This window comes from Lampris incognitus, chromosome 2 (assembly GCF_029633865.1).
Source record: "Lampris incognitus isolate fLamInc1 chromosome 2, fLamInc1.hap2, whole genome shotgun sequence".
Lineage (NCBI taxonomy): Eukaryota > Metazoa > Chordata > Actinopteri > Lampriformes > Lampridae > Lampris > Lampris incognitus.
Window position 1 is genome coordinate 48,644,330 of NC_079212.1, and position 140,539 is coordinate 48,784,868.

Here is a 140,539-nt window from a genome sequence, read left to right on the forward strand (position 1 = left end):
AAAGCAGTTATTACTGTAATTTTAAAAAATGGTAAAGATCCAGTAGATTGTTAAAGCTACAGGCCCATCTCATTGCTTGGCTATGATGAAAAGGTGCTATCGAAACTGCTAGCCAACAGACTCAACAAAGTCATCACTACCCTGATCAGGTGGGCTTTATCCCCAAACGTAACTATGCTGACAACATCAGACGCCTGATAGAGATTATGTGGGCCACTCGTGATGCGAACTCCCCCTCAGCGGCCATATCTCTGGATGCAGAAAAGGCGTTCGACAGGGTTGAGTGGCTTTACCTATTCCTCACCCTGGAGTCATTTGGTTTTAGCAATACATTCATCACCTGGATACAACTCCTGTACACACATCCCAAAGCTGCTGTGCAAACTAATGGCCTGATCTCACCCTGGTTTGAGCTAGGTCAGGGAACCAGGCAGGGCGACGGCATCTCTCCGGGCCTATTTGCACTTGCTCTGGAACCACTGGCGGTGGCCATTCGATTAGAACCAGCATTCCCAGGGATACAAATTGGTCAATCAATACACAAACTGATGCTTTACGCGGATGACATCCTAGTTCTAGTCTCAGACCCTGAGCGTTCCCTTCCTGCACTGCCTTACAATTATAGACAGATTCTCTCATTTATTAGGTTACAAAGTTAATTGGCAAAAATCAGAAGCCCTCCCCTTAACCTCGTACTGCCCCAAGACCTTGTTCCAGGGAGGTAAATTGTCCTGGCCCAGCAATGGCATTAAATACCTGGGTGTGACTTTACCCCTTAAATTAGATGATCTGGTGAAGGTCAACATCGAACCTCTACTGAGTCAATTTAGTGCAGACACTGAAAGGTGGACTCCTCTTTACTTGTCACTATGGGGGAAAGCTAATGTTTTGAAAATGACCTGTACACCGAAGTTCAACTACATTCTCCAAGCACTCCCAGCGGGAATCCCACTTGAATATTTCAAACAATTTGACAAGCTATGTAACAGATTCCTCTGGGATGGTAAACGCCCCCGACTTAATTTGTAAAAACTACAAAGGCCAGTGGACCAGGGTGGGCTGGGTATCCCAAACTTAGTGTTATACTACCAAGCATTTGGTCTCAGGCATCTTGCCCACTGGACTTTACCTCCCGAGTGTGCCCCCCCTGGCTTGGCATCGAAAGTACACTTTGTGATGCTCTCCCTCCCCTCCATCTTATAACCGCTGCACTGCCTACAGAAGCTATGACCCATCCGATAGTTGTCAACACTCAATGAATTTGGAAACAAATCTCAATTAGACTCAAATTCCATCCCCACCTGAACTTAGCAGCCAGTATCTGGTTGAATCCCAAGTTGAAGATTGACAAAAAAACATTTATTTGGACACAATGGGCGGGCAAAGGAATATTGGTTATAGGAGATTTATATGATGAAGGTGGTACGATGAAATCATTCACGGCGCTTGTGCAACAGTATGGCCTCCCCCAACATCAGTTCTGGAGATATCTTCAACTAAGACACCTCTTGTCTCAAACTTTTGGGTCTATCTCCACAACCCCGCCTAGTTCAGATGTACTGTCGGATATAGTTAAGGTGTTTGGCACAGGCCATGAAGCTTCAAAATATTACCTGTTGTTGACTAAACACTCTGATGGTTTGGGATCCAATTTAAAGTTAATTTGGGAGATCGATCTTAATCTTACCTTTACCAGTCAGGAGTGGGAAAACATCTTAAGGAATTATAAGAAAACATCACGGGAACTCAGGACAAGATTAGTACAGTTCAAAATAATTAACAGGGTATACTGGACCCCCTCAAGGTTATACAGGGCGAAACTAAGAGACAGCCCTGACTGCTGGAGGTGTGGGGAGGGCCCGGGTACGCTTATCCACATGCTGTGGTCTTGCCGTGTTGCACAAGAATTCTGGACAGCTATATATGAGAATATCAAACTCATACTAACAACAGACATCCCATTTTCTCCAAGCCTCTTTGTTCTGGGAGACCCTACTCCTTTAAAAGCCCCTTCCACAAGCACGGGCAGAGTGGGTCCAGACAGCCCTGATGTTGGGTAGAAAGCTCATGGTAACAGAGTGGAGGTCGGCCACCCTACCTCACACCAATGTATGGTTCTCCCATCTGGGAACTGTGGCAGCACATGAGCGACTCTCCTCTAGACTCATCAACTAGGTGGAGAAATACGAGGCCAAGTGGATGCACTATATTTCCTTCATTAGAGGCCCCATGTAATCTGTGACAACTAATCTATATCTTAAGATCTATTTATAGACTACTCTCTATCTGCCAACTATGTTTTTATTTGGGTTTTTTTTTAATTTTCTCTCTGCTGTTCCTATTGTCTTGTATACTGTTAAGACTCATCTTATGATCACCCTTAACCCAAATGTGTCTGTCTCTTGATATTGTCTAGTAGGCCCTGTTAAATTGTTCCTTCCATCTCTGTAATCCATGTGTGATGTCATGGCCTGTATTTGTATTAAAGGAAAATAAAAACTACTGATCATAAAAAAAAAACTTCACCCACACTGGCTCTTTCTGGATCACATTGCCCACCCCTGCTCTAGCCAGATGAAGGGAGGTGTAGAGCTGCCATGGGACTGGGGACTGTCAAAATGTGAAGCCGGCAGGCCCAATCCTGGTCCAAAAGGGGCCTATACGTTGTGCAGGCAGCTAGCATGCCAGCGATTGCCATCGATGACCCTGAATATTGCTGGGCTGTTGGCTGACCTGCACAGGATCTGACCATAATGACTGTTAAAATGACTGTTACTTAGTGTCGCGGTGAGGTCGTTGGATTCTGACCCAGTTGTAAGTGGCAATGGCAGGAGGCCTGGCTCGTCTTGTTCGGTTGAACCGGTTCTTCATCTGGCTCTGACGTGTTGACTGTGGCTTGAACTGGGTGAGCTGGAGCATGGACCAGGGCAGGGCAGGACGGAGCCTATTCAGAGGTAGTTGAAGCTCCCATCCCAGCATGAGGGAGGCTGGGGAGAATCCAGTGGTGGCATGTGGGGTGTCACGCTAGTGTAGCAGTGTCTGGAGGAGGCTGGTGTTGAATGTGCACTCTTGGGCAAGGTGCGCCCTGATTCCGTTCTTTAAGGATTGATTCAGCTGCTCCACCCCCCCCCACCCCACCCCATTGGCAGCTGGGTTATAGAAAACTGTGTGAATATGGCAGATCCCCTTCTCTTCCAGGTAGGAGGACGGTTCATGTGAGACCACCTGGGGCCCAGAATCATTTGTGGTTTTCTTGGACAAACCTCATCATTTTTCGTCCCGTTGCAATTTTCTTTTGAGGTGATTGGGGCGTATCATGGCTGAGTCTTTGTGGTCAGGCAAGTTGGGTCTGACCTTGAAGGGCAGAGGCATTTTGTAATGGCCAAGTTTATTTTTATGTATGCCCTCATCTAGCTTGTTGAGAAATGTGATATCATCTTGTGACACTGTTTTGTTGTCTTTACTCCCATCCTTGAAGTCAGATTCTAGGATGCAAATAGCATCGGCTGGAGTTACTGGAGGCAGATCTTTAATGGTGATTCTGTGACGTAGATGACTTGTGCTCAGCGAAGCATGGCTTTGTGATGAATGCCCCACAATACTCCATCCTAAGTCCGTCCATACAGCATAAGGTTCCTCATCTCCTACTAGAATGATTTGCCTTGGTGCCATTGCTCTGGAGCAGTTGTAGCCTATGAGACGACCCACTTCACAGTCCTTCAGTGGTTGGATTTTGTCTGCTATTTCTGTGAGATGACTCCATTGTTTAGCCGCCTCACAAGTAGGGATGTGAGCGCAGTTTACAGGTTTGCAGTCCTTCATGTAAGCAATCAGATCAACCTAAACAGCAGAACTGTATCCCCTTACACGAAGGCCGGAAAAAGTCTCACTTGTGAGAACTTGGCCCTTCCACTCATGGTAGTCAACTTTAGCATCGCTGGATACTTATCAGCCTTAAGACTGTCACTCACTTCTTGGTCAATGAATGTAGTATCGCTTAGAGTGTCGAGTAGAGCATAGACAAGTTTCTCAGCAGTCGGATTGTTTTTAGATGACACCCACACTGGCATCACCATCAATGTGTAGGATCATGATGTTGCAGTGGTACCTTGATTTATCCGTTTCTGATGAAGACCCTTCCCTTTTGTAGTTATCATCATGGAGGACAGTAGGATGCTTCCCTCTGCAGGTGTCAGAGAAGTGATGATGATGACAGTCTTTCGCACTGTGGCCAAGGTTTAGGCATCCATAGCAGAGTTTATTCTCCTTTACATTGTTCTGCCACTCAACCAACAACATCTCTATGAACTTGGAACATGCATGAAGCTGGTGTATATTATCCTGACAAAGAATATATGGAGACTTAGACTTTTTCTGATCTGTCCTTTGGTTCTTGTCTGCAACTGTTTTGAGTGGTGAGAACACTGGCCTTGTTTCTCTTCATGTCTTGAAGATTTCTCTTCTCAGAGCTAGAGTCTGACGAACGAAGGGCGTGAAAAGACGTAATTGGATTGCAGGTAATCTCAGCTTCAATTGACATGAATACAGCAAAGTCCCTGAAACTTGGGAATTCTTGCTTCTCGCTTGTGTGACTTGTCGGTTCCAGCGTAAAGGTGGAGTAGCAGTATTTCAAACCTGCGAAGAACGCGATATATGGAAGGTGCGTGTTGGGGAGCTGCAAACAGGGTGAAGGCGAATCCGTAGACAATTTTGTGACCAGACTGAGAGAAAAGGCAGAAACGTGTGAGTATGGACAGCTAAGGGATGAGATGATTCCTGACAAAATTGTACTGGGTGTTGCGAATGAGAGCACAAGGCGCAGTGGAACAGACTGACATTAGAATGAGAGCAATCGAAATAGCGAGTCCACACACCCACGTGGGTCACACCGCCGCCAAGCAGCAATCCAGGCACAACCAGTTGAGGCGCAGTAATTCACCCAGATCTGTAGACGCAGAATATGCGTGTAAATGCTGTGGCAACTCACACTCAAGGGGCAGCGAACACTGCGCAGCATTTGGGAAACGATGCAAATCGTGTGGAACGCACAATCACTTTGCGAAAGTGTGTCAAAAAAGTAAAAGAAGACCTACTGATGGAAAGGTGCACTGCATCGAAAATGTGGCAGATAATTCAGTGCAAAAACAGTGATGGGGATATATATATGTATGAGTCAATCGGTGCAGCACAAGCTGAAGGGAAGAAACGGTTTGTAACATTAAGATTTCCCAACAAGCCACAACAATGTCAGTTGGACTCTGGGGCCACTCCTAATGTAATGAGCGTCAAGGATAATAAAAGGCTGGCACCCAATGCACCGCTCCGCCCAAGCAACACCAGACTAAAGCTGTACTCGAGGGAGACATTGGACTCCATAGGCATCTTTGAGATTAAATGGCCACAAATACAAGAGCTCTCATTTGAGATAGCAAAGACAAGCCAAGATCCACTTCTATCAGGCTCTACCTGTGAACGCCTGGGTCTCATGCACTTCACAATCCCGGACGTTCCACTTAACATGCACAGCCCGGAGCCCTAACCAACGTGGTCAACAGATACAGTAATGTGTTCAACTCACCTGTGGAATCCGAAGTCCATTTTGACCTGGATCCCAGTATTTCTGCAGTTCAGTGTGCTGCTTGCAACGTTCCCATCGCAATGAAGGCAGCTATTAAAGCCCAGCTGGACCAGTATGAGGCTGAAGGTCACATTGCACCCGTCAAGAGAACTGACCGACTGGATCAGCAACGTGGTAATCGTGAAAAAACCAGAAAAGCTGAGATTGTGCATTGATCCTAAGTTCCTGAACAAGGCCCTAAAGCGCTCTCACTAGTACATTGTGCCTACACTGGAGGACATCCTGTACAAACTACCACACTTCACCTTGGTGGATGCTAGAGATGAGAGCAGTCTCATGACCACTTTTTGGACCCCCTGGGGAAGGAAACGCTGGCTCAAGCTACCATTTGGAGTATCGGTGGCACCTGAGGTGTATCAGCGAAAATAAGAGGTCCTGGTTGGACTGAAAGGCATCGAGCCTATTGCGGAAGACATCTTGGCTGTGGGCTGCGGGGACACAGACAAAGAAGCTGAGACTGACCATGGCATCCAGCTCCTGGCGCTGATGGAGCGCTGCCGTGAGGTCAAGCTGCGGCTAGGCTTAAAGAAGCTGCAGTTCAAGGTAGCCAAAGTCCAGTTTCACCGTCACATTCTCTCATCCACTGGACTGAACCTGACTCAGAGAAGTTGAGGGCCATCATCGACATGCCCAATCCAGTTGACGCAAAGGGTGTGCAACGTCTCATCGGCTTTGCCAACTATTTGGCCAAATTCATGCCACACCTGTCGAGTATGTGCGAGCCGTTGCGACGCTTACTGGGCAAAGAAACCCCCTGGCACTGGCTGCCCAAACATGAACTCAAGTCTCTGGCTACAACCATGCCTGTCCTGCGCTACTATGATGTGACTAAGCCAATCACAGTCCAGAGCGATGCCAGCCAGAGTGGGCTCAGCTGCTGCCTCATGCAAGAAGGCCAACCCATCGCGTTTGCTTTGAGAGCTCTTACCCCCACAGAAAAAAACAGCACAAATCGAAAGAGTGCCTCAGCATGGTCTTCGCCTGTCATGGGTTTCACCACTACTTATACGGCTGCGAACTGATCAGAGCAGAGACAGACCGTAAGCCTCTGATTTCTGTCTTCAGCAAACCTCTCCTCAACGCACGCTTCAGAGCATGCTCATGATCTTACAGGACCTCAGCGACACGTTCAGCAGAGCAACAGCAGGATGCACCAGCAGAGGAATGGCCTACCAGCGGCACGCCATCTGCTCCTTAACAGCAAGAGCAAGAGGACGCACACAGCACGTGAACCAGGCAGACTACTTAAATGTAAGTGACCAGCGCTTTAGAACAGACCAGGCTTCACATCAACCGGGATGAATGTCTGAAAGTGTGGTAGCACCACCAATTACCATCCTGGATCTCCAGTCCTGTCAGTCAGCGGTTAATGTGTTTTTATTTGACAACGCTGTAGTTGGAATGATGTAGGGCCTGCTGGAAACACATGAAAAATGATACTACATGTATATAGAAAAAACACAACTTAAGGCTACTCATAAACAAAACTTTTAGTCAGAAAGTGCTATCTGAATCCTAACCGACTCGTAAAAAATACCCAGAAAACCAATTTCAGTTATTATAGTAACGGTGAGTCAACCTTTATTCAAAAAATAAAACGATAAAGCCATTATGTTTGGTATTTGGACATTGGCAATTATTTATCAAAACTGAGCAGCTGCCAGTTGATGGAGTCAGTCTAAAGGAAATGTGCACAAAGGCAGGCTCGAGTCATCGTCGAACAGCAACATGCAAGCAGTACAGGACCAAGACTTACATGAGAAGGCTTTGTCATGTCATAAGGCACAGTCAAATGTAGTAGCACACTATATACTGCATATAGCACTGTATACTTTATATAGCACACTATATACTGCATGTAGCACACCATATATTGTATATAGCACACTATATATATAGCACACTATATACAGTATATGGCACTATATACTGTATATAGCACACTACATACTGCATATAGCACACTACATACTGCATATAGCACTATATACAGTATATAGCACTATATACTGCATATAGCACTGTATACTTTATATAGCACACTATATACTGCAGTTCACTGTGTGCACTTCTGTTAAAGCTTCACTTCAAACTGGCGCAGTTCTTCATTTCACTGTAGAGATATCTTTTAACATGAACAATTTATCATTTTAATCTGTTACAGTGAGGATCACCGATTTTGTATGCCTTTAAATTCATCGAGGAGGGGGGCGTCTGGGTGGCGTGGCAGTCTATTCTGTTGCCTACCAACACGGGGATCGCCGGTTTGAATCCCCGTGTTGCCTCCGGCTTGGTCGGGCGTCCCCACTGACACAATTGGCCATGTCTGCGGGTGGGAAGCTGGATGTGGGTGTGTGTCCTGGTCACTGCACTAGCACCTCCTCTGGTCAGTCAGGGCGCCTGTTCGGGGGGGGGGGGGAACTGGGGGGGAACAGCGGGATCCAGCCCCCTGGCGAAACTCCTCACTGTCAGGTGAAAAGAAGCGGTTGGCGACTCCACATGTATCAGAGGAGGCAAGTGGTAGTCTGCAGCCCTCCCTGGATTGGCAGAGGGGGTGGAGCAGCGACCGGGACGGCTCGGAAGTGGGGTAAATGGTCGCATACATCCATCCATCCATCCATCCATTATCTGAACCGCTTATCCTGCTCTCAGGTTCGCAGAGATGCTGGAACCTATCCCAGCAGTCATTGAGCGGCAGGCGGGGAGACACCCTGGACAGGCCGCCAGGCCATCACACAGGGCCAACACACACACACACACACACACACACACACACACACACACACACACACACACACTCATTCATACCTAGGGGCAATTTAGTATGGCCGAGTCACCCGACCTACATGTCTTTGGACTGTGGGAGGAAACCAGAGCACCCGGAGGAAACCCACGCAGACACGCGGAGAACATGCAAACTCCACACAGAAGACAACCCAGGACGACCCCCAAGGTTGGACTACCCCGGGGCTCGAACCCAGGACCTTCTTGCTGTGAGGCGACCGCGCTAAACACTGTGCCACCATGCTGCCCTGGCTGGATACAACTGGAGAGAAAAAGGGGAGGAAAAATCCCCCCCCCAAAAAAAAATAATCGAGGAATGGGACCCAGAACTCCTGCAGGATACTACGATCAAGATGACAACTGTGTAAAGATGCTGGGCACACAACTTTGATAACGTTGTTTGGGATGCAGTGTCAGTCAGCAGCAGGTTAAACGGTTATCAGTACTTGGTCTTGATGCATGCTCAGTAAGAAACGTATCCGTCCAGGTCTTCCAGGTGAACCGGTTCAACCTTCTTTGGTTATCAGCACTGGTGTCACATTCACAGCTGCATTATAAGCCCTTGTGTGAGTAAAAATGGATAAAAAACAATATAAGTAACCTGCATGAAATCATCACGTGATGGCCAGCACCATTTTATGTCGGTTTGTTATCCAAAAGGTGTGAAAGAAAGCTTCTTCTTTCTCCTTCCCTCCCTCCCTCTCTCTGTCTGTACTGCAGTGGAAAAGGAAACATACAAACGATAACCTTGCCTAGTTATTATGACTGTGGGCAACCCTGATAAAACATCTGAGACCCAGGTCTGTTATCTGAAAACAAAATAGAAAAAAATAAAAATAAAACGAAACTAAAAAGTTGAAATCACTTTATTTTTGCAAACAAACTCGTGAACTTGTTTCCTTATATGAAAATAGTTTTAAGCATTTGACGTAGCTAAAGACACATTTCGCCTAACTTGACAGACGTTTCACATATCCCTAGGAAATGACCCCCATAATCTGGAAGAAAATATAAATCAAGCACACCTTTTTTCCTTCCTTTTTCTTTTCTTTTCAGTTTTGAAATGCCCAATGTGAGCTGTTACCAGAGCAAAGACTTTATAACTAAAACTGCAGAGCACAACTGACGGTCATGTTTCTCTGGGACTCTGCAGATGAGACTACTGGCAGGTGTTGTAGATCTGGATCTGTTTGTTGATGTCATTGAGGATGGCCTTCATCCTGTCCTCCAGGCCATCCAGCTGACGGGCCTTCCCTTCCAGCCTCCTCTGGTTCTCCTCGTAGTCCTTCTCCAGCTCTGTGGGAATCAGGAATGGCAGGAATGGTTACAACACTAGGTTTCCACGAGAGGCTAATAAACATGAGCCAATAGCCATACACAATGTGTGTTTCCACCATAATTCATGCTGAAGTGTAAACCAAAACTTGCAGATTCTAGAATGGGGTAACCCTTCGCCATTGCACTTTCATTCTTTCATGTTTATTGATCTATTTAGCAGTGGCTCGCAAAACAATTTTCCCAAGTATGTTTGCAAAATATGTGTAAAAAAAAAAAGTGTCCCGCAGTGCGGGAGTATGGGGTACTGGGGCAGTTGCTATAAGCCATCCGGTCCCTGCATAACCAAAGTCAGAGCTGCGTCCGCATTCTCGGCACAAAGTCAAACACGTTTTTGGTGGGTGTCAGACTCCGCCAAGGTTGTCCCCTTGTCTCCGATTCTGTTTGTGATATTCATGGACAGGATCTCAAGGCGCAGCCAAGGTGAGGAGTGTGTCTGTTTTGGGAACCTTAGAATTGCATCTCTACTCTTCACAGATGATGTGGTTTTGTTGGCTTCATCAGAGCACGACCTCCAGCACGCACTGGGGCGGTTTGCAGCTAAGTGTGAAATGGCTGAGATGAGAGTCAGCACCTCCAAGTCTGAGGCCATGGTTCTCTACCGGAAAATGGTGGACTGCTCCCTCCAGGTTGGGGATGAGTTGTTGCCTCAAGTGAAGGAGTTCAAGTATCTCAGGGTCTTGTTCAGGAGTGAGGGTAGGATGGCGCGGGAGACTGACAGGCAGATTGGTGCAGCATCAGCAGTAATGCGGACGTTGTACTGGACCGTTGTGGTGAAGAGGGAGCTGAGCTGGAAGGCAAAGCTCTCAATTTACCAGTCAATCTTCGTTCCAACCCTCACCTATGGTCATGAGCTTTGGGTAGTAACCGAAAGGGTGAGATCGTGGATACAAGCGGCTGAAATGAGTTTCCTCCGTAGGGTGTCTGGGCTCAGCCTTAGAGATAGGGTGAGGAGCTCGGACATCTGGAGGGAGCTCGGAGTAGAGCCGCTGCTCCTTCGCGTTGAAAGGAGCCAGTTGAGATGATTCAGGCATCTTATTAGGATGCCTCCAGTACGCCTTCCTTTGGAGGTTTTCCAGGCACGTCCAACCTGGAGGAGACCCCGGGGTAGACCCAGAACTTGCTGGAGGGACTACATGTCCAATCTGGCCTGGGAACACCTTGGGATCCCCGAGGAGCAGCTGGAGGGTGTTGCTGGGGAGAAGGATGTCTGGAGTGCCCTACTTAGCTTGCTGCCACCGCGACTCGACCCTGGAGAAGCGGCTGATGATGAGATGAGATGATGTTTGCAAAATAGATCCAAATCCCTTGTAAAGTTACGGTCAGACGTGACAACGGTTCTCTAAAACAAGGAGGCTCTGCCTTTCCGGTTCCAAACAAATGCACATACCATAAATCTCTTTTAAATCTCTTTCTATTACAAAACAAACACACACACCTGCTAATCTCTTCAGCTTGTTCTGGGCATCTCTAAGTAGCTCCTTAGCCTCATCTCTGAGGCTCTCAGCCCTCTTCTTGGCATCCTGCACTGCTTTGGCCTTAGAGTCCACCCGCTGCTGCACCTCATTATACTTATCAGTCAGCTGGCCATCCAGGATCTGAATGTCAGTACAGCAGAGGGGGGATGGTTCATAACAGCAATGAGGCAACATGCATGTATGCACAAGCACAGGTTTGAATGTGGATCTGCCTTAATAAGTAATTTCAAAAGAATAACTGAAATATAAATAACTAGCATTAAAATTTACCAATTTTTTTAGCATCACTCTCTAAAGCCCATTTAGAGGGCCAAAATATTTGCCCCACTGGGTTGCTCTGGAGGATGATCCTCAAATAGTATACATACATGTACAACACACACACACACACACACACACACACACACACACACACCTGCTTAGCCTCATTGGCTTTGTCTCGCGCCATGGTTGCCGTTTCCTCTGCTCGGGCAGCTGCCATGCTGTTGTTGGCACGTTTGGTCTTCAGGGCATCGATGTGCCGTCCGAGAGTGCCCAGGCGGTCCATGGCGTCATTCAGGTCCTTCTCACTGTTCGATGTCTCCGACTCAATCTGGGGATGGCACACAAAACAAGCAGATTGACTCTTTTGGGTTGCAAAATTATAGGATGACAGTCCTGCCACTTTTTGATTTTCACACATAAGCAGCAATATGTATTCATCTGTCATGAAACTTCACCAGAGGATCATGGATGACGGAATGGCATCACTGCCCCGCAGCAGCAATTCCCTTGTTCAGAGAAGGCAACTTCCTGCATGCAACTGAATATGGTTTGTACTGAAAAACAGGCCTCTGATAAGTCAAGGAAACAATTAAGGCAAAAAGGACTGTTGACGAGGCCTTCGTTGGGGGCAGGGGCCACCATTCATACCTGTCAACCACACCATGATGTGGCTGACAGGTATGACAGGTACACTACTACCCTGTTACTTGCTCGTAGCACTTATTATATTCACTCATTTATGATAAAAAAAAAATCTCTTTCTCGCACTTTTACTGTAGCACTGGTTTTGCTCTTAGATGCTTGTTTAGATGCACTTATGACCTCTGATGACTAGTAGTTCTCCTGATTTCCTATGTTAAATGATGCACTTATTGTAAGTTGCTTTGGATAAAAGCATCGGCTAAATGACTGTAATGTAATGTAATGTAATGATGGAAATAGAGATGGGTGATGGAAAACCTGTGTGATCTATAACACCCCCAAAAACCCTTAAACAGCCAAAAGAAAAAAGAATGACAATGGTGTTTTGTGGGGTGGGGGAATTAATATAATAGTATATGTGTATTATAAATAGTATGATATAAATATATATCTTATATAAATATAAAAAATAATATAATGTATAATATATATATAAATAGTATAAATACAAATATAATATATATTAAATATAATATAAATAAATATACATACATTAATATTATATAATATAATAGTATGACATAAGTGCTTTGGGTGTCTAGAAAAGTGCTATATAAATGTAATGATGATAATAATAATAATTATTATAGTAAACAGTAAATTAAGCTGTTAAATATATATATAAATGTAATATTTAAAAAATGTAACAATAATAATGATAATAATATTATTATTATGATAGTAAACACAGGGAGTAAATTCAGCTGTTAAATAAGAGATTGTAGTACTTGATATTTCCATTTTATTCATAAGAACAGTTTTCTGTTATTCTTACAAATAAGTGTTGCGCAGTTAAGTCCCTAACCTTGCTCAGTATAACAACTTGAAACCAGAATACAGGAACACCACACTGTTAACCAGAATCATAGATCAGTCTTACTTACATTAGTCTTAGATTAGTTTTACTTAGATTAGTCTTGCTTAGATTAAGTCTTACTTAGATAAGTCTTACTTACATTAGTTTTAGATTAGTCTTGCTTAGATTAAGTCTTACTTAGATTAGTCTTACTTACATTAGTTTTACTTAAATTAGTCTTACTTGGATTACTCTTGCTTACATTAGTCTTACTTAGTGCAACAATACATAAATGTTAAACAAGAAGAAATCATCAGTAACAGACTCAAGCAATAATCTGTGTGTGCGCGCATGTGTGCACGTGTGTATTGGGAGACAAGTGGGAGACCGATGCCCAACACTACACTCTTTATATCACATGTACAGATCTTGTAGAATGCACGGTGGTCTCCTAGTTTAGACTGTTCCATACAGTTAAGTTGAATGCTGCACTGCAGAGAACATTTCGTGGCTTATTGTGGTTGTGTTGCTGGTGGCGTATTGTGGTGGTGTTGCTGGTGGCTTATTGTGGTGGTGTTGCTGGTGGCTTATTGTGGTGGTGCTGCTGGTGGATTATTGTGGTGGTGTTGCTGGTGGCTTATTGTGGTGGTGTTGCTGGTGGCTAATTGTGGTGGTGCTGCTGGTGGATTATTGTGGAGGTGTTGCAGGTGGCTTATCGTCCCTTTGTGCTGGCTGCGTTCATCTGGAGGCTAGCAGCTATAATCATGCGCGTGGTCTGAATCAACAGAAAAAAAGGAAAAGTCAACATTTTATCTATTTCCTGTCAGGACCCAAGCCGGAGAAATGTGCTCTGCCCCACGGGTCCCTGAATTAAAATGACACGTGCTTTTTTTCTTCCTTTTCTGAACCCGAGTCTAATGGATAAACCTAGAGACTTGACGGGCAGGCCCATTCCAGACTCCAATACAGATGAACACGTGGCAAAAACAATCTAGCTAGCTGCGACAAAACTTCATACATCCTGAATATTAATACTTTGCACTCGAAGTACTTTTATGGAGATGTTTTTCACTGTTTTGTGCCTGTAACTGAATCCTGCATCATCTTGTGTGACCAGCCATATAAACAGGGATCTTCCCGGGTAGAGAAGCTCATCATTTTACATCGTCCATTGTTCCTGTTGCTCTGAGCCCTTCTTTTGTCACTTACTTTAGCTTAAATTTAAATTTAAGCTCATTCTTCTCCGGCCTGTATACACGGTGAATTTTAGCTTACTTTTAACCTATTTTTACCTGTTTCAGCTTAGTCTTAATTTCTCTGGCTGGACTATAAATACTGTAATTTTATATTTTTATATTTTTTTAACTTTCAACTTAATCTGTTAAATCAAGTCAATTTTATTTGTATAGCCCAGTATCACAAATTTGCCTCAAGGGCTTTACAGCAACACAACATCCTGTCCTTAGACCCTCGCATCGGATAAGGAACAAATCCCCCCAAAAAAAACCCTTGTCATAGTCTTTAGCTTTTTTTGAAGTTGAACTGGTGCCTACACATTTCATTCCCAGCAACCCCTGCCACACTGTATTGGTGTGCATTTGATAAATAAAACAACTTGAACTTGAAACTTTTTGTATTAGTAGTGTAATGAACACAGATGACTAGACTCTCTAGCCCTTGGCTAATGGGTCGGACCTTTTAGTTCACTGGTTAGCGCAGTCGCCCATGGTGCGGGTGGCTTGGGTCACGTCCTGGCTGTGGCAGTTCCCGGCTGCCCCCTTAATTCATTACACTGGTGTCAGAAGTGGGATGGTGAGACCATGAGGCCATCAGAAGTGCCTGTGCCCAGAGGCGTGAGGGAGCTGATATGCTGAAGAGCGGGGACGCGCTTCCTGAAGGAGGGGGGGTAGTGTAATCACCACAGATTACTAGACTCGCTAGCCCTTGGCTAATGGGTCAGACCCTTTAGTTGACTGGTTAGTGCAGTCGCCTGTGGTGCGGTTGACCTGGGTTTGCGTGCCAGCTGTGGCGGTTCCCGGCTGCCCCCTGAATATTTATTCCAGTATTTATTCCTTATAGTTAGGGTCCAAAATTAACACTCACCACCCGCCGAATGCGAGTAGATTTTGATTGGCGAGTAAATCTCAGAAGCCTACCCGCCACATGGCGAGTAACAAAAAAAGTGAAATCCAACCACCACGTAATCCCCCCCCCATCTCTCCTGCACTCTCGCTCTCTCCCTCTCCCTCCTTAACAACAGCAATAACATAGCAACAACAATATCAGAAATTAACCAATCAAACTGCATTAGAGTGTTGCTAGGCGCTACTGGCAGGTAACATTACACACACACTCGAGAGGAACAATGACAGCAGCATCCGTCAAGCTCGGTACTAGCCTACTCTATTCTTTTAACTAACGTTAGCGAGCAACACCAGTTACGTGGCGACATTTAGAAGGCGCAAAACCACCAACCATGAGCCGCTCTGGTGGCCGAGCAGAACAAACCGCCGTTCTTGCAGTCCGCTCGTCATGTGGCTGGGAGGTTCGTATCCCAGGCTCGCCGTAACCGCTCATGGCCAGAGCGTCCATGGGGTCAGGCATTCATTAGGCCACCCTTACCCGAGGGATAGTGGGTGTAGATCGGTGTAGTGTTCGGGGACTCGTCGTTCTCCAGCGACCCCTCTGGCCCACCCGAGCGCCTGCAGCCAAGCAACTGAAAGCATTCTCCCTACGCCTCCTTCGCGGCCTGAAGGTGATGCAACCCATGCGAGGCTTCAGCGTGTAAAATAGCGAGAGCAGCCAACACGAGTTTGAAGGAAGCTGGTGTTACGCCTATCTCCTTCCTGTGGAAACGTGAGCCAGGGAAGTTATTCGACAAGAGTTCCGGCCATGTGCCAATGGGTTAATCGGGTGGGATAAGGGGAAAAACTAGAAATAAATTTATTTAAAAAAAAAGGCAACCATGCCCCAAAGAGGAAGAAGAAGCCACCGTCACCACCAAACTGGAAAAAAAAGAAAGTTTAGTGAAAAGTGGAGGCATGATGATAAAGGAGCTGCGAGAGGCTGGCTGGAGTATAATGCACAGACCGTGATAATGAGGTGCTCCGTCTGTCGCCAGTATGCCAAAAACCGTAGCAATTCATGTGTCATCGGTAACAAGATCATGAAGGTAGAAAACATCAAGGAACGTGAGACCTCCAGATGTCCCATCACCTGTATGAAGCCTCTCGGGCTCAGTCGGCGCCTGTCCTCGCAACATCCTCCGTAAAGGCGCTAATAGCCATGTCCGAGCAGACCAGCATGAAAATGCAGAACATGTTTAGGACTGTGCATGCCATTGGCAAGAAGGCGAGACCACTCTCAGACTTCGAATGGATGTGCGAGTAAGTGAATTTAGTTGTCATCTCAAAATATCCTTATACAGGGTCCGCGGTGGTGTAGCGGTCTAAGCATTGGCTTTGTGTCAATGCAGTTGCCCACTGGGGACCGGGGTTCGCGCCCCGGTCTCGTCAGATCCGACTATGGCCAGATTCGACGAAGCAGCATTAATTGGCAATGCTGTCTTCGGGGGGGGGGGGGGGTCGGTTTGTGTTCGTCACATGAATGCATCTCTGGCTGTGTTGGAAAAAGCAGTGGTTCGGCCTGGAGTCGCCTTGTCACGAAAGTGGCAAGGCGTCTTCTTCGAGACTGCCGGCTGGAGAGATGCAGTTGGCAAACGCATACAGTACGAGGGTGGGTGTTTGAATTAGAATAGGGAGCGATTGGCCACTAAATTGGGAGAAAAAGGGAAAAATCAGAAATAAAATTATAAAAAAATATCCTTATACAGCATAAACAAAGTGCTGGCTGTAGCTAACGTTATCCAGCTAGCACTAGTGTGACACCTAGCCTGCACTAATGTTAGCTGTGTGCTAGCCTCAGGTTAAAACTGATTGGCGGTCCAACCTCAACTCAGACACACTCTCAGATCTACTGATGATGCAGCTGTCATCTCCCGAGATCAGGGAGTATGACCCAACCAGTGCTGTTGATCTGTGGCACCAAGACTCTGTCAGGAGCAGGAGGCCAGACTTCATCGACCATGCAAAGAGAGTGGCTGCTGTAGAGTGAGAAGTAGTCTGGGACTAGGGATGGGCATGTGGAGGACTCGAGTAGTTATAATAATACTGCAAATAAAACATAAAATCATAATTGTAACATCTTTTAACCATTGACTAATTTTAGATAAAAATATTTTTGCTTCAGATCTGCTCTTGTCACATATTTAAAAGCTTTTATTCAACACAATACCTTATTCTCTCATTGACAGAGGTGTAAAAACCAGGTCCAGAAAGTAAAAGTCCAAACCATGTATTTGCTCCACTCATGCACTATACCAGCAGATTCTGGTTAACACCACTCCTCAACTAGGTAGGGAAAACTAGCTAATGAAATCAGCTGGTTTAGTAACATGGTTGGAGCAAATACACGGTTTGGACATTTATTTTCTGGACCTGGTTTTTACAACTCTGCTCATTGATATGTACTGAAAACGTATGTATGGCACAAAAAAGGCTACTAATTATTTTGGCCAGTAAAAAATATGCTGTCCAGTAGATTTTTTATCTACCAGTCCCCTTGGCCGGTAAGCCAAAAAGTTAATTTCGGACCCTGCTTATAGTCATGTAGAAGAACAAGGACTATCATTCAACCTTGCGCTACTGGGGCAAAATAGTTTTCTCGTTACGCTGTTGAGATGGCCACAATAACGGAAGTAGTTTGAATATTCAGCACACATCGACTTACAAGGACTAATGCCAAAACCCTTTCAATTCCATAGAGGCAGGAAAGATAGATGACATTGTCCTCGGGCTCTGTACCTGTGCGAGCCGTGTCTCGGTGTCCCCAATGTCGGCCTTGGCTCTGGCGATGGCCTTCTCGGCTGAGACTTGGGCTGTCTTGGCATCTGCCAGGGCCTGTGTCACCGTTTCTGCCGTGGTCCTAACTCCCTCCGCCCGGTGCCTAAGAACACACATATGAGGCTGTGTTACAGATGGTTACCCCTGGGGAGAGATGAGGGAGGATGAGGGTGGACAATATCCCCCTTGCACAATTAACTGGTACCATCCACCCATCCATTCAATTATCCAAACCGCTTATCCTGCTCTCAGTGTCGTGGGGATGCTGGAGCCTATCCCAGCAGTCATTGGGCAGCAGGCGGAGAGACATCCTGGACAGGCCGCCAGTCCATCATCGGGCCTGGTACCTCTAGTTGGTTATTTTTTTTCTATTTATTTTTATTTTAATTATTAATATTAAGTAATTACTTATTATTTGCTGATTAATTACACATTAATCAAATGTTAATTAATTGTTCATTAAATAATTAATTGTTAATTGTGGCGGCCTGTCCCGGGTGTCTCCCTGCCTGCTGCCCAATAACAAATAATGGATAATGTTTATGGATAATGGATTATTCATTGTTAATTATTAATTATTCATATTCAATTATTTTAATTTTCTATTTATTTCAATTACCTCTAATTGGTACCTCTTTCTCAAAATAATTTTGATGAAACTATGTATTAAAAAGACCTCTTTTTAAAATTACCCACAAATTACAGATGTGGCTATTGGAGTCAGGCTGTTCATACAGTGGGGAAAATAATTATTTGACCCCTTGCTGATTTTGTAAGTTTGCCCACTTACAACGAGTGCAACAGTCTATAATTTTAAGCGTAGGTTCATTTTAACAGTGAGAGACAGAATATGACCAAAAAAAGTGGAATAAGACGTTGTATGAATTTTATGAATTTATTTGCATATTTTTGGTCCAAAATAAATATTTGAACCCCTGGACAAACACAATGTTAATATTTAGTAGAAAAGCCATTATTGGCCAGCACAGATGTCAAATGGTTTTTAGTTTGTGACAAGGTTTGTGCACATTTCGGCAGGGATGTTGGCCCGCTCCTCCCTGCAGACAAGCTCCAAATCGTTCAGGTTTCGAGGCTGTCGCATGGCAACCCGAATTTTAAGCTCCCTCCAAAGATTTTCGATTGGATTCAGGTCTGGAGACTGGCTAGGCCATTCCAGAAGCTTGATGTGCTTCTTCTTCAGCCACTCTTTGGTTGCTTTGGCGGTGTGCTTTGGGTCGTTGTCGTGTTGGAACACCCATCCACGACCCATCTTCAGCGCTCTCACTGAGGGAAGGAGGTGCTGGTCCAGAATTCCACGGTACATGGCCCCGTCCATCCTCCCCTCAATGCGATGGAGTTGTCCTGTCCCCTTGGCTCAAAAGCACCCCCAAAGCATGATGTTGCCACCCCCATGCTTGACGGTGGGGATGGTGTTCTTTGGGTTGTACTCCGTGTTCTTCACCCTCCAACCACGGCGAGTTGAGTTGAGCCCGAAAAGTTCTATTTTGGTCTCATCCGACCACATCACCTTCTTCCAGGCCTCTTCTGAGTCGTCCAGGTGTTCATTGGCGAACTTCAGACGGGCCTGTACATGTGCCTTCTTGAGCAGTGGGACCTTGCGTGCACTGCAGGATTTTAATCCATGACGGCGTAGTGTGTTACTAACCGTTTGCTTTGTAACTGTGGTCCCAGATGCCTTCAGGTTATTAACCAGTTCCCCCCTTGTGGTTCTGGGATGATTCCTCACCGTTCGCATGATCAGGGACACCCCAAGAGGCGAGATCTTGCGTGGAGCCCCAGACCGAGGGAGGTTGGCGGTGGTGTGGTGTTCCTTCCATTTCCTGATAACTGCACCGACAGTTGTTACTTTCTCTCGAAGATGCTTTCCAATTCTCTTGTAGGCCATCCCAGCCTTGTGCAGGTCTACAATCTTGTCCCTGGTGTCCTTAGACAGCTCTTTGGTCTTGCCCATGATGGAGATGTTGAAATCTGATTGATTGGGTGTGGACAGGTATCTTTTGTACAGGTAACGAGGTGATGCAGGTGTATTTTATGTGGGTAATTAGTTGGGATTGGGGGTGCATCGTAAAGAAAAACTAACTGGTTTGTGGGAGCCAGAATACTTGCTGTTTGGTAGGGGATCAAATACTTATTTTTCTAAATCAGGTGGTAATTAATTTTTATAAATTCATATGATGTGATTTTCTGGAATTTTCTTTGGGATTCCGTCTCCCACTGTTAAAATGTATATATGATTAAAATTATAGACTGTTGCATTCTTTGTAAGTGGGCAAACCTACAAAATCAGCAAGGGGTCAAATAATTATTTTCCCCACTGTATCTGTGACACAGCTGCATCTTTTTAATCCTTCCTTAAAAAAGGAGGTGTGGGGCAGACGAGAGGGTCCAGAAGACTGATCAGAGCAACATATCACATATACCTGAGACACACTGAGATGGTGTTCGTTTGGGAAATAAGCAGCTCAAGTCCATCGCTTTTCAAGAACTAATAAAAATGAAACAGGCAGATCGCGAGAGAAAGCGCAAACCCACACAAACACAAGCACACGACGGAAGATGGCGGGAGGAGGGAGGGTATTCACTGTTATTTATTTTCTTCTGTTTCTTCACGTCGATTAATTCCTGTTGTAGATGGTTTTTTGCAGTAACATTAATGCAAGATTCCACCCATCCATCCATCCATTATCCAAACCACCTATCCTGCTCTCAGGGTCGCGGGGATGCTGGAGCCTATCCCAGCAGTCATTGGGCGGCAGGCGGGGAGACACCCTGGACAGGACACCAGTCCATCACAGGGCCCACACACACACACTCACACCTGGGGACAATTTAGTACAGCTGATTCACCTGACCTACATGTCTTTGGACTGTGGGAGGAAACCGGAGCATCTGGAGGAACCCACACAGACACGGGGAGAACATGCTAACTCCACACAGAGGACGACCCGGGACGATCCCCCAAGGTTGGAGTACCCCGAGGCTCAAACCCAGGACCTTCTTGCTGTGAGGCAACCGCACTAACCACTGTGCCACCGTACCACGTAAGATTCGACTCATGAGGCAGACTGAACAGAAGTGAGGGACAACAGTAAGACGATGAGTGAGAAGGACATGTACCTGGCTCTCTTGGCGTCCAGCAGCAGCTGTTCTGCTTTCTGGACATCGCTCTGCGTCTGTTTCAAGATGGCGTCCACGTTGGAGAGGCTGCGAACTCTGTCTTTGATTTCTTCGGCCAGGTGTCTGATCTGCTGGGGCGAAGCAGGGATGGAGAGCTCCAGCACCCGGTTGGCCACCGCCTCGATACTGTCTGGATCTGCCCCCTCTTCTGAAACCAGACAGGAGGCCGTTACATTTAAAGTAAGGTACAGAGGCGGTAAGTCTGTCTATGACACTTCAACACGACATTTACAGCATTTATTTCCAAAACTAAAGGTCTAGCTAATCCTGACTCCCTGCTCCTAGCCCACACACCCCAAAATCACAGCATCTAACTGAAAAAGTGCATTTAACAGGCGTCTGGGTGGCGTGGCCGTCTATTCCATTGCCTACCAACACAGGGATCGGTGGTTCGAATCTCCATGTCACCTCCGGCTTGGTTGGGCATCCCCACAGACACAATTGGCCATGTCTGCGGGTGGGAAGCCGGACATGGGTATGTGTCCTGGTCACTGCACTAGCGCCTCTTCTAGTTCCCCCTCCCCCCCGAACAGGCGCCCCGACCTGTTCGGGGGGGAGGGGGAACTGGGGGGAATAGCGTGATCCTCCCATCTGCTACGTCCCCCTGGTGAAACTCCTCACTGTCAGGTGAAAAGAAATGGCTGGCGACTCCACATGTATCGGAGGAGGCATGTGGTAGTCTGTAGCCCTCCCCGGATCAGCAGAGGGGGTGGAGCAGCAACAGGGACGGCTCAGAAGAGTGGGGTAATTGGCCGGATACAATTGGGGAGAAAAAGGGTGGGGGAGAGAAGTGTATTTAACTTCCTACTGTGGTGCTGCAGAGTTTTCAAAGGACATGGGGCCTCATGTATCAGTCGTTACTATGGGCAAATTTGTTCTTACACACCCACAGATTTTTTTTTAGCCCTCAAGATTGTCTGACAGTCAGCAGCAAAGCATGATGGTTATTTGTAATTCCTTCCTCCTAACATCTATTTTCTACCTCTTGCAACGAGCAGTCACCCAGGCCTGCCTTTAAAGACATTAGTGTTAGCCAATCGGTATCTAAAGTCAGGGGTTACCCAGGTTCTACACTGGTCTGTGAGACAAACTTCAGGGCTAAAAAATCCCATGGGTGTGTCAGAACAAATTCACCCATAGTAACGACTGATTTTGAATCAACAGTACATCACCAGCACTGACGCCATGTTTTTATTTTTTTTTCCTAGAAGGCTTTTTCCAGCACTTTGCTTTAGTTATAGCTGGGGTAGGCAACAATTATGATTGAGCCCCCCCCCCACCACCCTGCTTCCTCCTTCCCTCCCTCCAAACCAGCTCATGCATGAATTTTGCCCATTGTAACTGGCAAGATGTGTATTGCTGTTGATAAACCTGTACATGTAAACTTTTTTTTCAGCAAGTCTCTTAGTTACACATACTATGTTGTTGTTGTGAAGCACTGATTTATCTATAGGTGGTGTGTGTTTATAAAACTGCTATTTCCAAAGTGCCAGCTGCAACTTGTGTGATGACCTCAGTCAGAGATCTGTATTAATACCTTAAAGACAGTAAGATGTAGCGAAGTTGTTCATCTATGCATATAAAAATGTTCAGCAAATCTTTAGTTTCAACCATGTTTATTTTTTTTTTGTGGAGGGTGTCTCCCACTTGCCTCCCAATGACTGCTGGGATAGGCTCCAGCATCTCCGCGACCCTGACAGCAGGATAAGTGGTTCAGATGATGGATGGATGGACCCCCCCGCTTCTCCCATATTGCACTTGGCCAATTACCCCACTCTTCCGAGCCACCCTGGTCGCTGCTCCACCCCCTCTGCAGACTACCACATGCCTCTTCCGATACACGTGGAGTCGCCAACTGCTTCTTTTCACCTGACAGTGAGGAGTTTCACCAGGGGGACGTAGTGCGTGGGAGGATCACGCTATTCCCTCTCAGTCCCCCCCCCGATCAGGCGTCCCGATCGACCCGAGGAGGTGCTAGTGCAACGACCAGGTCACATACCCACATCCGGCTTCCCACCCGCAGACACGGCCAATTGTCTCTGTAGGGACACCCGATCAAGCCGGAGGTAACACAGGGATTCAAACCCGGATCTTCATGTTGGTAGGCAATGGAATAGACCGCTACGCTACCAGGATGCCTCAACCACACTGATGTCTTTAAGCACTTTTGCACCTAAAGGTGTACTATTTATCAAAATGAACACTGTACAGTCTACCCACCACTACGAGATCTATAATGACCACAAGAGGACGCACACTGGCACAAAAGCTGTGCACACAAATGATTGACAGGCAGGAGGACCGCCTCGTCTCACCCATTTGGGTGAGGCTTACTGGAAGATGTGAGATTCTGAGATCCTGGAAACAGACGCAGGATTAAACACAGGAGCTTGTTTTTCTGCTAGACCACATGAATAACTGATACGAGAGCGATATGAAATGTCTGAAAGGAAGTTCACCAGTGAGTGGATCTACAAGAGACTCACGTGTGAGGAAGTCCCTGATCTGGTTGATGAGGTCCCTCAGCTCATTGTTGGAGCGCTCCACCTTGTTCTTGGTGGCTGTGGCTTTGTCCAGCGCTGCCTTGGCTTTATCCTTAGCCTCCTCAGCCTTGGTCTTAGCCTCCGCTACCTGAAAGGAGGTCAAAAAGAGACGGAGGGGATGACTGACAGAACTTACTGGAAAACGTGATCATCTCTACTCTGTTCTAGTGTACGGCGGTACCTTCGTGAAGAGACCCTCCACTTCTCCCAAGGCTTTGTTCAGCTCCTTCTCTGCATGTTTGGCTTTCTCTAAGGCATGGTCAGCCACCGCTACGGCGCCATTACAGTTCAACCCCCCGCAGTGGCGATTCCCTTCATCATCACGGCAACCAGCTCCTCCACAACGGCCCTCCCCGCAGGGTGCGTCACCAGGGGCCCCACACACCTATTCGGACAGGAGGCAGATTTGTGTTTTATATATATATATATATATATGACCATCCAATTCCACTGTCAGTTTTTTCCGGAATCGCTTTTCTGATTAAACTTGAATAAACAGTTTCATCCTGTGGTCCTCTGTAATGTCACTGAACAGCAACGCTTCAGCAGATCTTCATTCATCCAGCCATTATCCAAACAGCTTATCCTCACTCAGGGTCTCGGGGATGCTGGAGCCTATCCCAGCAGTCATTGGGTGGCAGGCGGGGAGACACCCTGGACAGGCCGCCAGGCCATCACAGCGCCAACACATACACACACACACACATTCATACCTAGGGACAATTCAGTACAGCCGATTCACCTGACCTACATGTCTTTGGACTGTGGGAGGAAACCGGAGCACCTGGAGGAAACCCACGCAGACACGGGGAGAACATGCAAACTCCACACAGAGGACGACCCGGGATGACCCCCCTCAAGGTTGGACTACCTCAGGGCTCAAACCCAGGACCTTCTTGCTGTGAGGCGACCACGCTAACCACTGCGCCACCGTGCCGCCATTCAGCAGATCTTACATATATGATATCAAACCTTCTCGTTGATCTTCCTCATGTCCAGGTCCTGTACTCTGCTGTTGAGGTCACCAAGAGCGCGCTTGTTGGCGGCGTTCTTGCGGTTGAAGTCATCCTTCTTGGCAGAGATGAGACGCTCGGTGCGACGGCGCATGTCAGCCGACTGGCTGACCGTGCTGGGCCTGGTCGTTGTCGATTCATTGGCCCGCCGCTCCGCATCACGGGACTTGTTATAGGAGCTACGTATGCTGTCATACGCACCTGAAGTTTGGATAGCAGGAAATGTAAGAGCAAATATTAATGTGTAGTACTTTCTGGATGAATAGAAGTAATGTCATCGTACATTAGGCCCGTTCTATCAAACGGTTAGGAAGAGTGAGAAGAAAGGGGTTGAGAAATGGCTAAGAACATGAGACAAGGGGACACGTAATGCAGAAAAGGTGGAGAGGTTTAGAATAGAATAAAAAGGAGGGTTAGAGTGTATTCCTCCAATGGTTCCTACCCAGGAAGTTGGAGTTCTTGAGGATGTCAAGGTGTCTGTGTAGGTGCTCTGAGGTGAGGTTGAGTTCTTTGGCCTCTCTTTCCAGCTCACTCAGCTCCTTGCTGGCCTCAGAGTTAGTGTCCTGGACAATGGTCAGGTCTCCCTCCAGACGGTTAAGGGTATCGGTGGTCTCTCCAATGCGAGCCCTGCGAGGAAAGGTAAGTAGCATTCACTGTGGTGACTGAGATGGGAATGAATCACTAACTGGGAGACAGACAGAACCAGAAGCAATCCAGCTGTGCAGTGATAAATTAATCACCCTCCATGAATCAGTGGCTCTGCTTTATACTATAGACTAATAGAATATACTGCATTCTGAGCTCATGGTTGTGGCCCTCAAGGCATTGCTGCGGAAGGTCGGAGATCTTCCCCTCGACGTGGATGGTTGCTCCATCTGCCCACCCCCAGAAGTCCGCAACCTTGGTGTCATTCTGAACTCCACCCTCTCATTTCAGTCACACATCAGATCCGTTACCAAATCTGCTTTCTTTCACCTCAAACCATCTCCAGACTCCGGCCATTACTCTCAGACTCAGTGGCAGAGACCCTCATCCATGCCTTCATCACCTCCCGTCTGGATTATTTTAATGGAGTCCTGTCTGGGGTACCTAGCAAAGCCCTAGATAGACTATATTTGTGACATTAGGTCTATCAGACACTATGGTAATCTGGTAATTACAGCAAATTACATATTTTTTAGTTGAATTTATACAGTTATTCAATAATAGTTTAATTAAAGTTGATCTAATTTTGTCAGGACTTCCTGTGCAAGCAGTATACAATGCACAATGTGCCATAATATGCTGGCAGCCATACCAACATGTACCCGTGGGCTTGGCTAGTACTTGGATGGGAGACCTCCTGGGAAAAGCCGAGTTGCAGCCGGAAGTGGTGTTGGTGGGCCAGTAGGGGGCAGTCTTCCCTCTATTCCTAATAAAAATAGATCAAATCCCAATGCCCCAGTGCCGTGACGGGGACACTGTGCTGTAGGAGATGCTGTCCTTCGGATGAGACGTTTAACCGAGGCCCTGACTCACTGTGGTCATTAAAGATCCCATGGTACTCATCACAAAGAGTAGGGGGTTCCCCGGTGTCCTGGCAAAATTTCCTAACCTGAGTGTCTCCATCTGGCCACTTAATCATCCCCCCATTTAACTGGCTCAATGACTCCTCCCTCCCCACCTCAAGATGATGTGTGGGAGCGTTCTGGCACAAAATGGCTGCCGTGCATCCCACAGGTGGTGTTACACTGGTGGTGGATGAAGTGAGTTATCCCCTTCAATGTGAAGCGCTTTGGGTGTCTAGAAAAGCGCTATATAAATGTGATGATGATTATAATAATGATAATAATTATTATTTTTATGATAATTAAATATCTCTGTCTCTTCCCAGATTAAGAAAAAGACAGAGGAGCAGTCTGCTATTGTCTGATTCTCATTAAGCTTAACATCAGACCAGTGGCGGCTATATTCTGCTTTATGCTTGTTTTAATCCATATGTCTGTGTCAAGTTACATGCGTATACATTGAAAACGGTAAATGGTGATGGAGATGCAAGGCAAATACAATGATTCTACCTAAGGTCTTCGATAAGCTCCATCAAGGTGGTGACGGCTGCGGCAGTGGCGTTGCGGGCGTCAACAATTCCCCGGGCCTGCGCCAGTTTCTCTTCTAGGACCCGGAAGGCCTTTTCATAAGCCCCAGTTAGCCCCGTGGTCTGGATCTCATGGCCGCGCTCAGCAAGAGCCTTGGTACGCACCGCCAGGTCCTAGGGAGGGGAAAGATAATATTTGTCATCAATATATGCAGAAAAATTTGTTAATATAAAAAAAATATATCTGAGTACTTCATTATGTACTCCATTTTGCTTGACTGCGGTCGAAGGATGATGATGACTCCATTATTCCCTTACATTTCGATAGTGAGACATCATATAGATAGATAGATAGATAGATAGATAGATAGATAGATAGATAGATAGATAGATAGATAGATAGCCAGACAGATTCATGATGGTCCTATTTGAGGTATATCCTTCAGGTATGCTGAGGTCAGTACTAAAACTGTGCCATAATGCACATAAATGTAGTAAATTTCATTGATTTTACGTGGGACTCTTGAAGATTTCAGCTGTGTTATATTACTTGACTAGCTTGGTCTGCTGCATCCTGTGGGCCCAGGGACCACGCCTTGATCGGAGTTGTGCCCGAAGAGGCAACACCAAGAACGGTCTGACAGGATGCGGAAGTGGGGCAGGCTAAGTTAACTTCTAGACCATGCAGACTGGCAGTTCCGACAGTCATTCTGGCTGGCGTTCGTTCTCTGGACAGTGGAATTTTTGGACTGTGTTTCACTGAGTGGACTTTATTGTTAACTGTTTGTGTTTTTTCTTGTCTTCTTTGCTTTGTTCTCTCTGTTTTTCTATGTTTCTGGTGGTGTCGTTTTTGGGAAATTTGGGATGTGTGTTTTTGTCTTTTGTGTCGCACTGCTGTGGGAAACGGAATTTCGTTTCTTTTATGTACGCAAGTATATGAAAGAAATGACAATAAAATGTTCCTCATTCCTAACTATTTTTGATGCTCCTCTCTGGTTGGTGCACCACACAGACAGGAAGTCCCGCCTTTTCCTTCCGGTGGGTGAATTACTGTTTGCTAGCTAAATAAATGCCTGTTACTATCTTTTGTTAATAGCAATGGCCAACCACCAGGGATGGAAGTTGAAGCCAATGCCAAAGTATCTTAAATTGCAGTTCCAACCGGGCCACTAGGTGGGTGACTCCAAAAATCATCTCGTCCAGTGTAAGTCAGTGAGAGAATTCCCAACTTCTACCTTCAAATACAAAGTCGATAGATTTTTTTTTTTTAAGTTGGGGTTTCAATCACTAATTTTCAGTCTGGCACATAGTGTGAAGGTGATTATTTTAAAATTATGTTACAATTTCGTTTAGTGGACCCTTTTACCCAAAGCGACGTACATCTGAGAGCTAATACAACAAAAGCAAGGATCTAGTCAGGAGGTGACGACGCAAGTACGTGCCAAAAAACTAGGTTCAAGTCCAACAGGACATAGGTGTCAACAGGCAGTGCACAAAGGCAATACATAGGGTGCACAGAAGGGATTTTTTTTTTATTAACACCATCAGGTGTGGAGGCAATGGAGAAAGAGCTGGGTCTTTAGCTTCGTCTTAAAGATGGAGAGGGACTCGGTGGATCGAATGGAGTTTTGTAACTTGTTCCACCACCAGGCAACTACAGAAGAGAAGAGTCTGGCTAGTGACTTCCGTTGTGGCGGAAGAGCCAGGAGCCTTTCATGGCGGAGCGTAGTGAGCGGGACTGAGTGTAGACCTGAATAAGGGAGTCCAGGTGAGCCGTTTTAGTTGCTGTTTTGTAAGCGAGCATCAAAGTTTTGAATATGATGCGGGCAGCAAATGCAAACCAGTGGAGGGATATGAACAGCGGAGTGACTAGGGATGGGTATCGTTAGGATTTTATCGATACTACTACTCTTATCGGTACTGCTTATCGGTTCGGTACTTTATCGATACTCTTATCGGTTCTTTTTGATTATTATGCAAGAAAAAAAGACACTTAATCAAGAACAGAATCGACATTGCTTTATTATTCTATTATATAACTTTATATAAATATAAACAAATATTATTTATTCAGCAGCAACAGCAGCAGCAATGTTTTAAATGCGTCTGAATTATAGACTTTATAATCAACATTCAACAACAACAAATAAGATAAAAAATAAAAGTAGATAAAGGTAAAGAAAAAAAATATATTAAAAATACATTTTTACAGCAAAAGGCTAACGGAAGTTCAAACAAACAAGAACCTAGAACATTATCCTAACAGTTCTTCTGCAGAAAAATCAACATATCTGCCTTCTCCGGCAGGAGTCGTGATCTCCCCTGACTTATAGTGTCCCCGGCAATTAGCCTAGCTAACTCCGTATCTATGGCTTATAGATTTGTAGCTAAACAATTAGCTAAGCAATTATATTTTATTTATTGGCCTATTCGTAATAATTCGTTATTAGCCTAGCTAACTCCGTATCTATGGCTCATACGGCTTACCTGCAGTGGACGTGGATGGAATACTACGAGCAAAGCAGTCGAAAACTCCGTATTTCTGCAGATTAATACCATGTTTCGACAAAAGATGTTTCGACAGATTGCTTGTATTGCCACCCTTACTGGCAAATGATTTGTTGCACTTGTAGCAACGAGCGTTGTTGTCATCGACTTTTGAAAAATATACCCAAACTTTTGAACGTTTAGTTCTCTCCGCCATGATGAGCACTTGAGCAGAGCTGTCTGTGCGTGTGTGAGCGAGTGTGTGGAGCACAGCACAGCCCCGCCCCTCGCGCAGTAAGAGAGACAGAGAGATGGAGAAAACGGCGAACAAGATTATGTTCGCGACGTTTAAATTCCTCGAAAAACACAATTGCCACAATATAAATCTCACTCCATGATTTCTCGAGTACCTACCGACTACCGATAGCAGAACCGAAAACGTCGGATCTTAAAAATGCTCCGGTTTTTACTAATTTAGAACCGGTTCCCGTTTAGAACCGGGTTTCGGGGGGCATCCCTAGGAGTGACATGTGCTATTTTGGGCTGGTTGAAGACCAGTCGCGCCTCCGCATTCTGGATCATTTGCAGAGGTCTGAAAGTGCATGCAGGGAGACCTGCCAGTAAGGATTTGCAGTAGTCAATGCGCAATATTACAAGAGCCTGGACCAGGAGTTGTGCTACATGCTCAGACAGGTAGGGTCGAATTTTCCTGATGTTGTACAGGGCAAATTGGCACGACCGAGCAATCGAGGCCATGTGAACCTTAAAGGTTAATTGGTCATCAGTCATGACATCCAGGTTTCAGGCAGACTTTGTGGGCATGAGTAGGGTTGATCCAAGCTGGATCAACCCTACTCATGGATCTGGATCTGCTGTTGTAATTAAAATTAAGTTCTATTAAGAAGATATTAAGGATTTAAAAGTGGCATGTTGAGGCATGTCTGCCTTGATTTAGAGGTCTGTCAGCCTGTCTGCCACTGGGGTTTCACCCAGCTCCATGCATGGTCCACCCCATCGCCCAAATTTGGATTATCTGGCTCCAAAAACAAGACAATATGCCAGCGAGCATAAAGCCAAACTTTAGGTTTCAGCATGCCCCTTCAGAAAAGATCTATTTTTATACTGTCTATAGATAATATATTATCTTTGCTGGATCAAGAAGAGCTTGTCTCTGGTTGGTCCAAGACAGAGGAAGTTCCACCTATCCTGTTTGATGTACCAACGACAGTTGACTGAAGTAAAACACGTCATTTTTCTTTTAAGTTTTTTTGTGGGAAGTGTTATGACACCGTCATTATTGTTTGACCATATCTGCTGATGGATAGTAATGAAACGCACATTCGTTTATATGAAAATGTTTGCGATTGTCACTTTAAGGTGTTACACAATACAGTAATGAAATATTTATGTTCCTAACCCATCAATCTGTACCTGGACAATACGATCCCAGTCACCAAAGCACTGATGACAGGGCTGGCAGTGGGGGAACTGGCCAGAAAAGCCTCTGGCACACTGGTCACAACGGACCCCTGACACGCCCTGCCGGCAAACACAGTGGCCAGTCACTCGGTTGCACTGGGATGTCTCAATGCCGCGCCAGTCACAGTCGCAGGCTAAACAGAGAGCAAAGAACAGTGTTAGCATGGCCTGCAGTAGATATGAGCAATGGACAGAGAATTTATTTTCACTTCATATTATATTTTACATCCTCACTCCCTGTTCCCACTTTTCTAGAAGAAGAGAGAAGAGAGATTTTATCCTTCTTGCAGTTACACACTAGAACACACACACACATGTAGGGAGTGGTGGTTGAAGATATGTTCCTTCTGCATTTCCCCATCCTTGCTGCCCTTCCTCCAGGGGCCGCCGGGAGCAGCAGGCAGCCCTTTCCTTCAGCACCCGGGGGCAATTCCAGGCGGACATCCATGTTGTGGTCAAGGACAGAACAGGAGAGTGTTCTGCTTGTTTTTATTTGGACTTTTTAAGATTTTGGAGGAAATGCCGGTGAGCACAGGGAGAACATGCCGAATTCGACACAGAATGGCACTTCTTTTTCTACAATGACTATGTCACTTAACCCATGTACATCTTCTGTCTAGACTCCTACCTCAGTTCATATGAGCCGCTATCTAAATATATCCATTCCCAGTATGCTGCAAACGCCTAACCTCAAGACTCATTCTTTCTTACTGAAACCGGGAAAATGCCAACTAGATTCTGGTTTAACAAGCATTTCCGACAAATTCTTTACATCTGCGGCATATCTCCAGAACACTATTCTATCCATTCCTTCTGCATCGGCGCGGCTTCCACAGCAGCCAGCCTGGGGATCTCAGACAAAACAATTCAAGTTCTTGGTCGCTGGTCATCTCAGGCATATCATTCTTACTTTCGCAAATAACCTTTTTTTTATTCATTATTTATTTCTAGTTTTTTCCCCTTATCCCACCCGGTTAACCCAATGGCATAAGGCCGGAACTCTTGTCGAATAACTCCCCTGGCTCACGTTTCCACAGGAAGGAGATAGGCGTAACACCAGCTTCCTTCAAACTCGTGTCGGCTGCTCTCGCTATTTTACATGCTGAAGCCTCGCATGGATTGCATCACCTTCAAGCCGCGAAGGAGGCGTAGGGAGAATGCTTTCAGTTGCTTGGCTGCAGGCGCCTTGGTGGGCCAGAGGGGTCGCTGGAGAACGACGAGTCCCCGAACACTACACCGATCTACACCCACTATCCCTCGGGTAAGGGTGGCCTAATGAATGCCTTACTCCGTGGACGCTCTGGCCGTGACCGGTTACGGCGAGTCTGGGATACGACCTCCCAGCCACATGACGAGTGGATTGCAAGAACGGTGGTTTATTCCGCTCGGCCACCAGAGTGGCACATTCGCAATAATCTCAACGACCTCTGTAAAGCCCATGCTCACCTCAGCTCCATCTGATCTGACTTTTTGGGGGTCCATAGTTGGCTTGGGAAAGCCATCGCCTGAGACGGAACCCCCACCCTGAGTCTGCATCTTATGTCTGCTACTATATGTCAAGATGTCCCAGACCAGCCTAATTAGATGACCTCCACATCCATCCTCGCCCTCACTTCCATAAATCATCCCCATCATCCCCATCCTCAATCAACCTATAAACACTCACTGGTGTGGTGTGGTCCTTGCTAGTGAAATGAAGTTAACTAAGGCTCGGTAGCAGGGCCACACCTCAGCCACTCCTCTAATCACCTGGTAAGCCTTCTTAATACCTGGTCAACCCATCCAACACTGGTCGTCTCTATTCTTTCAACCTCCACCCTCCCACTCCCTCCCTCTCTTGTATTTACCCTCCTACCCCGTCCCCCGCTTATCCCTTTTCACATCCATTCATCCTCTCATCCCTCACCCTACCAATCCTTCTTCATATCCTTCATCTCCTCTTCCCTCCTTTTCTTCATCTCCTCTTTTCAGGCACCATCTGGGGTACGTAGTCGGCTCGGGAAAACTATCACCTGAGAGGGAATCCCTACCGAGTCTGCATCTCCCCAGCCACCATATGTCAAGATGTCCCAGACTAGCCTAATTAGATGACCTCCATATCCATCCTCACCCTCACTTCCATCCCCATCATCCAATACTTCCTCTCCTCAATCAACCTGTAAACTCTCGTTGTTGTGCCGTGGTCCTTGCTAGTGAAATGAAGTTAACTTGTTAACTAATGTTCGGGAGCAGGGCCACGCCTCAACCACTCCTCTAATCACCTGGCAAGCCTTCTTATACTTGGTCATCCCATCCAGCAATGTTTGTCTCCGTTCTCTCGACCCCCACCCTCCCACTTCCTCTCTCTCTCTCCCATTCACCCTCCTACCTCATCCCTCCCCCAACCCATCCCTCTTCACATCCATTCATCCCATCATCTCTCACCCTACCCATTTTTCATCACATCCTTCATCCTCTCTTCCCTCCTCTCTTCTCTCATTTCAGGCACCACCTGGGGTCCATAGACAACTCGGGAAAACCCTCGTCTGAGGCAGAACCCCCCCAGCCTGAGTCTTCATCTCCCCAGCCACTGTATGTCAAGATGTCTCAGACCAGCCCAATTATTATAGTTATTGGAGTTTCAATTTAGGATTGTACTGTATGACTGCCAGCACTGAAACCTGAGATCTACCATGATTACTCATCTCTGTGTGTTTTTTGGGGGTCCACATTGTCTTTTATTGCATTAGCATCTCAAATTAGTTCTGCTTTTTACTACTACTTACTACTCAGTCCTGGACTCTCCTGAAATGTACCAAGTTCTGAGATCATGTGTAAGGACAGGTATGCTTTTGTAGTTGTTTTGCTCATGCTGTTGCTGAAACCTCTGGAATTAGTTCCATCTGTGTAACTGCACTTTGTTGTTTGTTCCCTTTAAAGATTTAATGTTGCTGACCTCTGCATTGTGTCCTGGGATCTCCCCAGTAGTTCTCCTGGCAGTCTGTACACGTGTTTCCTCCAAAGCCATCGCGACACTGACATTGGCCGGTGAACTGCAGAGGGAGGAGGGTAATGAGTAGCAGTATGAGACATTATCAGTATCCACACACACACACACACACAAGACCTACCTCATTACAGGAGGAGGTGACTGAGTTGTTGGGGTCACAGCCGCAGGGTTGACAGCCCCGCCCGCTAGCCAGGTTCCAGTGGCTGGGGGCACAGTGGTCACACGTCAGGCCGCTGACATTTGGCAGACACTGACACTGGCCAGTGGCGCGCTGGCACACACACTCATCACGTTCCATGCATTGGCTCTGGTCAGTGCCCAGGTAGTTACACGTACACTCTGAGAAAAGATGATGAAAGTCAAGGAGGTGCATTATGGGGTTGTTTTCCATGGTCAAAACACCCTCAAAGGTGTTGCATATTGCAAAGGCATGGTGAATTCAATCTCGGAGCCAAGTCTTTTTGATGGGGAGAAGCTGAATTCTTTTGAATTTACAGCATTTTGGCCTAAATGTTTTTCTTTGCTATAAATTTTTCCTCTGCTGACAGGCAGTCGATGGGAGAAGCTGAATTCTTTTGAATTTACAGCATTTTGGCCTCGATGTTTTTCTTTGCTATAAATTTTTCCTCTGCTGACAGGCAGTCCAAACCACTACTCACTTCTACAGTTGCGCCTGGTCGCATCTCCGTAATAGCCACTCTTGCAGATACCACAGCTGGGCCCCTCTGTGTTATAGAGACATTTCCTGCACACTCCAATACGCCTGTCGCAAGCGTCCATGTCTGACATGTCAATGTTGTTACTGCACTGGCAGGGCTGGCAGCGGCCGCCCGGCTGGGTGGGGTTGCCATAGTAACCCGGGGCACATTCATCACATCTGGCTCCTATGTGGCGAAGGAAGCAAAGACACAAAACAGAAGAAGAGTTTAGGGTGAAGAGGGAATGATGGAGAGATGTGATGTGTATCAGAGAAGTCTGCACTGTGGTATATCTACAGTTCATTTGGTTGGCATGGTTTGACCACAAAATTGGAGGTAAGTACTCCAGAGTGTCTGGTAACCTTATTTTTTATCATTTATTTGGGAAAAGCAGGAAGCTTGTAGCATGGCAGCAGTGAGCCTAAAGCTAACATTTGCTTTGGCATATGATTTAAGTCCCATATTAAATATCACAAGTTGCTAGGAGTTCAGGTTCATACATCTGAGTTAGACAAAATATATTGAAACCAGCCACTGGGGATGCAAAGCCGGTGTATTCTTAGTGCTGGTTCTAAGCCGAGAGTAATGGGGAGTGTTGCGTCAGGAAGGACATCCATCGTAAAACCTTTGCCGAATAAAATATGTGGATCAAAAATTAGATTTCCATACCGGATCGGGCGAGGCCCGGGTTACCAATGACCGACACCGATACTGCTGGCCAGCAGGGTGCTGATGGAAACTATGCTACTGTTGGGAGAGGGAGAAGGAGAAGGAGAGGGGGAAGGCACATCCAGAGGCAGCGGGAGAAGAGGAAGGGTAGGAGTGTGGAGGTGAGAGTCAGAACTTTGAATGTTGACACTATGACTGATAAAGGGAGAGAACTGGCTGAAATGATGGAGAGAAGGAAGGTAGATAGGTAGATAGACTGTGTGTGCAAGAGACCAGGTAGAAGGGGAGTAAGGCCAGGAGCATTGGAGGTGGGTTCATACTCTTCTACCATGGTGTGGATGGCAGGAGAAATGGGGTAGGGGTAATTCTTAAGTAAGAGTATGTCAAGAGTGTGTTGGCGATGAAGAGAGTGTGGGACAGGGTGTTGAGTAAGAACCTGGAAATCGAAAGTGTGACGATGAATGTTATCGGTGCATATGCCCTGCAAGTTGGGTGTGAGATGGAAGTGAAAGAATAATTCTGGAGTGAGTTGGATGAAGTGGTGGAGAGTGTACCCAAGGAGGAGAGAGTGGTGATTGGCGAGGACTTCAATGGACATGTTGGTGAATAGAACAGAGGTGATGAGGAGGTATGGTGTCAAGGAGAGGAATGTGGAAGAAGGATTTTGTGGGGGACTTTGTGAAAAGGATAGAAATAGCTGTGGTGAATACACATTTCAAGAAGAGGGAGGAACACAGGGTGACATACGAGTGGAAGAAGGTGCACACAGGTGGACTAGATCCTATGCAGGAGGTGCAGTCTGAAAGAGCTTGGAGACTGCAAGGTGGTGACAGGGGAGAATGTAGATAGGCAGCATCAGATGGTGGTTTGTAGGATGACTTTGGAGGGAGAGAAGTGGAAGAGGAAGAGAGTAAAGGCAGAGCCAAGGATCAAATGGTGGCAGTTGAAGAAGGAAGACTTGTGTGGAGTTCATGGAGGAGTTAAGACAGGCACTGGGTGGTAGTGAAGAGTTGTGAGGTGGCTGGTCAACTACTGCAGAAATAGTAAGGGAGACAGCGAGGAAGGTACTTGGTGTGTCATCTGGACAGAGGAAGGAAGACAAGGAGACTTGGTGGAATGAGGATGTACAGGAAAATATATGGAGGAAGAAGTTGGCGAAGAAGAAGTGGGATAGTCAGAGTGATGAAGCAAGTAGATAGCAATACAAGGAGATGTGGCATAAAGTGAAGAGAGAGGTGGCAAAGCCAAATGAAAATGCATAGTATGTTGACTTGTATGAGGGGTTGGACACTAAGAAAGGAGAAAAGGACTAGACAGAGAGAGTGAGCTGGAAAGGATGTGAAGCAGGATAGGGTGATGAAGGATAGAGATAGAAATGTGTTGACAAGCAATGAGTGTGTGTGGAGAAGGTGGAAGGAGTACTTTGAGGGGCTGATGAATTAAGAAAATGAGAGCGAGAAGGTTGGATGATGTGGGGATAGTGAATCAAGAAGTGCGGTAGATTAGCAAGGAGGAAATAAGGGCAACTATGAAGAGTATGAAGAGTGGAAAGGCAGTTGGTCCTGATGACATACCTGCAGAGGCATGGAGGTGTTTAGGAGAGATGGCAGTGGGGTTTTTAACTAGCTTGTTTAACACAATTTTGGAAAGTGAGGATGCCTGAGGAGTGGAAAAGAAGCATACTGGTACTGATTTTGAAGAACAAGGGCGATGTGCAGAACTGTAGCAACTACAGAGGTATAAAGTTGATCAGCCACAGCATGGAGATATGGGAAAGAGTAATAGAAGCTAGGATAAGAGGAGAGGTGGCGATTAGCAAGCAGCAGTATTGTTTCATGCCACAAAAGAGCACCACAGATGTGATGTTTGCTTTAAGAATGTTGATGGCGAAGTATAGAGAAGATCAGAAGGAGTTACATTGTGTCTGTGGATTTGGAAAAAGCATATGACAGGGTGCTGAGAGAGGAGGTGTGGTATTGTATGAGGAAGTCAGGATTTGCAGAGAAGTATGTAGGAGTGGTGCAGGATATGTATGAAGGCAGTGTGACAGTAATGAGGTGTGCAGTTGGAATGACAGATGGGTTCAAGGTGGAGGTTGGATTACATCAAGGATTGGCTCTGAGCCCTTTCTTGTTTGCAATGGTGATGGACAGGTTGATGGACGAGGTCAGGCAGGAGTCTCCATGGACTATGGTGTTTGCGGACAACATTGTGATCTGTAGTGAGAGTAGGGGGCAGGTTGAGGGGAACCAGGAGAGGTGGAGGTATGCACTGGAGAGAAGAGGAATGAAAGTCAGTAGGAGCAAGACGGAATACATATGCGTGAATGAGAGGGAGGACAGTGGAATGGTGAGGATGCAAGGAGTAGAGGTGGTGAAGGTGGATGAGTTGAAATACTTGGGGTCAACTATTCATATTATTGGAGAGTGCGGAAGAGAGGTGAAGAAGAGAGTGCAGGCAGGGTGGAGTGGATGGAGAAGAGTGTCAGGAGTGATTTGCGACAGAAGGATACCAGCAAGAGTTAAAGGGAAGGTTTACAAGATGGTTGTGAGACCAGCTATGTTGTATGGTTTGGAGACGGTGGCACTGACGAAAAGACAGGAGGTGGCCCTGGAGGTGGCAGAGTTGAAGATGCTAAGATTTTTGTTGGGAGTGATGAAGATGGACAGGATTAGGAATGACTATATTAGAGGGAAAACTCAGGTTTGACGGTTTGGAGACGAAGCAAGAGAGGCGAGATTGAGATGGCTTGGACTGGGCGCAGGAGAGATGCCTGGGGATATTGGAAGAAAGGATGCTGAATATGGAGCTGCCAGGGAAGAGGAAAAGAGGAAGGCCAAAGAGGAGGTTTATGGATGTGGTGAGGGAGGACATGCAAGGTGGTTGGCATAACAGAAGAAGATGCAGAGGACAGGAAGAAATGGAAATGGATGATCCACTGTGGTAACCCCAGATGGGCGCAGCCGAAAGAAGAAGACAAAACATATTGGTATTTACATCACCAACAAAAACCATGTTCACCTCGCCCTCAGATTAACTGTCAATGTGCAGCCATAGCTAAACTTTATTAAGAAAGTCCTACTTATACGGTATGTTACCTAGATTATCAATATTGTTGTTGTAATTCCGCTTTTCATTAGTAAAGGGTCTTTGGGATCACATCATTCAGTGGACTACAGTCATCATATCATTACCCCAGTCAGTTTTATAATTGACTGTAACGTTGGCCTAAGTTTCAGGGGATAAAAAACGTTGCGATCACTGAGATTCAAATAAGTAAGTACTACAGAACGTCCAAATCTGCCTCAAGAAACACCACACTAAACAACACAACAGTATTTCATTGACATCATCATTTGGGCTGCAATCATGTACCCCAACCACACTGTGTATTTTACATGGCTGTAACAGTATATCCCATAGACACACAGCACGCAACTAAGATAATCGCAAGTTTATACGCCTGTTGGCAGATTTTTAACAGAACCGTTCATTTGTTCCTCAGATCGCAGCAGTAGTTCCTGTTCTCAAAGGGAACTTGTTTGCTTGATATGTTCCAAAAGGGAGAAGTGGCAAGCGGTAGAGCACAGAGGTGAAAGGTGAGGGGGCGGTGGAGGGGGCGGTACGATCCCTTATAATACGGGATCGTCCTGTATTGGAAAATAAAATGCTGCATCCCGTATTGAATCAATAAGGGACACGATTTTGTCCCGTATTCCCGCACACGTCATTTCATCTATACAATAGGCCTTCAAAGTGCTGAGAATAACATAATATCACGGAAACTCACACCAGTTACACAAGCGGAGTGGAGAAGCTTAATTCCAGTGGCGAGCTACAGACTGACAAGCTCTGCGTGCTGTATGAGCTTGCAAATCAGCGTCTGCCATCGTTGCCATTAGGCGTAACTCGGCGGTTGCTTTGTACAGTTAGAAATAGTGCCCTCAGTGGCTGTTTTCTTAATCATTATTATTATTTTAATGATGTCTGCAAGTCCCCCCGTTTAACATGAAAAACTGTTTAGACATAGGGCTGACTTCAGTGACCGTCGGAGAACTAGGGGCACATGGTTTTTTTCATCCAAGTCCGACAGCTGGAGAAGGGAGAAATACGCAAGCAGTCTGGTCACATGAAAACTGCGGTGGTTTGCCGGAGCAGTTTCCCCGGGGTACCACAGGCACATGGCCCAAGTCCTAGGATTGTACATTTATCATTAAATCAAATAATATGATTTGTTAAGAAATTGTTATTTATTAAAAAAAAAAATTTCCACTGAGGTGGGGGTCACGGGGGCTGGGTAGGCCGTCGTGGGAGCTGAGATGGGATAGGGTGAAGTGACCTTTATTTTCCTGAGCTAAAGGTGACAACCCTAGGGGATAGTGAGGTTGGAAGGAAGAGATATATCTATTAACTTTGTATTTCCCTAAAGAGGAACGGGATGGAGGACACTATCAATTCTCAAATACTGAGCCTCATGACATTCTTCCCTCTTTCCTCCTTGCACCCTTACTCCCCTGACATCTTCATCCTCCTCTTTTCATTCTCTCTCTCATTCTCTCTGATTCACTTGCTTTCTCTATCCACTCCCCCTCGCTCCCTCCCCTCTCATTTCTGATATTTCAACTTGTATTGAATGATCCATTGCACATGCTGAACAAAATATGATGACACTGCGGATATCCAAGGTATACGAAGGCTGTTGGGGCTGGCCAGCAGCCTTGAACGTTGTTACTGGGCTTCATCTAAAGTGAAGCACACTGCCATGTGCTGAGCCAGCTGTATCAGCAAAGCTGTCTAACTGAGGACAGCGACTGCGATAGTAACGTGCGAGCTGGGCTGGTAAAGTGATATGGATGGGTTTTGGTAGTTGTATAGCTGCATTAGGATCAATATCTATTGGTGCAAAAATGACTGCCAAGCTCCACTTCTCCCCATATCTCCTTAATGATTCTTTATACAACTGATCAGTAGTAAAACCTGCTCCATGCATGTGAGATAGAAGCTGACCCAGATTCAGAAACAGCCAACACCCTCGCCTTGTTCACATTTTCACATCTTCTTTCATATTTTTATTATTTTTGGATTTTCCCCCTTTTTTCTCCCCAGTTGAACCCGTCCAATTACCCCCACTCTTCCGAGCCATCTTGGTCGCTGCTCCACCCCCTCTGCCGATCCAGGGAGGGCTGCAGACTACCACATGCCTCCTCCGACACATGTGGAGTCGCCAGCCGCTTCTTTTCACCTGACAGTGAGGAGTTTCACCAGGCGGACGTAGCACGTGGGAGGATCATGCTATTCCCTCCAGTCCCCCCCGAACACGCGCCCTGACCTACCAGAGGAGGTGCAAGTGCAGTGACCAGGACACATACCCACATCCGACTTCCCACCCGCCGACACGGCCAATTGTGTCTGAAGGGACGCCCAACCAAGCCGGAGGTGACAGAGGGATTTGAACCGCCGATCCCCGTGTTGGTAGGCAACGGAATAGACAGCTACGCTACCCAGACACCCACCTTCTTTCATATTTTATCTAACAATTTTTTTTTGTTGCTTTTGTAAGCTTTGCTCAAGTATAGAGGACCAAAGTAAACAAAAAAGAAATATGTTTAGCTTACCACGACAGCGTGAGGAACCGATTTAGAAGGGTCTAGAATTCTGGGTCAGGTCCTTGAATGGAGAGTATTTAAACAGACCTGGTTCAAATTTATAACAAACACCGTCATTTGAGTTTAGTGTCTTAGGAGATCTCACCTGGTTCAGCTCTGCCATATAAGACACTATTCATCAGTCACACAAGAGGCATTTGAAAGGATATTTTATTTCCTTTTTGAGCCAGGTCTAACACAATAGGTCTAACACAGTAGCAGGAGTGCGTTGTGGCGCAGCACCGCTGGTGGGAGGGGTGCTGAAGCCATGCCTAGATAAGGTAAGGTAAGGTAAGGTAAGGTAAGGTAAGGTAAGGTAAGGTAAGGTAAGGTAAAGTTGTTGGTATGGGCTGGTGGCAGGAGCTGGAGGGGGAGAGGGACCGGGTGTGTTGGCAGTAGGGGGGGGGGGTGGAGAGGCGGTCACCAATAATTACTCACGCTTAAAAAAGGTCGCCCCGGAGCGTTTAACGATCCCTGTGCCAATAGTACAGGGGAGGGAGGGAGGAAATAACATGTTACCATTCACCACTGACATCTGTGAATTCTCTATGAGAAAGACAAGCCTTACCCAGCTACAGACAAGTCTCCGATTCTACCACAGTTCCCCTCGAACCGTCAGACAAATTAATTAGAGTTGACTTTTCTTTAATGAAGAGGATGATAATATTTCAGTTGAAACTTGCACTCAAACAGTACACTTTTTTTATTTGGATTTTTCTCCCCAATTGTACCTGCCCAATTACCCCACTCTTCCGAGCCGTCCTGGTCGTTGCTCCACCGCCTCTGCCGATCCGGGGAGGGCTGCAGACTACCACATGCCTCCTCCGATACAGGTGGAGTCGCCAGCCGCTTCTTTTCACCTGATGGTGAGGAGTTTCACCAGGGGACGTTAACGCGTGGGAGGATCACGCTATTCCCCCCAGTTCCCCCTCTACCCCCGAACAGGCGCCCCAACCGACCGACCAGAGGAAGGAACTAGTGCAGCGACCAGGACACACACCCACATCCGGCTTCCCACCCACAGACACGGCCAATTGTGTCTGTAGGGGCACCCGACCAAGCCGGCAGTAACATGGGGATTCAAACCAGCGATCCCCTTGCTGGTAGGCAACGGAATAGACTGCCACGCCACCCGGACAGCCCTTTTTTCCCCCCTTTTTTTAATGAAGAGGATAATATTTAATTTGCTCGTTAGGTCAAATATAGCAAATGTGTAGGCAGTGGGTTTTTTTTTAACTATGGGTTCTGTCCCACGGGTAGGACGCAGGACGTGAGCAGGTGGTTTGCGAAACAATCACGTGAATAAAAGTTTGTCAGGGAACACAGAAAAACAGAAGATGTGATTTTTTTCCTGTACAGGTTGCAGTTGGTCAGTCCAGGTGAACGCCCTGCAAAAGCAGCACAGATGCACTGCTGGAGCTGACAGTCTGCCTGCTAGGTGGGCACTCACTGAAGGTACATATACTGAATATCAGACAAGGAAATACTGCAGTAATGTAAGTGTATGCTTGTTTGTTCCAAATTTGTGCATTCATAGTTGAAAGTTTAAGAATATATAGAAAATATTATATTCGGGGGGCAGCCGGGGAGACCGTCCCAGTCGGGACGCGAACCCGTGTCTCCTGTTCCAGCAAGCGACGTTAACCAGTCGACTAAAGGGTCCGACCCGTTAGTCAAGGACCAACGTGTCTACTTATCCATGCACGTTACACTATGTAATAATTTGTAATGGATGAATATTAGGTAACACTTTAGTATGGGGGAACATAAAAAAACTTAATTACTAGTGAATTAGTAATGATCAAGATGTCACTTTAGTATGGGGAACATATTCTAAGTAACAAAAACTTAATTTACAGTAATTTAACACTATTAACACTTGTACTTTTGTGTTTTGTTATGTAAGAACAGACCATATTCATTACGTGTTAGTAAGGGAGAATAACTCTTCTTGTGGTACTACCACCTTATAAAGTCCATACTAAGCAAAGCATATTGAGATGGTACAACTAATAAGCAATAATTCTGAGGTTATAGAGGGAAAACTCATAGTTAATGGCTTACTGGTTGTATAATAAGGCCATGCAGAATAGGGCATTAATGAGTACGTAATAATGACCAATTAAGAGCCAATATGTTGCTAATTTGCATGCTAATAAGCACCTAATTAATGGTGACTATGTTCCCCATACTTAAGTGTTACCAATGTATCATATTAGCAATGACTGGTCAGAAGTTTTTATTTCGTAGCAAATAGTCAATTATAATTATGTTAGCTTAGCTTCACTACCGTGACCATAGAAAGACAAACAAAGCGTTTGGTGGGGCGTGTTTTTAGAAAATTATTTGACCCTCATTACACTTTTTATTTTGTGCTATCAAGCTACACAATTCTGTTCAGTCACACCTCTGAAACTGTAACGTGTTGAGAAAATAAGCATAGCTTTGAAAACTCCACTCAACACAGCCCTCGTGTCTGGAGCCACTTTTTTGTTGCTAACTCGCTGTAAGGAGTCGAACTGAAAAGGCATACTATTTAAAGACAGCGACACCTAGTGGATTGTTTTAGCATAACATAACTAAACCGAGCGGTACAAACGGCTCAACCAGGTTAAGTTCAACACATTTTTCAGTGAGATACAGAAACTCAAAATGTGCTCCACCAAACAGTGGAGCAGAACGGTAAAGGGTTTTAAAGTAATGCTTAATAATCCCCAAACTGGAACAAAGTGCATTATTACCCAACAACAGCAAGACCCAATTTCCCCTCAGGGATGAATAAAGTATTCCGATTCTGAGTACAATGCACCTGCTCATCCATGCACACATGGAATATGTTTAGTTCAGTGGACATCCACAAGGTCACAGGTGCAGTCAATTATGTGTCTTCATGTTTGCATCATGTAAATGTTTAGTTCTGCCCATTCCTGGAACTTTTTCTTCCTCTTAGTGGCAATGGTAGAAAGAAGACAGAGAGAGACAGACAGAGAGACCAGAGAGACGGGGGGGGGGGGTTGTTGCAGCAGTAAAAGCTCTGAGGCAGAAAGAAAGAGAGGGAGAAAGAAAGAACGGGGCAGAAAGAAAGAGAGGCAGAAAGAAAGAAAGAACAAGGCAGAAAGAAAGAGAGGGAGAAAGAAAGAGACGCAGAAAGAGGGAGAAAGAAAGAGGCAGAAAGAAAGAAAGAGGTAGAAAGAAAGAGAGGGAGAAAGAAAGTGGGGCAGAAAGAAAGAGGGAGAAAGAAAGAAAGAAAGGGGCAGAAAGAAAGAGAGGCAGAAAGAAAGAGAGGGAGAAAGAAAGAGACAGAAAGAGGGAGAAAGAAAGAGAGAAAGAGGCAGAAAGAAAGAAAGAGGCAGAAAGAAAGAGAGGCAGAAAGAGGGAGAAAGAAAGAAAGAGGCAGAAAGAAAGAGAGGGAGAAAGAAAGAAAGAGGCAGAAAGAAAGAAAGAGGCAGAAAGAAAGAGAGGGAGAAAGGAGAGGCGTCACTGATTTCAGGAAGACGGCGAAGCATGATTGTATCTTACCCGTGTAACCCTGGTTACAGTTACAGATTATCTGTCTGCTACGGTTGTCTTGGTAACAAGACGCAGCAAAGTGGCGTCCACTGTTGGGCCCGTCTGGGCAGGGGCATGGACGACACTGGTTTCTGGAACCCAGAACAGGGTTACCATAGTAACCGTTGGCACACCTGAGAAGACAACAGACGTATTAACCCAGCTAGAGAATGGTATTTACACGGACCAGCAATTTGCAAATGTACTGGAGTGTAACCAAGTCTTGTCCCGGGACAAACCGTCTTTAGACTGTCATTTGGTTTGAAAAGCTACTTTTCATAATACAAACCTACAATCTGTAAGAAACTACAATACTCTTAATTTTATTCTACAAGTACTGTTCCCATTAGGTTTTCCCTTGTTAAACTAGTTGCACTTGTGAACAGCGTTTAAGTGGTTTAATGGGAGACGCTGCCGCCATCTGGTCAGTCTTTTATTTTAATGTTTAGCCAGCTCTTGTTATTTTACCCTCTTTTTATGCGCTTTTAATTTATCTTTATTTTTTTCTTACATTGTTTCATCCTAATTATTATTATTATTATTATGTTAATTTTAAAACCAATTCCACTTCCGGTCTGCTTCCAGTGTGGGAAGATGGCGGCACGAATTCATGTTAGCAGCAGCCTCACCCAGTACTGTCCATTCAGTGTCTTTGTCCACGTCTGCGTCTAAGTTTGTCTTCGTTTGATGGCTGGGAGAGCTTGGTCTGCTGCGTCCTCTGGGCCCAGGGACTACGGCCCTGCCTGGAGCTGCGCCCATGGAGGTAACACCAAGGGCGGTCTGACAGGACGCGGAAATGGGGCAGGCTAAGCTAACTGCTAGCCCATGCAGACCAGCAGTTCCGATAACATGGAGGGCGGTCTGGCGGCAGCCTCGCCTACCCTTGACTGTGTTTTTAGTGTCATTGTGTGGAGTGTGGGGAGGTGTGTCGAAGGTGTCTGGCTGGGAGAGCTGGCGTTGGATCGGCTGGAGGAGCTTGGTCTGCTGCGTCCTGTGGGCCCAGGGACCACGGCCCTGCCTGGAGCTGCGCCCGAGGAGGAAACACCGAGGGCGGTCTGACAGGACGCGGAAGTGGCGCAGGCTAAGCTAACTGCTAGCCCATGCAGACTGGCAGCCACCCAGTGTTCGCTCTCTTGGACAGTGAATTTTTTTTTTTTTTTGGTATGTTGGATATGTGTGTTCTTGTAGTTTGGATATGTGTTTTGTCTTTGTGTTGTACTGCTGTGGGCTGGGGGAAACGACATTTCGTTTCATTTCGTGTGCGCAGGTGCATGGAATGAAATTACACATGTTCCTGATTCCTGATAATTTTATAATTTTACACGCTTTTCAATTGTTTTTTTTTAATTTCAATCTCTTTTAAATTGTAATTGTGCCCTTTTTCTGCTTGTGATTGTTTTAATTTGCTTCTTCCCAATTTAAAAGCAGTTTGTGCTGCATCTCATGTATGAAAGGTGTTACATGAATAAAGTTTATTATGATTAGTAGTAGTAGTAATAGTGGGAGTAGTAGTAGTTGTACTATTAGTAGTATTACCATCATCATTATTTTGACAGCATGTTTAAGGGTGTACGCAGGTCATTTCTTACATCCACTGAATTTGCTGCTTTAGTATCCTGTCTGTGACAGTAAATTACCGACGGTACAACCAGGAGGGTATGAAGGGAGTAGATAGAGGCTAGATATTACCTGCCTTGTTAAAAAATAAATAAAAAAAACATATATTCACTTTTTTTTTATCTTGAAAAAATAAGGCACCTACTCAGCTTGCATCTGATTAAAAACAGCCCATCACCACAAACCTCTGCAATGCTTCTCAGTCCTCCAAAACTCCCTCCAAGCCCGTCTCCGTCCACAGCCACAGGTGACATTTCAGTGTGTATGCTGAGGCCTATGCGTATTGAAACCTGTCCGTGTTCTCTATGCCTGGCTTCCGCTTCCGGTGTGGGAAGTTGGTGGCACGAATTCACATTTGCAGCAGCCTCACCTAGTACTGGTGTGGGAAGATGGCGGCGCGAATTCACGGTTGCAGCGGCCTCACCCAGTACCGTCGATGCAGTGTCTTTGTCCACGTCTGCATCTACATTTTTGTCTTCGTTTGCTAGCTGGGACAGCTGGCGCTGGATTGGCTGCGAGAGCTTGGTCTGCTGTGCTGTGGGCCCAGGGACCACGGCCCTGCCCGGAGCTGCACCCGAGGAGGTAACATCGAGGGCAGTCTTACAGGACGCGGAAGCGGGGCAGGCTAAGCTAACTGTTAGCCCATGCAGACCGGCAGTTACGATAACACCAACGGTGGTCTGAAGGCGGCCTCACCTGGCGTCGACTGTGGTGTTTTTGATCTTGTCGTGTGGAGTGCGGGGAGGTGTGTCAAGGGTGTCTGTCTGGGAGAGCTGGCGCTGGATTGGCTGGAGGGCTCGGTCTACTTCGTCTGGTTGCCACAGGGACCACGGCCCCTGCCTGGAGCTGCACCCGAGGAGGAAACACGGAGGGCGGTCTGACTGGACGTGTAATCGGGGCAGGCTAGGCTAACTGCTAGCCCATGCAGACCGGCGGTTACGACAGTCATCCTGGTTGGCGTTTGTTCCCTTGGACAGTGATTTTTTTAAATTTTTGGTTGGGATATATGTGTCAGTTTGAATATGTGTGTTCTTGTAGTTCTTGAATGTGTTTTTGTCTGTATGTTGCACTGCTGTGGGCTGGGGAAAACAGCATTTCTTTTCACTTCATTTGCGCGAGTACATGAGGTGAAATGAAGCGTCCCTGATTCTTGATTCAGCCTCACACTAAGCACTCACCTGTCACACTTGTCTCCTCCACTGTGGTCCCTGCAGCTGATGCAGGTCCCGGTTCTCTGGTTGCACTCCTCGGCGTGCCCGTTGCACTGGCAGGGCCGGCAGTTGGGGAAGCCCCAGTGGCCCGCCTGGCACCCATCGCAGTGCTGGCCATATGCACCCGGCCGGCACTGGCACTGACCCGTCAACTTGTCACAGAGCCGCATTACAGATCCTTCCAGGCTGCATCCGCATGCTAGTCAGAGGAAGTAAAGGGTAGAAGGAGAGGGATGAAGGGTGGTGGTGAGAGAAATGGAGGGAATGAGGGGAGGGGAACAAGAGACAGAAAATGGAGAAGATAAATTGAAGTGTTAGGGGCAAGTTGTTTTTACGAACAGTGGAGGGCACCAGCAGTATGAAAAACCAGAGAACTGCAAGTAGTGTATGTATATATATATATATACACACTATATTGTACATATACAGACAAGTGACAAATGAAAGGAAAACCCAACATTAAGTGTGTTAGTAAGGTGTTGGTCCACCACGAGCCTCCAGAGCATCTTCAGTGCTCCTTGTCATAGATTCTACAAGTCTCTGAACTTTACTGGAGGGATGAACACCTCCCTCATCTGGTGTTGTGATGATGGTGGTGGGGAGCAACTATCTAACACGTCGGTCCAACATCTCCCATAGGTGTTCAGTTGGGTTTAGATGTGGTGACTGTGAAGGCTATAGCATGTGAATTACATCATTTCCATCCTCATCAAACCATTCAGTGACCCCTCGTGCCCTGTGGATGGGGGCGTTGTCATCCTGGAAGAGACCACTCCCATCAGGATAGAAATGTCTAATCATAGGATAAAGGTGGTCACTCAGAATAACTTTGTATTGCTCTGCAGTGACCATTCCTTCTAAGGGGAAAAGTGGACCCAAACCATGCCAGGAAAATGCCTCCCACAGCATAACAGAGATCCCGGACCCCCCCCACACACACACACACTGTAGGGGTCACGTATTCAGGTTTTTCCTTTCATTTGTCACCTGTCTATATCTCCATTATCCAAACCGCTTATCCTACTCAGGGTCGCGGGGATGCTGGCGCCTATAGTTAATTGCAATTCAGACACTGAATTAAGCTCACATGCTGCCATCTAGTGGCTAGTACTTGTTAATACACTATGAATTCCAGGTTCCTGAGGCTTTAGGCTTGAGACTATGAAGGACCATTCTGAGACTATACACGTATATGAAAAATTTAATGTTTTCTACACATTCTGCTACATGCAGTAGATGGAGTCGCAGTGGTGGTGATTTGAATGAGGTATATTCATATATCAAATCAGACATTAGTATGGTAACATTAAAACACAGGTCAATATTGTACTATAACTGGTATATTTAAAAAAAAGAAAAGACTTAAAAACGGGTTAAGGAATTTATAAGCCAAGTCTTATTCAGGCTAGTAGATGGTGGTGTACAAACCATGGTAGGGTTTGAAGTAACTGCTGTGTACGGATACTTCCAATCTCCTCTCTTCTGTGTCTTACCTATACATCCGGAAGGCCCAAAACCATAGGTTCCTGGAGCACACTGGTCACACCTTCGCCCGATCACGTTGGGCTTGCAGTGACACTGACCACCACGGACATCACACACAGAACTGATGGAACCCTGAGGGTCGCAATTACAAGCTTGGAGGGACAAAGACAAAGAGAGGAACAAATTAATGATTTAACAGACACATACAAAAGCAGCTCCCTCCTCTCTCTCTCTCATATACGTACTATGTATGTATAAATGTATGTATGTACGTATGCCACACAAGTTTAAATGATTCTTATTCATCAGTTTTCAAACATAATTTAAACGGTGTGGTATCCCATCACTAGCTGAAGCAACGGGTTAACAGATCTCACTCACGCAGAGCCCCGTCGTTGATGATGGCCGACATGCTGGTGATGAGCTTGGCACAGGTGTCGCTCATGAGCGGGCGGCTCACACTTTTGGCGCCCTCGTGGCAGCGGTACCGCTCATAGGTCTGCTTCCTGACGTTGGAGGCGGGATCCCCCGCATTGAACATCTCCAGGGAAGTGTAGCGGGGGAGCAAGGCAATCTGGATGACGTTCAGTATGAAAAGGAGAGGAGAGACACCATGTTGGCGTATAGCGTGTTGAGCAGAAACTACAATAACTGGGTAATTAGACACAAGTGCCTTTGGGGATTAGAGAGAAATAATAAGCTCACAGAGTCTACGAGTACGACGGCATCTGCACCTCCGTTGAGGATACTGTTGGCATCCATATAGCGAGTAAACTCAAAGCGGAGGGTGTAAGTCACGCCCCTCTCCAGGCACACAGGCTGAGAAAGGACCATAAACCTGGAACACATACAGAATAGAGTTCACACCTAGTGGTAAAATGTGTGTGTGTGTGTGTGTGTGTGTGTGTGTGTGTGTGTGGGCCACTGACCTGGACCCAGCAGGCAGGGAGACAGTGAGTCTATCATCAGCGGGGATGGTGTTCCCACAGGGGCTGCTGGTGGGGATGGGCCCTGGACGGATCACTGTGACACGCACTTCTTCCCAGTCTCTGGGTATCTATATACACACACACACACACACACACACACACATAGTAAACAGGAGGAACTTATTCTGGGATAACTTTGCTGACAAGGTGCAAAGGAGGATGAGTATTTCTTTTTGTTTTTACATTTTCCCCCTTTTTCTCCCCAATTGTACTTGGCCAATTACCCCACTCTTCCGAGCCGTCCCGGTTGCTGCTCCACCCCCTCTGCCGACCCGGGGAGGGCTGCAGACTACCACGTCTCCTCAGATACTTGTGGAGTCACCAGCCGCTTCTTTTCACCTGACAGTGAGGAGTTTCGCCAGGGGGATGTAGCGCATGGGAGGATCACGCTATTCCCCCCAGTTCCCCCTCCCCCCCAAACAGACGCCCCGACCAACCAGAGGAGGCGCTAGTGCGGCGACCAGGACACATACCCACATCCGGCTTCCCACCCGCAGACACGGCCAATTGTGTCTGCGGGGACGGCCAACCAAGCTGGAGGTAACGCGGGGATTCGAACCGGCAATCTCCGTGTTGGTAGGCAACGGAATAGACCACTACGCCACCTGGACGGCAGGATGAGTATTTCTATCTACACAGCTATAGCAATCACTATGAACATTAACACAAAGGGGCCTTGTTTTGTAATACCCCTGGAACAGGGGAAGAAATGAATACAGGACAGCTGCTGGCTCTTCATCAACTGTATTAACGACGAGAGCCCCCAGCGCGCCCTCTAGTCACATCTCTTCAGACATGAGCAATTGAAAACTGGTTCAATCCTAACTAATCGATTTCAGTGTGAACATATTTCACCCGATTACAGTTTCACCCGCAGTGGTTCCGTCCACTCACACTAGTTGAAATACAAACTGTCAAGTCCGTATTCACACCACACCAAATAAAAACTCCCTGCACCACACTTTCTGGTCATTAATTAAATTAAAGCTTAGTTCATAATCAACACTTTGCACCTACCAACTAGCAGGCATGACCACAGCGTGGTCAGGCAGGCGTATTAACCCTAACATGCATGTCTTTTTGATGGTGGGAGGAAACTGGAGCACCCGGAGGAAACCCACCGCAGACACGGGGAGAACATGCAAATTCCACACAGAAAGGACCTGGGATGGCCTCAGGTTCGAACCCAGGACCTTCTTGCTGTGAGGCAACAGTGCTGACCACTGAGCCACCATGCCGCCTGAAAATTAATCACTATCATCCATCCATCCATCACCAAAACCGCTTATCCTGCTCTCAGGGTCGCGGGGATGCTGGAGCCTATCCCAGCAGTCATTGGGCGGCAGGCGGTGGAGATGCCCTGGACAGGCTGCCAGTCCATCACAGTGCCACTCAACTTATTTTTTGTGGAAAGAAAACAGTAAGTTTGACTCCCTGTATCACTATCAACAGGTTTTAAATGATAGGCCACGATACATTCAGCCAGGTGGACATCTATGTTGTGTATCGGCTCGTGAGGTTGTTGTCACTTACAAATGTACATGGTTAAAAGGTTTTTGATTGGGTGGCTGCTGTGTTGTTTGCCTAGCAACCGACTGACACATTATTAAGGCACTGACAGCTATGACATTACTTAAGTTTGGGAGGCGCAACCAGAATGGTGAACAGCTAGTTTCAAACTTACTAGATAATACTGAATCAAACCTGTGACTCGTAGCGAATGAGCAGGTCATATTCCATGGAGTAGGGGATGTCACTGATGACAAACTCCAAGGTGCCCCCCTCGGGTGCCTGGGCAAACCCGATGCCTGTCCATGTAGCAGGGCGGCCTGGCTGGTGCTCTCTCGTCTCTACTGTGCAGCCCTGGGAGTACACAATCACATGTTAGCATCCTCAACACTGATGTGTCTTGCTCCTGTTGGAGTTTGGAGCCCATATGAGGCTGATTATTCAAATCTTTTGGTATACACTACCGTTCAAAAGTTTGGGATCACATTGAAATGTCCATATTTTTGAAGGAAAAGCACTGTACTTTTCAATGAAGATAACTTTAAACTAGTCTTAACTTTAAAGAAATACACTCTATACATTGCTAATGTGGTAAATGACTATTCTAGCTGCAAATGTCTGGTTTTTGGTGCAATATCTACATAGGTGTATAGAGGCCCATTTCAAGCAACTATCACTCCAGTGTTCTAATGGTACAATGTGTTTGCTCATTGGCTCAGAAGGCTAATTGATGATTAGAAAACCCTTGTGCAATCATGTTCACACATCTGAAAACAGTTTAGCTCGTTACAGAAGCTACAAAACTGACCTTCCTTTGAGCAGATTGAGTTTCTGGAGCATCACATTTGTGGGGTCAATTAAATGCTCAAAATGGCCAGAAAAAGAGAACTTTCATCTGAAACTCGACAGTCTATTCTTGTTCTTAGAAATGAAGGCTATTCCATGCGAGAATTGCTAAGAAATTGAAGATTTCCTACACCGGTGTGTACTACTCCCTTCAGAGGACAGCACAAACAGGCTCTAACCAGAGTAGAAAAAGAAGTGGGAGGCCGCGTTGCACAACTGAGCAAGAAGATAAGTACATTAGAGTCTCTAGTTTGAGAAACAGACGCCTCACAGGTCCCCAACTGGCATCTTCATTAAATAGTACCCGCAAAACACCAGTGTCAACATCTACAGTGAAGAGGCGGCTGCGGGATTCTGGGCTTCAGGGCAGAGTGGCAAAGAAAAAGCCATATCTGAGACTGACCAATAAAAGAAAAAGATTAAGATGGGCAAAAGAACACAGACATTGGACAGAGGAAGACTGGAAAAAAGTGTTGTGGACGGATGAATCCAAGTTTGAGGTGTTTGGATCACAAAGAAGAACGTTTGTGAGACGCAGAACAAATGAAAAGATGCTGGAAGAATGCCTGACGCCATCTGTTAAGCATGGTGGAGGTAATGTGATGGTCTGGGGTTGCTTTGGTGCTGGTAAGGTGGGAGATTTGTACAGGGTAAAAGGGATTCTGAATAAGGAAGGCTATCACTCCATTTTGCAACGCCATGCCATACCCAGTGGACAGCGCTTGATTGGAGCCAATTTCATCCTACAACAGGACAATGACCCTAAACACACCTCTAAATTGTGCAAGAACTATTCAGAGCAGAAGCAGGCAGCTGGTATTCTATCGGTAATGGAGTGGCCAGCGCAGTCACCAGATCTGAACCCCATTGAGCTGTTGTGGGAGCAGCTTGACCGTATGGTACGCAAGAAGTGCCCATCCAACCAATCCAACTTGTGGGAGCTGCTTCTGGAAGCGTGGGGTGCAATTTCTCCAGATTACCTCAACAAATTAACAGCTAGAATGCCAAAGGTCTGCAATGCTGTAATTGCTGCAAATGGAGGATTCTTTGACGAAAGCAAAGTTTGATGTAAAAAAAATCTTATTTCAAATACAAATCATTATTTCTAACCTTGTCAATGTCTTGACTCTATTTTCTATTCATTTCAAAACATATGGTGGTGAATAAGTGTGACTTTTCATGGAAAACACAAAATTGTTTGGGTGATCCCAAACTTTTGAACGGTAGTGTATAGCACCAATCCAGTTTGCAAAGACGTGACATTACCTCAACTCTCCTTCAGACGTGCACCACCGTAACAACCAGAACATCACTCAGTGCAATGTGCACCTAGCCCGCCTACTCCACCTGGTCCATTGAACAATCAACACAAACAGTGGTGCCTTCACCTGTCCCATCTTAGCCAGCTCAGCTTCGTAAAGGTAGTGGTCCAGAGCCATGAAGAAATACCCAGACTCCACCTGGGTACACTGACGGCCTGTCATGTGACTATGGCAGCGGCACTGCCCGCTCTCCATGGAGCAGCTATAGAGGAGACACACACAATCACTGTCAAACAACACATTGCATGGCAAATAATTCTCTTATGTGCGGTGTGTGACTCAGCCGTTGAGCATGTTTAAAGATGGTGTGATCAGTAAGACTGTGCAGCTGCTGTTTGCTGCACAGCAACTGGTGTCTGTGTGTTGCATCTCAAAGAAAATAACCCAAGAAAGTGTTTCTTTTTTGGAATTTTTTTTCTCCCTTTTTCTTTCCAATTGTATCCGGCAAATTACCCCACTCTTCCGAGCCGTCCTGGTCACTGCTCCACCTCCTCTGCTGATCCGGGGAGGGCTGCAGACTACCACATGCCTCCTCCGATACATGTGGAGTCGCCAGCCGCTTCTTTTCACCTGATAGTGAGAAGTTTCGCCAGGGCGACGTAGCGTGTGGGAGGATCACGCTATTCCCCCCAGTTCCTCCTCCCCCTGAACAGGCGCCCCGGCCGACCAGAGGAGGCGCCAGTGCAGCGACCATGACACACACCCCACATCCGGCTTCCCACCCGCAGACATGGCCAATTGTGTGTGTAGGGACGCCCGACCAAGCCGGAGGTAACACGGGAAGAAAGTGTTTCTCGAGTGTCTTTTCTCATATAAAACATACTCGAGTTGACTTTATGAGACTTAATGAGACTAATGGTTCATGGGACAGGGCCAAAATGTCACTCACTGGTTGTCGAGGGCCCCCCCAACGTCACAGTCACAGCCCCGGCAGCCGTTGAGGTCATGGCTCAGGGCCCAGTGCTCCGGCTGGGGGAGGGGGAGGTGACAAAGAGCATCATAAAAATAGAAGGACAGAAGGGTGATAGTCAGATAGAAAGAGAAAGGAACCACACATCAGACAGTCAGACAGACAGACACAGATTGTTAGCATTAGTTAGACATGATGCATGACGCATGTTATCTGAGCAGGACCCTCCACCCGTGTTGGACTGCCATGCTAGTGTGAGACACAAAGACTGTATCCAGTTCTCTGGCCTAAAATGACATATATACCTTCATGGAAAGACAATGTAATACGTATTTTGCAGGTGACACATCTGTGGGATCTCGTATCCTCTCACAGAAGGGGCTGACTCCACATTGGACATTACTGTTTGTTAAAACGAGACTCTACACAGCTTATCGGACAGAAAAGGATCCATCCGCGATGAAGCCGGTCCAGTCCTGACCAAGTTAGGTTGGCTGTTAACCACACCAAGCGGAAAGGCCTCAAATCCCTGAGCTAAATTTAGACACGGAGCTCACATTCCTAGTGACTATTCCTGGATGAGCAGGCTTGGAAAAAGAAGTGAGATGACATGAGGAGGTAGACTACTCTGTAACACCTTCAGCTGCTGGACAGGAGGGGGGGGGGGGGAGTAACAGACACTAAATGAATAGAGGAACAAATAGAGATGAAGATGAGAGGGATGAGAGACAGTATTGAAAGATAGACAGGGGATCGATGCAACAGTTACTCTAAAGCTGATCGGTGAATTTAAAATGTATTCAAGCTTCTGTTACAAAACACTGTTTTCACTTACATGGGGAAAGGAGGGCAGAATCAATGCATGACAGCAGTGAGAGAAATAGTGAAAAAGAAAAAAAGCAACACTTAAAGAGATAGAGAGAGAGAGAGAGAGAGAGAGAGAGAGAGAGAGAGAGAGAGAGAGAGAGAGAGAGAGAGAGAGAGAGAGAGAGAGAGAGAGAGAGAGAGAGAGAGAGAGAGAGAGAGAGAGAGAGAGAGAATCTATATGCATTTATCTGTTACAACAACACAACAAAGCTGAATTTCTGTGGGGAGATTGTTTTATCTAGTGTCATATTTTCACCATGAGGCACACTAGGCTCTTCAGAATGAGGGGAGAGAGATGACAAGAGATAAATGATGAGAGGAGAGAGAGATGAGGAGAGAAAGATGAGGAGAGAGATAGATGAGGAGAGAAAGATGAGGAGAGAGAGATGAGCAGAGAGAGATGAGGAGAGTTAGATGAGGAAAGAGAGATGAGGAGAGATAGATGACGAGAGATAGATGATGAGAGGAGAGAGCGATGAGGAGAGAAAGATGAGGAGAGAGAAAGATGAGGAGAGAGAGATGAGCAGAGAGAGATGAGGAGAGTTAGATGAGGAGAGACAGATGAGGAGAGACAGATGACGAGAGATAAATAATGAGAGGAGAGAGAGATGAGGAGCAATAGATGATGAGAGGAGGGAGAGATTAAAAGAGAGATAAGGAGAGATGGAAGAGGAGAGAAAGATTAGGAGAGAGATGAGATGGAGAGAGATTAGAAGAGATAGATGAGGAGAGAAAGATGAGGAGAGAGAGATGAGTGGAGAGAGATGAGGAGAGAGAGATGAGGAGAGAAGAGATGCGGAGAGAGAGATGAGGAAGCGAGACCAGGACAGAGATGAAGAGAGAGAGAGATGAGGAGAGGTAGATGAGGGGAGAGAGAGGGAAAGATGAGAGGAGAGTGAGATGAGGAGAGAGATGACGGGAGAGAGATAAGGGGAGATAGATAATGAGAGAGATGAGGACAGATAGATGAGAGATGAGAGATAAGGAGAGAGATGAGGAGAGAGATGATGAGATATAAATGATGAGAGGATAGAGATGAAGAGAGAGAGATGAGAAGATAGATGAGAGGAGAGAGAGATGAGGGAGAGAAATGAGAGAGATGAGAGGAGAGAGAGATGAGGAGAGAGGAGAGAGACAAGAAGGAGAGAGACAAGAAGAAATGAGAGATAGATGAGAGATGAGGAGAGAGATAGGTAAGAGAAGAGAGATGAGGAGAGATAGATGAGAGATGATGATGAGAGAGGAGAGAGAGATGAGGTGAGAGACATGAGGTGAGAGATGAGGGGAGTGTGATGAGGAGAGAGGGGTGAGATAGATGAGGACAGGTATATGAGGAGAGAGATGAGAGAGATTAAGAGAGGTAGATGAGGACAGAGATGAGGGGAGGAGAGAGAGAGATGAGGGGAGGTAGATGAGGAGAAGGATGAGGAGAGAGATGAGAGGAGAGAGAGATGAGGAGAGCGGTAAGGAGATAGATGAGGAGAGACAGATGAGGAGAGAGATGAGGAGAGAGAGATAAGGAATGAGAGATGAGGAGAGGTAGATGAGGACAGAGAGAGACAGAGAAGATGAAGAACCAAGAGAGCGCCTAAACAACACAGACCAAAACACCAGAGAACATAACAGAATACACTGTAAAGACTAAAGACAGAAACACAGGGCAGTGCGAGTTTAGAGTAAAGTATAAAGTCACTGGTACAAACTGATTCATATAATAATAATATGATAATAATGTGAGGAACAGATGAAGAGCGGGTGCTCTGCATGCAGGTCAGTGTAGTCCACTGACAGAGTGTCCTGGTTTGTTGGTCTGTTGAAAGTTACTGTGTTTTTCTCCTTCTCTCACCAGACACTGGTCACAGCTGCGTCCGGTGACCAGACGCTTGCAGAAGCAGTCTCCGCTGACTGGGTCACACTGGGAGCTACCCGACACCGTGCCCCTGTGGTCACACCGGCAAGCTGGGGCAGAGGGGCAGAGGGCAAAGGTCACGAGGCTCCAACAGAGACCCAGTTTACACTTGGTTTTAAAATGTGTTTTTTGGTGATCGGATCACAAGTGGACAGCGCTAAATACAAGTAAACGACCACCAAAACGTTTTGTGAACCGCTTACTCAAACCACTTGCCGGGGTGGTCTGGGACGCATTTGACCACCTATCTGTTGTAGTGTAAACGCTGATGCGTCCCGATGCGTCCCCAGCAAGGACGTAACAGGAAATCTTCTTCGGAGTAACAAAAATCTGATCACAAGTGGTCAGCAGGATGCATGGAGACGCATGATAGACACAGGTGTAAACGAGGATGTGTCTCGCAGTCCATTTGTGATCCGATCACCCAAAACCCATTTTAAAACAAAGTGTTAACAGGGTCAGAGACCGTGTTATGTATCAATGCTGCAACTGAAAAACACGATTTCACTGCCATCAAATGTATGTGATGCAGTTATGACACAGAAACGATTACCGGAGTTATGAAACGTACTCATTTAAAACCCGACAAGTGCACGTTCAGCACTCCCAGGGGCAAAAGCTTATTAGCCCCTGTTGTGAGAGTCTGTTTCACAAGAGTCCAACGCCTCGCACTAGACCAAACCATGTCCATTTGAATTATAAAGTATCCATTAGCTCAGGGTTTGGACAGATATGTATCTGGCCCAAGCCTGTGACAGATAATCCAGCTACAAACAAAGCCCAGTCAACCACCGCCAGCCCAGTTTACTTTTCTGTGTGAGTCATGGCGGTGTTCCCTTCTTCTGGCCTCTCGGTACTCACGTTGGCAGCCTTGAGGGTTGTCAGTGCTCAGGCCGAAGAAGCCGGTTTTACATTTGTCACAGCGCGGGCCCTCCACGTTGGCTTTGCACCGGCACTGGCCGCCCAACATGCCGAGGGACGGGTCAGTGTGGCCGTCACACATCCCTCCATTTTGAGAACCGTCTGGGTCGCAGTCACAAGCTGGGAGGCAGAGGGCAGTCTAGGAGTTAGTATCAATCACACAGCTATGACACAAAACATATCATAATGTGACAATGCATTCATGCACACACACACACACGCACACACACACTCACCAATGCAGACTCGTGGATCCCTGACATCCTTGGTGTGGTCCTTGTAGTAGAAAGGTTTGCACATCTCACAGTTGCGTCCCATTGTGTTGTGGAGACAGTCGTCACACACTCCTCCACTGGCGTTGCCTGTGGCCAGGTACACCGCCATGTCAAAGTGACACTGGCTGGAGTGGCCGTTACAGTTACACTCTGGAGATGACCGGAGAGAATAAGAAATAGCTTCTTTAAAAGTTACCATAAATAACTTTTTTGCTTTCAAATTTCACTGGTCAGCAAGCGATGAATGATGAGTTTTCACAGAAATGTCACCAGCCTGGAATACACAACTTGCAGCACAACTTGCCGACTGACATTAACCTGAACTAACTAAACTGGTAACGACTACTACCACTACTACTACTACTACTACTACTACTTTTGGCTGCTCCTGTTTGGGGTCGCCACAGCGGATCATCCGTTTCATCTCCTGTCCTCTGGATCATCCGCTGTCACATCAGCCACCTGCATGTCCTCATTCACCACATCCATAAACCTCCTCTTTGGCCTCCTCTTCTCCTCTCCCCTGGCAGCTGCATATTCAGCATCTTTCTTGCAATATACCCAGCATCTCTCCTCCACACATGTCCAAACCATCTCAATCTTGCCCTTTTTGCTTTGTTTCCAAACTGTCCAACCTGAGCTGTCCCTCTAATACACTCGTTCCTAATCCTGTCCTTCTTCATCACTCCCAAATGAAAATCTTATCCTCTTCAACTCTGCCACCTCCAGGGCCCCTCCTGTCTTTTCATCAGTGCCAGTCTCCAAACCATATAACATAGCTGGTCTCACAACCATCTTGTAAACCTTCCCTTTAACTCTTGCTGGTACCCTTCTGTCACAAATCACTTCTGACACTCTTCTCCCACCCACTCCACCCTGTCTGCACTCTCTTCTTTCACCTCTCTTTTGCACTCCCCGTACTTTGTACAGTTGATCCCATGTATTTAAACTCATACGCCTTCATCACCTCTATCCTTGCATCCTCACCATTCCACTGTCCTCCCTCTCATCATGCATATGTATTCTGTCTGCTCCTACAGACTTTCATTCCTTTTCTCTCCAGTGCATACCTCCACCTATCCAAGCTCTTCTCAACCTGCACCTACTCGCGCTACAGATCACAATGTCTTCTGCAAACATCATAGTCAACGGAGACTCCTGCCTGATCTCATCCGTCAACTTGGTCCATCACCATTGCAAACAAGAAACTGGTAAAGACTCAACATCTGTTTCTTCTTCTTTTGCACTCACTCTTGCAGGCGTTGTGTTGCGTCCCTCAGCGGGCCTCCACGGCAGGTCGTTGTGGAAGTCATCACACTGCTCACAGTTCAGACCCTTGGTGTTGTGGTTACACACACACCTACCATGGACCTGAGTTATTGCCAGAGAATCATTTGTTGGAATCAAAGGTGCAAAACCATCATCCTTAAAACTCAGACTCCGTCAACAGACGGAACACTTCAATGTATGGTTGTCCCTTCAACTACAGCTCTATATTAGCACAGCGTTTAGTCTCACCACCCACCATTCCGTCTATGTCGTCCCTGATCCCATCGATGGGAGCGCACTTGGAGGCGTGGCCATAGCAAAAGCAGTTGCCGCGGACGATGAGCTCGTACATGGCGTAGTAATACTTCTCTTTGATTTCAAGTCTGGAGTCCAGCAGGTCGTCGCCCAGCGTGTGCAGATCAGTGAAGTTCACGCGCAGGTTGGTGATCTTCAGCTGATCTGTGGAGGACGGGAAGTGGGAGAGAGAGAGAGAGAGAGAGAGAGAGAAAGAGAGAGAGAGAGAGAGAGAGAGAGAGAGAGAGAGAGAGAGAGAGAGAGAGAGAGAGAGAGAGAGAGAGAGAGAGAGAGAGAGAGAGAGAGAGAGAGAGAGAGAGAGAGAGAGAGAGAGAGAGAGAGAGAGAGAGAGAGAGAGAGAGAGAGTGACACTCAGGCACATTACGTACTAGATTTTGATAATCTCCAAAGATCAAAGTTTGGTTAGAGCAGAAACACAAAGGTTGTGGATCCCTATTTAGTCTGTTCAGCACAAGAAGCGGGGTACTGAGGAAGTAAGCAACGGTCAGAGGCCATACAAGTAGGGCTGTCACGATCATGAACTTTTAGTCGATGATTAATTGTCATAATTTTCATTAATTGTCAGGTGAGAAGGATTACACAGGCACTGAAACACATGAAGACTTGTTGACAATCATCAAGAAGAGAAAACTGAAATGGTATGGTCACATCTCGAGAAGTTCTGGCCTTGCCAAGACCGTCCTGCAAGGCATAACGAGGTGCGGGCGAAGAGAGGAAGACAGAAGAAGCGATGGCTATGTGACATCAAAGAGTGGACAGGCCTTAACCTGTCCACACAGTTCACAAGTCACCTCACCTAGAGGTGAACTGTCACACAAATAATCGCAATTAACGACGCCCCCCCCCATTTTTTTCCTCCCCAGTTGTACTTGGCCAATTGATCTTTCGCAAAGTCCCACCCCCCCTTAGTTACTGCCCGTCAAGCATTTCAGAACTATCCAGGAAGTAGCCGGGAAAACACCAAAACATGAAGGAAGAAATCAGCGCATTGTGTGGGTAAAAGTAACAGTAATAATACGTTAGCTGTATTAGCTATCAATAATAGCTAGTAGCAAGCTTAGCTTGGAGCAGACAGGTATTTTTGTTGATTTTGGATGGATTAAGCTGGCCATGGGGTCTGCTATACTGCCAAATCTATTGCCCACATTGCGCTTCTTGCGTTCTGGGTTTCGGGAAGGGAAAGAAAATTACACCCCCTCCAAACTTTTCAGATATCTAGTATCCGATTTGCAGATGCCATAGACATACCGCTTCAGCATTTTGTTGTGTGTTTGAAAGCTTGACGGACCGTTGCCAAGGTAGGATTGGACAAGCACCGTTCTGGGGCGGTACTTTGCGAAAGGTCAATTACCCTATTTTCTGAGCTGTCTGTCTTTCAAGTTCGGCGAATTGGGTGGGGTGGTGGATCCGTAGACGGTTTTTTAAATTTGTGGTATCAGTGTTTTTGACCGCCACCTTTTTGCTGCAAATCCGACAAATGGCCCTCTCCAAGTTACTGGGCTTTCCTTTTTCATTTGGCTTAAAACCAAAACGTGCCCACAGTGGTGCTGTGGTGTTTGGCTTTGCAACTCTGTCCATGATGTGAATGTCAACACATGCTCGTCAAATGCAGTTACCGAATATTATAGAATAAGCGTCTCAAGATAAACAGTTTGTTGGCGCTAATTCATAACTCATGTGCAAAGGGAGCAACAAGATGACGTCATTAAAAGAGCGCCAGTCAAACAACAAACGGTGGAAAACGACGTGGAAATACTGATGGAAATATGACATTTCTGTCAGTTTCATCCAGCTGTTTTTATACAAATGAGTGGAAACGATTCTAACGACTATGCAAAATGATCACGGTCTGGTCAAATAATCGCGATCAGGCGATTATGTAATAATTGTTACATAATAATTACATGCGAGGTGATGGTGGATGTAAAGGAGAAGGGCAGCTGAGAAAAAAGAGAGGCAGAATATATAGTGCAATAAAAAAGTAAGCCGCATAAGCAATCAACAGCATAGAGTCACCACATCCCCCTTCATGCACAGTGTAGCACAATACTTTTGAGTAGCTGTACCGGTACGGATGAACAGTATTTGAATTTGGTGCTACTCTTATCCCACGTCTCATCCCCAGTGTAGTGTATGTCATCATGAAGCGTTTGCAGGGAGCTAACACAGGTGATAACCTATGATAACCTCTCGCCAGAAGGCTGTCTGTGTTGCACCCTGGTAGACTGAACCAGTCTGTTTGCAGCCAGGCTAGCTGCTGTCAGAGCCCAGCTGTTCATCTCACACACACACACACACACACACACACACACACACACACACACACACACACACACACACACACACACACACACACACACACACACACACACTTCCTATAGATTCCTTTAGTTCCTGTAGATCCTGACAGACAAATCACTTAAAAAGACAATTAATGCCAATGTTTTTCTTTTTTTGGGGGGGGGGTCCCCTTTCTCCCCACTTGTACTTGGCTAATCACCCCACTCTTCCGAGGAGTCCTGGTCATTGCTCCACCCCCCTCTGCCGATCCGGGGAGGGCTGCAGACTACCACATGCCTCCTCCGATACATGTTGAGTCGCCAGCCGCTTCTTTTCACCTGACAGTGAGGAGTTTCACCAGGGGGACGTAGCATGTGGGAGGATCATGCTATTCCCCCCAGTTCCCCCTGCAATTTCTTATTTTTTGCACAGCTTCTCTGACAGACATGAGTAAATCCCTCCAGAGTCTTATGGTAAGACAGCCTGTCCATGCTGGTGCTCAGGCCCATGACTGCAGCTGAAGCTGACATGCAGTAACAGAGCTCATTAGGGTGTGTGTCTTCATGCCACTCAGGCATTAACGGTTAGTAAGGACTGTGTATTGAGTGAGGGACATTAATGACAGCCCCTCCTCGGTTTGTCTCTATATAAAGATTACTCTTTAAGGGCAATGACACCATTAACGTAACACTGAAAAAACCTTCCGGGTGTTGATTTATCTGTCAGAGGACAATGACATCCACCAGACAGTAAAAGAAGTGTTAAAAAAACAGACTCTCCGTTCAAATATCTTAAAACGGACTCTTCGGCATCTGAGGAGGCCAGGGGGTCTTCTTGTGGACGGATTTAAACCCAGACGTTTAACAACGGCACAAGTCAAACCTTGTCCACTGCACAGAAAACAGGGTTCGAATTTCTGGGAAAGGCTCTCATGTCCTGCCACTCTAAATATGAGAGCTGCAGTAAGAGGAGGCTGCGGGTGTGTGTTTGTGTGTGTGTGTGTGTGTGTGTGTGTGTGTGGCAGCTGGTTTTCACATCTCCATAGCTCCTCTGCCTCCACACATGACAGCCATGTTTCACAGCCCACAGAGGAAAAGTGTCACATGGCACTCATCCACCAGAACCAACAGGAAAGACCCAGTTATGGAGGTTGGGACTAAAAGTCGTAATGGTAACTGACAGGTTGGTTAAATGTGACGTATGGGCACACGTGATACTAAAAAAGCACGTATGTGTGACGGGTAACGTGGAATATTAAAGCTGTTTGATTCATGACCCTTAAAAACAGGGTGTCCGGGTGGTGTAGTGGTCTATTCTGTTGCCTACCAAACACGGGGATCGGCGGTTCGAATCCCCTTGTTACCTCCGGCTTGGTTGGGCCTCCCTTGGCCGTGTCTGCGGGTGGGAAGTCGGATGTGGGTGTGAGTCCTAGTTGCTGCACTAGTGCCTCCTGCGGTTGGTTGGGGCGCCTGTTTGTGGGGCTGGGGGAGAATAGCGTGATGCTCCCATGCGCTACGTCCCCCTGGTGAAACTCCTCACTGTCGGGTGAAAAGAAGCGGCTGGTGACTCCACGTGTATCGGAGGAGACATGTGGTAGTCTGCAGCCCTGTGGTAGTCAGCAGAGGGGGTGCAGCAGTGACCGGGACGGCTCAAAAGAGTGGGGTAATTGGCCAGGTACAATTGGGGAGAAAAAGGGGACCCCCCCCCCCAAAAAAAACCAGAAGGAAACCTCTTTTCAGGCTTTTTACTGTCTGAAGCATGGCGGCAGTGGATATTCTTAAGAAAAAACAACACTCATCTTAGATGTCATGGTCATGATATCACTGTGGCAGTGGCTGAGGTTTGGGTGATACTGGTTTTGAGGAAGCATCAAGATTGGCTCAGCAGCGTCTGGGTAGCATAGCAGTCTCTTCTGCTGCCTACCAACACAGGGATTGCCGGTGCTAATCCCTGTGTTGCCTCCAGATTGGTCGGGTGTCCTTACAGACACAATTGGCCGTGTCTGCGGATGGGAAGCCGGATGTGGGTATGTGTCCTGGTCACTGCACTAGCGCCGACTCTGGTCGGTTGAGGAGGAGGGGGAACGGCGGGGAATAGTGTGATCCTCCCATGCACTACGTCCCCCTGGTGAAACTTCTCACTGTCAGGTGAAAAGAAGCGGCTGGTGACTCCATGTGTCTCGGAGGAGGCATGTGGTAGTCTGCAGCCCTCCCCGGACTGGCACGGGGTGCAGCAGCGACCGGGATGGCTCGGAAGAGTGGGTTAATTGGACGGGTTCAGGGAGAAAAGGGGGGGGGGGGGAGTTTGGCTCAGCTGGGTAAAAGGGAATACCTGTGTGTAATCAACGTCTGTGTGTGTGTGTGTGTGGATATTATAATACCGGAATATGTTCGGGGGAAGGAGTTGAAATCTGGTGACTGTTGTTTTCCAGCCCCGCAGTGGGATCTTTAACAAAATACTGCCGACTGGCCTGGACCGCCCCCTAAAATGCTGATATACCCCGTTTGGTAAATGAAATCCCACGTGCTCTACAGCGAAGCTCCTGTTACAGTTTCCCTCCGAGTGCCTGAGCCTTGTCATGGTTGTGTTTGCGTATCATCACCTCCTTAAATCATCCTGTCATTTTTCATTCCCTTTGGGAGACGTGCGGGTCTTTAAATGGACTTAATGGTTCCAGCTGTCAGAGATATGTATGGGTGCATGAGAGAACCTACTCTGGATGCTAGGGCTGTAGGGGTCTTCAATCCTGATAGCCGGGTCCAACACTCTGTAGATGACCTGCCAAGGAAACACACACACACACATCAATTTGGCTTGCTGATGTGAGGTGGGTATTAAGATCTCGAGCGACACTTATTTGAAATTTTCTAAAACGTCAAGGGGAAAATATAAGTTCATTTCATATGTGCTGTGATAATGAATTTCATAAGCCCAGGGATCATGAAATATACCAGCACAGCAGTAAGTGTTTAATACTTAGATTCACATAAAAAAATAAAAATAAAACACATGTTGGTGTTGTATCTTATCTGAAATAGCTGTTAGGCACACATTGCTGTATATCTTAAAGGAATAGTTCAGAATTTTTGAAGTCTATTTCTATTATAAGCTCACTGCTCATGTATTACATAGGCAGGTCTCGTTTTCACAGTCACCCATCCTTTTCTTCGTACTGAACATGTTGATCCATTTTTAGGAGGTTCTTCAGGACATTTCTCCTGGATATTGATCCATCTTCAGGACATTTCTCCTGGACATTTCTACTGGACATGCTGATCCATCTTCAGGACATTTCAACTGGACATGTTGATCCATCGTCAGGACATTCTTCAGGACATTTAACCTGGACATGCTGATCCATCTTCAGGACATTTCTACTGGACATGCTGATCCATCTTCAGGACATTCTTCAGGACATTTCTACTGGACATGCTGATCCATCTTCAGGAAATTCTTCAGGACATTTCAACTGGACACGCTGATCCATCCTCAGGACATTCTTCAGGATGCTGATCCATCTTCAGGACATTTCTCCTGGACATGCTGATCCATCTTCAGGACATTTCTACTGGACATACTGATCCATCTTGCCATCTACAGTTCAATGCAATTAATGGAGGAGAAATCCACAATCCTCATTCATCGAAAAAAAAACTTTTTAAGTTTCAGACAAACCTATCTTAGCGAGTTCAAGTGATCGTCAAAAAAAAATTCTACAGTCTCTATTCCGCTGCCTACCAACACGGAGATCGCCGATTCGAATCCCCGTGTTACCTCTGGCTTGGTCGGGCGGCCCTACAGACACAATTGGCTGTATCTGCAGGTGGGAAGCCAGATGTGGGTATGTGTCCTGGTTACTGCACTAGCGCCTCTTCCGGTCAGTCAGGATGCCTGTTCGGGGGCGGGGGGACTGGGGGGAATAGCAGGTTCCTCCCACGCGCTACGCCCCCCTGGTGAAACTCCTCACTGTCAGGTGAAAAGAAGCAACTGGTGACTCCACATGTATCGGAGGAGGCATGTGGTAGTCTGCAGCCCTCCCTGGATCAGCAGAGGGGGTGGAGCAGAAACCAGGACGGCTTGAAAGAGTGGAGTAATTGGCAGGGTACAGTTGGGGAGAAAAAGGGAAAAAAGATAATTTTTGTCGTTTTTATGGTGGGTTATGGTCGTTTCCCCTCATGTTACGACACAGCCTACAAGAGACTACCAGCTGGAGTCTCTCCACCACAGCACAGCAAAGCAAAGCAAAGCAAAGACGAAGAGAGAATTTAGTAATATACACTACCGTTCAAAAGTTTGGGATCACCCAAACAATTTCGTGTTTTCCATGAAAAGTCACACTTATTCACCACCATATGTTGTGAAATGAATAGAAAATAGAGTCAAGACATTGACAAGGTTAGAAATAATGATTTGTATTTGAAATAAGATTTTTTTTACATCAAACTTTGCTTTCGTCAAAGAATCCTCCATTTGCAGCAATTACAGCATTGCAGACCTTTGGCATTCTAGCTGTTAATTTGTTGAGGTAATCTGGAGAAATTGCACCCCAAGCTTCCAGAAGCAGCTCCCACAAGTTGGATTGGTTGGATGGGCACTTCTTTGAGCAGATTGAGTTTCTGGAGCATCACATTTGTGGGGTCAATTAAACGCTCAAAATGGCCAGAAAAAGAGAACTTTCATCTGAAACTCGACAGTCTATTCTTGTTCTTAGAAATGAAGGCTATTCCATGCGAGAAATTGCTAAGAAATTGAAGATTTCCTACACCGGTGTGTACTACTCGCTTCAGAGGACAGCACAAACAGGCTCTAACCAGAGTAGAAAAAGAAGTGGGAGGCCGCGTTGCACAACTGAGCAAGAAGATAAGTACATTAGAGTCTCTAGTTTGAGAAACAGACGCCTCACAGGTCCCCAACTGGCATCTTCATTAAATAGTACCTGTTAGAGCCTGTTTGTGCTGTCCTCTGAAGGGAGTAGTACACACCGGTGTAGGAAATCTTCAATTTCTTAGCAATTTCTCGCATGGAATAGCCTTCATTTCTAAGAACAAGAATAGACTGTCGAGTTTCAGATGAAAGTTCTCTTTTTCTGGCCATTTTGAGCGTTTAATTGACCCCACAAATGTGATGCTCCAGAAACTCAATCTGCTCAAAGAAGTGCCCATCCAACCAATCCAACTTGTGGGAGCTGCTTCTGGAAGCGTGGGGTGCAATTTCTCCAGATTACCTCAACAAATTAACAGCTAGAATGCCAAAGGTCTGCAATGCTGTAATTGCTGCAAATGGAGGATTCTTTGACGAAAGCAAAGTTTGATGTAAAAAAAAATCTTATTTCAAATACAAATCATTATTTCTAACCTTGTCAATGTCTTGACTCTATTTTCTATTCATTTCACAACATATGGTGGTGAATAAGTGTGACTTTTCATGGAAAACACGAAATTGTTTGGGTGATCCCAAACTTTTGAACGGTAGTGTAAGTAACTATAATTTCTTAGCGTACCACTTGAATGTGTCATGACGGACTGCTGTAGCATCATGTTCCCTTTGGCTGATTCGTGGAATGCTTTTCTTTCTTTTTCTTTTTTACAGTGAATGGGGATTGGGGGTTTGTTCCACTGATGTATAATAAACGCTCTTCTTCTGTAGCTCCGCCTTGCTGTCATGGAGAAGCTTGCGTGTACCAATGATCCCAAGAGCTATGGCGTCTGCAGGCGTCTCCTGGTAGGGTCACCCAAGGCGGATAGGTCAAGGGGGAGGTTCCAGATGAAGCGTAATCCAACAAAGACCTCAACAGTGGAACTGGTGGAAGATGTCTCCAGGTCATAACGGCAGTGAGGGTGGATGAAGGCTGTAACAGATGGTGGTCTCCGATCGTCTTGGTTCTCCATGCTATTGGACTCTGGTGCATCAGCTTCTCCACGTAAAAAGCCGTCGCGCACAGGCGCCCTCCTGCAAGGATCTACGCCCACCTGAAGACCCACAAGGACCTAGAAGGAGGACAGTCATACTCGACCCCGAGTGACTGCCAATGATGATAATAAACTCTGGATTGACAATGACGTAAAATTTATGAAGCCACCGCGACACCTTCTTGGTATTCCCTATAAATCAGTGTTGTAGCAGCAGACACAAGTAAGGGGACAGACATCACCAAGAACCTGTTTCCTGCTAGCTAAGCATTTATACCGCCACTAGTGTTGTTCTAGTAATGATATTGAATGTGCTTGAGACCCATCCATCCATTATCTGAACCACTTCTCCTGCTCTCAGGATCGCAGGGATGCTGGAGTCTATCCCAGCAGTCATTGGGTGGCAGGCGGGGAGACACCCTGGATAGACTGCCAGGCCATCACACAGGGCCGACACACACATACACACACACACACACACCTAGGGACAATTTAGTATGGCCGATTCACCTGACCTACATGTCTTTGGACTGTGGAAGGAAACCGGAGCACCCGGAGGAAACCCACGCAGACACGGGGAGAACATGCAAACTCCACACAGAGGACAACCCGGGACGACCCCCAAGGTTGGACTACCCGGGGGCTCGAACCCAGAACCTTCTTGCTGTGAGGCGACTGCGCTAACCACTATGCCACCATGCTTAAGACCCATTGACCATTAACACCATTAGATACTAAAACATGCAGGTAACAACTACCAATGTTAAAAATAACATTACAACCAAATACATTGGATAAAACACTATTTCTTCTGCCGCTGATATCAACTGCATATAGTTTTACCGCAAGCTTTTTTTAAACAAAGTCTTGCAATGGTATGCAGCACTTCTAGCCACATAGTGACAAGCCGACAAAAATCCCAGATGCAATTAACTTTTTAAGGAATACCAAGATGGCGTTGCGATGGTTTCAACCATAGTGGGCGTTCTATCACCATGTCATCAATCCAGAGTTTATTATAGATCAGGGGTTCGTCTCCCATTAATTACACTGAACTTTAAACGGCAATCTGGATCAGCATGTCCGGTATGAAGAAAGAGACCGAAAAATAAAACTGTCTAGTATGTATTACACGAGCGGTGAGTATAAAATAAGGAAAAGACTTCACAAAGTCCAAACTATTCCTTCAACTACAGCTTAATCTTCTTTTGTTCAGTCACTCATTTTTTGGATTTTCTTCCCCCCTTTTTCTCCCCAATTGTATCTAGCCAATTACCCCACTCTTCCGAGCCACCCCGGTCGCTGCTCCACCCCCTCTGCTGATCCGGGGAGGGCTGCAGACTACCGTATGCCTCCTCCAATACATGTGGAGTTACCAGCCGCTTCTTTTCACCTGACAGTGAGGAGTTTCACCAGGAGGACATAGCACGTGGGAGGATCACACTATTCCCCCCAGTTCCCCCTCCCTCCTGAACAGGCGCCCCGACTGACCAGAGGAGGTGTTAGTGCAGCAACCAGGACACATACCCATATCCGGCTTCCCACCCGCAGACACGGCCAGTTGTGTCTGTAAGGACGCCCGACAAAGCCGGAGGTAACACGGGGATTCGAACCGTCGATCCCCATGTTGGTAGGCAACAGAATAGACCGCTATGCTACCCAGATGCCTTAATCGGTCATTTATTCCTCTTTTCATCACTCACCTCCCCCTCCGTGGACGGCTCAATGTCGGAGTAGCGTGACTCACAGATGACATCATCAACATGATGCAAAGGCTCCTGGGAGACTCCAGGGAAGGACTTGGTGCAGTCGTAGGCAAAGTAGCGGTACACCTGCCAGGTTCGGCCAAAATCAGCTGACCTCTCGATGAGCAAGGCAGCTGGACGGAATGTCTGGCAGAGACGGGAGAAGGGGCATGAGGCGCCGATACGATGCTGGGAAGAACACTTCAGTGCCGGGAAATTGAAACGGGGAGGTGGAAACGTCACAACAAAAGGTGCACCACCAGCTTTTGCTGTTGCTCTGAGGGCCATAAATCAATTCTGTATGTTTCTTGGAGCAAAGGGCCAATAAACTGACTGACAGATGAGTTTTCTAACCTTGAAGGTCATAATCAGGTGAGTGAAATGGAATTCTGCTTCCAGATCCAGCTGGATGAAGACATCCGACTTTCCTACAGAGAGAGAGGGGGGGGGGGGGCGAGAGTCAACTTTAGATCGTCAACACTCATTTAAAACTAATTTCTGTGTGTTGACTTAATAATTCATACACTTCTATGTGTTTGTATCTATGTCATCTGTTAGAGAAAACAGGAAGCTGACAAGAGATTTGTAAGTGAAGTAGCAGGCATGCTTTGGGCTTGAGGAATGGCATCTCGACAGGAAAAAGGCACTTGGTCTTGGCCGGAGAGATGTAGAGAACATGTTTGAAAAGCCCACACAGTTCCTGATGAGTAGAGCACCAACTGTTCTGAAGAGCCACCCAACACCACGGGGCGGAACTCACTCTCTTGTTTTGTCTGTGCGCGTGTGTGTGTGTGTGTGTGCGCGCGTGTGTGCCGCAGGCTTTTATTTGACCTCAGGACCCTCAAACAACTCCATCAGAGGATGACCAAATACGGACTGGAACCAGTTAAAATTTTGTATCTTCAGTCTCGAAAAGGACTCGATTTTCTTGTCTGGATCTCGACTCCTGACTGTCTCAATCTCATCTAGACTAGGCCTTGATTCGTTCGTGACTAATGCTGGTGTTGAACTTGACAAATATGGTCTTGACTACAGACAGCCCTGACGTAAGCTCATCCATTAATTCATTTTCCGAACCGCTTATCCTGCTCTCAGGGTCGCGGGGATGCTGGAGCTTATCCCAGTAGTCATTGGATAGCAGGCGGGGAGACACTCTGGACAGGCTGCCAGGCCATCACACAGGGCCCACACACATACATACATACATACACACACACACACACACACACACACACACACACACACACACACACACACACACACACACACACACACACACACACACCTAGGGGCAATCTAGTATAGCTATTTCACTTGACCTACATGTCTTTGGACTGTGGGAGAAAACCCATGAAGACATGGGGAGAACGTGCAAACTCCACACAGAGGACGACCCAGGACGACCCCCAAGGTTGGACTACCCCGGGACTCGAACCAAGAATCTTCTTGCTGTGAGGTGACCACGCTAACCACTGTGCCACCGTGCCGCCCCTGAAGTAAGCCACCGTGAGAAAATGGGAATGGATTGAGTATTGGTGGTACAGGTAGCGATAGACAGGTTTAGTCCGGCAGGTCAAAGAGACGAACCTGCACCCATTTGACCTCATCTATCTATATGTTTGTGTGTCAATGTGTCTATGAATAAAGACAAACCACTGACACCTTGTACAGTAGTGCTTTTGACTTGTTCCTTGCAGCTCCTATATTTATGTATTGTTGACTTGCCCAGTGTCCTGCCAGCATCACAATAATCCCAAGACTCACCACAGTCATGCACGCTCGATGGTGTTTTAAGCCCCCAACGTACTCTTCAAAGCAACGCTGCATGGAAGGCACTCCCCGCCCCCTACAGTTTCAGCCAATCACAGCGCTGGCGCTAGATTTAAACTTTTTCCCTCCTTCTACAGTGAAGGAGTTCGACTCAACGTTATGTTGTGTCGAGCCTTCTTAGTATTTTAATAATAGCCATTTTGATGTGTATTAGCAGTAGTGCTAGTAGTGCCCTTAGCGCATCCATTCAAAAAGCCATTTCTCCCGAAAACAAAACAAACGTCAATCTTAAAAGTGCAGCGTTTGACGTAAATATCCTTTTAAACAAAAGTTTGACTCGTGTACATTCACAAAAAGACCCTAGATTGCATTTTGGCGACATTTTTGCTTTAGCTTACTTAGCTGCTATGTCTAGATGTCTCACAACTTATCTAGCAACAACTGGGTGCCTAAAGGAGTTTTGGAAAGACACCTACTAGACCATGCCTTTGTGCAGCTCACTTAAAACTAGGTTGTCTCGTAGTTGTTTAAATAAGCAGACTGGGAGACATCGGCTAATGCCTAACTACATAGCAATAGCACTACTCGGTCGCTCTCATAACCACCCAAAACATGAATTGGCTGCCTGGAACTTAGCTAGCGCTAACTGCTAGCCCATTACTGAGTAAACTCTGTCCTGCACGGACAAGTTTAAAAGTAGTACATGCCAACATAAACTGAATGCTCACCCCTGCCAGCTATTTGAACAGATTGACTGCATTTGAGCAAACCTTGGCTTAAAATAGTTAGCTAAAATCTACCATTGCAATCTGTTTACAGTTAGCTAGCTAGCTGAGGTGTCCGTTCAGCAAAGAAAATCCCTAGCAGCCAGCGCTTGGAGGGAGAAAGTTTAATTCGAGCACCAGTGCTGTGATTGGATGAAACTGTTGGGGGCAAGGAGTGCCTTCCATACAGCGCTGCCTGGAAGAGTACATTGGGGGGCTTAGAACACCATCGAGCGTCACGCACGGGTTCCTAAAGATTTCAAAGAGAAATTTCAAGCATTTCATTCAAGCAATTTAATGAAAGAATAAAAAGGACCAACCAAACACAAAACCACAAACAGACTCATTGTCATTGTCCCCCTCTCTCATGCACAAATCACTGATTCTTAAATTAACAGAAAGCTCCATGCAGGAAGGAAAAGCTAGGAGGAAACTGAGAGGAAGGGAATGATGGAGCTAGGGTGGAGGAAAGAAGAGACTGAGGGAGGGGCGAGAGAGACAGAGAAAGAGAGAGAGTGTTATGAGTGATGTTGTGTTCACATCAAACGAGAAGCAATTTTTTCGCACGACGAGGGTTACGTATACTCAAATTTCGCGTCATTCGCGCGAGTTGAAAATATTCAAATTGAGCAAGAACTTTAAAGCACGCCAGGAGAATCTCAACGAATCTCCATCTCCTCTCCTCTTTTCTTTGAAGAGAATTCGCGGGTTCGCGTACTCGATCCTGCGGCCAAGCTCGCGTGAGTAACGCGTATATAGAAACAAATGATCCCGCGGTCAACGTCACACACGTAAAGCGAGGCGAAAATTCGCTTCGCGCTTGGTGTGAACACACCATGAGAACACACTATGAGACAAATTAGACCAGCAGCAGCAGCGAGACAGGTCACTCTCTCTCTCTCTCTCTCTCTCTCTCTCTCTCTCTCTCTCTCTCTCTCTCTCTCTCTCTCTCTCAGACACACACACACACACACACACACACTTGTTTAACAGAGCCCAGTTTTGCTGTCATGCATTTAAAATGGCAGTTTGTTGTGTGCGTGTCCCAGGAAGTGACTGCCAATTATAGAAAGTAGGACGATGCACATCATGCGTGTGGCAGAAACAATGCTCTGTACCTCATATCGCATATCGTATACCCTGCCACCGACACCATGGAAATGCCAAAGATGTGCCATGGCGACGCAACAGCAACCAGGAGTATAAATAGTCGGTGTTTCCTGTTACCCCCACCCGTCTCTCTCTGGTTCTCTCTGTTCTGGTCAGACTCCGGCGGCACCAAACACTGGTACCATCAGGGCCCTCCAAAGCAGCGAGACGGCTCAGGGAATAGAGCTGAAATGAGCCTTGTCTCCACGTGGCCTCTGTCCAGTGGCTCACACAACAGAACTCTATGACCGCTCCGTGTAACGGGGACTCAACGAGTCAGTGTAACTGAGGATGAACCAATTACATGTTAATGTCTGTCTCTCTCAATGTGTCTTTTAATACTGTCCATCACTAACTCTCCACTGGCCCTGCACAGCTCACTTGGCTCACTCTCTGTCTTTTCCTTTCCTTGTTGTCTCGTTATATCCCGTGACCTTCCCTTTTTTTCCTGCTCTCTCTCTCTCTCCCACTGTCGCTCTCCACTTCTCTCCATCTCTCTGTTCAAGTGCCAGCGTATGGCTTACTCTGTCATTAAGACCACATACAGCTGTAGCTGGTCAGAAGCTCTTGCCAGTGTGTGTGTGTGTGTGTTTGTGTGTGTGAGTGTGGGAGAGAGAGAGAGTGTGTGTGTGTGTGTGAGAGAGAGAGAGCAAGAAAGAGAGAGAGAGAGAGAGAGAGAGAGAGAGAGATAACAGCAACAACAATCATTGCTGTTGCTGTTATTACAATCATTGTTGTGTGGTGCTGTTGTTTTACAGACTTTGGCAATATGTACAAAAACGTATGTCATGCCAATAAAGCACATATTGAATTTAATTGAATTGACAGAGAGTGTGTGTGTGTATGTGTGCTAGAGAGAGCGAGAACGACAGAGTGTGTGTGTATGTGTGTGAGAGAGAGAGCGAGAGAACGAGAGCGAGCGAGAGACGCGCCGAGAGAAAGACAGAGACAGAGAGAGGGGGAGAGAATAAGACACACAGAGAGTGAGCAAGAGAGTGTGTGTGAGAGAGAGCGAGAGAGCGAGCAAGAGAGAGACGGCGAGCGAGTGTGTGTGTGTGTGTGTGTGTGTGTGTGTGTGTGAGACAGCAGGAAAGAAAGAGAGAGCAAAAGAAAGACCGAGAATGTGTGTATATAGGTGTATGTGTGTGAGAGCGAGAGCGTGTGTGTGAGAGTGAGAGTGTGTGTGTGAGAGAGAGCAAGAGAGCGAGAGAGTGTGTGTGTGTAGGTGTGTGTGTGAGAGAGAGAGAGAGAGAGAGAGAGAGACAGAGAGAGAGAGAGAGAGAGAGAGAGAAGAGAGAGAGAGAGAGAGAGAAGAGAGAGAGAGAGAGAGAGAGAGAGAGAGAGAGAGAGAGAGGTATCTCCAGAGTGACCACCATGTTAGTGGTTTTCTGCTTTGTGGTTCAATAAAACTAAACACACTCTGCTACAATAACCACATGGCTCACCAGCCCACGCCTCCGTCCCCCTGGGTCAGCTCGTTTCTGCAACCCTCCTTCTAATCTCAGTCCTCCTCAGCTCACACTAGAAATGACACCTTTCTCTCTCTTGTCCACCGTCCATCTCTCCATTCCTGCTTCTCTCCTCCTCCTCCGTCTCTCTCTCTTCCTCTCTCTCACATATTAATAGCTCTGACTTGAGCCACCAGGCTGGCATGTCGCAGGCTTTGGTTGGAGTGTGTGAGGTCACGGTGCAGGCAGGCGCAGTTCAAACCCATGCCAAGTTTGCCATGTTACTGACGGCAGAATTTAGAACACCGTCAGTTATTATTTTTACACGGCAGTTAGTCAAAGCAAACTCCTCTAACATGCCAGTGGCTTTAGTCAAACCTGCTCCGGTGCAGGTTGATGTGACATATGCAGTCAAGCTGTTCACTGTTATGTTCCCATGCAGCAGAAATACTTGCAGAAGAGACGTAACAGCAACATGAAGATGGATGTGAATGAGTGAATCACTACACTGTAAATGGCTACAGTTAAATCAAGCGACGACACAATGACAGCAGCATCGGCGAATCTTCTCACCATTTTCCGACTGCCACCAGGACTTCTTGCGGTGGGGCTTGAACGTGGTGATGACGTTCTCTATGCGGTGATTCATGGTGTTGTACACGGGGTCATACGGCCGGCGGGAGTCACAGTGGAAACACTTCTTCTCATCCTGCAGCAGGAAGGTCAAAGTTTGCGATGAAAAAGTGACAACATCCAGGGCTTCAAGAAAAACACAAAACTGTATATAAATATATATATATAACTTTGTTAAAAGAAGGATTTATATATATATATATACATATCAACACAGATACAGGAAAAAAGATTTTAATACAATGCAGTATTTTTTTCCTGTATCCGTGTTGATATTCCGCTCCTCATTAGTCAAGCACTCATAACACCATTGACGGTTTCGGAAAAAAACGCTACATATATATATATATATGAAACAGGTGAAAAATGAAAGAAAAAACCAACATAAGATGTTTTAGTAAGGTGTTGGGCCACCACGAGCCTCCAGAACAGTGTTTCTCAACCCAGTCCTCAAGGAACCCCTATCCTGCATATTTTCTTTGCAACCCTGAATAGGTACCTGTTTGTAGTTATTCCTCCAATCAGCAATGAATTTTGTCCGACGCTGCACACCTTGCATAATTAAGTGCTGCGAGATGATTGGTCGAGTAAGTACAAGCAGGGCTACCTATGCAGGGTTACAATGAAAATCTGCAGGATAGGGGGTCCTTGAGGACTGGGTTGAGAAACACTGCTCAAGAACATCTTCAGTGCTCCGTTACATAGATTCTACAAGTCTGAACTCTACGGGAGGGATGAACACCATTCTTCCATAAGATATTCCCTCATCTGGTGTTCACACCTGCAGATGGCTGACGATGCAATATGGCTCTCTCCTCCTTAAGCCGCAGGTGGATGAGGCCTTCAGGTTCTTCTCCCGTCCCACCAGCAGGTCTCCCGTTGCAGGGTAGCAGCTGCCATGCGCACAGCCATGGGGGTAGTCCGGCTCCAAGGCGGCGACAGAAGTCAGAACTGTAAGCAGGGTAGAAAAAAAAAAAAGGAAAAACAGGGTGTTAACTATAAAACAGGAAAGTGACTCCAAAAAAAGAGTTAAAACAACATCATTTACGGTCGTTCCTTTGTGTTGAAAAACAAAACCATGTTTAGTCCAGAAACCCATTTTCCCACCATCCGAGACAGTCCTCTGAGGTCTTATCACTTCCTGACAAGAGGACGACGCTGGCATGGAAAGTTAGTTTCATCCAGGAAATCGAAGTAGTCACAGGGTCTCAGACCAGTATGCAGCTCGGGTTTTTAACACATTTTAGACCGTCATGTGACCTGACCCCTGCACCAAGATCAGCCTCCTACTCCTGGCTGTAGAACTAGATATTTGTTCTCGCAAAAAAGGGAAATGGATTTTAATTAATTTAGCTTTCTTTGGCACGTCTGTGAATGTTCTCATTCATCCAGGTCATAGCTATCCAAAGGAATTGAATCGAGTGCAACTGGACTTGGTATATATCCGTTCTTTGGCACCCCAAAGAAAAATGTCATCAGGCTTGCCACTGGCCACCAGTACCGAGAGCAAGTCCAGTGTTGGTTCAGTGTGTAATGGGACAGACGGGCCCTGCAGGGGTCTGACCTGCAGAGAGGCCCCAGCTGCGGACTGCAGCCGCACCCTCGGGTCAGAGGGAGGTCAACCAAGACTAGCTTAGGGTTGACAATCAGAATCAGAAACACTTTGTCATTTCATTTCATGTGCGCAAGTGCATGAAATGAAACAAAACATCGTTCCCCCCCAGCAGTGCAACACAACGACAAAAACACATCCAAAAAACTACAGGAACATACACCCAAACAAACACATATAGCCAAAATAACACATACATCTAAACTAACACATATACCCAAAGCAACACATATATCCAAACTAACAAACATATCTAAACTAACACATATACCCAAACTAACACATATATTCAAACTAACACATATATCCAACTAACACATATATCCAAACTAACACACATATCTAAACTAACACATATATTCAAACTAACACATATATTCAAACTAACACATATATCCAAACTAACACACATATCTAAACTAACACATATATTCAAACTAACACACATATTCAAACTAACACATATATTCAAACTAACACATATATCCAACTAACACATATATCCAAACTAACAAACATATCTAAATTAACACATATATTCAAACTAACACATATATTCAAACTAACACATATATCCAACTAACACATATATCCAAACTAACACACATACCTAAACTAACACATATACCCAAACTAACACACATATTCAAACTAACACACATATCTAAACTAACACATATACCCAAACTAACACACATATTCAAACTAACATATATTCAGACTAACACATATATCCAACTAACACATATATTCAAACTAACACATATATCCAAACTAACACATATATCTAAACTAACACATATATCTAAACTAACACATATACCCAAACTAACACATACAGTGCACCCGGAAAGTATTCACACCCCTTCACTTTCCCCACATTTTGTTATGTTACAGCCTAATTCCAAAATGGATTAAATTCCTTTTTTTTCTCATCAATCTACATACAATACCCCATAATGACAAAGTGAAAAAGGTTTTGTAGAAATTTTTGCAAATTTATTAAAAATAAAAAACTGAAATATTGCATGTACATAAGTATTCACACCCTTTACTCAGTACTTGGTTGAGGCACCCTTGGCAGCGATTACAGCCTCAAGTCTTCTTGGGTACGAAGCTACAAGCTTGGCACACCTATATTTGGGGTATTTCTCCCATTCTTCTCTGCAGATCCTCTCGAGCTCTGTAAGGTTAGACGGGGAGTGTCGCTGCACAGCTATTTTCAGGCCTTTCCAGAGATGTTCAATGGGGTTCAAGTCTGAGCTCTGGCTGGGCCACTCAAGGACATTCACAGACTTGTCCCGAAGCCACTCCTTCGTTGTCTTGGCTGTGTGCTTAGGGTCGTTGTCGTGTTGAAAGGTAAACCTTTGCCCCAGTCTGAGGTCCTGAGTGCTCTGGAGCAGGTTTTCATCAGGGATCTCTCTGTACTTTGCTCCATTCATCTTTCCCTCGATCCTGACTAGTCTCCCAGTTCCTGCCGCTGAAAAACATCCCCACAGCATGATGCTGCCACCACCATGCTTCACTGTAGGGATGGTATTTGGCAAGGTGATGAGAGGTGCCTGGTTTCCTCCAGACGTGACATTTGGCATTCAGGCCAAAGAGTTCAATCTTGGTTTCATCAGACCAGAGAGTCTCATTTCTCATGGTCTGAGAGTCCTTTAGGTGCTTTCTGGCAAACTCCAAGCGGGCTGTCATGTGCCCTTTACTGAGCAGAGGCTTCCGTCTGGCCACTCTACCATAAAGGCCTGATTGGTGGAGTGCTGCAGAGATGGTTGTCCTTCTGGAAGGTTCTTCCATCTCCACAGAGGAACGCTGGAGCTCTGTCAGAGTGACTATCGGGTTCTTGGTCACCTCCATGACCAAGGCCCTTCTCCCCCGATTGCTCAGTTTGGCTGGGCGGCCAGCTCTAGGAAGAGTCCTGGTGGATCCAAACTTCTTCCATTTACGAATGATGGAGACCACTGTGCTCTTCGGGACCTTCAAAGCTGTAGACATTTTTTTGTACCTTTCCCCAGATCTGTACCTCGATACAACCCTGTCTCGGAGGTCCACAGACAATTCCTTTGACTTCATGGCTTGGTTTCTGCTCTGACATGCACTTTCAACAGTGGGACCATATATAGACAGGTGTGTGCCTTTCCAAATCATGTCCAATCAATTGAATTTACTACAGATGGACTCCAATCAAGATGTAGAAACATCTCAAGGATGATCAATGGAAACAGGATGAACTTGAGCTCAATTTTGAGTGTCATAGCAAAGGGTGTGAATACTTATGTACATGCAATATGAGTTTTTTATTTTTAATAAATTTGCAATAATTTCTACAAAACCTTTTTCACATTGTCATTATGGGGTATTATGCGTAGATTGATGAGAAAAAAAGGAATTTAATCTATTTTGGAATAAGGCTGTAACATAACAAAATGTGGGGAAAGTGAAGGGGTGTGAATACTTTCCGGATGCACTGTATATTCAAACTAACACATATATCCAACTAACACATATATCCAAACTAACACATATATATCCAAACTAACACATATACCCAAACTAACCCATATATCTAAACACACATATCTAAACTAACACATATACCCAAACTAACACATATATCCAACTAACACATATATACAAACTAACACATATATCCAACTAACACATATATACAAACTAACACATATATCTAAACTAACAACGGCCCTCGGTCCGGTCCGCAGCTCCGGTCAGGGCCGTGGTCCTTGGGCCCACAGGACGAAGCAGACCAACCTCCCTCTGCCGATCCAACGCGAGCTCCCCGGGCCAGACGCCTTCGACACACCTCCCCGCGCTCCACACGACGACACTAAAAACACAGCCAAGGCGAGGCGAAGCCGCCGCCGCCAGACCGCCCTCAGCGTTACCGGAACTGCCGGTCCTCATGGGCTAGCAGGTAGCTTAGCCTCCCACTAGTCCGCGTCCTGTCAGACGGCCTTCGGCGTTACCTCTTCGGACACGGCTCCAGGCTGGGCCGCGGGTGGTCCCCGGGCCCACAGGGTGCAGCAGACTCTGCCAGCCATCACACGAAGACACGCTTAGACGTGGACAAAGACACCGCATGCGCGGCACTGGCTGACAAGGCCGCAGCAAATGTGAAAAGGCGCCGCCATCTTCCCACACCGGAAGCGGAAGTACACGCATTCACTGGAAAGACGAAGACTGACGTGCGCCAAGAAGATAAGAGAGAAATGTTTCGTGGGGATTTTATCTTTGTTTGTTTGTCTTTGGACGGAGTTCTAGAGAGAACGAATCTGGTGAAAATGTGGAAGTATGAGTCCGACAACCAACAAGGAGAAAAGTGAAAAGAGAGAGAGACGTGTGTGTGTGTGTGTGTGTGTGTGTGTGTGTGTGTGTGTGTGTGTGTGTGTGTGTGTGTGTGTGTGTGTGTGTGTGTGTGTGTCTGTCTGTCTGTTTGTTCCAGTCTCTCTTGAGCCTTGGTGTGACTGACTGGCTATGTGTGGGAGTTTGGAAATAAAACCTTCATGACAACCAACAGCCGCCACACATTCCACTGGACATGCTGAGGTGGATTCCTACCCCACTGCCTATGGGACCTCTTTGTGTGTGTGTGTGTGTGTGTGTGTGTGTGTGTGTGTGTGTGTGTGTGTGTGTGTGTGTGTGTGTGTGTGTGTGTGTGTGTGTGTGTGTGTGTGTGTTAAAGGGTTCGGTATGAGGTGGGAGTGGAGACCCTGAGTCTACGGAGGGGAATTGTCTGGGGTGTAGCTGTCAGTCAGTCTACAACAGGTGCTTCTAGTCCTCCCTCCATACGGGAAACGCTCTATGTAGCAACATGTACCAGTAACAGGGCTTGAAAACACGGCTGCGCTGGCACCAACTTATCTGCTTTCAGGGAACTGAAGGGCTGGCTTTATCTTAATACGGGAAATATGAAAACAGGTAATGGTCTTCCTCCCCCGATGATAAGCAATACTCTACATACTAGTTCCTACATTTCCCCATACATATTAAAGATAACATTGCTGATCCTGGATTACCAAAGTAGGGTAGGTACAGCCTATGACTGTTGACAGATGCATGAACATCTCAATTAAAAGCATGAAATTATGAAACAAAGGATAGTGACTATTAAAAAGAAATTTGGCACAGCACCCTAACTCTTATTCTTATCTTCTCTATTAGACACATGACAAACAACATGGCCTACTAAGTCAGTCTTCCAGCAATTTTAGCAGTGTCTTAAATACTGGGTATGCCCCCCCCCCCTTTCCCCCAAATTGTACTTGGTCAATTAGTTCACTCTTCCGAGCCGTCCCGGTCTCTGTCCTGGGTGAAAAGTTTCAGGGTGTACATATAGACTTACGTCCACAATTCCATCCGTCTGCCCGTCCGTCCGCTCATCCTCATAACTGTGGCCGTAACTTGATATGTAACTTTTCACCCGTGTGCTGGGAGGTGCAGGGGAAAGTTTGTGGACAGTTGTGTGCATGTGGTTGACATTTATCCATGGTAAATCTTGCAGGCATCGCGAAAAATATGCCATTGTCAACAGCACATGCCAACAAACAGGAAACTGGTATGACCGCTGTGGTAGGAACCGGAAGTCAGTGGGCTATGCACAGAGTTGATTGTGTCTGTTGGGATGGCCAACCAAGCTGGAGATAGCACGGGGATTCGAGCCGTCGATCCCCATGTTGGTCGGCAACGGATTAGACCACCACACTACCTGGACACCCCTGGGTATTGTTTTACAGTACATTCCCAGATAGTATCCGGATGTGGGCCACTTCAGGCAATGATGCGGCACTGATGGCCTTCTCCTGACCCTGACAACATGGATGTGAGCCTGAAGTGGCCCACATGTATAACAGATAATATGGCCCAAATATGCCAAATCAAAAGTTGGCCTTTTTTGGCAAAGAAGCGGTGCTCTCGGCAGCATGTGATCTGGATGTGACCCTGAAGTGGCCCGTGTGGTAAATGGTGAATATGGCCCAAATATCACCGAACAAATATGGGCCACCTTTGGCAAATATGTGGCACATGCGGCATTGCTGTGGCTTGGGTTCTGGTCCAGATCTGGCAAACAGGAGCGGACCGCCCAAGAGCCACCATTCCACGCAATATGTGGGCCAGATGAAAGTGTTGGTGTGGGACGGGTCCGGGCCACAGCAATTTTGCTATCTGGGACCAGAGATATACTCTCTCTTTCTCTCTCTCTCTCTCTCTCTCTCTCTCTCTCTCTCTCTCTCTCTCTCTCTCTCTCTCTCTCTCTCTCTCTCTCTCTCTCCTCTCTCTCTCTCTCCTCTCTCTCTCTCTCTCTCTCTCTCTCTCACACACACACACACACACACACACACACACACACACACACACACATGGTAGAGGAAGTCTGTCTTTGCCTGGCATCTAGGAAAATCTCACAGTAGTGCCAGCAAACTAAGCAAACACACACACACACACACACACACACACACACACACACACACACACACACACACACACACACAAATACTCATGCGCTTGAACACTCGCATAAATGAGCAAACACAGACATAATCCCATGAAGATGAGAAGGAGCTGGACACACTGACACTAACAGGACCGGCCTCGGTCCAGTCTAACCAAGACTCAAGTTCCCCAGCTTCCTCCAGATTGAGTAAAGACAGTAACACACCGAATAATGGTGAGAATGGTCTGAGTCGATTTTCTTTATCATTTATCCGTCTCGAGAGACAGCAAGAGAGAGAGAGAGAGAGAGAGAGAGAAGAGAGAGAGAGAGAGAGAGAGAGAGAGAGAGAGAGAGAGAGAGGGAGAGGGAGAGAGCAGAGCGAGCAGAGCAGAGCAGAGCAGAGCAGAGCAGAGCAGAGCAGGACGGGTAGGTGCCCAAGAAAACAGATACATGACCGTGAAAGAAAGAGATGATGTAAGAAAGTAAGGGACACAAAAGAGAGTAAAATTAGAGGGAACAGAGAGAGAAAGAGACAAAGAGAAAATGAGATGAAATAGCAGAGGGAGAGACAGAGACATATTAGAGAACAGATCTGGTGCAGAGAGAGTGGAAAACCCGGCCAGGTGAAACTTGAGATATATTCAGGACAGTTTTGGCACAAGCTCAAAGGTGTGCGTGTCTGCTAAAAGCGGGAAATAAGAGGCGAGATACGGACGTCTGATGCAACGTATAATCACAGGGACTCTTATCGTCTCTCATCCTGAGTTTCTCTCTGTGCTGGTCTGTGAGAACTCCTCCCGGCCCGGCTGCCGTCAGCGCGGGCCTAATGTGACGTCCCCCGTATGCTGACGAGACATGTACCTACATGGCATCAGCTTAAAACACTCTGTAACCTGTCCAGCGAGACGCTGTTCAGTCACCTCCGTTATTTACATTACAGGCCAGACAAAGACGGTTCGTTCTCCTTGCATCTCCTACCATCTGCTAGTACACTTTTTTTTAATTTCAATTACAATTACAGCAATATACATATTACAAGTGCACTCTAGCTGGTTTAGCTGGCTCACTCATCCACAGACACTTGCACCAGGCCACAGATGAAAAAAACTACGTCAGATTAAGAATAACAGAATTACAGGATGGATAAAAACAAAGACAAAAACAACGTTGAGGACGGAATACGGTAAAACGCGTACGGCAAGCTAACCGAATGTCTTGCAAGCAACCTGTGCTGCAGGAGTCCACGTTTGGGAGTTGTTCGTGCGCAAGCAGCCGTGCACAAAAACATGCTCACACTGCAGGTATGGCTCAGAGAGGGCAAGAAACAACACGGGACTCAACATTCATATAGCTCACATGACACTGATCAGACCACCGCTTGATTTAAAGCCAGGGGGAGGTACGGCCTATCGGGAGGGGGTCAGGATGGATGCTGGTTGGAGGGGTTGGTGGGGTGAAAGGATGAGAGAACACAGACATGGTGGGGTATAACATGCAGGATGTGGAGGGGAGACCGGAGAAGTGAGTTAAAATAACGGCAAAATGAGGACGGTCGACCGGGATGAAGTCTCTCTCTCTCTCTCTCTCTCTCTCTCTGTCTCTCTTTCTCTCCCTCATGCCTTCTAGCGATTTCTCTCTTTGTCTCATTCCCTGCCTGCTTAGCCATAAATGGAGAGGCAGGGAGGAATGCAGGCTGACAGCTGACAGAAGAGAAGGGGGGGGGATATGAGGGGGCATGAGGGGATATGGGGGGGTATCTCACAATGCACTGCTGTTTAGCCAGCCATTAGCCTGTAACAGCAGGCTGTATGGCTGCACACCATGGAAGGATCCTATTCAAGCCTGGCTCAGCATCATGTACACACCACGCAGGGGACGGGCAGTGCACGGTAGCAGCAACATCAGGACTGTTGTGTTATTAAGCCGCAGTCATCATGAGCCATCGACAAGCACCAGGCGGTGACGTGCTGAATCCAAAGCGGTAGCAGGATAGCTGCCGTTAACCAAGTCTAAGTCTCACACTATTGAGACTTGTGATACCATTGACCAACTGATTGAGATCCAATTCCAAACAAACGGGTCATGTGAGGTATGAAGGCTATGCTTTAATGATAATAAAAGGCAACAACAGAGACTATATGGCACAGTCCAACTGGCAACCAAGTCTCTTTCCTGTGTGCAGCCCCTTCCCCATTACACACCCCCCCCCCCCAAAGGTGAGCTGACTTTTAATCCTGTTTTTTTTTTCTTGCCAACTTTGATTTCCCGGGGTGGAAGATTCACGTTTGCAGCGGCCTCACCCAGTACCCTCCATGCAGTGTCTTTGTCCATGTCTGCTTCTAAGTTTGTCTTCGTTTGATGGCTGGGAGAGCTTGGTCTGCTGCGTCCTGTGGGCACAGGGACCACGGACCTGCCTGGAGCTGTGTCCGCGAAGGGGTAACACCAAGGACGGTCTGACAGGACGCAGAAGCGGGGCTAAGCTAACTGCAAGCTCATGCAGACCGGTAGTTCCCATCACACCGAAGGTGGTCTGGCCGCGGCCTCGCCTAACCTTGACTGTGTTTTTAGTGTTGTCATGTGGAGTGCGGGGAGGTGTGTCGAAGGTGTCTGGCTGGGATAGTTAGGGTTGGATCAGCTGAGGGAGCTTGGTCTGCTGTGTCCTGTGGGCCCAAGGAACACGGCTCTGACTGGAGCTGCGCCCAAAGAGGAAACACCGAGGGCGGTCTGACAGGACGCAGAAGTCAGGCAGGCTAAGCTAACTCCCAGCCCATGCAGACCGGCAGTTCTGATAACACCGAGGACTGTCTAGTGGCGGCCTCATCTAGCCTTGACTGTTTTTTTTTTGTTTTTTTTTTAGTTTAGGTATATGTGTTAGTTTGGATAAATGTGTTAGTTTGGATATATGTGTTCTTGTAGTTCTTGTAGTTTCTGGATGTTTTTGTCTTTGTGTTGCACTGCTGTGGGCTGGGAGGAAATGATGTTTCCTTTCATTTCACGTGCGCAAGTGCATGAAATGAAATGACAAATAAAGTGCTTCTGACTCAGATTCAGATTCAGATAGCAAGTGCATAAAGGCTGATAAAAAGCTGTTCTATTTTAAGATGTCAGCGTCTTTCTAGCTGTTGCAGCTATCAGTGGGAAATGGAGTTCAACTTCCTCTCCTCCATAAGAGGACAATAGGGCATGTTGTGCAGTAATGTAAACACAATCACTAGAGTAACAGCTAAAAACTCAACTACTTTAGCCTTGTTTGTTCTCTGGGGTCAGTCTATCTATCTAGCTAGCTAGCTATAATAATGATAATACTACTACTACTACTACTACTACTAATAACTTTATTTGTATAGCACTTTTCTAAAACAATATTACATAGTGCTTTACAAAGACATAAAACCAGACAAGACAAAAATAAGAGTAAGACCAAATAAGTGAGAGTAAAAATAAAAACAAATATCAAACATTTGTAAAAGCTTTCATAAAAAGAAAAGTTTTAAGATGAGATTTAAAAGAAGCTAGACCTGGGAATAACCAGCAGGGCTCTAGCGGCGTTTTGTACCAACTGCAGACAGTGGAGGGAGCCCTTGCTGATGCCAGAATAAAGTGCATTATAATAGCCAAGCTGGGAATAGATAAACGCATGTACAACTTTTTCCAGGTTTGCAATTGATAAAAATGACCTAAATTTTGGAGATTAGCTTGAGCTGGAGAAAGCATGACTGAACAACATATTTGATTTGATTATCAAAACCAAGTTTAGCATCAAATATTACCCCAAGATTCCTAGCAGCCTGCTTAAGACTACCTGACATACCGCCAAGATTAGTAACAAAAGGGCTGACGGACTTTTCAGGACCGATCTCAGACTTGTCATCATTAAATTTGAGAAAATTTTCGGACATCCAGGATTTAATGTCAGAGAGGCAAGTTGTGAGATTTTGGTGGCATGTATAACTGAGTGTCATCAGCATAAAAACTGTAGAGCACGTCGTGATTTTGAATGGCCTGGCCAACGGAAAGCGTGTATATAGAAAAGAGAAGGGGGCCAAGAACTGAGCCTTGAGGTACACCACTACTCAACTGAGCCACCGAGGGGGTAGAGTTACATCGGACAACAAAACATAATTACGGTCTTACCTATTGGTGAGGTAAGAGCCCAATTCGCCAAGAGCCAAGCCCTTGATGCCAACCCAAGTCTCTAAGTGATGTAAGAGGATGTTGTGATCGATTGTGTCAAAGGCAGCACTTAAGTCTAAAAGAACTAAAATCGAGCAGTCACCTGTCTGCAGTCAGCAGTAGGTGACCTTAGTGACCTTAACTAGAGCTGTCTCAGTACTATGAAGTGCTCTAAACCCAGACTGGAAGCTATTAAAAACAGTATTAGTGTTCTTAAAAGAAATCAATTGAGATGAATTACTTTCTCCAGAACCTTAGATAGATCTCGCACCCTTAACTGCCTTCTGGTAAATTAATATTTGGTTTTTAAGGTTGTTATGTGCTAATTCGGACTTCTTGGCTTTCCACTGTCATTCTGATTTTCTACAGAGTCCTCTAAGGGCACGAGTGTAGTCATTCAGCCAGGGGAGGTTATTTAATTTTTCTTTCCTACTTTTAAACGGTGCAGTTTGGTCGAGGCTGGATAGGCACTGATCACTGAATAAATTTAACAGCGCACCTGTCTGTCTGTCTGCCTGGCTGTCTATCTATCTATCTGTCTGGCTGTCTGGCTGTCCATACAATATCTATTTGTCTTACTCCATCTGTATGTTGGTCTATTTTTCTTTGATAACAGTATATATCTCTCTTTCACACATTCTCCCTTTCTCTCTTCATCTTTCTCTCCAGTTGTGAGCGGGTACAGGATGTTCGTATATTGAAATGAAAAATCTCACAGAATCACTCTTGAACTGTTCATTTGAGTGAGAGGAGAGAGAGGGAGGCCTGATCCATGTGCTGTGTGACTGACTTGTGTTTTCTGAGACAAACAGTGATGTGACATCAACACGACACATTCCACCACCCGGACGTCAAGGACGCAGACGGAGACAGGGCCCAGTCTGCCATCACAGCTATCAGGGTAAACAACCGAGGCAATTAGCAAGACCCCAAAAAAAAAACACTCACAGACATGCAAACACAAGTGTACACACACACACACACACACACACACACACACACACACACACACACACACACACAAAACACATTTATTCAGGCATTCAGGGTTTACAGGCTACACTTTAGAGCACTTCAGCAAACTAAACGAGCCAATACAGAACATGATGATAATGACATTATGTTGGGATTGTTTCATTTGATGGCTGGGAGAGCTGGTGCTGGATCGGCTGGGAGAGCTTAGTCTGCTGCATCCTGTGGGCCCAGGGACCACGGCCCTGCTTGGAGCTGTGCCCGAAGAGGAAACACCGAGGGCGGTCTGACAGGACGCGGAAGTGGGGCAGGCTAAGCTAACTGCTAGCCCATGCAAACCGGCAGTTCCAATAAAACCAAGGGCGGTCTGGCGGCAGCCTCGCCTAGCGTTGACTGTGTTTTTGGTGTCGTCATGTGGAGTGTGGAGAGGTGTGTCGAAGGTGTCTGGCTGGGAGAGCTGGTGTTGGATCAGCTGGGGGAGCCTGGTCTGCTGCGTCCAGTGGGCCCAGGGATCACGGCTCTGACTGGAGCTGCGCCCGAGGAAGAAACCTCGAGGGTGGTCTGACAGGACATGGAAGCGGGGCAGGCTAAGCTAACTGCTAGCCCATGCAGACCGGCAGTCCCCACAGTCATCCTGGCGTTCGCTCTCTTGGACAGTGTCTTTAGTTTTTATGTTTTGATATGTTGGATATGTGTGTTCTTGTCGTTTGGATATGTGTTTTTGTCTTTGTGTTGCACTGCTGTGGGCTGGGGAAATGATATTTCGTCTCATTTCATGCACTCGCGCACATGAAATGAGACGACAAATAGATGTTCCTGATTCCTGATCCAGTGTCAGGGCGGGCAGCGAGAGGACTGGAATAGAGTCATTTAAAGACAGGCAAATTGCTGCGACGCACCACATACCTGAGCTGAGACAGCACGGGACAGCACGGCGGCACAGATATGTTTAGCAGCAGCCATCAGCAAGCTGCTGCTAGAGGAAGTACACAGCCTTTTATTTTTAACTCCTTTTTCATTCCTCCTAGATTAATGAGTTTACATTCTCTACCCTTCTGTCCTCCCCCGTGTCCGTGTTTGGCTGAAGAATTGTCCACTCCTCCAACACAATATCCAGCAGCTCTTTCTTCTCAAGGATTCTCGCCCTTTCGCTCTATCTATATCCAAACACCCTCTCCCTCTCCTCCTTCCTTCTCCCCCGCTGCTGGTCACCTCTCTTTCCTCTGTCATCCCCCCATCCCCCCCATCAGACTCTGCCTATCATATCATTGGTGGAATCACCTTTGACCTCCAGCTCATTTATCGTGTCCATCGATGATTATGTCCATGACCATTTGTACCTTGGTGAACTAGGGGAGGGAGCTTTAGCTGATGTGAGGGGATATCACTGGGAAGGATTCATTTCATTTGACGTGCTAATCATGGCTAGTAAACATGTCAGGGTGTGTCCTGTGCTACAGGAAACCATTTCATCCATTTGAACCTTCGGAGTCTTGGACGTCCTTCCAAGAGCTATGAATCTTCTGGCTCGCTGGTCCGGATGGGCGGTAACACAACTCCTTGCCCGTTTCTACGGCTGTCAGAGAAAGTATCTCGAAAAATGTTTTCTATTTTAAAAGCGTTTGAGGCACATTGATGCATTCTCTGAGACAACAGAACTGACATCATACGTGTTGGCGTGCAGTTTAATGGACAGCAGATTGTATTGCCGTGGTACTGCGGTCATAAAGAGGTAAATGCAGGTCGGTCTGTCAAGGGTGACACACTCCTGCATTATGTAGTCAGGTAAAAAATGTTACAGTAGTAAACATTTCACCTCAGTGATGAATCTTCACAGCTTGACGTAACCATGATTTCTTTTTACCGTACTCAAAACACATGACACAAAAAACTAAATGCCATCTCTATTAATGCACCGAAGGATGTCATTGAATCTGCTCTTGCCTTTTACCATACATCATCATCATCATCATCAGCGGTCACTTGGAGTCGAGTATGATTGTCCTTTAGGACGCCTGCGCCACAGCTTTTTACGTGGAGTGGCTGGTGCGCCTGCATCCACCACACGGTCCTTGGCAGGGGGTGGCCAGAATCAAATGGCATGGCGAACCAAGACGATTGGGGACCACCCTCTGCTGCAGCCTTCATCTGCCTTCACTGCCGTTGTGACCTGGAGACATCTTCCGCCAGTTCCGCCGTTGAGGTCTTTGTTGGATCGCTCTTCGTCTGGAACCTCCGCCTTGACCTATTCGCCTTGAGTGACCCTACCAGGAGCCAAGCTCCGGACAGCATAGCTCATGGGATCATTAGTACAAGCAAGCTTCTTCGCCACGACAAGGTGGCAATCCAGGGGCGAGTTTTACCATGTGATAAAGATGTATTCACCAATTTACTCTGTTCAGCTTTCACATGGACTATACAACCACTCTGCACTGCTTCTGACAGTTTTAAAGCCGGCCAATGGCCTGGCTGTATGACAGTGAGAGAAGCCAGACCATGACCATTACAAGCCAAACCATGACCATTGCAAGCCAGATCATGACCATTACACAGGCAGTTAGATTAACAGTTAGTCGAGTGGTTAGCGACGTCTCCGGTGCGGGCGATACGGGTTCGCTTCCCGGCCGCGGCAGTCCCTGTGGTTGCGTTGTCCCCCGAATTCGCTACAATATAATTAAAAACTAGTGAGACAAAGATAAAACAAATTCAAAGTATGAATGACTGATAATAAACAAGAAAATAATGCCAATTTTACCAGTTTTAATTGCTGAATTTGTAATTTGGAGGGTCTTGTCTGAGGGTCTCAAGCTGGCCTATGGCTCACAAGGGGTCAAAAGATCAGAGATGTAATCGGAGGACACGTGCCTTGCAAGTAATCAATAAATCCATGCCCCGCAACTAGTATGGAGGTAGCCGGAAGTGATACCATGCAGGGCGGAGGGCTAAACACTAATCAGTTAACTAAATATGAGTCCACAATTATGAGGATGAGCGGACGGACGGACGGACGGAATTGTGGACGTAACTTGCAACTTGCAACTTTTCACCCGTGTGCTGGGAGGTGCAGGGGAAGGTTTGTACACAGTTGTGTGCGTGGGGTTGACATTTATCCACGGTAAATCTCGCAGGCATCGCGAAAAAATATGCCATAGTCCAGTGTTTCTCAACCGGGGGTCCGCGGACCCCTAGTGGTCCGTGGTGTAATTGCAAGGGGTCCGTGAAAATAAAATATCTTGAAAAAAAAAGATCCTATGAAATTTATAGAAATAGGATTATTTTACTCAAATGTGACTGAGACCTTTATCTACCTAAACTATAAAGGGTAACAGGACTTTTTTCTCTAATTACATCTGTTTCACAAGTGTAATTTATTGTATTTTAATAAGAGATCTCGCTCCCGTTTGCATCGTTAAAAGTTACTGCATAAAAATTCTGTTGTTATATATATCTGAAAGTTACTGAATACATATCCCTTTTGTTACATATATCTGAAAGTTACTGCGTAAGAATTCTGTTTTGTTAACTATATCTAAGTTACAACTGAAAGCTCTTATTTTTGCCCCAAAAGAGTGAATAAATGCTATAATGTAATTTAAAATGCAGTTTCTACTGTTTCTATCAAATTGCAACCCCCCTCCCCCAAGATCAGGTGGAGGGGTCCTCAGGGTAGATCAAAAATACGCAGGGGGTCCAGGACCCCAAAAAGGTTGAGAACCACTGCCATAGTCAACAGCACACGCCAACAAACAGGAAACTGGTTTGACCGCTGCAGTAGAAACCGGAAGTCAGTGGACCACAGCTATGCGCAGAATCGACTGCGTCTGTAGGGACGCCCGGCAAAATCGGAGGTAACGCGGGGACTCGAACCGGCGATCCGCGCGTGGATAGGCAACGGAACAGACCGCCAAGCCACCCGGACGCCCCGCCGAGCTGACTATTTGAAGCTTTGTATCGAAACACCAAAGTGTAGCGTGAGCTGCCCTGAATAATACAGGACTAGTGGGGGAACGGCGCTGCTGCTGTTGCTGCTGCAAACACAACTCTATCTTCATCTTCATCTGCCGTTGACGCCTGCTGCAGCGCCGGCCGCCGGCCTAAAACCCAGCTAATCCCCCGTAAGAGGGGCACACGTGTCCGGCAGATGTGGCGCAGCCAGCCAGTTAAGTGAGGGGCTATGGCGCTGATTTATGAACTGATTGCAGTGCTGTGTGTGTGTGTGTGTGTGTGTGTGTGTGTGTGTGTGTGTGTGTGTGTGTGTGTGTGTGTGTGTGTGTGTGTGTGTGTGTGTGTGTGTGTGTGTGATTGCCCTGTCACTCACCAGCTGCTCAGGAAGACAAGGGGCACCCCAGTCTGGACCGCAGATCCGTACGGGCTAATCTCAACCCCTCAGCGGGAAAGTCTGCTTCCACTTAAAGCGCAAAACCTCATGCAAACTACAGGACACGTGGGACTCGTCATTAGTCTCGCCAGTAATTGTGTGTGTGTGTATGTGTGTGATGGGGGGGGGTGCAAATGCTGCCACCGTTTATCATGTAGCTAATCAGCGAGCCTAATGATCTGATAATACCGTCTGACTTTTAAAAATCCAAACTAGTTCCACAGACCGGTTCTAGGGAAGGGGGGGGGCGCGGCCATCTCTGTGTGGCCCGTGGGCACAAAGGTCACTCGTCCACAACGATCTGCAGCACACGAGGGAATATTCTGCATTTTTGTAAACCTATCCAACGGTGTGTGTGTGTGTGAACATGTAATTTTCTTTCCCTGCATTTCAACAGAGACCTGGAGATGACCCAGCACTTCCTTAGAGACAGAGAAAGCAAAGAGAAGAGAAGAGAGGCAAGGCATGGAGAGACTGCCGGGGGTGGGGGAACAAATATCTGCAAAACCAGCTTCATCCTGACTTGGCTTTTCTGGGTGTCCATAGCGACACAGATGCGAGATAGAGACGAGAGGTGGAAGAGGAGGGATCAGGAAAGGAGAATAAGAGTATAGCTCCGTTCCAGTTGAGATGAAGATATCCTGTTTTCTCCACATTTATCCGTCCGGCAGCCTCCCACATAGCAAACTAGCTGTGGCCCGGACCCGTGCCACACCTACACTTTCATCCGGCCCACATACCGCGTGGAATGACGGCAATTGGGCTGCTGTTTGCCAGATCTGGGCCAGAACCAAGCCATAGCAATGACACATGTGCTACATACACTCACTGGCCACTTTATTAGGTACACCTTGCTAGTACCGGGTTGATCCCCCTTTTGCCTTCAGAACTGCCTTAATCCTTCGTGGCATAGATTCAACAAGGTACTGGAAACATTCCTCAGAGAATTTGGTCCATATTGACATGATAGCATCACGCAGTTGCTGCAGATTTGTCGGCTGCACATCCATGATGCAAATCTCCCAGTCCACCACATCCCAAAGGTGCTCTATTGGATTGAGATCTGGTGACTGTGGAGGCCATTTGAGTACAGTGAACTCATTGTCATGTTCAAGAAACCAGTCTGAGATGATTCGAGCTTTATGACATGGCGCGTTATCCTGCTGGAAGTAGCCATCAGAAGATGGGAACACTGTGGTCATAAAGGGATGGACATGGTCAGCAGCAATACTCAGGTAGGCTGTGGCGTTGACACGATGCTCAATTGGTACTAAGGGGCCCAAAGTGTGCCAAGAAAATATCCCCCACACCATTACACCACCACCACCAGCCTGAACCGTTGATACAAGGCAGGATGGATCCATGCTTTCATGTTGTTGACGCCAAATTCTGACCCTCCCATCCGAATGTCGCAGCAGGCAACGTTTTTCCAATCTTCTATTGTCCAATTTTGGTGAGCCTGTGCGAATTGTAGCCTCAGTTTCCTGTTCTTAGCTGACAGGAGTGGCACCCGGTGTGGTCTTCTGCTGCTGTAGCCCATCTGCCTCAAGGTTCGACGTGTTGTGCGTTCAGAGATGCTCTTCTGCATACCTCGGTTGTAATGAGTGGTTATTTGAGTTACTGTTGCCTTTCTATCAGCTCGAACCAGTCTGGCCATTCTCCTCTGACCTCTGGCATCAACAAGGCATTTTCGCCCACAGAACTGCCGCTCACTGGATATTTTCTCTTTTTCGGACCATTCTCTGTAAACCCTAGAGATGGTTGTGCGTGAAAATCGCAGTAGATCAGCAGTTTCTGAAATACTCAGACCAGCCCGTCTGGCACCAACAACCATGCCACGTTCAAAGTCACTTAAATCACCTTTCTTCCCCATTCTGATGCTCGGTTTGAACTGCAGCAGATCGTCTTGACCATGTCTACATGCCTAAATGCATTGAGTTGCTGCCATGTGATTGGCTGATTAGAAATTTGCATTAATGAGCAGCTGGACAGGTGTGCCTAATAAAGTGGCCGGTGAGTGTATTTGCCAAAGGTGGCACATATTGGTTTTGGCATATTTGGGCCATATTTGCTATTATACATGGCTCACATCCATGTTGTCAGGGCCAGAAGAAGGCCGCCAGTGCCGCATCATTGCCTGAAGTGGCCCACATCCGGATGCTGTCTGGGAGCTGCCTGCCGTGCCAGAGGGATGCAGAGGGTCTTACTCTGGCCAGCAGACCCTGCTCTGCATGTTCACCTTGTTGCTCCCCCACATCTGTAAACCTGAAGATCATGATCAGACTCACTTTACCACAACTTTAACCCGGGTAAATGTAGTGTTTTCCTGCCATCGCTGGCTCGTCAGAAAAACAAAAAAAGATTCCGTGCTCTTGTGTGGTGGGGGTGTAACCCATCCCCAGATCCCCAAACAGACAGTGAAACACTGATATCAGGATTCAGGAACATTTATTTGTCGTTTCATTTGTGCACATGAAATGAAACAACATATTGTTTCCCCCGGTCCACAGCAGTGCAACACAACGAAAACAAACACACATCCAAACTACAACGACACATACACTACCGTTCAAAAGTTTGGGATCACCCAAACAATTTTGTGTTTTCCATGAAAAGTCACACTTATTCACCACCATATGTTGTGAAATGAATAGAAAATAGAGTCAAGACATTGACAAGGTTAGAAATAATGATTTGTATTTGAAATAAGATTTTTTTTACATCAAACTTTGCTTTCGTCAAAGAATCCTCCATTTGCAGCAATTACAGCATTGCAGACCTTTGGCATTCTAGCTGTTAATTTGTTGAGGTAATCTGGAGAAATTGCACCCCACGCTTCCAGAAGCAGCTCCCACAAGTTGGATTGGTTGGATGGGCACTTCTTTGAGCAGATTGAGTTTCTGGATCATCACATTTGTGGGGTCAATTAAACGCTCAAAATGGCCAGAAAAAGAGAACTTTCATCTGAAACTCGACAGTCTATTCTTGTTCTTAGAAATGAAGGCTATTCCATGCAAGAAATTGCTAAGAAATTGAAGATTTCCTACACCGGTGTGTACTACTCCCTTCAGAGGACAGCACAAACAGGCTCTAACCAGAGTAGAAAAAGAAGTGGGAGGCCGCGTTGCACAACTGAGCAAGAAGATAAGTACATTAGAGTCTCTAGTTTGAGAAACAGACGCCTCACAGGTCCCCAACTGGCATCTTCATTAAATAGTACCTGTTAGAGCCTGTTTGTGCTGTCCTCTGAAGGGAGTAGTACACACCGGTGTAGGAAATCTTCAATTTCTTAGCAATTTCTCGCATGGAATAGCCTTCATTTCTAAGAACAAGAATAGACTGTCGAGTTTCAGATGAAAGTTCTCTTTTTCTGGCCATTTTGAGCGTTTAATTGACCCCACAAATGTGATGCTCCAGAAACTCAATCTGCTCAAAGAAGTGCCCATCCAACCAATCCAACTTGTGGGAGCTGCTTCTGGAAGCGTGGGGTGCAATTTCTCCAGATTACCTCAACAAATTAACAGCTAGAATGCCAAAGGTCTGCAATGCTGTAATTGCTGCAAATGGAGGATTCTTTGACGAAAGCAAAGTTTGATGTAAAAAAAATCTTATTTCAAATACAAATCATTATTTCTAACCTTGTCAATGTCTTGACTCTACTTTCTATTCATTTCACAACATATGGTGGTGAATAAGTGTGACTTTTCATGGAAAACACGAAATTGTTTGGGTGATCCCAAACTTTTGAACGGTAGTGTACGTATATCCAAACTACAACAAACAAAAACTACAAAAACACATCCATCCATCCATCCATCCATTATCCAAACCGTTTATCCTGCTCTCAGGGTCACGGGGTCACTGGAGCCTATCCCAGCAGTCACTGTGCGGCAGGCAGAGAAACAACCTGGACAGGCCGCCGGGCCTGTCCAAGAGAGTGAACGCCAGGAGGACTGTCGGAACTGCCGGTCTGCATGGGCTAGCAGTTAGCTTAGCTTGCCCCGCTTCCGCATCCTGTCAGCCCACCCTCGGTGTTTCCTCTACGGCCACAGCTCCAAGCAGGGCCGTGGTCCCTGGGCCCACTGGACGCTGCAGACCAAGCTCCCCCAGCCATCAAACGAAGACACAAACCTGGACGCAGACGTGGACAAAGACACTGCATGGACGGTGCCCGGTGAGGCCGCCGCAAACGTAAGTTCATGCTGCCATCTTCCCACGCTGGAAGCGGAACGCCATGATATGATAGGCTTTAGGTGTGATGTGCTGAAAGATGCTACTTCAGTCTGACGTTGTGGGGCGCTGTGCGTTTTCCCTGGCAGCGATGCAGTGTCAGTAGTACTCCATGAATACACAAAAAATACATGAGACAGCTGGCCTGTTCACAGGTGTGCGTGTGCGTGTGTGTGCGTGTGTGCGTGCATAATGACAGGGCTGCAAGATGAAGTCATAGTTAGGCACTGTGGTTGACAACTAATTTAAAAAAAAAGGAGACGAGTATCTCGAGACCTTGAACATGTTTTCAAACATAAAGGCAATGAGTAACTTTCATCCCCTTTCCCTTTTTCATCCTGTCAGATCCTCCTTTTCTTTATCACTCCTCCTTTTTTTCCCCTCGTCCCACGCCGGTCCTCCGCGCTTTTCATGTCGGTAGTGTTTGTTCTGTCCACTACTGAGCAAGAGGAGGTGGGAAGAGTCTGAGAGCTCTGCACAGACCTGCAGCACAGCCCGTCATTACAGCTGCCTGCTGGCGTGTAGTGATGAACTACGCAGCGGTGAAATGACAGGGCAGGACATGCGTGCATATATATAGATACATATATATATATATACATATATATGTATATATATGGTGGATGGATGGTGTAAAATCAGTTTATTTGAAGGTAGGATACATATAAATGGATACATACAAATGAAGGTAGGATACATATAAATGAATACATATAAATGAATGTAGGATACATATAAATGAATACATATAAATGAAGGAAGGATACACATAAATGAAGGTAGGATACATATAAATGGATACATATAAATGAAGGTAGGATACATATAAACATATAAATAAGACTGTCTTCACCTTGAGGACTGAATGATGAGAAGTGTTCCGTTTCCACATGCAGTTACATAAATGATACTTAAGACTGTACTTTGCAAAGTGGTCCTCTTGCAGTTTAGCTTCTAAAGGAACACTTTACAATACAGCTACTATTTATTTAATATCAAATAAAAAAATGTAAATAAAAAATAAAAAAATAAATTACATTTTATATATTTAATATTAAATATCAATATAGGACACTTTGCAATACATCTAATATTTATTTAATATCAAATAAACAAATTGAAAAAGTTGAAAAATGTAAAAAATTAATTAAGTTTTATTTATTTAATATTAAATTATAATATAGACAACGATTAATTATTTTTGTTTTGTTTTTCGTTTAGTTTTTTATTATTTCTATCTGTATATTTTATTGTATTCTTTTTTGTGTTGATGTTGTTGTACTGTTCTATATTTTTGAAAACTTAATGAAAACTTAAGTGAGAAAAAACAACAATATAGAACCCTTTGCAATACATCTAATATTTATTTAATATCAAATAAGAAAAATTTCAAAATAAAAAAAATGTAAAATTTTAATTTTATTAAATTTATCTAATATTAAATAACAACATAGAACACTTTGCAATACATCTAATATTCATTTAATATGAAATGAAAATGTTTTCTGAAAAAATAAAAAAATAACAAAATTTATTTAAGTTATTTAATATTAAATAATAATATAATACACTTTGCAATCCATCTAAATTGTCTCACAAACCCTTCTTATTTTATTTTGGTGGTGATATGAAGTTGAAGCACCTTCCTACTCTTGTTCCGGCTGAAGTTTTTACACTACCTCAGTGCTCTTTAACAGCCCACCACACACACACACACATATATATATATATATATATATATATATATATATATATATATATATATGTGACATGTATGTATGTCTCCTATTTGGGCATGTCCAATGGGCATCTACCAATTTGTCATGAGAGCATATGCACGTTGTCCAGGTCATGGGTTCAGTGTGATTTCTATTAAACATTAGGAACCCGTCTGCGCGCCATACTTTGCGAAGCTGGAAGGCCGTGTATGGGCTGCTTTTCCCCAAATTAACAGCCACGCACAGGGATGCTGCTGCTGTGTTCAGGGTCTTTGGTGATGGTGCTCTTTCATCAGCCTTGTGCGACAAATAGACCGCAGTTAGTTAGCATCGCTCGTGTGCCGGCGTGTTTCTACTCTCCACCTCCATGCACGAGGATCCACAGGCCACTGCGAGACGCGGGTGTGCAGGACAGGAGGAGCTCGCCTTGCATCCTCTGAAAGAACTCGCAGCACACTAAACACCGCACACCCACGGGCAAATCTGGTGCAGGTCTTCTCATGCTGCTGCAAAGGCCGGCGTACTGAAGGCCGGCGTCCTGAAGGCCGGCGTCCTGAAGGCCGGCATCCTGAAGGCCGGCGTACTGTTCCAGCAGGGAGCACAAGCGCCCGCCTGGCCTCACAGCAAACTGCGGTGATGTGGTGCCGCACATATCAGGTTCACCTCATCCTGTGCCAACTGTGGCTCTGGTTCTCATGAACACTGTCCCTCATTTCATTCCTCCCTCCCTCCCTCCCCCTCAACCCTCCCTTCTTCGTCATCCGTCCTTTCACCCTTCCTCTTATCCGCCTCCCAGTCCTCCTCCCCCTCCTTTCATGCCAAAAAGCCCACAGGACAGAAACTAACTCACTGTTCTTTCATATAAACAGACCTGTTCCACCTCTCTCTCCTCAAGCCCCCCCCCCATCTCTCGAAACCTTCTCCCTTTTTTGTCTGACCCCAGCTCTTCTTTTTTTTTCCCTTTCTCCCCCTCTACTTTTCCTGCTTTTCCATCCCTCTCATTAGTTCAGTCTCTGCGGCGGTGGTGGTTGGGGAGGCTTTGCTGGCTCATTGTTCTCCAATCCACCGAGTTCCGGAGGCCATCGCTCACACAGACTGTCAAACACACTCACTGGCTAACAACAGCCCTGCCCGCCCCTCACCTGCACACACACACACACACACACACACACACACACACACACACACACACACACACACACGCACACACACACCCCCCGTGTTTCTCTATACTTGTGGGGACCCTCATGGTTCATTATTCATTCCGAGCCTGAGATGCAGAATGAGAAGGATTTGTCGGTTGCGGTTTGTAAACACAGCATTCAAAGCCCCCCCCCCCCGGCTTAACGTCACCAAAAGGACCCCCCCGCAGTGCCCAGAACACATCCCAGGCCAACTCCGCGCCGTTCTTCATCCCCATCCTCTCCCTCAGTGCTCGCCAGTGGGTGCAAGCCAACCCCAGATCCACTCTCATGTCGGAACCAGCTATTCTAACCTTAACCCTTACCTTACTCTTAACCTCATGCTAATTCTAACCTTAACCCTTACCCTAACCTAATCCTAATTCTAACCTTAACCCTTACCCTACCCTTAATTTAATCCTAAATCTAACCTTAACCCTTACCCTACCCTTAACCCAATCTTAATTCTAACCTTAACCCTTGCTCTACCCTTAAACTCATCCTAATTCTAACCTTAACCTAAACCTAATTCTAACCTTAACCCTTACCCTAACCTTAACCTAATCTTAATTCTAACCTTAACCCTTACCCTACCCTTAACCTAATCCTAAATCTAACCTTAACCCTAAACTCAAGTCCTAACACTTAAAAAGACCCTTTTCCTCACGGGAACCCATAAAATATCCCCACAAGGTAGGTGGCTTCTGGTTTTTCTAGAAAAACAAGGGCACGCGCGCGCGCACACACACAAACACACACAAACACAAACACACACACACACACACACACACACACACACACACACACACACACACACACACACACACACACACACACACACACATACAGCTAAAAAATGTATGTATAGATGCTTGAGTTCTTCCTGTCCTACCCCCCACTTTGAAGAAAAGCTGTACAAATGGAAAGTTAAGTTCTTTGTGAACAAATCCTTTCACTCACTCTCTCCAAGACAGACACAGACACGTACACACACACACACACACACACACACACACACACCAATTATCCTTACTTCGGCCTGAGGGTATGGAAATGACCCTTGACCTTGCTGGTTGTCCTCAGAGGCGTTGGGAGTCTTAATAAACAGTTCCCTATCTCTATAATGACAGTCTGGTGGGCTCATAGACACACACACACACACACACACACACACACACACACACACACACACACACACACACACACACATCGTTTCCCTCAGCCCACAGCAGTGCAACACAAAGACAAAAACACATATTCAAAAACTACAAGAACTACAAGAACACCCATACTATATCAAAACTAACACATACAAAAAATAAAACAAAAGAAAAAAATCGCTGTCCAGGGGAACGAACGCCAGCCAGGGTGACTGTCAGAACTGTTGGTCTGCATGGGCTAGCAGTTAGCTTAGCCTGCCCTGCTTCCGCATCCTGTCAGACCGCCCTCAGTGTTTCCTCTTCGGGCGCAGCTCCGGCCAAGGCCGTGGTCCTTGGGCCCACAAGACGCAGCAGACCAAGCTCCCTCAGCTGATCCAACCTCCCAGCCAGACACCTTCGACACACCTCCCCGCGCGCCACACGACGACACTAAAAACAGAGTCAAGGCTAGGCGAGGCCACCGCCAGACCGCCCTCGGTGTTATCGGACCTGCCGGTCTACATGGGCTAGCAGGTAGCTTAGCCTGCTCCGCTTCCGCGTCCTGTCAGACGCAGAAATGGACAAAGACACTGCATGGATGGTACTGGTTGAGGCCGTGAATTCACGCCACCATCTTCAGTCCTGGGTGAGGCTGCTGCAAACGTGAATTTCCGCTGCCATCTTCCCACACCGGAAGCAGTTAAGACAGAACCAAGAGTGAAATGTTGACTGAAAATCCTACATTGAGAGAACCCACTGGAGTTCCTGCGTGTCCTGTGCAGCCATTAATGAGGAGATGCATCTCTGCAGAATGATGGTGTGTGAGGTGGAGGACATGCCCCGACTCTTAGCAGCAGGCACTAATAGACTTTAACTAGAACAATGACTCCCATTGTCTTGTACCCACAGCGGAATAATAAAGTAATGCCCCATTTTATTGGGGGCTGTTACACTGATAAATGATTATTTGCTCAATGACTGCAGTGAATGAGGTTCTCAGGGTGAAGAAGATGCCAAGATTTGTTCCACTTCAGTTAAATTAGAATATGCAATTTATGTATAGCTCTGCCTTTCTATCTGCCATTCTGTCACATCCTCATTCCATGCAAATAATAGTGGCACACACACACCCACACACCCACACACACACTAAGAAGGGTCTTCAGCAGTGCTGTAGGTAAGGGTAAGGTGGGTGTCTATTTGCGGACTCAGCTGGGCTGTTTTAGGAGGATCGTAAACAGAGCACCACCACCCACAGAGGAGAGGGGGAGAGAATTTTAACTGTGGAATGACCTTTTGGACCTTATTGGGAGGGGACGACCAGGGGCCCTAAAAAAGAAACAGCAGCTATCTTATCTCTGCAGCGAGATACAGCCTACTTCAGGTCGCTAAGGAATAGGTCAGTTTCAGTTAATGATCTTATATAAGTACCCATAACCTGGACTTCACTTTACTGACCGAGACCTGGCCGGATAGAAATGGCGCAGTCATGCTCATTGGGACTGGACCTCCTGGCTTCAAATTCATCCACACCACCAGATCTGATCAGAGAGGCGGTGGAATAGCTGCTGTCTTCTCTGATTCTTATAGCTGTAAGGAAACCCCCCTCGGGGAATTCACATCTTTCAGATTCCTTCCTTTTTCTATATGTTGCAATACTACGATTTTAATAAATACTGTCTATCGGCCACCAAAATCTAAATATGGGTTTCTTGATGAATTTTCTGAGCCACTGCCCAAGGCTGATTATGGTTGTTTCATCATCTTAGGTGACTTTAATTCAACATCTCCAACCCCATCCGAGATGGTGTCCACTGAAAAATGTGAGCAGTTCGCTACGTTCTTCAGTAACAGAAGTATTGCCATTTGACAGAACATTAGTGCCTCAAGATCCCGAAATGAATCTACCGTCCAGTTCTGCAGAAATATATCACTGGCACCATGTCTCACTTTGACCCTCTAGACCAGTGGTTCTCAACCTTTTTGGGGTCCTGGACCCCCTGCGTATTTTTGATCTACCCTGAGGACCCCTCCACCTGATCTTGGGGGAGGGGGGTTGCAATTTGATAGAAACAGTAGAAACTGCACTTTAAATTGCATTATAGCATTTATTCACTCTTTTGGGGCAAAAATAAGAGCTTTCAGTTGTAACTTAGATATAGTTAACAAAACAGAATTCTTATGCAGTAACTTTCAGATATATGTAACAAAACAGAATATGTATTCAGTAACTTTCAGATATATGTAACAACAGAATTTTTATGCAGTAACTTTTAACAATTCAAACGGGAGCGAGATCTCTTATTAAAATACAATAAATTACACTTGTGAAACAGATGTAATTAGAGAAAAAGTCCTGTTACCCTTTATAGTTTAGGTAGATAAAGGTCTCAGTCACATTTGAGTAAAATAATCCTATTTCTATAAATGTCATAGGATCTTTTTTTTAAAGATATTTTATTTTCACGGACCCCTTGCAATTACACCACGGACCACTAGGGGTCCGCGGACCCCCGGTTGAGAAACACTGCTCTAGACCTTGAAAAAACTAGACAATATTGTTGGGAAACTCAGGCCCCGCACCTGCTGCTTGGATCCTCTCCCTACCACATTTTTTAAAACTATTTTTAACTGCTTAGCACCCGAGGTATTAGAAATTATGAACTGCTCTCTTCAGTCAGGTATATTACCTGCAGCACTTAAAACAGCTGTAATTAAACCACTAAATAGCTTATTCTCAGTCTAATAACTATTTAACATCAAACAACCTTCTAGCCATTTATCAACCAGGTTTTCGATCTCACCATAGCACAGAAACAGCACTTATCAAAGTTGTGAACGATCTGCATATGAACACAGATTCTAATAAATTATCAGTTCTTGTGCTCCTGGATCTCAGTGCTGCCTTCGACGCTGTTGACCATGAAACTTAGTAGAGAGAATAGAAAAATGGCAGGCAGTTCTTTGTGTCCATTGGAGACTTTGCCTCGGACAAAGTGGGTATTATGTGTGGGGTACCCCAAGGTTCGATTCTTGGACCATTACTATTTAATCTCTACATGCTCCACACATTATACAGAAACACAAAATAAATTATCATAATTATGCAGATGATTCACAACTGTACATATCCCTATCTCCTGATGACCTAGATCCCATACATCCCCCAACTGTACTGACGACATTAATCTATGGATGTCAGTGAACTTTCTACAGTTGAACAAAGACAAAACAGAAACACTCACTACTGGTGCAAAGACTCAGAGTCAGAGAATTGCAGCTCATTTCCACCCCCTGTCTCTGGAGCGCAAACGCGAAGGTAGAAATCTGGGTGTAATCATAGATGGCGATCTAAATTTTAAGTGCCAAATCAATCTTCTCACAAGATCAGCCTTCTACCATCTTAAAAACATTTCAAAACTAAGGGGATTTCTGTCAAAATCAGAATGTGAGAAATTAATCCATGCATTTATAACAAATAAACTAGACTATTGTGATGGACTATTCACCGGCCTCCCAAAATCAGTTGTGCAGCAGCTGCAGTTAATTCAGAATGCAGCAGCACGTGTTCTCACTGGAACTAAAAAGTTTGAACACATTACACCTGTTTATAGAGTCCTGCTTTGGCTCCCCGTCAAAACTAGAATCGATTTTAAAATTTTGTTACTTGTATACAAAGCTCTGAATGGCCTTGCACCACACTATATAAAAGACATATGCTAATTACATACAAAACAGCAAGAACTCTCAGGTCCTATGACAGTGGTCTTTTAACCATCCCTCGTACCAACTCTAAAGCAGAGGAAGCTGCCTTTTGTATTAACGTCCCAAGTAGATGGAGCAACCTATCTGAGGACCTGAGAGAGGCCCCCACACTGGACACCTTTAAAAGTAGGTTAAAAGCCTTACTTTTCACAACAGCCTATGGCTAAGTTCTTAGTGTGTGTGTGTGTGTGTGTGTGTGTGTGTGTGTGTGTGTGTGTGTGTGTTGTATATTTTGATATTTGATTATTATTCTCCAATTCCTGTATAACTGCACTAACACCTGTTGATGTGCATATTTATTTTTTACATTTGCACTTATGATTGTGTTTTGTCACTTTATGTAAAGCACATTGTGTTGCCTGTGTATGAAGTGTGCTATATGAATAAAGTCTGACTTGACTAGACTACAGTTCCATCACTGCCACCACCATCACATCGGTGGAGCAGAGGCTACTGTCTAAACCACAGGTCACATGTGTCAGAGCATCTTTTCACTTCACTGTGCTTCAGTCTGAGGCTCTGCTCTCAGAGAAGCTGAGGTGAAGCAGCACGGGAGAAAAGACTTTATCGTCACACATGTATATGCTCCAGACATAGATATGATCAATAAGGTTAGGGTGGATAAGTTAGACATTCTCACACTATATCACATGTACTTTATATCACATGAGGTGACCACACCTCCTCCACCCTGACCCTCAGCACAGGCGCTCCTCAAGGCTGTGTTCTGAGCCCCCTCCTTTTCTCCCTCTTTACCCACAACTGCCTGCCAACTCGCCCTTCGAATATAACAGTTAAGTTTGTGGGCGACACCACAATTGCAGGCCGTATCACCAACAATGATGAGACCTCACATCATGGTGCCCCACCAACAATCTTTTCTTCAATGTGCAGAAGACGAAGGAGCTGATTGTGGACTTCAGGAGGTCTAGAAGCTGCAGCCACTCCCCCATACACATCAATGGGGTGCAAGTGGAGTGTGTCTCTAGCTTTATATTCCTTGGAGTCCACATCAGCAAGGACCTCTCCTGGACAGCAAACACACAGGCCCTTGTGAAAAAGGCCCAACAATACCTGCATTTCCTGAGGAGGCTGAGGAACACCCGTCTATCCCCCAAAATTCTCCCCAACTTCTACCACTGCACCATAGAGAGCATCCTGACCATCTGCATCTCAGTGTGGTACGGCAACTGCACCTCAGTAGACCAGAAAGCTCTGCAGCGGGTCGTCAAGGCGGCCCAGCATATCACCGGTACCCAGTTCCCAGCCATAAAAGACATTTATCACAAACGCTGCCTTCGAAGGGGTCTGAGCATCAGCAGAGATCCCACCCACCCCAACCATGGACTGTTCTCCCCCCTGTGCTCTGGGAGGCGCTACAGGAGCCTCAGAGCCCGCAATACCAGGCTCAAAAACAGCTTCTTTCCCCAAGCTGTTGCCCACCTGAACCTGGCTACCCACTGAATGTCTGTAGATATGTTTCTACTCGTGCTCTTTTTTTATACGTATTTTTAGCTTTTAGTCTTCAACTGCAGCCAGGGTTTGGCGAACATGGCAAAATAGATGACGTCTGCAGGCAAGACTACTTCTGGTTCACCATGTTCGCCGAACCAATATGCTGGAGAAGTGTGGGTGCATGTTTGTCGAGTGTGCCCTCCACGCCCACGGTGATGCGGAGCTGCTCCAGTTTGCGTGGACGGCCCCAGTCTACAAACTGCTCCCACGCTCCTCCAGCATATTGGGTTTGGCGAACATGGCGAACCAGAGGTAGTCTTACCTGCAGACGTCATCTAGCTCACCGTGTTCACTAAACCCGTATCGCCTTCCACCAGCTTCACATTCTGCATTTCTTCCACATAGCAGGAATTGTCCCTGTTGACTGTAGGGCAAATGTCCCTGATTTGAACCCTCTTCCATAAAACATCTGGAATCAACATCCTTATGAACTTGGCGTGAAACAGGCATGAAACCCCAGCGACGGCTCTCGCGGGCCTCTCCTCCGAAACCAAATCCCCTGCCGGGATCCGTTCCGCATCAGAACACTTGAAGCGACTTCGGGGGTCTACTTACGGCACGCGAGCATCAGCAGCGGCGGGTGCATGTCGCCGTTCCGCGTGTCCTCGGGCTGCAGGGAGGCAAGGCAACACATCAGCAGTTACAACACGGGATGACACAGTACGCAACAGCACACAGCATGCACACAGCAAGGGGGACGCAGCTCGCAAAACGGAAACAGCCAACAATAAAAGCAATACGGACAAGCAAAACAAGCTTAAACGCGATTGGAAGACGAACAAGACCAGCGGGGACGTCAGAGCAACAATCTCATAGAAACACGCTTCTAGAAGTTGCGAACATGTGGCCCGAATTCGCCGTGTTGGCGCTAGGAGGGTGGAATCCCAGCCTCTTGCGGTGAGTCTGGACCAAGAGACGCTCCGCAGCAGTGACCCAGCCAGAAGATCTGCGTTAACGCTGGCTGAGAAACCCGGGACTACAGAGGGTGCCATGCCACGGGGGGGGGGGGGGGCGCTCTGGAGGCGATCAGGGGGACGCTGAGCCGGATTCACGAAACACGCACCTACGCTACAAGCAGACACGCAAGCTCGACCGCGTCTAAAGTCCACAACTACTTCTGCACCAGGACTCCGAGCGGAGGAGCGCGCTGAGGGATGGACGTTCGATGGATGCGGACTTTCAACAAGTCGTGCTCCTTGCCGTTACAGCAGAGCGAGTTACGGAGATCCCGCTGGGTGGGGAAGGAGGAGGAGGAGGGGAGGGGGGGAGAGACACACTCACCGATTTACTGTTTAGTGTTTTCTCCTTTTTTTTAAATATCCTGGCGAACTCATGCGTTCTCTTGGTCCACTTGCTGCGGAGTCGGCAGGCTGAGGCGAAGTGGAGCGTCTCTGCCCTGCAAACCGCGGCGCGGATCTGACACGGAACGGACCGCCTGCGCTGGCCAGGGAGGGAGGGAGAGAGAGAGAGAGAGAGAGAGAGAGAGAGAGAGAGAGAGAGAGAGAGAGAGAGAGAGAGAGAGAGAGAGAGAGAGAGAGAGACTCCGCGGACGTGCTCTGTGAAACCACGTGATCGGACGAAGCCGCAGCAGCTGTGGCGGACCTCTCTCTCTCTCTCTCTGTCCTGCTCCAGCGGTTTCCAGCCGGGCCCCTCTTAAAAGATTCACAAAGATTTATCCCTCACGTGCTGGGTACAACTGCAATGTGCAGTGAAGGGACCTGTTTTTTTTTTGGTAAACTCCAGAAAAACTGCACCACAGAAGAAGTGGAACATCAAACACAGATAAAATAAGAATAAAATGATATACGATATAATTTGACAAAAGTAAAAAAATCCGGGGATTATACTATAACAACAATAATAATTATTATTATAATAATTATTATAGCAATATAATAATAATATAATTATCATTATAACGATATTATAACAATAATTAATTATTATTATTATAATAATTATTATAGCAATATAATAATAATATAATTATCATTATAACGATATTATAACAATAATTAATTATTATTATTATCATCATTATAATAACAATAATATAGTTATTATTATTATTGCCCAGATAAAGATGTATATGTACAACGTGCAGTTACATTCAGATAGAAGTGTGGAAATAGTGTGTACGTATAGTGCAGTGTACAAAGTGTTGTGTGTTTTTTTGACTGATTTTATTTATTCATTTTTTACCGTGTACAATTATTTCTCACATTGCAGCAATACAATGTCAGAGTTTCAGTGCAGGGAGTCAAAACATGAAAAGTAATAATTGCAGTACAGTGCAATAAAGAGAAAATAAAAGGAATATAATGAAATAAATAAATAAGCAAGGAAAGGTCGACACAAAAATCAACTGATGAGGCTGATGATCAGATGATAATAATAAGAGCCACCATGTCAGGAGCCTCTCAGAAAGACAACAGTGTAAAACTAAGCTGTTCATTTCTCTCGTGTGTGATATTGTCTCCAGGATGACAGATGTTTTCTCTGCCTTTCTGTTAAAGGTTATTTTTGGTAAGGGGGCTTGAAAGAATATCAGATCAGTGTAAAATAAGGGAATGCTGGGCTTGGAGCCCATCACCTTGGATTTGTCAATGTGACGTTCAGCAAACAAACACAGAATTTTGAGAGCGTCACCTACAGGAGGTGAGCCAGTATTGCGATCAAGGAATAAGACCGTACCTTCTTTTACACGAAGTAATATCTGCAATATACTGCAACATCTGTCCATAGCTTAGAGGAACAAGGACAATTAAAGAATAAACCAGTTTCTTCTTCTGTGTTACAGAAGGAAAGATTTCTCTGAGATTTCTGCTTTAAAAGTTTTTTTTTAATTCTTTATTTTTCACAGCAGTATATATTACAAAATGTATATCAAAACAATAACAGTTTAATTTTCTTCTGCCATTCAGGGTTTTTTTTACTTACAAGAGAATGTAAAACAACAACAACAACAAAAACAAACAAAATATAATCAAAAAAGGCAAACTTTAAGAACTTTATACAATTTGGGAGAGGTAACGCGTGTACACAAGACTCTATATGGGAGAGAGGCGATTCCCAGTTTGTGGTAGGGAGAGTGTGAAGGTTCCCAATGCGTGGCAGGGAAAAGGAGTGTGAGGCTAGAGAGAGAGGGTGTATTAAAATCCAATGAATTCAATATCTCCACAAAATCTGGCCTTAAGGGCCTCACATATTTGACCCACTTGGTCCAGAATTTAACAAACTTCTTTTTCTGAAGACGGAGGGAAAAAGTCACTTTTCCATAACGTAAATGTCATTTACTATATCTACCCACTCCTGTATTGTGGGGGGTTCAGGAAGTAACCAATGTCTTGTGAATGCTTTTTTACCAGCACATGTCAAAATACCAAAAAAATATTCATCCAGCCGTCCTGCCTGGAAATCAGCATTTCCTAAGAATATTGTGGACAATTGCAAGGGCAGATCATTATTAAGTATGCTTTTCGATACTTTGTGAAGCTCTACCCAGAAAGGTCTTATCATTGGGCACTCCCAGAATATGTGCCAGTGGTTGGCTTCCTGAAGTCCACACTGTCTCCAACATTTGGTGTCCCCCCCCCCCCATCAATATGTGCTTTCTGTTTTGGTGTAATAAAAAATCGACTAAAGTACTTCCACCCAAACTCCCGCCATATGTGGGAGTTGGTGCATTTCCAATGGAATTTACATACATCAAGCCAATCGTCATTTGATATTGTAGAGTTACCTCCTTTTTCCCATTCTTCTTTGATGTATTCTGTAGAGTGGGATTTCTTTGTCCTTAAGGCCTTTATAAAATCTCGAGACACCACCCCTATTTGAGTCTTTCTGATAGGCACCAATAAATATCCTCAGTATAGGATCATTAAAGTCTGTTTTATCTTTAATGTTATGTTGAAAATGATTACGTATCTGGAGATACCTATAAAAATCAGATTTTTGAAGCTCATATTCTTTCCTCAACTTTTCAAAGTCTTTTAAGTGTCCCTTTTCTGTTAGGGAATAGAATGTTGTTATTCCTTTCGAAATCCAGGACTTAAATCTACAATCCATTTTATTAGGCTTGAACTCAGGATCATAGGCACACCATTGTATTATTTGTTATGTATGGCCCAGTTTATATTCTTCTCTTATCATATTCCAGATTTTTAGTTGGGCATTAACCCATGGATTTTGCACCTTATCTATAAACCTTCCTAAATTTTTGTGAGCCAATGCTGAATGAATTGGAGAATCATTCATAATGGAGAATTCAATATCTTTCCACCTGGCATGAAATGTTGGGTTATGTTGATTAAGGGTTTAGTCTGAGCTGCATAAAAATAATCCTTGAAACAGGGTAATGACATTCCTCCTTTCTCCCTTGGTAGTTGTAGAGTTTTGAGTTTAACCCTGGGTTTTTTTCCCTGCCAAATAAATCTGGAAATGATCTTATTCAATTCGGAGAATTGCTTTGAAGAAATTTCTACAGGGAGTGCTTGAAATAAGTAGAGACATTGTGGAAGGATGTTCATCTTTACAGAATCAATTCGATGACTAAGACCAAGGAAAGAGACAGCATTCCATCTGTTTATGTCATCCTTAATTTTTGTTAAGAGGGGACCATAATCTATCTCTGCCTGTGTTGAGATTTTTTTCGGTAAGTATATTCCTAAATATTTCAATGACTTCTGATTCCAATTAAGGTGGAATTTTCCCCTAAGGTGTTTTGAGGGTGTATAATTAAAAGCCAAAATTTGCATTTTCTTTACATTTAGTTTGTATCCTGCATAGCTACCAAATGTTTCTAGGAGTTTCATTAATTCAGAAAAGGAGTTGGGGGTTTACTTAAATAAATCAAAATATCACCAGCGTACAATGCCAGTTTGTGGTCTTCTCCATTTATGCAGATGCCTCGATGCTTTCAGTCCGCCTTATCCGCTGTGCAAGAGGCTCAATATAAAGCGCAAAGAGTAACGGTGAGATTGGGCACCCTTGTCTCGAACCACGCTCTAATAAAATAGTGTCTGAAAGGTACCCATCTCTGCTCTAAATTTGTATAAAAATGTGTTACATGGGTCATATCTATCATATTTATGTAGTGTCTTCAAGTGAATTTCTTTGACTTTACTGGGTATGGAGAACTTGTTGGACTCAGACCATATACAGTTTCACCGAGAGACTGGGAGAGACAGTTTGTTATATTGTGTTTAGGGTCCTGAGGGCCTGGGGGAAGACAGTCCTGGTTCTGTCAGTGCTGGCCTTGTGGCTGTGGAGGTGTCTGCCTGAGACAGTCCCTTACTGGGGTGACGGGGATCCATAACAATCTTTACCAGGCCCTGGTCCTGCACCACCTGGTGTGTAGGTCCTGTAGGGGCTTAGTCCCCTTGGGTAAATGGAAATATTTTGGCTCCTGTAAATTAACATTTGATGTGTATTTGAAAAGTATTTTTTAATACTTTTGGTTCATTTGAACGTTTTAAGCATCTTCTCATGCCTCTTGATTTGTAAACCCAGACTACCTCACCTGCCTCCTAAACCTAAAAAGGATAATTCTGTTTTGTAATTGGAACTTTATACCCAGTTATGTTTCCTCTGAGTTTGGAGGCTTTAATTTTGTACTTCTGTGTGATCATAAAGTAGAGAAACTTCCCTTATCTTTATCTAAATTCCATGACAAATGCTTTTGCCATGGTCCTTCGTTTACAAACACAACCCCCCGCCGCTAGCTGTTTTATTTGGAATAACCAGGATATTATGTTCAAAAATAGATCTTTATTCTATCCAAACTGGTTTAACAACAATATAATTCCAGTAAACCAATTAATCAATGACAATGGACAGCTAGTCTGAATTCCTTGATATGTTGGGCATTCCTGTTACTCCAAAGGCGTTTGCTATGGTTATTGATGCTATTCCTTCTTTCCTTTTATTATAACTCTGTTTATCCTCTTTCAGTGTTGTACTGTGTAAATTGTGTAAACACAACATCCATTGCACGTTGTGCGTCTTGGGAGAGAGATCCTCCTCTGTTGCTCTCCCTGAGGTTTCTTCCTGCCCCCCCCCCGTTAAAGGTTTTTTTTAGGGAGGTGTTGCTCCTTATCTGACGCGAGGGTCTAAGGACAGGATGTTGTGTTGCTGTAAAGCCCACTGAGGCAAATGTGTAATTTGTGATATCTGACTTGACTTGTTTTTTGACAACTTGGGTGTTATATTTGTTGTTTTAGTCATCATGCATGTGGGGAATTACACAGCTTATCCAGTGGTTTCATTTGGGAGATCTTGGACATGGGGCCACTGTTGGACAGGCCTATAAAATGGCGTCTTATGGTGTCAAGGAGTATGAGCAGCAGACACGGTACGACAAGTCCAGTTCAATCCAGCTACCCGAACATGAACCGGTATTCAGAAGTGAGAGCAAATGTGCCAATTTAACGTTTTTACTCAAAATGTCCAATATCATCAATGGTCCACCGCACTGCCGAGTTACGTCCTGGTTCAGCGTGCAGGAATGACCCCTGACATGACCAGCCAGCAGAGGTAGCATGGGTAGTACCTAGCGGCCATCGATAAACTACCCTGCCAGCACCGCTGAGACGTCAGATAATGGAAATCATTTAAATGGTGTAACTGAGACACTACAGGGGTGTTTTGGTTGTTGAAGGGACAGGTTTAAGGACCATATTTGGTTCTACTATGAGGACGCTTGCAAAGCTTTGTGCAGTGGTGGTCCCATGTCCAAGATGTCTGAAATGAAGCCGGTGAGAAAAATGATATTATAACCGATATGCATGATGGCAAAAACTACAGAAACAAGACCTAGTCTAACCTCAACCTTACTCTTGTGCCCAAGACCCACCTAAGTCCAGACCAAGTCTCCAGGAAGGTGAGTCCAAATCAAGACCAAAGAGGCCAAAACTTCTGTCAAGACTGACAACAGAACAGTGCAAGTTTAATTAAACACCGTGACCGCAGCTGTAGCAGGCTGCCACCATAGTATAAGTCACACTTTCACTACTGGCCACCTAATCATCCCTCCACTGGCTCAGTGACTCCTCCCTCTCCACCTCAAGCTGATGTGTGGTAAACGTTCTGGGGCAAAATGGCTGCCGTGCATCATCCAGGGGGCGCTACACATTGGTGGCGGTTGAAGTGAGTTACCCCCTTCACTGTGAAGCACTTGGGTGTCTAGAAAAGGGCTTTATAAATGTAATGATGATGGTTATCCATCCATCCATCATCCAAACCGCTTATCCTGCTCTCAGGGTCGCAGGGATGCTGGAGCCTATCCCAGCAGTCATTGGGCAGCAGGCGGGGAGACACCCTGGACAGGCCATCAAATGGCCCACGCCCACACACACACACACACACACACATTCACACTTTGTGACAATTTAGTGTGGCCGATTCATTGTGGAAGGAAACCGGAGCCGCCGGAGGAAACCCACGCAGACCCGGAGAGAACATGCAAACTCCACACAGAGGACGACCCCCAAGGTTGGACTACCCCGGGGCTTGAACCTAAGACCTTCTTGCTTCTTCTTCTTATTATCCTTATTACATTGTAATATTTATTTAGCCCCCCCCCCATTGTTGAGGAAGGAATGGTTAAGATTTAAATGTTCCAATGTTTCAGATTCAGAAGCACAAATGAACAGTAATACAAAAACAAATCAGATTACTTTCACTGAACTGAGCTCCTCAATGGAAGTTTCACATCCACTTCAAATTAAAAAAGCTAATCAAAGTCTTGCACCAGACCAGTCCGCTGAGAGGCGAGACGGACGCCTGACTCACTGTGACTGTAGCTGGGATGTGGTTTGCGATGAGCAAGTTGGGAAATAACAAAAACACACCGCGTATGAACTGCACGGGAAAATCGACTTTAGTGAAGTATTGAACAAGTCACGTGACTGGCCGCGCTCGCTGCGCTCGGCGGTCACGTGGTTTGTTGTAGCCCGTCTGATTGGTTGGAGGATATGGGGGGGGGGGAAGACTACACTACACCTACCAGCATGAGTATCCTCATCCTCATAATTGTGGACGTAACTTAATATGTAGAACTCGAAACCTTTCCCCCGTGTGCTGGGAGGTGCAGGTGACAGTGTGTGGACAGTTGTGTACATGTGGTTGACATTTATCCATGGTAAATCTTGCAGGCATCGCGAAAAACATGCCATTGTCAATAGCACGCGCCAACAAACAGGAAAGTGGTATGACCACTGCAGTAGAAACCGGAAGTCAGTGGACAACAGTTATGCAGAGCGGAATTAAGATCAAGGTTGCTTCAAAATGTTACCAGTGCGTTATAATCATTACAGGTGGTGTCCATCGTTATGAGAACGATATTATCGAGCGTTAAATAGAATTAAAAACAACAACATTCGAGCTTTGACCCTCCAAGGTTTGTAATTTGAATATGTTGAAAGATTTCCACAGACTTATTCACAGTTGCAAATGTCTCTAGTGGTAGATTTGTTGTTTGTTTTTTTTTTGTTTGTTTCTGTGAGGGTTTTCTAGTTCTCCGTTGAAGAGCTCCTGTCGGATCCGCCACGGGTTTTGCGGACGCCCCGCAGCGGCCGGATCAGGTTCCCTTCCACCGCATCGATGAGCGGCTGCGAGCAGACGCGCCGGCTGTCCGCTCACCTTGCCGTCACCCACTGTCCAGGGTGGCTGCAGCGATCCCCGCCAAGACCCCCCCACCCCCACCCCCCGCCCCCCATCCTGCTGCAGCCGTCAGAGCACCGCCTGACTGCCCGCGTGAATCCCTGCGGTTTGTTTTTCCTCCTGCGCAACTTTTCTCCTTCACTTTCATCCGCTGTCCATCTCGGCTCGTGTTTTGCGGTTGGACCGGAGCTTCTGCAGTACTTTGTGATCCCGGTGGAGATTTTTGTAATTCCCTGTCATATTACACATTCCCTCTGCTAACAGAAGACAGGCTCCCTTTGTCAGAGGCCAGGAATCGGTGCCAGAACGGGGCCAGATAACGGCATAGCGCCTTGATACTGGTAATGAGAGCAGCGGTGTAACCGGTCAGCACCGGGCCCCGATGCACGCCGCTCAGAGGGCCCCGGCCTGCCCGTCACCGTCACACGTGACATGACGTCATGTCAGCGGAGTGAAAGAGGTGAGAGCATGCAGCTTTAAAATGACCAACAACAGCAATGCACTGCACTGCTGACGCCCAAATGAAACGATCATTAGGAGACCAGAAGAGGAGTACAAGAGGAGTCATAATAACGAGGCCAAGATAACTGACTGACTAGCTTACTGAAAAACATCTGGCGTTGGTGCACCATACCATACGTTTTGCTTCCTGAAAAAATAAATGAAGAGATTTTATTTACCCCCCCCCCTTTTTCTCCCCCAATTACCATATTCTTCCTCTTCCAAGCCGTACCGGTCGCTGCTCCACTCCCTCTGCCGATCCAGGGAGGGCTGCAGACTACCACATGCCTCCTCCCATACATGTTGAGTCGCCAGCCGCTTCTTTTCACCTGACAGTGAGGAGTTTCACCAGGGGGACGTAGCACGTGGAAGGATCACGATATTCCCCCCTTGCCCCCCCCGAACAGACGCCTCAACCGCCCAGAGGAGGCGCTGGTGCAGCGACCAGGACACATACCCACATCCGGCTTCCCACCCGCAGACACGGCCAATTGTGTCCGATCAAGCCGGAGGTAACACGGGGATTCGAACCGGCGATCCCCGTGTTGGTAGGCAACGGAATAGACCGCTACGCTACCCGGACGCCCCTCAAACGTTTTGCTTTCTGAAAAAAAAGAAAAAGAGAGATTATGAGAGAACGTCAAGCTGAACACGAAAATAATTTCAGATTTGCTGCATCAGGTGGGAATTTGGAGAAACATTAGAATAACTTTTACTGAATGTAATACGTTTCTGTGAATGTTCTCATTCATCCAGGTCAACATGGTAAACATGTTGGTAAACATCGGGACACAAAGAGCCATGGACATCAATAGCTCTGACAACGACTCCAAAGAGGATAAATATCCGAGTCTCATCAGCAGCCAGTCAGACTATTGGCCTAGCCAGAAAGGCACGAACTGAGGAAGCCTCTTGGATGAGAGGCGAAACGTCTTCACGGGTATATACCAAGTCCTGTTGCACTTGGTTCAACTCCTTTGGATAATGTAACACGTTTAATTGCATAATGACGCCGACACGTTGTGTTAGCTCAACTGAGCTTCAAATATTTTGCAGCTGATTTTCGTTTGTACTCAGCATCTGCTGCCTCTCCCGCCAGTGTCCAACAATAGTGGCCCAGCACTGATGGATCCATTTGCCCTGATGCCTCTTTTCCATGGTCGCAATGTGCTGATGAAAACTTTCACAGTGTTCGTCACTGACTGCACCGAGATCAGCAGGGAAGAAGTCCGAGTGTGAATGCAGAAATATATTTTCAATGACATGTTGCACTTCACGGTTTTGTGTCCTTTAACCATTTTGTCAGGCAGCTCGGGGTAGTTTGGTGCTCTGCAGTTGCCAAGAAAATTCTCATCAACATCCTTAAATGCCTTCCATGCTATTTTCTCTGGCCCGCTAGCAGATCTTCTACCGCCCTGCCATTGATGACCTGTCCGATCTGTGGACCAACAAAATGCCTTCCTTCATCTTGGCATCAGTTATTCTTGGAAACATCTGCCTCGGATAGTGAAATCCATCACCTTCTTTGCTCACGGCTTTCACAAAAATTGTTTTCATCAGTCCCAGTTTTAGATGAAGAGGAGGCAGAAATATCTTTGTTTGGTGGACGAATGGTTTGTGTACCACACTTTTCTGCCCTGGAACGAAACGCCTACGGAGCGGCCAGTTCTTTTTAATGTGACGTGACTCTCCAGCACGGCTGTCCCATTCGCACAGGAAGCAACAGTACTTTGTGTGTCCGATTGCATTCCTAGTAGCAGTGCCAGTACTTTTAGATCACCACACATGTTCCAGTCATAATTGTTGAACTGTGTGTGTTTCAACAACAGTTCCATGTTATTGTAGGGTTCTTTCATGTGTACTGCATAGCCAGTGGGCACTGGGGGTGGACATTCGGGGGTGGACATTCAGGCTTAAATTGACTAATCTATAAAAGGACGCCATTGTAGTGAGTCATGCACACAACCCAAAGCCATGAACAGTCCATCAGTGTCAGTGCAGAAACAGGTTGTCAACCTGCGTAAAGACGTTTGTCAAATGTTCTCGACGGTTCTGAAAGACAGAATTTTTTTGTACCTGGTGACAGCCAAACCCATCCTTGCAATCTTGAACCAAGTAGTTCTGCTTTAGCTTTTGACAAATCCTAAGTTCCTGACCAGGTCATTTAATCCTGGCTGTGTTATCAGATGAGGATAACCAGGCATAAAGGGTTTAACATCTGGATCAGTGTCGTTTTCCACATCTGGTTCATGCGTTGTGGCATCTTCACCTGCCTCATCTAGGCTCCATGTCTCTGGTGGCTTCGGTACTGGCAAACTGTCATCATGTGGCACTGGTCTCATGGCTGAAGGCAGTCTGGGGTATTCAGTAATTTCTTATTTTTAGTAGAGAAGCCAGATACATTTGTCAGACAGAAGTAACAGTCCGTCACGTGATCCTTCTGTTCTCGCCATATCATTGGGACTGCAAATGGCATTGACTTCCCAGTACCTCTGAGCCAGACTCTCAGGTTGACTGGACATGCTGCAAAACAAATGTGAGGAGCCCAGGGTTTCTCTTGGTCACTTGTTTTTTTTTTTTGGAAGCCCCCCCCCCCTTCTCCCTAATTGTACTTGGCCATTACAGTGGCAGCTGCTGACCAACATTTTTGGTGAGGCAACCACCCAACCAACCCCCCCCCCATTAGATTTTCAAAACATCCCTCACTGATTCCAAACGAGTAGCCAGAACATCATCATAGCGGGAAAACACTTCTACCGTCTCTCTGTAGTTTCCTTTATTATCGGACTGTTCACTCTCATCATGCCCCCGAAAGGCTGCTCCTGACCACCCGATAATGACACCGGATCAATCAAACCTTTTCAGAATGTCACGGTTTTTCTGGACCGTGTCGTTACACTTTGCGAGTGTCGATCCTCACATTTCCCAACAGACTCGACTGCACGGCTGCACTGACCTGCTGCTTTGGTTTTTCCATGAAGCTCAACAGATCCGTCAGCATGTCGTAGAGCCTCAGATCCATCTCTTGCAGACTGAAGAACACCCATCTCCTGCAGCAGCAGCACACCTACACATCACGCAAGGCCAGCAATACAAGCGGTTTGTTAGCACACTGCCCGTTAGCCATGCCACCTCGTCGTACCTAGAAGAACACTTAAAACTCCGACTTGCTGAGCCCACTCTCTGCACCAGCTTGATGGGGGCTTTGGTCTCTCCTGTGCCTTCACTCCTAGGTTTTCGTCATAGGAGAAAGTGTGAAGAGACTCCTGTCGGATCCGGTCCGCGAAGTTTGCACCCATCGTAATTCTTCTTTGCAAAAACTGCGAAAGACGGGACAGGAGCTAGCTAACCTAGCAGCTAGCTAGCTAGCTAAGCTAGTTACAACAGCTAACGTTAGCCTACGGTACAGGGCTACTACACGAGGTCAAGATAAAAAATGCAAACACAAAGATGGAACAATAAAGCTGAACAATAACAATCTGAACAGATTAATTAATACAATATATATACAACAACCACCAAAAACTACTATAGTAACCACTAATTTATCTTAGGCTAATATCTTTTTCTTATCTTTCACCGCGTTTCGAATACCAAAAGGTATGATGACGATAGAACAGGTCAAGGATCGGAAAGGCTGAACTGGTGTTCTCTGATTGGTTAGACGGGTGTCAATCATTTTCAGGTCGAGGAAAGACTGGGGGAATGCTTCACTGGGTGGGCATTAAAACGCATCATAAACAACAACTGTCTAATCAACAACGTGTAAAGTACTACCTCAACTTAAATTCACTTGCATGGCTAAATGTGGACGACATGCACAGAACTGTGGACACACGTTCACCTGCACCTACCAGCAAACAGGGGGAAAGTTTCAGGTTGGACATCTCAAGTTACGTCCACAAATATGTGGATGAGGAAACTCATCCTCATAATGTCTCATGCTCATGCTGCCTTTCTAACTAAACGCCCCATTGTGACAATATTTTGTGTATTTTCACAAAGGTGCATTTGTTTCCCAACAGGTGGGCGATGAAGTACACAGCACCCACACACAATGGTAGAGACGACGATGAACAGAACTGGACATGCTTTAACATTTGCACGTATCGTATTTATTTTGTCTTCCATGTCTTTCGATAACACTTTGCAACGGCATTTACTTGCAGAGGAGTGTGCGTATGCATTTGATTTTATTTCATCAAGGCCACATTTTGTAACAAAAATAAAGGGAAACATCTGGCAGTCGTCTATATAAAACGTTACCTTCTCGGTAGAAATGTCATACTGTAAATAGCATGTAAGTACTGTGGTTGAATAACAGCAGAGACAAAATAACATCTTGAAAGAGCTTTCAGTCAAAATTATAATTTTCTGATAGCATACTCTATTATATTTCTTCTCATTGTTTCGGAAATCAGTTATCCTGGACATACACAATTCAACAAATATTCTCGGTTGGCCTGGAGACACAGACGCCAGGTGGTGCCAATATCCTTGGGTCAAAAAGTAATACAGTCATGGACAAAAAAGAGGCAATTATGCAATAAAACACTTGATAGCAAATGTGTAATACTTAAAAGAGCGGTGAATGAATGTAGGTAGGACCAGTGCTTTGCTTGTTTTCATCTCAGCAAGGGATTTGTAGTTTTTTCCAACCCCAGTGACCACAGGAGTCATGCAGTGTAATTCTGCCCTTGCCCCAGATAGCAAAATTGCTGTGGCCCAGACCCGTCCTACACCCAACTTTCATCTTTCTTTCATCCGGCCCACATACCGCGTGGAATGATGTCACTTGGGTGGTCCGCTCCTGTTTGCCAGATCTGGGCCAGAACCAAGCCATAGCAATGTCCTATGTGCCACATATTTGCCAGAGGTGGCCCGTATTTGTTCAGTGATATTTGGGCCATATTCACCATTTACCACACGGGCCACTTCAGGGTCACATCCAGATTACATGTTGCCGAGAGCATCGCATCTTTGCCAAAAAAGGCCCACATCTGATTTGGCATGTTTGGGCCATATTTGCTATTATACATGTGGGCAACTTCAGGCTCACATCCATTTTGTCAGGGCCAGAAGAAGGCCATCAGTGCCGCATCATTGCCTGAAGTGGCCCACATCCGGATGCTATCTGTGTAAGGAAAAGGACTACAGCAGCAGGACAGTAAACAGGAGGCGGTGACGTCAGCACTAACAGTTGCTGTACTTGTGCACCTGGTCTCGAATCTCCTCTCGTACCATGGTGGCGTTTTTCTCTAGCTCGGCCAGCTCGTCTCGCTGCTTTTGCATCCGCTGCTCGTTATTCTTGAACTTTTTCTCCAACTCTGAAACCATTCAAACGAGGAGACGGTGAGATTTCACTGCAGGCCACTGACGGCTAAAAATAAAAGAGGACAAAACCTACAACTTGAGGAATTTTAAATCCCACTCACATTCATTTAAAGCTGAACTGCCGAGTTTTCCATGTAAACAAACCGGGATTTATTTGCAACCATGACGTCATTCGTGCAGGATGTCGTGAGATCCCACTGACTATTCTGTCAGGAGTTATTACCGTCACAGATGTTTGGTAAATCTTAATCTTCATATTGAGATGGCTACAGTGTTTACACTGCAAGGCTCCAATGTTTACATCTGGACTTAAGTGCAGAAGCATGGAGAGAATGTGACTCCATTTGCTCAGTAGCGCTCCTAGTGGTCAAAATGGTCCACAGCCCCCCCCCCCATTTTTCTCCCCAATTGTCCCTGGCCAATTACCCCACTCTTCCGGGCCATCCCGGTCGCTGCTCCACCCCCTCTGCTGATCCGGGGAGGGCTGTAGACTACCACATGCCTCCTCCCATACATGTGGAGTTGTCAGCCGCTTCTTTACCTGACAGTGAGGAGTTTCGCCAGGGGGATGGTAGCATGTGGGAGGATCACGTCCACTCTGTGCATAACTGTAGTCCACTGCCTTCCGGTTTCTATTTCAGCGGTCATACCAGCTTCCTGTTTGTTGGCGTGTGCTATTGACAATGGCATATTTTTGGCGATGCCTCCAAGATTTACCATGAATAAATGTCAACCACATGCACACCACTGTCGACAAACTTTCACCTGCACCTACCAGCAAACGGGTGAAAAGTTTCACGTTGTACATATCAAGTAACATCCACAATCATGATGATGAGGATACTCATCCTCACCCTCATAAATAATAAGCCATAACTCATAAGTCTTGCAGGCATCATGAAAAATATGCCATTGTTAATAGCACACGCTAACAAACAGGAAACTGGTATGACCACTGCAGTAGAAAACAGAAGTCAGTGGACTGCAGTTATGCACGGAGCCAATCCCCCCCCCCATCCGAAAAGATGCCCCAACCGACCAGAGGAGGCGCTAGGGCAGCGACCAGGACACATACCCACAACCGGCTTCCCACCCGCAGACACTGCCAATTGTGTCTGTAGGGATGCCCGACCAAGCCGGAGGTAACACTGGGATTCAAACCGGCGATTCCCGTGTTGGTAGCCAACGGAGTAGACTGCTACGCTACCTGGACGCCCTGCAGTCCATCTTTAAAAGGTACAGATCACAACACACAGCTGCCGCCTGCTTCACTTCGGTCAGTCTTTTGGTCAGTGTCAATGTCATTCGCTTTCTTACATGCAAATAAGAAACCAGCCAACGCCGCATCGCATTCAGTTCTCTTCAAGGCTTTTAGTTGTCACCATCTCTCAAACAATACACAATATCGCTGACCCGGGTTGTGAAATACATCACATTTCCTGTTGGCAGTAGGGCACTCCACAGCGCCTGTCATTACGGACTGTACCTTTAAGGCCAAAGCTGCTAAACCACGACGATGCTATGCTGACAAAACACTTACAGATAAAACAGACTAAGCAAATCAAACAAATAATCTAACAAATACAAAATCTAACGGATAATTCCATACAAAATCTCAAAATTCTGATTCTAGTCTGGTTCGCCATTTCAGAAATGGCGAACCGGACTAAACTAAAATGTCAAAAGCTGTCTGTGGAAGGATGCTGCACTCACTCTTGAGCTGGTCTATGCCCTTGTTGGCCTTGTTCAAAAGGTCCTCCGCCTCCTTTTTCATGTTTTTAGCCTTCTGGTCAATGCTGTCCAGCCCTCCTGCCTCTGTGCCGAGAGAGTCCACCTTCATCTGCAGCTCCCGGTATCGCTCCTCTGTCTCATTCAGCCGCTGGGGGAGGACACAAACCATTTCAGCAGTGAAGATGATGGACCAACAAATACTTTTTTCCCCCCTGGATTTTGCCCCTTCTCCCAGTTGTACCTGGCCAATCACCCCATCCCTGAGCCGTACCGGTCGCTGCCCCACCCGCTCTGCTGATCTGGGAAGGGCTGCAGACTACCACACGCCTCCTCTGATACATGTGGAGTCACCAGCCGCTTCTTTTCACCTGACAGTGAGGGATTTCACCAGGGGGACATAGCACGTGGGAGGATCACGCTATTACCCCCAGTTCCCCCTCCCCCCCTGAACAGGCACCCCGACCGACCAGAGGAGGTGCTAGTGCAGCGACCAGGACGCATACCCACATCCGGCTTCCCACCCGCAGACATGACTGATTGTGTCTGTAGGGGCGCCGACCAAGCCGGAGGTAACACGGCGATTCAAACTGGCGATCCCCGTGTTGGTAGGCAACGGAGCAGACCGCCACGCTACCGGGACCAATGAACACTCACACTTCAACTGGTGTTCAGAGTTGGGTTCTTGCAAATAATGTTGCAGAAAATCTATCATTTGATTTCTGTAGCAGTGAGTCTCAGCTTTAATCCTTGAGACCCACGGTACTGTCGGGTTTGTTCTGCCATGGAGTCCGTCACATTTATCTGTGTTCCAGGTCAAACGTCTTCCTGACCGTATAGACAGGATGCCTCTCCGGACAGAAAACCAGCAGCGCTGGAGGTCTGCATGACTGGTTTAGAACCATTGTTAAAGTAAACAAGCCTACGTACATATACGTACATGCCTTACTGCTGAGTGGGTTGACTCAAAGTTTGCGAGACCTGTGGTTTTACACCTGCGGGTCTGGGTCAGAAAAAATCTTGTTGGTGAAGTTTGGGCGGGTTGCAGACAGTTTATGCGAAAGAATATAGATTATCAAAATGTATCCTGCCTCATCTCAGTGCACACACAACACAGGCGTGCTGAGAAGCCTTTTCCATTCTGTCAGCTGTTTCCACTGCACCATGAGTCACACCCCCTCAACACATTCAGGGTTTCAGCCCAACTTTGTCCATCCATCCATCCATTATCCCAACCGCTTCTCCTGCTCTCAGGGTCGCGGGGATTATGGAGCCTATCCCAGCAGTCATTGGGCGGCAGGTGGGGAGACACCCTGGACAGGCCACCAGGCCATCACAGGACCCCCCCCCCCACACACACACACACCCACAGATTCACACCTAGGGACAATTTAGTACAGCTGATTCACCTGACCTACATGTCTTTGGACTGTGGGAGGAAACCCACGCAGACACGGGGAGAACATGCAAACCCCACAAAGAGGACGACCCGGGGCGACCCTCAAGGTTGGCCTACCCCGGGGCTCGAACCCAGGACCTTCTTGCTGTGAGGCGACCGCGCTAACCACTGCGCCGCCGTGCTGCCTTGCCCAGCTTTGTATTTGACAAAATGCATTTGCAGTCAACTTGACATGCTGATCAGATGTGCCGATTTATTTCAATTCTGTTATACGGAGAATACACACTGCACCGCAGGTTAGAGCAACAAACCGCAAAAAAAAGGCATTTTCATAAATGCTCCCTCAAGTTTAGACAACACTTGTCGTCCTTGTAGGCTATGGTGTAGTCTACCGTTTGGTAGCCAACAAAACATTCTAAATGTATGCTTAGAAAAAAAACCCAATGCGTTTTTTAAAAAGCAGTTTTGATATAGCGGGTCGCAGGTTCGCTGACATCCATTTGTCAACCGTGGATTAGTTTGCCGCCGGGCCAGTTTACAGCTGTTGACGGGTTCAGGTGGCCCCAGAGCCGAGCCACACGTCACTAACATGTACACACACACACTTACATGCGGGAGCGTGGAAGCTTGGTGTGTGGCGTTTTTAGCCAGCGCCCTGGCGTCCCGGGCCATCTCTCTGTTCTGCTCCGTCTTGTTCCTGAGGGACTCCACCGCCAGCGAGAGGTTGGCCAGACGCATCATGGCTTCCATCTGCTTGTCCTCCAGCTGCTTGAGCCTCTCACCCACCTGGAAATGATGGATGAGACATTTGGGGAGAATGCATTGTAAAGGATGGAGGTGGGGGGACATGAGGGAGGACATGAAAATGACCAGATCAGGCAGAAGAGTGTGGACGGAGACCTCGGGCATCTTATGGTTTGTGGATTTCAAACTTCGGGACGTCCAGGATGTGAAGATATAGGGCGAGGATGAGATGGTGAGGTAATTTCAGGAACGGTAGCTGTACAGAACATTAAATCGGGGTATTGCTCCCCGGGCCAGGGGGCAACATTCTGCTTCTTGACAGGTTGTCTAGCTCAGCGTTAAAATAATTACAAGATGTGTGTGCAAGCTCATAAAGTGGGATGTAACATATTTTCCACTTCATAGGAACTTTAAAGCTACACTGTGCAAGTTGAGCACCCGCAGCACTTGTTGGCTGTGAGTGGTACTTTTTATACTGGTACTATATATATATATATATATATATATATATATATATATATATATATATATATATAGTCTACAGCCATGTATTACCTTGAGTTAATTGTCTCATTATAATGTAAATATATGCAATTTTAGGGGCATTCAGGGAGTGGCAGATCTGTATCTTTTTTCCCCCCACAAAGTTATTAAACTTTGAAAATCCAAAACGGTCAAAACAACGGCCTTGGATAAAGACACACCTGTTCTCAAGCTGTCCACAGCCCTGGTCTGTCCCCTGCGCCTAAGCTAACACAGAATGACCAGACAGACAACACGTATGCCGCCGAGCCTACTGTACCGTAACAGTTGCATTTCTACTTCTGTCGAGATTGTGGCGGGCGTGGTCCAGGGCGGTACTGGCTTTATCTATGGCCCTCCCAGCCACGTCCAGAGCCTCCCTGGTAATATTGGCCGTTTCCTTCACTTTCTCCGCACGGAGCCTAAGAACAGGCGCAAAGGGTGGAGGGTTAGAGATCTGCTGTACTTTAAACTCAAATGACATGATAGAGGATTCAGTGTGTTAGCCCAACACAACACCTTGTGATGTAACACAGGGCTGGGCAACATGCTCCAGAAAGGGCTGGTGTGTTGGGTCCAACCAAGCAGTTACACACCTGAATCTATTAACCAACCAATAGTCTTTGCTAAGGACCTTGATTTGTAGACTGGGGTGTGTAACTGCTTGGTTGGAACAAAGACCTGCACCCACCGCTGGCCCTTCCTGGATCATGTTGCCCATCCCAGGAGTTTCTGGGATGGGCATTCTTCTTCATTTCTAATATTCTACAAGTGTTTTACATTTTCTCTCCAACGTGCCAGCATTTCTCCTTCCTCCAGCTCCACTAACATCCTTGTTTCCTCTGTCCCACTTACTTGGCATCTTTGGCCTTTTCAAGCAGGTCCTTGGCCTTCGCAAGTTGCTGTGAGGTGTAGTTGAAGACACCCTCAATGTCAGTGAGGTTGGCCAGAGTGTCCTTTATCTGCTGGACCACCTTGTTCACAGTGGTCCTGTTGACAGGCAGTGTGATGGACAACACCTGCAGTGCCACTTTCTCTATACTCTCGGGGTCCGCTCCTTCCTCTAGACAGGACACGCGCAGAAAAGAGGGAAACATGGTATGCATTTGCTTTGCAAAACCGTCCACAGGATCTCAGATCATTTGATCTTTTACCCGAAAATCTGTTAATATACATGCAAATGAATGCAAACTGGGATTTGGCCATCTGACAACATACATCAAATTTCAATTTGATCCTAAAAGAGAGAACCAGGGTGTCCGGGTAGTGTAGCAGTCTAGTCCGTTGCCTACCAACATGGGGCTCGCCAGTTCAAATCCCCCGTGTTCCCTCCGGCTTGGTCAGGCGTCCCTACAGACACAATTGGCCGTGTCTGCAGGTGGGAAGCCGGATGTGTCCTGGTCACTGCACTAGCACCTCCTCTGGTCTGTCGGGGCGCCTGTTCAGGGGGGAGGGGGAACTAGGGGGAATAGCGTGATCCTCCCACGCACTACGTCCCTCTGGTGAAACTCCTCACCGTCAGGTGAAAAGAAGCGGCTGGCGACTCCACATGTATCGGAGGAGGCATGTGGTAGTCTGCAGCCCTCCCCGGATCGGCAGAGGGGATGGAGCAGCGACCGGGACGGCTCGGAAGAGTGGGGTAATTGGCCGATTAGGGGAGAAAACGGGGGGGAAATCCCCAAAATTAAATAAATAAAAGAGAGAACCGGTTAACAGGCTAGCAGCATACCGGTGAGGAAGTCTCTGATCTTCTTTATGAAGTCTTTGAGCTTCTTGTTGGAGTTTTCAAACTGGTCCTTCTTTTTCCGGGCTTTGTCCAATGTCTTCTTCGCTTGGCTCTTTACATCCAGGGTCAGAGCAGCTATGTCCTGGAGCTGGACACACAAAACCATAATATAAAGACACTTTAGAAGCTTTTCAAGTTATCATCAATATAGTCTGTTCAGAGATTGGAGGCATATAGGATTTTAGCCCTCCTTGTTTGCATAAATTATAGAATACATTCCTATCATTAACTATGGAACGCAGCTAAAACCAGGAATAATATTTTTACCTCCACACCAAGCTCTTTGTTAATGCAAATGAATCAAGGGCATATCACATCAAATATTTCTTTTCAATACAAAAGTTCACTTCAAAGTTAAGCTTTGTGCAAAAAATAAACTTCATGCACTTAAGATGTGGCGACCAAATATGTTCTCTCATACACACCTTCCTGGCTGTGGCCTGCAGCTCCTCACTGGCGGCGGTCAGGTTGTCTGTGAGATCCCGGGCCAGTTTCAGCGCCGTCAGAGAGGCGCTCACCGTCCCGTTACACCCTTCTCCGCCGCACACACTCTGGCCCTCAGCGTCACGGCAACCTGCGCCACCGCATGGGCTGGATGGACAGCTGCCATTGGCAGAGGCGTTGCCATGACCACCACACACCTTCGGGGAAGCAGCGACGTTGTTGCTGTCAGTCACTTACTCGATGGTGACCATAAGTTCAAAGTAACATCACTGGCTGCTGTTTCTGAGGCATGAATGACAACTCTATATAAATATATATGGACACACACCGATAAGCCAAAACATTAAAACCACCTGAGACCACTGCCATCAGGGAATACCGCTGCCATGTCAAGGTGTACCCGGTCTGCAAAAATGTTTAGGTAGGTGGTACGTGTCAAAGTAACATCCACATGAATGCCAGGACCCAAAGTTTCTCAGCAGAAGATTGCCCAGAGCATCACACTGCCTCAACCGGCTTGCCTTCTTCCCATAGTGCATCCTGGTGGCATCTCCCCCCGCAGGTGAACGACGCACACCCCCCCCGGCCGTCCACATAATTTATCAGACCAGGACACCTTCTTCCATTGTTCCATGGTCCAGTTCTGATGCTCAGGTGCCCATTGTAGGCACTTCTGGCGGTGGACAGGGGTCATCATGGGCACTCTGACTGGTCTGCAGCTACGCAGCCCCATACACAGCAAGCTGTGATGTACTGTGTGTCCTGACACCTGCCTGTCATAGCAGCATTAACTTTTTCAGCAGTGTGCACTGTAGTAGCTCTTCTGTGGGATCGCACCAGACGGGCTAGCCTTCACTCCCCATGTGCATCAATGAGTGTTGGGTGCCCATGACTCTGTTGCCGGTTCATCGGCTGTCCTTCCTTGGACCGCTTTTGGCAGGTAGTGACCACTGCAAACAGGGAACACCCCACAAGACCTGCTGTTTTGGAGATGCTCTGACCCAGTCATCTAGCCATCACAATGTGGCCCTTGTCAAAGTCACTCAGATCCTTACGCTTGCCCGTTTGTCCTGCTTCCAACACGTCAACTTCAAGAACTGACTGTTCACTTGCTGCCTGACAAATCCCACCTCTCGACACATGCCATTGTCACGAGATAATCAATGTTATTTACTCACCTGTCAGTGGTTTTAATGTTTTGGCTGATCAGTGAATGTATACAACATACACTACCGTTCAAAAGTTTGGGATCACCCAAACAATTTCGTGTTTTCCATGAAAAGTCACACTTATTCACCACCATATGTTGTGAAATGAATAGAAAATAGAGTCAAGACATTGACAAGGTTAGAAATAATGATTTGTATTTGAAATAAGATTTTTTTTACATCAAACTTTGCTTTCGTCAAAGAATCCTCCATTTGCAGCAATTACAGCATTGCAGACCTTTGGCATTCTAGCTGTTAATTTGTTGAGGTAATCTGGAGAAATTGCACCCCACGCTCCCAGAAGCAGCTCCCACAAGTTGGATTGGTTGGATGGGCACTTCTTTGAGCAGATTGAGTTTCTGGAGCATCACATTTGTGGGGTCAATTAAACGCTCAAAATGGCCAGAAAAAGAGAACTTTCATCTGAAACTCGACAGTCTATTCTTGTTCTTAGAAATGAAGGCTATTCCATGCGAGAAATTGCTAAGAAATTGAAGATTTCCTACACCGGTGTGTACTACTCCCTTCAGAGGACAGCACAAACAGGCTCTAACAGGTACTATTTAATGAAGATGCCAGTTGGGGACCTGTGAGGCGTCTGTTTCTCAAACTAGAGACTCTAATGTACTTATCTTCTTGCTCAGTTGTGCAACGCGGCCTCCCACTTCTTTTTCTACTCTGGTTAGAGCCTGTTTGTGCTGTCCTCTGAAGGGAGTAGTACACACCGGTGTAGGAAATCTTCAATTTCTTAGCAATTTCTCGCATGGAATAGCCTTCATTTCTAAGAACAAGAATAGACTGTCGAGTTTCAGATGAAAGTTCTCTTTTTCTGGCCATTTTGAGCGTTTAATTGACCCCACAAATGTGATGCTCCAGAAACTCAATCTGCTCAAAGAAGTGCCCATCCAACCAATCCAACTTGTGGGAGCTGCTTCTGGAAACGTGGGGTGCAATTTCTCCAGATTACCTCAACAAATTAACAGCTAGAATGCCAAAGGTCTGCAATGCTGTAATTGCTGCAAATGGAGGATTCTTTGACGAAAGAAAAGTTTGATGTAAAAAAAATCTTATTTCAAATACAAATCATTATTTCTAACCTTGTCAATGTCTTGACTCTATTTTCTATTCATTTCACAACATATGGTGTGACTTTTCATGGAAAACACAAAATTGTTTGGGTGATCCCAAACTTTTGAACGGTAGTGTATATTGACCCAGCATTAGTTTCATCTCCAGCCATCCTCGAAGAGGACTCACTCTGTTCTCTCTGAGGTTTTTCCTTTTTTTTTTCCTGAAAAGTTTATCTGCCATCAAGTTTTTCCTTAAACAAATCGAGGGTCTTAAGTTGCACAGATTGCGGTTGTGACAAATTGAGACGAAATTGTGATTTAGGACTACACAACTTATTTGACTTCACACACACACACACACACACACACACACACACACACACACACACACACACACACACACACACACACAGCCTACCTTATGACTGAGGTGATAGACCTTCCTGTCCAAGTCCTGGGCTTTATGCTGCAGCTCGTCTAGAGATTTCTTCTGAGCGGTGACTGTACGGAGGAACCGGTCTTTTTTGGCATCCAGCAGGTTCTCGGTGCGCTTGCGGGTGTCTTTAGACTGCATCACAGGGCTGGAGGGACCAGACACCGAGGCGTTACATCTCTTCTCCGCCTCCGTCGACTCCCGGGAGTACTTCTTTATGTTTTCAAACTGATCTGTGGGGGCACATGGTGGGTTTGTGAGTGTAATGATAACAACAACATATAAAAACGGCTTTAGTTAGAACACGGAGTACCATATAAAAGAGAAAAGATGAACAAAGCACACGACTGATTTGTTTGATTTTTGCAACAGTACCTGCAAATCCTGAGGTCAGATAGTTTTCCAGATGGCGGTGTTTTTTGGCAACCGTGATGTTGATGTCGATGAGCTCTTTCTCCAGGACACCCAGGATCCGGTTCAGTTCACTATCCTGGGCCGCTGTGACATTCAGCTCCTGGGCCACACCCATTAGACGCCCATCAGCCAGGGCGATCTCAGCTCTGCAGGACACACACACAGAGCCGGGCAGGATACGGTTCGGTGTCAGACAAAAAAAATTAATAAGAGGCTTACAGGCCCTTGTTTAGAATAAGAAAAAATCTAAATGAACAAATCAACAGAGAGATACATACATAAATATTACATTATAAATACATTACATTATTTTATATATTATTAAAATATATTAAAATGTCAAAATAAATATTAAATATATTAAATATATTATTTTATATTAAATATTAAAAAATATATATACATATATATATTTTATTAAATTACATCATAAATAAATAATACAGGTGGATAGATAAATAAATATAAAGATATATACATACATAAAGAAGATAGATAGATAGAATTTCTTTGTTATTTTGCTCTCCTAATGATGGTGTGTCTTTTGTCCCCAGTAAGTAATGAAATAACATAATGATAAATTCCACACATTATAGTGACATAACAATACATAAGAACTAAAAAACAAATACCGCATGACATCATTACCTGAGGTCATCAATGCTCTGTCCAATCAGCTGATGTATCCTGTCACTGTCTCCACTACTGAGCAGATCCTGAACACGCCTAAGCTTCTTCTCCAGCTCTCTGACCTTCTCATCCCCAATTCCTGGCGTCCCTCCTTGCTCCAGGATCTTCCTTACTACACGCTGGATGTGGTCCAGGTCTCGCCTGATCTGAGACACGGCATCGTCCCACAGCTGGAAGCACGGGTGACACTGGACACATTTAGGGAAGACGCCGGTGAAGCCGCGAGCGCACTGGTCGCAGCGCCTGCCTGCCGCACCGTCCCTGCATTCGCAGGCCCCAGTCACTCGATCACACTGGGCCGTCTCGGAGCCCAGCCGGTGGCAGTTGCACTCTGGAGGGGGCGGGAGGTATAGAGGGAAACCAAAACATAAGGAATGAAGTGAGGCAGACGAGGCATAGGAAGAGGGGGAAAAAAAGAGTTAGGTTGTGTTAGAGGATGAGACATGATGCCACCAAAAGTAATGTTCTCTGGCCTCTTGCTTGGATTAATAGTTACATATAAATCATGTTAGATGTGCAGATGTGTTATATAATCCTCAGGAAAAGGACAGGAGTTGAATAATTATCTCACATGCAAACGTGCAACAAATAGCCTTTTGGCTGGACAGGGCTTCATAATTCATGTTCACGGCTGTTGAATTTTCCGACTTTTTCTTACAAGTGTTATGTGTTTATTCTTTTAGATCTACTTGAAAGGTAAATTACCATCACACTGCACTCGTGGGTCTCCCCAGTGGAACTGCTCACACTCGGTACACTGCTTACCCCCAAAGCCAGGACGACAATGGCATTGGCCTGAGAACTGCAGATGCCAGAGCGAGAGAGAGGGACAAAGATAGAGAGATAGAGAGGGACAGTAACAGGTAGAAAGAAGAAAGACAACGGGAAGTAAACTAATTCTAATAAGAGACATCAGATTGATACTTGGCATTAAAAGAACTATTTTTTTTTTATCAATTTTTGAGTCATTTCCAGGCCTTCATGGCTCCTACCATGTTGCAGTGAGTCCCCAGAGCGTGCTGAGGGTTGCAGCCACAGGACTCACAGCCTCTGTCCTGACCATAGTTCCAGTGGTTGGGGGCACACAGGTCACAGTTGTGGCCCACCACGTTCTCCCTGCAGGAGCAGGCGCCAGTCTGCCTGTCACAGTGGCACTCTCCATCACTGCAGTGTGACTGCAGGGTGCCCGCCGTCACACAGGTACAACCTGAGGAAGGACATATGCATAAGTTATTGAATTACTGAGAGGGTGGGCGACCTGTGCAGTGAGCTTGTGTCATTTTTACCCGGACTGCAGAGCCAAAAACCCAAGAATATCAATGGTTTTTAAGTGACAGTAAGGGGATGGCATGTTATTTTTTGTGTGATATCATGTCTCATCTAAATTCCTTAATCAGCAATTACAAGCAAGAACCACACTGTTGCAGACATGCAAGAGGTGGTTGAAGCTCTCCAGTCAAAGCTGAACCTTTTGGAGAGAGACTTTCACAGGAGAAAGTTGCACTTTCCACATCTGCAGGAACATTGCGAGAAGAACGAAGTGTGGTAGGATCCGATGATGAAGGATTTCGTGACCAGCCTGGCAGAAAACCTCAAGGAATGATTTGAAAGCTCCCCTAAACTCTCAGGTGACATCATCCTCCTCCTGAGACAGATGTTCTCTGTTTTGACTGACAGCTAGTGGACTGCAGAGGCCAAAAGGCTGGTACCTTCCATAGATGAGGCAACTCTTCAGATGAAGGTCTTGGAGATGGGAACATCTGATTTGCTCAAACCACAACACAAGAACGTTGGGGTGAGTGACTTTTGGATCAGTGTGGTTCCCCAAGCTCAATTCAAAAACATGAGCGCTATTGCGATGCTCCTACTCACAATGTTCCCCTCCATGTACACATGTGAGTCATCATTTCCTTCAGTGAACTCGATCAAGAACCAGGAAAGGAACAGACTCTCCAATCCACATGTTGGCCAGTGCCTCAGGCTTGCCACAACAGAATACAGGCCTGACATCAGAAGGATTGCGTCTTCTTCTTCTTCTACTACTACTACTACTACTGCTACTGCTACTACTACTGCTACTACTACTACTGCTAATGCTACTACTACTGCTGCTACTGCTACCACTACCACTACCACTACTACTGCTACCGCTAGCAGTACTACTACTACTACTACTACTACTACTACCACTACTACTACTACTACAAATGATAATATAAAATAATAATGGGAATAATAATAATCGCAATAGCAGCAACAACATCATCTGCACATAAAACAACTTTTGCTGGTGCAATGGAACGCCCCCCCAAACAGACATTTTGGCCCTTGGCTTGGCATGCATGACATAATTTGGCCCTTGGGGAAAACTAATTGGGGAACCCTGACCTAAGGCATCGAATATTTTTATCACTGAACTCTCAACGGTTTTAACCACCCCTTAGTGCAATGTCTCCAAATATCCTACTGGGGGATTTAAATGTTCATTTTGTTAACACTGACTACATGTTCAATAAAGATTTTAAAGCACTGGTAGACTGCTTTGATCTAACACAATATTGTGAACTTTATAATCCACACCAAGGCTCATATCCTGGACTTAGTTTGCTGTTCCGGCATCACAGCATATAACATCACCTCTGCTGAACTACCCATCTCTGAACATAAAGCTGTGTTATTCAACACCAACCTACTGCTCAGTAAATCAAGGGTGTGTCATACCATATCATACCGCAACATCAGATATGTTAATCCAGATGATCTCAGCGGTTTAATTACCTCGAACCCCATTCCTACTCCTACCTCCTCACTCCCTGATCTTATTGACTACTACAATAATATTTTATCTTCTACATTTGATACTTTAGCCCCCCTGAAAACATAGGTTGTCTCATTTGCCCATACTGCTCCCTGGAACACACCCGAATTACTATGTCAGCTCAAGGCTGTAGGTCAGCGCCTTGAGAGGCTTTGCAGCAAGACTGGAATTGCTGTTCTCAAACAAATATATTCAGATCATATACTCCATTACAAAAATGCTCTTTCAACAGCTAAAACATCCTATTATGCAAATATCATAACAGCTGAAGGGAATACTGTAACTCTCTTTCCCCAGAGTTAAAAGGTTACAAAATCCACCTGAAACCAATATAAACAGCAACCTTTCTAATGAACAATGCTCTGCTTTTTTGAAGTTTTTCAACTCCAAAATTCATACCATTCATGATCAGCTAGCCTCTGCTAACATCTACCATCTGCTAATGACCTACCATCAGCAAATGCCATGAAACTGTCCCCATCCACTGTCCTATGTGACTGCAGTCTACCAACTGAAAATCACATTTCTGAACTTATTTCTAAGTCTAGCACCTCCTCATGTCACCTGGATCCAATTCCCACAACCCTAGTTAAAACATGCCTGCCTTCTATCATCTCCCTGATAACCTCCATCATCAACTTCTCTCTGTCCACTGGTACAGTTCCCCCTTCACTGAAGGTTGCGATAATCAGACCAACTCTGGAAAAAAAAACTTAATTTAGATTCGACTGACCAAAACAGCTACCAGCCTATTTCCAGTTAACCATTCATCTCTAAAGTCTTTGAGAGGGTAGTTGCCCCTCAACTCCAGATCTACCTTGATAACAATAATTTCTGTGAACAATTTCAATCTGGCTGTCGCCCTAAACATAGCACAGAAACAGCCCTGGTTAAGATCACTAATGACCTCCTTCGTGCAGCTGACTCCGGTCTACTCTCTATCCTCATCCTCCTTGACCTCACCACAGCCTTTGATACTATATCCCATCAGATCCTCATGGATTGTCTGGCTAGCATTGGAGTTGGGGGCACTGTGTATCAGTGGTTTGCTTCCTACCGTATAGACAGGACACATTTGGTACAAATTCAGAATTACTGGTCAGAAAGTTTGATAGTTCCTTGTGGAGTTCCACAGGCTTCAGTGTTGGGGCCACTCCTGTTTATTATTTACCTCCTCCCTCTTGGCAACATCTTCCGGCACTATGGTATTCATTTCCACTGCTATGATGATGATACACAGCTTCATGAGTCCACTAAGCCCACTTCAATTCTCCCCTCCAGTACCCTCACTGCTTGTCGCCATAATATACAGATATGGATGATTAACAATTATCTGAAATTCAACAGTTGTAAAACTGAGCTACCCCTCATTGGCACTAAATCTACATTCTCAAAAATGAATATTTGCTCACTTGCCATTGCTGGAGCCACCATATCTGTCTCCGCTCAGGCTAAGAGCCTTGGTGTTATTGTAGATAGTATCCTTTCCTTTTCCAGTTACATAAACAATGTCTCCTGGATTGCCTTTTTCCATCTGTGAAACATCTCTAGACTACACCCTGTTTTAACACAACACTCCATGGAAGTCTTAGTCAATACTTTGGTCACATTACACATTGACTACTGCAATGTAATCGTGAAAGGCATCCCCAACAAACTTATTCCCCGACTGCAACTCATCCAGAATTCTGCAGATTATTACACTTTCAAAGTCCACTGACCATGTGTCTCTCCTGCTGATTCAATTATACTGGCTTCCTGTGTCACAGTGGGTTAATTATAAAATTTTATTATAAACATTCAAAGCTCTTCATAAACTATCCCCTGCTTATCTCACAGACCTCCTTCAGATTTATACTCAATCTGGCTCCCTGCGGTCTTCACCAGCAGGTCTATTGGCACTACCAGCCATCAACCTCAGCACAACAGGCACCAGGGCTTTCTCCTATGCTGTACCCAAAATCTGGAACTCCATTCCACGTCACATCTGCTTACTGGAATTCCAAACTGCTCTTAAAACCCACCTTTTTAAACCAGCATACTCACTTTAGCAGCATTAACAGCATCAAATTCATCTTTTTGTTTTCTCCTGCTGATGTAGACTCTATTGCTTATTGTGTTTTACTGTTGACTGCACTAATGTTTTTTACTGCTTTGTTTTATTGCACTTGATGTATGGTGATCTTGGGTGTCATGAAAGGCACCTTTAAATAAAATGTTCATTATATTATTATTATAATATTATATTATTACTCACGTCTGCAGTCGTGGGCTGGTGCGTTGCCATAGTAACCATGTTTACAGTGGGAACAAGAGGGGCCGTCCGTGTGGTACAGGCACTTCAGGCACTGGCCAGTTCTGGGGTCACATGACCCAGGGTCCTGCGTGTCGATGTTGCTGCTGCACTCGCATGGGCGGCACTGTCCTCCAGGTTGCTCTGGATTGCCATAATAACCAGGAGCACATTGATCGCACCGTGGACCTATGGGTCACAGTTGTAAGCATGCTGTAACAACTAATTTGGAGCAAATAAAACTCTGTACATTGCCCTCACAGCTTTATTTTGTTAGAACCCATGCCCTGAATGATGAATGATCTGGAAAAATGTGGCCTTTGATATGAATGATATCTCAGTATATTTGACTGAAATACACTAAAATTCCATCCCTCTAGTATTGTCTATGACATGTACGGATTAGATTGTTGTCGTCTATCTCACCGGTATAGCCTTGCTTGCAGTTACAGATAATCTGGTTCGAGGAGTGGTCTGCATGGCAGGTTTCCCCATTAAAGTGATCACTCCCTGGGTTACCTGGACACGGGCAAGGACGGCAGTGTTCCCCAGAGCCCAGCACTGGGTTTCCAAAGAATCCATCCTCACACCTGAGACAAAGAAGAGAGATATTTCATCTGTCTGACTGACGCTTTTTTAGACAATGTATTTAACTGATGGAAAAAGTATTGTCCCTGTGACTTTCAATGATGCAGCCCACATGCAGTTACCCTTTAACAACTTTGTTCATTTACTCATTGACCTACTAGCTCTTTCACTTTAATTTCTACTACCTTTCACAAAGGTGTCCAGCTGTATAGTCTCTGCAGGCTCTGCACTCGCCAGTATGTGGGTCGCAGCTCTCTGCATGGCCGTTACACTGGCAGGGGCTACAGCTAGGAAAGCCCCACTGGCCGGGTTGGCACTCAGAGCACTGACGCCCAGTGGCACCTTGCCTGCATGGGCACTGGCCTGTCAGTGGGTCACACTGGTGGGTCAAAGAACCCTGGGAGTGGCAATCACAAGCTGGGGCAAGTGAGGGAATGGGGGCACAGGTTAAGAAAGTGGAAGGTCAAAAGTTGAAATTCGAAATGGTGTCTGTGGCTTTATCACAGCAAAGAGCAGTGATATTTGTGCAGTAAATTGGACAGTATTGAAGGATTTAGGGGTTTTCAAGGTATGTTTATTTTCTTTTTTTGGCAATACTGACTGATAAATGAAATTATGTTAGACCACCTGGATTTTTCTGTTTAGGTGAAAGTAGATATCTGGTTATTAAACAACGTCGATGTCAAAACAAGCTCACCAGTACAACCATAAGGTCCAAAGCCATAGGTTCCTGGGGCACATTGGTCACAGCGCCGACCAATCACATTGGGTTTACAATGGCACTGACCTCCGACCTTATCACACTCAGCACTCAGGGAACCCTGGGGATCACATTGGCAGGCTGGAGGAAAAAAAACCCCCAATAAGACTATCACTTTTTGTGGGTTGTGGGAGAAAACAACAAGATATTTATTTGTAAAAATCAGTGACTGGAAAATATATGTTTTTGATCATATGCACATCATCCTCCACTTACGCAGTGCACCATCATGAATGATAGATGAGATGCTACAGATGAGTTTAGCACACATCTCAGCCAGAGCAGGCATGGGTGTGATCATGAAGGAGTCCAGACACATGTAGCGAATCATCTCCTCACGTCGCTGCTCAACCTCCGGATCGTTTCCTTGGAATCCAGGAAGCTCGGTGTACTTGGGAATAAGAACCAGCTAATGAAGAGAAAGAAAAAACAATAAAGGAAGAAGAACATTAAAACGTTTAATCACGGTATGATCAGGTGCCACATGATGTTGCTGTAGGGCTCATGTTATTCTTTGACAGAATCAACACGATTACAAAGAGCTGTTCAAAACAGGGCCAATCAAACGTCAAGAAGACTGTATAAGACTATGGAATAGCAGATTTTCTTCAAGAAATGGAAAGTATTCTGGTAATATTGCAAAATGATAAGAAATGCAGAAAACCTGTGAAAAGGAGAAAACGGTTAGGTAAAAGGGCTTCATAATTTCAAGTTTCAAGCCTATCCTCAGGAAGACTGGAATTCAAAACGTGCACTAACGGGGTAATAGCCACTAGATGGCAGCATCTGAGCTAAAATCAGTGTCTGCGTTACAATTAGCAACGTATACAGACAGGTGACAAATGAAAGGAAAACCTGAGTGCTTGACCCCTACAGCGAGGGGGGTCCGGGGGCTCCGTTATGCTGTGGGGGGCATTTTCCTGGCATGGTTTGGGTCCACTTGTCCCCTTAGAGGGAAGGGTCACTGTAAATCAATACAAAGCTATTCTGAGTGACCACCTTTTTTTGGGGGGGGGGGCTTTCCCCCCCCTTTTCTCCCTAATTGTACCCGTCCAACTACTCCACTCTTCCGAGCCGTCCCGGTCGCTGCTCCACCCCCTCTGCCGATCCGGGGACAGGGAGGGCTGCAGACTACCACATGCCTCCTCCGATACATGTGGAGTCGCTGGCTGCTTCTTTTCACCTGACAGTGAGGAGTTTCGCCAGGGGGACGTAGCACGTCGGCGGATCGCGCTATTCCCCCCAGTTCCCCCTCCCCCCTGAACAGGCGCCCCGACTGACCAAAGGAGGCGCTAGTGTAGCAACCAGGACACGTACCCACATCCGGCTTGCCAGCCACAGACACGGCCAATTGTGTCTGTAGGGACACCTGACCAAGCCGGAGGTAACACGGGGGGGCCACCTGGACACCCCCTGAGCGACCACCTTTATCATATGATGAAACATCTCTATCCTGATGGGAGGGGTCTTTTCCAGGATGACCATGCCCCCATCCACCACAGGACACAAGGGGTCACTGAATGGTTTGAAGACGAAGATGATGCAAATCATATGCTAGGGCCTTCACAGTCGCATCTAAACCCAGTTGAACACCTATGGGAGATTTTGGACCGATGTCTTAGACAGCACTCACCCCCACCATCACCAAAACACTAGAGGAGGGAATATCTTTTGGAAGACCAGAGTTCCTCTCTCCAGCAGAGTTCAGAGACTTGTAGAATCTATGACAAGGAGCATATCTTCAATGCTCCTTGTCATAGATTCCATACAGCCTCCAGAACAACTTCAGCTCTGGAGGCTCGTGGTGGCCCGACACCTTACTAACACACTTATGTTGGGTTTTCCTTTCAGTTGTCAACAGAACTCATTTAGAACCTATTTCAGCAGGGTGGGGCCCTGAGTGATGGCCTGGCAGCCTGTCCAGTGTGTCTCCCCGCCTGCCGCCCAATGACTGCTGGGATAGGCTCCAGCGTCCCCATGACCCTGAGAGCAGGATACTTATTTTTAGTACTTTTTGTGGAGATTTATGGGATTTTTTTATTTTTTTTTACAAAGTTAAACACTAATTTTAACAACAGTGGTGTTTATGATCACTTCTTCAACTTGTCGTGGGGGGTCAAAATCAATATAGGACCACAGTTTTTTTTCGGTTTCATAGACAACCCCTGAAAAATAACTTTTTCAAGAGATAAAGAACACATCAGACTGGCAGATGAATAATAATTCAGACACAGAGACAGTCTCACCGAGTCAATGAGGATGAAGGCCGTGAGATGCCTGTGGGAGACGCCGTGGCGCTGGAACCTGATGGCCACCACGTAACGATTGCTGGGCTCGAAACAGAAGGGCCTGGGAATCTGGACGTATCTGCAAGATAACAGTTTTACAGACGAGGATTCATTCAAGCACATTTTATATTTACGTGATTAAAATGTGACTTGTTATACAGGGTCAGGGTTAGACGTGGGCACCATGCGAGTGGTATCCACATCTAGACAAAAATACAATAAAGCATGCAGTATGACAACTGTCTGCTGCAGATGGGAAAATACAGCCAGTGAATAGCGAAAAGATGGTTGAGCCCTGATAACATATCCGTGTCCTTTCTTAATATAAACAGTTTCTCTTGTTAGTACACTCCGTTGACGATGACGTGTCTCTTCCTGCCTCTATCTTCCCAGTGTGCCAACTTCACTCTGGCTCCATCTTTTCATTAATCTACTCGTCTTCTCAGAATCAGAATCACTTTACACAAACATCGTTACCCCCAGCCCACAGCAAGGCAACACAAAGACAAAAAAAACTACAAGAACACACACTATACCCAAACTAACAAATAACCGCCAGCCAGGATGACTGTCGGAACTGCCGGTCTGCATGGGCTAGCAGTTAGCTTAGCCTGCCCCGCTTTCGCATCCCGTCAGACCACCCTCAGCGTTACCTCCTCAGACGCAGGTCCGGGCAGGGCCGTGTGGTCCCTGGGCCAACAGGACACAGCAGACCAAGCTCTCCCAGCCATCAAACGAAGACAAACTTAGACGCAGATGTGGACAAAGACACTGCATGGATGGTACTGAGTGAGGCCGCTGCAAATGAGAATTCATGCCGCCATCTTCCCACACCAATACTGGGTGAGGCCGCTGCAAACATAAATTTGCGCCACCATCTTCCCTTCTCCTTCCTCCCTTCTGAGACGCCTGCACATTTTCTCTGTCTCTGGTCTTAACATTGTGTGTGTGTGTTTGGGGTCACTTTGCTAATTGGTTCTGGCTGAGGGACCAATCACACAGGAGATCAGAGGCATAGAGCTGGCCCAGTGAAGCAAACAGATCCGGGTCGGGACGGGGCTCTGAAGTTCCAGATGAGTTCAGACTCTGAAAGGCTTTAAAGTGGCTAAATCTAAACAGCCCAAAGGTTTAAGGTACTGGTGCAGTGAGCTAAAAGTTAAGACTTTTATTGGTTCAGACTTGATTAATGCACCGTCGAACATGGCTTTCACTTGAACAGATGAAAATCTAAAACAATTCCAGGCCTCAGGCTTCTATTCATACCATTTTTTATGACGTCTACGTTGAAAATCAAAACTGGGTGTAAGAGCAAGCGGTTCTCACCGTCCCACAACTCAT

At 46.0% G+C, this 140,539-nt stretch overlaps 2 protein-coding genes across 2 annotated transcripts in view; both read right to left on the reverse strand.

Moving 5' to 3' along the window:
• Positions 1-9,313: 9,313 nt before the first annotated feature.
• lamb2 (laminin, beta 2 (laminin S)) lies at positions 9,314-98,572 on the reverse strand. The gene is given in 35 exon segments (XM_056299936.1): positions 9,314-9,718; positions 11,196-11,355; positions 11,651-11,827; positions 17,860-18,001; positions 21,037-21,244; positions 23,583-23,727; positions 23,821-24,024; positions 24,612-24,853; positions 25,095-25,279; positions 26,710-26,900; positions 30,645-30,826; positions 33,628-33,724; positions 33,803-34,020; positions 34,341-34,565; positions 44,213-44,376; positions 47,038-47,269; positions 48,564-48,707; positions 48,937-49,129; positions 49,261-49,393; positions 49,485-49,612; positions 51,249-51,407; positions 53,288-53,423; positions 54,111-54,190; positions 56,845-56,957; positions 57,769-57,948; positions 58,065-58,253; positions 59,355-59,369; positions 59,372-59,474; positions 59,629-59,831; positions 64,682-64,745; positions 69,580-69,768; positions 69,976-70,049; positions 75,326-75,461; positions 76,167-76,336; positions 98,284-98,572. Coding segments are annotated over 35 exon segments (5,607 nt in total). The 3' UTR covers positions 9,314-9,581.
• Positions 98,573-118,779: 20,207 nt separating this feature from the next.
• The window catches only part of lamb2l (laminin, beta 2-like), a 77,744-nt gene continuing 55,984 nt past the window's right edge, over positions 118,780-140,539 (reverse strand). Inside the window, exons 18-35 of the mRNA XM_056302180.1 lie at positions 139,160-139,280; positions 137,130-137,322; positions 136,851-136,994; positions 136,339-136,570; positions 135,992-136,155; positions 135,530-135,754; positions 131,447-131,661; positions 131,160-131,256; positions 130,413-130,785; positions 129,726-129,910; positions 129,336-129,583; positions 126,621-126,836; positions 126,139-126,283; positions 125,265-125,472; positions 124,690-124,831; positions 123,753-123,929; positions 121,730-121,895; positions 118,780-120,009 (exon numbers count right to left, since the gene is read on the reverse strand). Of these exons, the coding sequence (XP_056158155.1) occupies positions 119,876-120,009; positions 121,730-121,895; positions 123,753-123,929; positions 124,690-124,831; positions 125,265-125,472; positions 126,139-126,283; positions 126,621-126,836; positions 129,336-129,583; positions 129,726-129,910; positions 130,413-130,785; positions 131,160-131,256; positions 131,447-131,661; positions 135,530-135,754; positions 135,992-136,155; positions 136,339-136,570; positions 136,851-136,994; positions 137,130-137,322; positions 139,160-139,280 (3,385 nt within the window). The 3' untranslated portion in view covers positions 118,780-119,875. The remainder of the gene's footprint in view (positions 120,010-121,729; positions 121,896-123,752; positions 123,930-124,689; positions 124,832-125,264; positions 125,473-126,138; positions 126,284-126,620; positions 126,837-129,335; positions 129,584-129,725; positions 129,911-130,412; positions 130,786-131,159; positions 131,257-131,446; positions 131,662-135,529; positions 135,755-135,991; positions 136,156-136,338; positions 136,571-136,850; positions 136,995-137,129; positions 137,323-139,159; positions 139,281-140,539) is intronic.